The 144,179-nt window shown below is 38.0% G+C and overlaps 3 protein-coding genes and 2 long non-coding RNA genes across 10 annotated transcripts; 2 read left to right on the top strand and 3 right to left on the bottom strand.

Moving 5' to 3' along the window:
* Positions 1–12,514: 12,514 nt before the first annotated feature.
* Positions 12,515–83,795, top strand: LOC136247473 (kelch domain-containing protein 3-like). Of its 2 annotated transcripts, none has more exons than XM_066039185.1 (11): positions 12,515–12,779; positions 51,087–51,263; positions 67,285–67,400; positions 67,730–67,801; positions 67,859–67,937; positions 69,131–69,199; positions 69,253–69,321; positions 70,326–70,412; positions 80,106–80,214; positions 80,498–80,656; positions 83,604–83,795. In XM_066039185.1, exons 1-11 carry the CDS (start codon positions 12,524–12,526, stop codon positions 83,653–83,655), a joined length of 1,245 nt encoding a protein of 414 aa, XP_065895257.1. In that variant the 5' UTR covers positions 12,515–12,523; the 3' UTR covers positions 83,656–83,795. The 2 variants fall into 2 exon arrangements, with proteins under 2 accessions (XP_065895257.1, XP_065895256.1); XM_066039184.1 differs by lacking the exon at positions 12,515–12,779 and adding an exon at positions 39,578–39,858.
* Positions 28,323–39,709, bottom strand: LOC136247472 (uncharacterized). 2 transcript variants are annotated; one of them, XM_066039183.1, is made up of 3 exons: positions 39,631–39,709; positions 39,504–39,571; positions 28,323–29,856 (listed from the first exon to the last, which is right to left on the bottom strand). In XM_066039183.1, exon 3 carries the CDS (start codon positions 29,786–29,788, stop codon positions 28,586–28,588), a length of 1,203 nt encoding a protein of 400 aa, XP_065895255.1. In that variant the 5' UTR covers positions 29,789–29,856; positions 39,504–39,571; positions 39,631–39,709; the 3' UTR covers positions 28,323–28,585. The 2 variants fall into 2 exon arrangements, with proteins under 2 accessions (XP_065895255.1, XP_065895254.1); XM_066039182.1 differs by having other exon boundaries at positions 28,395–29,822; positions 39,631–39,707.
* LOC136247476 (uncharacterized) lies at positions 53,972–55,580 on the top strand. 4 transcript variants are annotated; one of them, XR_010697588.1, is made up of 7 exons: positions 53,972–54,308; positions 54,356–54,467; positions 54,516–54,616; positions 54,666–54,905; positions 54,961–55,021; positions 55,076–55,134; positions 55,191–55,580. It is a non-coding gene; the product is annotated as an uncharacterized lncRNA (long non-coding RNA). The 4 variants fall into 4 exon arrangements; XR_010697589.1 differs by having other exon boundaries at positions 54,961–55,015; XR_010697590.1 differs by having other exon boundaries at positions 54,961–55,015; positions 55,108–55,134.
* A 6,290-nt stretch (positions 83,796–90,085) lies between the features above and the next one.
* LOC136247470 (uncharacterized) lies at positions 90,086–93,128 on the bottom strand. Its single transcript, XR_010697586.1, has 3 exons — positions 93,017–93,128; positions 90,681–90,730; positions 90,086–90,625 (listed from the first exon to the last, which is right to left on the bottom strand). It is a non-coding gene; the product is annotated as an uncharacterized lncRNA (long non-coding RNA).
* A 36,123-nt stretch (positions 93,129–129,251) lies between these two features.
* On the bottom strand, positions 129,252–134,462 carry LOC136248159 (uncharacterized). The gene is made up of 3 exons (XM_066039974.1): positions 134,438–134,462; positions 132,419–134,388; positions 129,252–129,437 (listed from the first exon to the last, which is right to left on the bottom strand). The coding sequence occupies exons 1-3, from the start codon at positions 134,460–134,462 to the stop codon at positions 129,342–129,344; spliced, it is 2,091 nt and encodes a 696-aa protein (XP_065896046.1). The 3' UTR covers positions 129,252–129,341.
* Between the last annotated feature and the right edge of the window lie 9,717 nt (positions 134,463–144,179).

Below are 144,179 nucleotides of genomic sequence, written 5' to 3' on the forward strand. Positions count from 1 at the left end.
AAGTTTCCTTGTAGGGAGTTCAGCTACAAACAAATCTGTAGAGATCAGCTAGAAGGAGTCACTTTGTAGAGAGTTCAGTTACAAAGAAATTATCATGTAGAGAGTTCAGCTGCAAACAAATCACCTGTAGAGAGTTAAGCTACAAACAAATCTCCCTGTAGAGAGATCAGCTAGAAGAAGTTACCTTGTGGAGAGTTCAGCTACAAACTAGTGATCTTGTAGAGACATCAGCTAAAAGAAATTACCTTGTAGAGAGTTCAGCTACAAAGAAACCATCATGTAGAGAGTTCAGCTACAAACAAATCTCCCTGTAGAGAGATCAACTAAAAGAAGTTACCTTGTGGAGAGCTCAGCTTCAAAGAAACCATCATGTATAGAGTTCAGCTGCAAACAAATCACCTGTAGAGAGTTCGGTTACAAACAAATCTCCCTGTAGAGAAATTCGCTAGAAGAAGTTTCCTTGTAGAGAGTTCAGCTACAAACAAATCACCCTCTAGAAAGATGAGCTAGAAAGAGTCACTTTGTAGAGAGTTCAGTTACAAAGAAACCACCATATAGAGAGTTCAGCTACAAACTAGTAACCTTGTAGAGACATCAGTTACCTTGTAGAGAGTTCAGCTGCAAACAAATCACCTGTAGAGAGTTCAGCTACAAACAAATCTCCCTGTAGAAAGATCAGCTAGAAGAAGTCTCCTTGTAGAAAGTTCAGTTACAAAGAAACCATCATGTAGAGAGTTCAGCTTCAAACAAATCACCTGTAGAGAGTTCAACTACAAACAAATCTCCCTGTAGAGAGATCAGTTAGAAGAAGTTCCCTTGTAGAGAGTTCAGCTACAAACAAATCACCCTGTAGAAAGATCAGCTAGAAGGAGTCACCTTGTAGAGAGTTCAGTTACAAAGAAATCATCATGTAGAGAGTTCAGCTACAAACTAGTGACCTTGTAGAGACATCAGCTAAAAGAAATTACCTACAAAGAAACCATCATGTAGAGAGTTCAGCTGCAAATAAATCACCTGTAGAGAGTTCAGCTACAAACAAATCTCCCTGTAGAGAGATCAGCTAGAAGAAGTTTCCTTGTAGAGAATTCAGCTACAAACAAACCACCCTCTAGAAAGATCAGCTAGAAGAAGTCACCTTGTAGAGAGTTTAGTTACAAAGAAACCATCATGTAGAGAGTTCAGCTGCAAACAAATCTCCCTGTAGAGAGATCAGCCAGAAGAAGTCACCTTGTAGAGAGTTTAGTTACAAAGAAACCATCATGTAGAGAGTTCAGCTGCAAACAAATCTCCCTGTAGAGAGATCAGCTAGAAGAAGTTACCTTGTAGAGAGTTCAGCTACAAAGAACCATCATGTAGAGAGTTCAGCTGCAAACAAATCACCTGTAGAGAGTTAAGTTACAAACAAATCTCCCTGTAGAGAGATCAGCTAGAAGAAGTTACCTTGTGGAGAGTTCAGCTACAAAGAAACCATCATGTAGAGAGTTCAGCTGCAACGAAATCACCTGTAGAGAGTTCAGCTACAAACAAATCACCCTGTAGACAGATCAGCCAGAAGAAATTACCTTGTAGAGAGTTCAGTTACAAAGAAACCACCATGTAGAGAGTTCAGCTTCAAAGAAATCACCCTGTAGAAAATTCAGCCACAAACAAATTGCCCTGTAGAAAGATCAGTTAGAAGAAGTTACCTTGTAGAGAGTTCAGCTACAAAGAAACCATTCTGTAAAGAGCTCAGCTGCAAACAAATCACCTGCACAGAATTCAACTACAAACAAATCACCCTGTAGAGAGATCAGCTAGAAGAAGTTACCTTGTATATTGTTCAGCTACTAACAATTCACCCTGTAGAGAGGGCAGCAAGAAGAAGTCACCTTGTAGAGTGATCAGTTACAAAGAAACCACCATGGAGAGTTCTGTAATAAATATATGTATTATATATATAATTTGTACATTTACTGATAAAATCAGAAATATTTAAAGTACATCTACTTCATCTTTTCTTCTTCCTGTAGTAGAGAAAAAAAAAGACAGGTTAAAAAAGTCCCAAAGCTGGTCTATTTGTGGTATACAAATACAAAAAGAAATGAAATCTAATCCACAACAGCCAAGCTGTAAAAAAACAGTGCGGCCCTCAAAAAGGCTATGGTGAAAAAAAAAGTGAAATCCAAGGTGGCGGCCAAGAAATGGCTGTGATGGTAGGTTAATGGTAAAAATTTTAATAACGGCAATTTAGGTGAATTTTTTGCCAAGACCAAGCGGCACAAAAATTCATCTGAATTGTCGTTATTAAAATTTTTACCATTAACCTACCATCACAGGCATTTCTTGGCCGCCACCTTGGATTTCACATCTTTTTTCACCATAGCCTTTTTGAGGGCCGCACTGTTTTTTTACAGCTTAGCTGTTTTGGATTAGATTATATAATCTATGGTTTATGTAGGACTGTGGCTACTTACTACTGTACTGCACATATACAAATATTTTTTATATAAAGAGTGAGTTTTTCAATGATATTTTCAAAGGGCTCTTTTTAAAGGATGCGCTTATATGATTATTAAATAAATTTAATAAGCAACAAGTGTAAGGAGAGAGTGTCACGAGAGCGGGACACGTGAGCTGGAGCCAAGATCTGCGTGGCTTGACTGAACCATTTAAGTTTAGAGCAAGTATATTCATTATTGTATAATTGTAATATTCGTGTCAGAATATGATTATAGTTAAGTTTGGCACGACAACTTGGAGGTCCTACCGAGATTTGTGAAAACCGGGATAGTTAAGGGGGTGTGAAAATCAAGAGTAACTGTTACTACCAGTGATGAGGAAATTACTGATGTTCTCAACAGATATTTTGAGTCAACTTTTACTCAAGAAGATCTATCGTATATTCCAGCGCCTCCTTTTAGATATGAAGAATGTATATGTGATGTCAACATATCTGAGTCTATTGTATTGGAGAAATTGAGTACTCTGAAAGATAATAAGGCTCCTGGTCCAGATAGCATCCATTCGTATGTCCTCAAGGCTTGTGCCCATACACTTTGCACTCCTTTAACCATGCTATTCCATCAGTCCTTGACTAGTGGAGATCTCCCTTGCGAATGGAAGAAAGCCCACGTAATACCAGTATATAAGAAAGGTTCTAAGTTTAAGGCTACCAACTACAGACCAATCAGTCTGACATCTACTGTGGTTAAAATTTTAGAATCTATTATTCGTACGGAGTTATTTGACTTTCTTTTAGAAAATAACATTCTTAACCATCAGCAACATGGTTTTGTGTGCAACAAGTCATGTTTAACTAATTTGTTGGAAACCTTTGAAGACTGGACAAGTGCGGTGGACCAGGGTTATGGGGTTGATGTGGTATACCTGGATTACAGTAAGGCATTTGACTCTGTACCACATCGTAGATTGATTTCTAAACTTGAAGCATACGGTGTGCGTGGAAACTTGTCCCTGTGGTTATCCAATTTTCTCACAAATCGTTTTCAGAGAGTAGTGGTTAATGGGTCTCAGTCAGATTGGGTTGATGTTCGGAGTGGAGTACCTCAAGGTTCAGTCTTGGGTCCCTTGTTATTTATACTGTATGTCAACGATGTGCCTGACCTCATTGAGAGTAATTTGAAGATGTTTGCAGATGACACCAAGATATACTCGGTCATTAAATCTTTTCATGACAGCCTTAAACTACAACATGATATCAACAAGTTAATGCAATGGTCAAGTGTTTGGTTGCTTAGATTTAACGCAGCCAAATGCAAAGTAATGCAGATTGGTAACTCTCTTCCTGCATCATACACCATGTACGATGGCACTACAAATGTATCTACTGACCTAGAACTAGTCAACGAGGAGAAGGACCTTGGAGTGTGGTGCACAAGTGATCTCAAGCCATCTCTACACTGCCAAAAAGCTGCAGTCAAGGCTACACAGGTTCTTGGGCTTATTAGGCGATCTTTTAGAATTGACTCTACTGATATGTTTATATTTCTGTATAAGATGTATGTTCGACCGCATTTGGAATATTGTGTGCAATCTTGGAGTCCGTACTTGGCCAGAGACATCGACACCCTTGAAAAGGTTCAGAGACGTGCAACTAAACACCTTCGCGGATTAGCCCACTTGACTTATGAAAGCCGTCTTGAAATTCTGGATCTCTATTCTCTGTATTGCAGAGGTGGGGACTATTCTACGGAACGGAACGGAATGATGGACTAAACCACGGAACGGAACGCTTTCTAAAATTGAAGCTTGCAACTTACCATTGCTGAAACTTCCCTTATAAGTTAGCAGTGGCATCTCCAGTGGGTGATTAAACATAAGATAAAAAGAATTAACGGATCGATTGTGGGTTTTTGTTGGTTGTCATTAGTAACGAAGTATTATTGTGGGATGAGCTGTATCAGTGATGTTCATCCATACGGAAGGGAACTTTATGTGAGCTGTTTTTCTTATTTAGACTTTAGAAAACAGTCTGGGCCGGTCTTTCAAGTCATAAGTCAGTGTATAAATAAAGCAAGCAGGAAGATACTGGTAACAGGAAAGAGCCAGCTGAATTAAAACTTGAAGAATTTTGTGCAGTGTGTGAGGAGCAAATATTTTGGCAGACCGCAAGGAGGGTATATTCTGCAAACATCACTGAAGTGTATGCATGGAGTTATTTATATATTAACAGCTGGTGCAGTGGACTAATGCCGTATTCAATAGTGAGCTGATTTTATCTGTTGCACAATTCAAGGATGTGTCTGACTGCTAGCCTTGAATCAGGCTAAATGCCAAAACTCCAAGATCAGCCAAATCTCTATTATAAGCCGCATGTGAAACCATGCCTGTAGCCACCAGGCAAATGTGATTTGGACCAGGATGTGTGTGTAATTTCAATGTATCTAGTCAGACCTGAAATGGAACACTCACATTAATTACATACCACCTAAGAATCCTAGGATTTCTTAAGTGTAACATTTCACATGCTTCACTTCAAACAAAACAGGTTAAATTTGTTCGTCTATTTTCAAGTGATTCCCAGTCCAGCTGGTCCATGAAATTACAATGGGATCACATGTATTTGTTACAGTGCGGGCTGTCCTGTGTTGGATCTACTCTAGAGTTGAGATTTCAAGGTAGACTCACTGCCAATGTACTGACACTAGTACTGTTGTAGCATGTTTAAGTGGAGGACAAATGAAATAGTAATGCTAGATTATTTATGTATTTTTCATAATGAAATTGATATCCCATTTTGATTTGTACTTCCACTTTGCAACATATTCAAGAACAAGAAGCTACCACACTTAATCTCCAACCACTGTCATTAATTAACCAAGATCTCACTAGTCTGTAATTCACCCTACTGTAGTGATTTTATTGATTCATCTGTATGTTTTCTTCATTTTCCTTTGAAGTTGTACCAAGAGTTCATAATAAGGTGGAGTGTCTAACTTAAACGCATTCACCAAACACCCTGCTTAAAGTAACACCTCGGCCTTATTTCAGAACAAAGGCTTTACCTTCTTCAGCAACACTAATCAACAGTTTTCTATCCCCCAGTAAAGGTGTTGATTTGATGAAAGGTGAACTTTACGCAGGGTGTTTGTAGAGGCCATACTGAGAGTTAGACACTCTCTCCCATACAAATCAGTATTACGAACTCTTGGTTGTACAGTATAGGTAAACAAAGATAAGTTTCTCTCCCATCTTATTCTAGGATTTCTATTGACAAGGAAAATTCAATTATTTGTATACAGGCTCAAAATTGAGAAAATATAAAGAAAGTGAATTAATATTATACAGTCAGTTTGCTTTTGGATATTTAATGTCTCCAACCACAACAAAAATTCGATGAATCCATGCTTCTCATCACTGGTCGTCTGAACATTCTGAAAGTGATACCTCACTCAATCAACCATATAATCTGCTTATTAGACTGAATAAAGTCATGATTACCTAAACAATCAATTAATGTTTTATAATTATCCTATTCCATTTTCCTGGAAGTTCCACTGATAAAATGCAATTTCAGCAATGATAGCAGCTAGCCAAGCTGCAAGTTGATTCAGAAAGCATTCCATTCTGTAAAATAGACCCCATCCAGAATTCAACTCAGTACTCAGGCTGAGATATCTGACAATAGTCCACTACTCTGTTAATGAATCATTGATGTTCACACAATATAGCCTCCTTGAGGTATCTGAATGTTTGCTCCTCACACACTGCACAAAATTCCTTTAGATTCTGCTTAGACTGAGTTGATTCAGCTTGTCACCATACTTGTTTCCTTTGTAGTGTAGCTATACACATACTGATTTATGCCGATTAGAAAGGCTGGGCCTCAGACTGTACATTCTAAAGTCAAGTAAGTAAAAATAACTCACATACTAGTAAAAACAAGTCATGCATTAGTTCCCTACTTGATATATCCGAAGATGAACACACTGAGTCAGCTATTCCCACAATTAGTACTTCGTTACTAATGACAACCAACAAGAACCCACAATCGATCCTTAAATTCGTTTTATCTTTCTTGGGGTAACGTTTGATTACCTGCTGGAAGTGCCACTGATAACTTGTACAGCAATGGTAAGCTGCAAGCTTCAATCTGAGAAAGCATTCCGTTCCGCAGTTTAGTCCATCATTCCGTTCCGTTCCGTTCCGTTCCGTTCCGTAGAATAGTCCCCACCTATTGCAGACGTCAAAGGGGTGATATGATTGAAACATATAAGATACTTAAACGACATTATGACTTGGACCCATCTACATTTTTTACTTTAAATACTGCTACCACCAGGGGCCATTCTCTTAAGCTTTTTAAAGAAAGATCAAGATTACTTGTTAGGCAGAACTTTTTTACAAATAGAATAGTCAATCTATGGAACTCCTTACCTGACTTTATCATTTCAGCACCAACAGTAGCAACCTTCAAGCTGCGTTTGGATAATTTTTGGAAGCAATCTAGATATGGGCACCTTCAAAGGCCTGCGGCCTAGCCTGGCAAGTTAGCTTGCCTTGGCATCTACAAGCCCATTAAATAATAATAATAATAATAATAACCCTGAAGCGGACGATGGAGAATAGTTGTGTAACATGCAGCAAAGAGGTTGGGGTCGAAGACAGAGCCATGATGTGTGATTTGTGTGAGAAGTGGGAGCACGTGGAGTGCATTCGGCTGGGTGATAGGCCGACGGAAGCGCTTTACACAGAATTGGTAAGGTGTCGCACCAGATCTTTAGTGTTTTCATGTACCATATGTCGGATGAAAGGGTCCGTTATGAAAAAACTGGTAGAGTGCGAGTACCAATGCGCACGTGCGAATGACGAGCGGCTGGCCAGCGTGCGTCAATTAGAGCTTTCTCACCAACAAATCGCTGCATTGAAGACAGAGTTAAACCAGCTCACTTTCGAACACGACGAGTTGCGCGTTCAGTGTTATAGAGGGCAGACGAGTACTTATGGAACGCCTTCGAGGCAGCAGCAGTCGAACTTTAGTCAGAGGGGTAACCTCGGGGGTAACGCCCAGAGTTGCGTTGCCGTTTCGCCGATTCAAATGCCAGAGTTGATTACTGAACACTCGTCTGAGTCAAGTGATGAAGGCAGACAGTTACCTATTTCACCGAGGAGCAGAGGTAATAAGAGTACCTGACCACACCCTCCGGGTTTCAAAGAGATTCATACCCGTGTAGACAAGTTTAGTGGGAACAAGGGAGTAGATTTCAATCGATGGCTGGAAGATTTTGAGGAAGCGTCTGAGGGCTGTTGCTGGGATGACACTACTCGTGCAAAGTGGTTTTCATGGTTTTTAACTGGTCCTGCCAAGACACTACTCGTGCAAAGTGGTTTTCATGGTTTTTAACTGGTCCTGCCAAGACAACGTGGCAGTGTTCACTAAAGCAAGAAGATAAAGAATCCTGGGTAAAGATTAAGCAAGTTTACCTAGACCAGTATAGTGTACACATGAACCCATGCACGGCATACCAGAGGTGCTATGAGCTGCAGTACGAACAGTTTGGTTCGGTACAAGGATTGGTAGATGCCATGAGAGAATATCAGAGGATGGCTCCACAGAAGTTGAAAGATGAGACACTGGAATCTATTCTCTGGAACAAGGTACCAGTTGAGCTTCAACAGGAGTTGAAGGAGATTCCAGATGATGGGTCTGTTCAAGTTTTGTTACAGAAACTGCTGCGTGCAGAAGCTGCTGTAGCTGAGAGGAAGCGGAGGAGCACTGGACAGAAACCCAAGATTGTGAGAGATAGTGACAGAACCCCACGCAAACCCTTTGAGAGACAAGAAGTTGAGAAAGAGACAAAAGATGGGTGCAGATGGACCACTGGACCACCTGAAATGGCCATGAAGAACTTTAAATGTTATAAGTGTCAGAAGAAAGGGCACATTGCCAAGTATTGTCCAGCAGGGACACAAGAGGATGGCAAGGTTGGTGCAGTTGCACTAAGTGATGACCTCGGGGTAGAGAATGTGGATAATGATCAGACATTAAGCACAGAAGAATTGTTATGGTCTAGAGTTGTGACAGAAGGAAACTCCAGTGGAGGTACAAGTGAAGTTTCAAATTTAAGCCTTTCTGGCCCAGTCTACAAGGTTGATGTTACAGTTGACGGTGTGAAAACACGAGCCCTGCTTGATCATGGCTCTCAAGTGACAATTGTGCGAAGACAATTGTTGCCATTAATCAAAGAGAAACGTGAGTGGTCAATGGAAACATGTTGTAGTAAGTTGAAACCTTTGAAGTCTCTACCAACAGGAGCATCCGGCCAACAGCTGAAGGCTAAGGGCATAGTTACAATGGATATCTTAGTTGAATCCACAGGGAAAACTTGTAATATCCCATGCTACATTATTGATTCAGGTGAACCTCTGTGGTCTGGAGCACTTAAGGATTGTGCAATGTTGATGGGAACTAATGCCTTAGTGGCACATGGTTTTAAAGTCTCTGACTCTGGAGGAGTTGAAGTATCACCCACACAGAAGGTAACACACAGTGATAGTTGTACTTGTGTGCTAACTGTGATTCTACAGCAAACGGTACACTTGAAGCCTAACCAAACTAAGTTGGTCAAGGGCACAGTGCAGTGTGAGGGCAGTCAGGACCTTACATCGAGTGTGTGGATGATGTCACCAGAGGAGGTACTGAGGGAACAGAACTGTGACTTACTAGAAACCCTGTTTGCAGATATTGATTCAATGATTCATTTCCCATTGTACAATAGTGGAAGTATGCCTGTGTTGGTGAAGAAGGGACTCCCAATTGGAAAAGTTGAGGAAGTGTCCGTGGTAGGTAAGGATGATTCCTTATGGTCAGAGAGTGAGCCGGAAATAGCCAGAGTGTGCCAAGTGAGTAAACAAGGTAGATGTGAAGAGCTAGTGAGCCGATTACAGATTGGAAAGAGTTGTACTATGCGACAAGTATCACAGATACAAGAGTTGGTCTGTAAGTACCATGATGTCTTTGCTCTGACTGATAGTGAATTAGGTGATACAGATATAGTCACACATTCAATTGATACTGGTAATGCTCCACCAGTAAGAGCCAGCCCTAGAAGATTGCCCTATGTTCTACAGAAGGAACTGGAGAAGGAGATGGAGGCCCTTATTGGAGACTGGCTGTATTGAGCCTAGTTCAAGTCCCTACTCATCACCACTGGTGTTGGTGCGGAAGAAGTCAGGAGGGCTGCGAGTCTGTGTCGACTACAGAGCAGTAAACAAGGATACGGTTCCAGATCGATATCCTATCCCACGAATTGATGAATTAATGGATATGGTGGGTAAGAGGAAAGCTAAGATTTTCTCTTCATTAGATTTGATGAAGGGATATCATCAAGTACGGATGGAAGAAGGCTCAAAAGTCAAGACAGCATTCACATGTCACTTAGGCCACTATCAGTACCAACGCATGCCTTTTGGACTTACTAACGCGCCTGCGACTTTTCAAAGGCTTATGGGCAAGTTATTTGGAAGTCAGAACTGGGATTTTGTATTTGTCTATTTGGACGATATTTTGGTGGCATCCCAGTCGATGGAGGAGCATCTTTCACATTTGGAGAAGGTAGCCATGAGGATACAGGAAGCTGGACTCAGGCTCAGGCCAGAGAAGTGCTTGTTTGCTACTGAGAGAATTGAGTACTTTGGTCATACCTTGACGTCTTCTGGAGTTCAGCCGAATGATCAGAATGTTAAGGCAGTCACTGATTTTCCAACTCCAAGTAATCTGAAGTAGGTAAGAAGTTTTGTTGGTATGGCTAATTTTTACAGACGGCACATTCCTAAGATGGCTACCCTCTCTCGCCCATTGACAGAGTTGTTAAGACATGACAAGGACACTGGTAAGCCTGTACCGTTTGTCTGGACTGATGACTGCCAGAAAGCATTTGAGAACATTAAGGAGATGCTCACATCAGCACCTGTGTTACATGCCCCAGAATGGGATAAGGAATTTTTCCTTTGGACTGATGCCAGCCTGACAGGATTTGGTGCAGTGTTAGAACAGACAGGAACAGATGGTAAGAGAGTACCAATAGCTTATGCAAGTCGGATGACTACAACAGCAGAGAAGAAGTATGGAGTTACAGAGTTGGAAGTTGCTGCACTGATATATGCGTAGGAACATTTTGAAGTGTACCTTCTAGGTAATCAGACTACAGTCTACACTGACCATAAGGCATTGGTCCAATCTTATTCACCGTACCTCAAGAACCAACAGAAGGGTATGTTGGCGAGATGGTACCTAAGGTTGGCACGCTTCCTTCCAACACTACAACTGGAACACAAACCAGGATCAGCCAATGTGGTAGCTGATGCGTTATCGAGGGCACCAGTGAGTGATGGATCAGCAGCAGTGTTATTGGTTCAAGACCAGAGTGATCCAACCCTCAAGTTAGTATAGGAGGAGCAAGGCAAGGATGGAGAACTGACACATTTAATTGATTATCTGAGGTCCGGACAGCTGCCAAGTGATGGTGTGGCATCCAAGCAAGTGGTAGAGCAAGCAAGGAGAGGATACCTGATTGTTGACAATGTGCTGTATTATGAAGTGGCAGATGTGCCTGGGTGGAGAAGACTAGTGGTACCCAAGCATTTACAACAGAAGATTATAGATGAGCACCATGACAGCCCATTTGCAGGACATTTTGCTTCCAAGAGGACTATCAAGAGATTAAGCGAGTACTTCTATTGGCGAGGTATGTCCAGTGATGTTTATCATAAATGTTCTTCCTGCATACAGTGTGCTTCTGTGCAAGGCCAAGGGCGCCGAGGAAAGCCACCATTGAAGAGTATTGAAGTTGGCGGCCCATTTGAGTGTGTGGGCATAGACTTTTTAGAAATGGACAAGTCAAATGGAGGGAATAGGTATGCCCTGGTTTTTCAGGATTACCTGACCAAGTGGCCCGAGGTATACCCTGTGAAGGACCGCAAGGCAGAAACAGTGGCCAAGTGCCTCTTAGATTTAATATGGAAGCATGGCGTACCTAACCGCATTATTCATGACCGGGCAGCAGAATTTTTGTCAGAGGTACTCCAGGAGACCACCCAGTTGATGGGTTTGGAACAGTTGCCAACATCAGGGGGACATCCCCAGACAGATGGACTTGTCGAACGGTTTAACCGGACCCTGAAGCAAATGTTATCTAAACTTGTTGGGAGGAAAGGTCGTGATTGGGATGAACTGTTAGGGTCTGTGTTGTTGGCATACCGTACCACACCACACTCTGTGACTGGAGAAGCACCGTTTTACCTTGTTTATGGGAGAGATGCTAGGCTTCCTTCAGCCCTCAGTTTCTGCCAGCCAGTAGTGAAATACCCGGTAGTGGCATCTGAGTTTGCCAAGGAACTTGTAGAGGAATTGAAACAAGTGAGGAGTGTGGCAAAGAAGAATATACGGAAGGGGCAAGCTGAGCAGAAGAGACATTATGACCATAAAGCCAAGGATGTTGAGTTAAGTGAAGGGGACTTAGTCATGCTAAAGGTTCAGCCACGTTTCAGATTGGATCGTCGTTATAAAGGACCCTTTAGGATCCAGTCACTGACTGCTACTAATGCAGTAATTGTACTAGAAGGAAACAATGCCAATGAGCCATGGAATGTTTCACGACAACGTTTATCGAAGTGTCAGGAGACTATGAACAGGACCCAACCTTGGGTAGGACACTCTAACAGACTTCGCCGCAGAGTTAAGATTCGGAAGAGGACTACAAAACAGGATAGTCATCAGAAGGAAGTTTCTGCATAAGAGACTGTAGGGCAGCTACAACCACATGTGATGTCCCGTTCTGGGCGAATGATCCGGAGACCAGCTCGATACATGAAGATTGATGGCCCTAAGGATCCATCTTTTAAGGAGGAGGGAGGTTGTAAGGAGAGTGTCACGAGAGCGGGACACGTGAGCTGGAGCAAAGATCCGCGTGGCTTGACTGAACCATTTAAGTTTAGAGCAAGTATATTCATTATTGTATAATTGTAATATTCGTGTCAGAATATGATTATAGTTAAGTTTGGCACGACAAAGTTATAGATCAAAATGGCAAGTGGCATACCAGAGAACACGACAGCACCGCTGGAACACAAATACTACTGGTATCAATATGATGATATCAGGTTTCTGCAGAGGGTCAACCATGCCGCTGCCGCTCACGTGGACTACAAATCCAGAGGCGCTTATGTTTTTTTTTCTTTTGGCGGATACCATGCTGACAAGGAGACGAGAGCACAACCAGATTATTACTGTAATCATGTGTTTAGATCAGCCGATATTGACATACACAAGTTTGACGTGGGTAAGTTTAGTTTGGCGTAGGGTGTGGTATACACGTGAGTCATACATGTTTTTCAAACTCAGTATATACAGTCTATTTCAGGTTGGTTGTCCACGTAAACCAAATGCAAAAATATCATGTGAATAGAAATAACCAATGAAATTTCACACCAGGTGGACGGCACTAGTTTAAACTGAAGGCTGCTGATCTCATTGGCTACTTTTAAGCACGTGACTTTTAACACTTTGTTCCTCTAGTCAACCAACCGGAAATAGACAGTACACACAGCAAAAAAAAAAAGCTAGATGGTCACATGACACCGTTTAATGTAAAGTTAATATAGAGTTAATAAAATACCATTAGGCCACTCCAAATAAATCTCTGTTTCGTCCTGTAGCGTAGGTCACCTATTATCGAACGGTATGGTATGGATTATCGAACTTAACACACTATGCACCTGTCAATCCCACCTACCCCAGGTCGGGCAGAGGTGGGGATTGGTTGGGATTTGCAAATGCTAGATGACAAATTCCCCACCCCTGGGGACAACTTCGAGTTACAAATCCCCTACTAACTTGTATTATTTATCCTGGAAATCACTAACAATATGGCTAAGTATGACTATTCATGTTGCAAATGCCCCTACCCTGGGGAGAAGTTTGGGTGACGAATCTAGTGGTTTCTATTGGTAAAGGGCTCCAGGGTCTAGTCGGATTAAGCGAGCAAAATTACAATTATTTTAACAATCATCTATAACTTCTCACCACAACAATGTACGTACTTTCAGTTTAGGCAATTCAATAGAGGAGTCTTTGTTCTCCCTGAATACCAAGTTTTAAATAAATCAAACCAGCAGGCCTCGGTTATGAGCAGAACAGTAGTGCCTATAACAACCATGGTTTCAGTGTAACTTGAATAATTTGTGAATGGCGTATTAAATCTCCGCAAAATTTCTGTCACAGATAGTTATCCGGTAGTTGGATATCCCATGGAAACCTCAAAGTGACAGGGTAATTCCCTAGTATGTTATTCATCAGAATGTGCAAACTGTAGATTGGTCATTGAGTGAAGTACACTGTACAGCTATTTGATAATACGTACCTGTATTTGAGGAGTGGTATTGTAAATGATAGGCTCTACTGTTTCGTGCAATGCATATGTTGGTGTGATTTACTTACAACTTGGTATCCAGGGAGACCAAAGGCTGCTCTGTTGAATAGCCCAAACCAAAAGTCTTTGTGTTGTTGTGGTGAAGAAGTATAAGTGATTATTGAAATGTGCTCAATAAATGGCAATTTATGCAACCCAGGCATATTTACATGTGGCGGGTCCATTTTTATTTCATTATGAGACTAGCAGCCTTTAAAGCCTTTTAAAACCTATATTGTCTCAAATTATGTTGATTTTGTTCAAGGAACCTTTTTATCCTGGTTAGTATACGAGACTGGCGTTCTCCATATCCCAGTATTGTATTCTCCTTGATGCTTTCCTCAGCATATTTCACTTGAAAGGAACTCTACTGTATTTAATGTTCTTCACTTCATATAGTTTATAATACTGTATGAAATTATGAGTGTACTAATCGATCATTTAAGACCCAACGTTTATTTCTGTTATGATGCTCTATACCCCTGACAACTAAATGTGTACTAACTTCAAAAGCAAATTTCAGGGTACACATCTTATAAACCCTGCTATGCTTAAGTTAAACCATGGCTTACATTTCATGGCCTTAATGAAGGAACAGAACCACCAATTTCTTTATATAAAACCCAAGCCAAAATCAATTGTGAGAATTTATTATTTCAAGGTCAGGTGATGAAAGCCATGCATCCGATTCTGCATCCTATAGCAGAAGCGATTTGTCACCCTTGCTATTCTATGAGTTGTGAAACATTGGTGTAAGGTGAGCACTAGTGGTATAGCATATTCACAAATGGTTCACCACATTTTCGAATATGGACCCCTCCCACGTTTCGAGTAACACGTGATGAACACTCTACTGCAAGTAAATGTTGTAAACAGTCTGTAAAACAATGCAGTGGCTTTAAAATACTTGTAAAAACCAGTTAATTTAGCTTTTCCGTGATACCCTTAGGACTTTCCTGTTCATGTTAACAAACATAGTCACAATGTTAGTTGCTGCTGACCCATAATCAAATTTTCAAGCATGTCGGATTTCACAAGTTGGCCTATATAATAAATTCAGTAGTTGGTCTTGTGTTTGTTTGAGTGATTAGTCGCCCGAGGACCCTTAGCCTACAATTAGCATGGTACATACTGTATTAGTTGTATCACATGCCCTTGTGATTTACCTGATATGTACACCCATGCTCTTGAGCCTGCAGCCCTAGAGTTTGGGTGTACACATGTATCAGACAAATCACTTTGGGGCCCATGATTCAACCCCTACAATGTAATAAAAAGTAGTGAAACAAGAGATGAATGATGCATGTGCTATTACAGCATAGCTCAATGGGAAAGTCCCTACTTTGGCACATTAGCTATCAGTGCCAAAGTAGGGACTTTCCCATTGAGCTATGCTGTAATAGCACATGCAACATTCATCTCTTGTTTCACTACTTTTTGTTGAATAGGTCCCTACTTTAAATTAACAATTTTTAAAAAAATATTAGTTTGTTTAGTTTTTTGTTGTAGCTACTTGTGACTGTTCTATTAGAATATCTTACATGACTGTTGTGTTGGAATATATCTCGAGTCAACCAAGGGGTGTGCAGCTAGCTATACCAATAAGGTAAGGTCATCTTGTTTACTGATAGATAGTTAAGAGGCGTATGTGGTCTCCGAACTCTATAACTATTAGTCCACCTATATAGATCTTTATTTGATGGGTGTGGTCATGAACCTATTGCGAACGGGATCCCAATCGCAGAATTGCAGGCATATATATAGCTAGCATATCTCTTCTATTGTAGCGCCGAGACTGAAACACTTCTGATATGTAGCTCTGAAATAACTCTGTGGCATCTAAATATGCTGCTGAAAGAAAGTGTTGATATGGAAAATTAATGCCTCAATATGGATTCGTTGGATGAAGAAGACAAGCAGCGTGATTGAAGATAAAAGAAAAGCAAGGCGCAGTGGGCCTACACTTGTCAAAACCCCAAAAGGCACATTCCACTGATGAGTTTGTTATTGTGGGATAAAATGGTGGCTGTGTGCTGCTTCGTTTGGCCTCTAACCTTGCAAATGTGGTCAGGCAGGCAGGCAGGCTGACAAAAATTCGAGTTTTGGGGTGATTTTTAAAATTTCATATTCGGCCACCTGTAAGTGTTGTTATATTTGTGACTGGATTTGCAAAAAGGTACCTTTCACACACAAAATTTGACTCATTTTTGAACTTTAAAGCTTCATAATTTTTTTGCTATGGCATATGCGTGATTGTCTAAACATTTCCATAAGTGTAGATACAGTATCTGACTGTATTATACTAAGAGCAAGTGAATCAGTATAAGGAGTCAAGTGTTACATCATTTTGTTTGCTGGTATGCAAAATGTGTGGAAAATGTATGTACCTTTTTGCAAATTTGGTCACATTTAATGCTGTATTATAAACTATATGGAATAGTACTATTCCACAAAGGAGATTTTCGTGGCGTAAAATGTCTCCAGGATGATTTCTAAGACAGAATTTTTGGTGACGTGTGACATTTTCAAGGGGATCCCTACTTAAACAGTACTACCATACCGTTTGATATTAATCCCCACTCTTGCATTGTGTTTTTTCATTGTTATTTTTTAAACGTGTTATCAATATTTTCTGTGACTAGAGCATCAACTAAGCAACTATTCAGTCATTTGATTTGTTACTTTTAGCAAGCTTTTTTGAATGTTTGAAACTTTGTTTGCAGTCAAAATATTTAGTTATTAAAAATCAATATTTGTTAATAGTGCTGGGTGGTATACCAGTATAGTTACTGTTTATGATATTAAGTTAATACTGTATGCATACCGAATTGCCAATCAACATACCGTCTTGTCATTGAGTGGTACTGTAATGCTGTGAGCAGACATCCCTAAGGGATTACTTTAATAGAGTTTTTGCTGCTTGTAAAGTGGTGACCACATGCCCTGCCCAGAATACACTCTGTGGTTGCCTGTGTTGTGGTAACTCACAACCCCATAACACATACAGTAAACAAACTGTTTGTTTAAGATGCAGTACCAGTTTGTTGTGACTATGTATTTATAAAGTTGACCATTAGTAGCTTTTCCTTGTGGGATGACACCTCACAACCCTTTGTGTTTTTCTTGTCTTTTACTTTTTACTATGAATATTTAGTGTATATGATATATCATTCTTAATATTGCCCAGCACTACAGCCTAATACCGTATAGCCAGAAATTTTGATGAACAAAACTTTCATAAATTTTGCAAGCAATGATAGCTTTAAGAAAATTTACCATATAGCGGTGGGTTTTATTTTTGGATATTTCAAAGAGATTCTTTTCATAAATTCCCAAGTAACATGACAAAATATTACGTCAGTTGTTGGCAAGCATCCATGCATACCTTTTGTAATTTTTGACACGTATTTTGTTTATTTGAAATCCCCCCCAGACTTCAAAATATGTACTGTTCGAAGTTTATGGTGGCGGTCAAGCGGCTAAAGTGCCTCAGATAAAGCGCTCGCCCTCCATATAATAATGAATGGAAACAATTCTTCGCGCGTAACTCAACAATTCGGTTTGCAAGGTAAGTGAACAAAAACGCGGTTGTCTTGTGTGCTAAGAAACACAGTTAGTTACGGCGGCTTATTTAAATAATACTTCTATAATGGGTAGTACGTCTCGAAGGCGGGAGCGAACAAAGCAACGAGTTATTACAGCTAGCAGGAATGCTATAAATTCAAGGTGGAGCAAAACAAAGTGTTGCACAAGCGAAACTCCAGGTGAGACTCTTCTGTTGCATATCATACTAGAATTTCTTTTTAAAAATGTATTTTAAAATAATTATAATTCAATTTCTTACATACTCTTTAAATATATTTCAAAATATTCATTCTTGTAGTAACAAGTGCCACTCCTACTGAAGACCACAGCTCATACAGCCAGTTTCCACCAACTAGCTCTGAGCATAACATTGCCAAAAGCACAATTTCAGAGGTGCCTATAGGTCAACCACCAACTTCAAGTACATCACACCTGGCTGGTAGTAGGATTATCAACCTGAAAAAGTTACATGATGCCATTCATACCATCACACAACACACCCTCTCCTGTCAATCTCCAGTTAGACTCATCAGAGAAGTATATAGGAGAGGACTTGGTAGTACATTGCTTGCCAGGTGCAACAAGTGTAACAAGGAAATTGTGTTCAAGACCTATAACAAAGTAGAGTTACGAACACCAGAAGGGACTATCAGATCTACTTATGAAGCTAATGCAGCTGCTGTGATGGGACATATGTCAGTAGGTGGTGGTCATAGTAACCTTGAGGAGGTTATGTGTACCATTGGAGTTCCTTCAATATCCAAGCCAATATTCATCGACATCGAGAGGCTCTTGGGATCAGCGTGGACTACTTGAATGAACTCATGTTGCAAGCTGGAAGAGAGGAGAGAGAATTAGCAATACAAAACAATCAATACCATCATGACATACCAGCTATTACTGTAATAGTTTATGGAGGATGGTCCAAAAGGTTCCACGGGCATTCCTACAGTGCGAATTCTGGAGTAGGAGTCATATTTGAAGCTGCTACAAAAAAGCTTCTGTACATAGGTGTAAAAGACAAGTATTGTGCAGTATGCTCTATAGCACACAAAAAACATACCAAACCACCTGATCACAAATGCTTTAAAAACTGGTCAGGATCATCTAGATCTATGGAATCAGATATTATTGCCGCAGGATTTAGACAATCTAAGAGTATGCACGGTCTTCAATATACAGAAGTAATTGGAAATGGAAACAGTTCTGTTCTTCACATCATACAAACAACAGTTAAGTCATACAGCAGAGATGTTGAGAAGGTGGAGTGTGCAAATCACACCGTTAAATGTTTTCGGAGCCGACTAAAGCAGCTAGCAAAGGACTTTCCATCTTTCCGTGGACGAGGTCATCTAACCATATCTGTCATAATGAAAATCACACATGGTGCAAGGTGTGCTATTCAGAACCACTCTAAAACCAACAACATCACAAGCTACGAAATGATCTTCAAGCAGGCCCAAAGCATTATTTAGGATACCACAAAGATTGTGATCCATCTTGGTGTTCAGAAGCTGCAAAAGACACCAGTCAATGTTAATCTGCATGACTTGCCACCTAACCTTCTCTTTGAGATAGATCGAGCTGGTGACCATCTGGTAAACAAAGCATGCAGATCAGCTCATCAGCAACAGCACGAGTGAATGTTACAGAGCCAAGATGGATGGTGGAAAGAGCCAAGATGGATGGTGGAAAGCAAGTTAACAGGAATCAGTCAGGATCATTCCAGCATCGTTACATGACAGCAGGATTAGAACTGGTATCCATATAAGTACAACGCATCCGTGGTTGGCTGGTTCTCCTGATGGTGTTGTTGAAGATCCTACCCAGGCTGAAGGAAGACGATTCGGTCTATTAGAAATAAAATGTCCATTTTCTGGGAGAACAGTGACACCTGAAGTTGCATGCCAGGAAGTTAACCAGTTTTGTAGTTCTTTAACAGATGGTCAAGTCATGTAAAAGAAAACACACAACTACTATTACCAAATGCTAGGCCAATTATCACTAAACCACGAATATGTATTATATTATTACTGTATAAAACCATACTTATATGCACTGTAACTCATACCTGATTTATTGGCAAGCATCACATAAACCTTGAGAATAACTTCCAGATGTATTGATGCAAGTCATGAGATGCATTTTCAGTCAAATTTTCTTGCTAAAGACCTGGACAGAGTTAGCATGTATACTTCCAGTTACAGCGAGACACAACTAACACGTTTCAGTGGTATATCGCCTGTAATAATAACAGTGAAGTACACCAACATTGTCCAGCCTCCAAAACTAAAGTCACAGAGACAACAAATAGAAGAACTGGCATTAACCACGCTTTATTTCATGATCAAAGGTAAGAGTTGCTCATCAAGTAAATCAGGCCATTAAATGGTCCACCATTTTAGAGTCATAAACATCATCGTTAATCATTGAACATGAGGTTGCGAATTTAATAGAACATGTGTGTTGGTGATGCAATATACTATGTAATTCTGCGCAATGCATTCTCGAAACTTTTTCGATTTTCCAATCAATTTTATTACCAAAGCAATTGTCAGCATCGGTTATAAAGTTATATTGTAGAAGATCGAAGGTATGTGAATGTGCACGCGTATCGTCGTAGTGGTCCGAGCTTGTGAGTGCAGTGTTTTTTGGTCCAAGTTTCTGAGCTCTCCTTTTGCTTCCACCTTTAGCTGATTTGCAATCAAACTCTAAATACGCAGAAACCTACACACCATGAAAAGAAAGTCAGTACTAGGATATGGACCCTGTAATGGTTGGCGTGATGGAATAAAGTTGTGCCATTCATCCTACTATAAAATCGTTCTTGAACCTTCGCCATTTGTGATGTGCTACAACAGCAATGCAGAACAGCCCATTTCTTAGTGCTTATTTCAGTAGCAAAACTAAATTTGATAATAACTTGGAAATCACAGGATATTTTAAATTTAATTAATTGAGTGGATATTTTAAGTTTTTGTCTCTTCTACAAAATTTTCTGCATTGAAAATAATCCACAAACCGGACACAATTGTGCAAGCCTAAATTACAGTATAAAGCATTGAATATAATGGGTGAAATACTTGTGTATTATATATTATTGTGTCGCGTTTACATAATCGATCTTCATTAATTTCGCCTTTGTATGTAATGAAGAAGGTGATACAAGAAAAAACGTATCTCCTACTCATGGCGAACAGGTTGGTGCAAATTTCTGCCTGCCTGCCTGCCTGCCTGCCTGCCTGCCTGCCTGCCTGCCTGCCTGCCTGCCTGTCTGCCTGCCTTCAGACAAGCATAACTAGATAACAGTTAAGGCTACGGGCTTGACTTCATCCTGAGATGTGCCTTTTGGCATACTACACTGTAGATTGCGTGTGCTCTAGCTGGAACGGAAATAGTAATATTTTGAGGAACAAAGTATGTACCGTCCTTTGTGGCTACTCTACTGTATGATTCTCAATAAGTCTTTGTTTATATTGCATGAGTAAACTATGTTTAAATTGTTGTTGAATTAAGGCCTAATGTATTTCGCAGACTGGACTCGTGGCCTGGACTCACGCACTGAGCTGGAAACAGCTTTTAAACAATAATCCAGACATTATCCATCTCTTGCAACACTGGAGACACCACTATAGAGCTACAACTGTTGATACTGCTCTTCCTTACAAGTCAACAAACTAGCACATGCGCTAATTAATTAGAATACACTTATGATACATGAGTACTAGCAGTGATAAAGCATGATAGAGGCTATTGTTGTAGTGTAAATGTTTTCCTTTATTGCTTTGGCACTAGTGCTAGTGTTGTAGAGATGAGCCAGTGATAATTCTTAGCAGGGTAGCTATAGGTGGCACTGCCCGGCCGGCGAGGTGATGCTGGGGGCTATGCAAATAAAGTGGCTCATAATTACAGCCCTAACACTAGTGCTAAGTACTGGAGCAACAAAGGAAAAACATCTAAGCTGCAACAATAGCCTTTATCACGCTTTATCACTGCTAGTACTCATGTATCGTAAGTGCATTCTAATTAATTTGTGCATGTGCTAGTTTATTGACTTGTAAGGGAGAGTAGTATCAGCAGTCGTAGCTCTATGGTAGTGTCTCCAGTGTTGCAAGAGATGGATAATGTCTGGATTATTGTTTAAAAGCTGTTTCCAGTTCAGTGCGTGAGTCCAGTTCGCAAAATACATTAGGCCGTTGTTGAACTGTTTTGCCAACATTTCAATAGAGAACCAATATAGAATGTATTGTTTCCATGAGGTAATTCAAATGAAGTTATTTTGTCGGCTGGTGTGTGCTATGAAGCAAACCTTTGTACACACAAGTAGTTGTACGCATGTATGATTCCAATTAATGTACCCGTTTGGAGACATTAATTTGTAATTACATTATCTCTTCATAGTCCTGAGTCTATCGGGTGTAAAAGAAAAGAGCTATTAGTGGATCATTCTGACACTTACATTCTCAACATTTTACCATCACTACAAGAATTGTGTGTGTCATGTATTGTAGAACATGAAGTGAACTGTGCGGTATTACCTTCTCATCTGATGTGAGTCTAATGCAGTAAATATGTTTTAGTTATACATATCACAGCAGGAGCGTATTATTGACATAGGTACATACTTTTTTCAGATCAGTGTATGAGTGACGTGTTGAGTAGACTACATAATCACCTATTAAAGGGTTAAATTTAAAGATCTTTCAACTGAACTACTTATGTGACCAAATTTTGATAATCGTTGATCTATGCACATATGTTTTATACAGATACCGTCATGAAAAATGGTGCTCAAAATCATGGTTATGTTAATAGCTAACTTGCTATGGATTAAAGTGAGAAACACTATGGTCGGCTGCATTCATGGAGAAACTTTCAATCTCATAACTTTTGGCTTTCCCAAGCTATACTAGATTAAAATGTTTAAAATCAGAAATATGGTTGAGATCGGTTGAGCATACAGGTGTTTTAATTGAGATTGACAAACGTGTTAGTGCGATCACCCAACTCTGAAGAGAAAATTCAACATCGCACTTTACAACTATTAAGGTTTTTTGTTTGTGCATTACATTAAGATGGTGCTATCTTTGAAGGACTAACCATGGCGTGGAGTATAAGAAGGGTGCTGTAATTAGAGTCGAATATATATATTTTACCGGGTCAGCGAAAAGGCGTCTTATAACTTTTTTGAATTCCCAACTTTGATTAATTGTACCTCCTCACATTTTTAATCTATCACCTTCATATTACACCAAACAATAGTGGTAATATAATACGTATTATAGTCGTTACTATAGCAAAAAAAGTAACGTATTACAGTTACATATTACAGGTACTTCATAATATGACCACCTGGTAGACTCCTGTAAGCATTCTAGCGTAAATCGGATGGCTGCAGGTTCGAGGCCACCTAGGCCCAGTCATGGATTTTTTCTCCTTTCTCCAACTTTTCAAACACACCTTAAGTAGTTAAAGTCTAAGTAGTTAAAGTCTAAGTAGTTAAAGTCTAAGTAGCTAAAGTCTTTGAGCAGGCTGTAGGACCAGGTGTCCTACAGACCTTCAGCACTTGTGCTGTAAAGCATTAATAAAAATAATATATTAGTTACATTTGTAAAATGTCTAATTAAATGTCAGAAACCCAGTTTCTTCCAGTTGTTAGCCATGTTTATCTTGACAACACTTAGCCGCACAAAATATTAAGGTCATGTGACTAGAATTATGATGCTCACTTATTAAAATAGTGTTGTGCTGGCTACTTGTAGTGGCTGTAGGAAGGATTGTAGGCCCATGTAATGTACTGTGTTAGAAGGTAATTTATAACAAACTATTGTATTGCTTTGTTACTTTACTTAGCTAATATTATTACAGTAACACGTTACCTTTCTCAAAGTAACAACCTGTTACATTTTAATAACTTGTGAGAAGTAATATGTTATATTCGTTATATTACACACTACTAATGTGTGTGTGTGTGTGCTTATGTAGTGTGTGTGTCTGTGTGCGTGTGTGTGTGTGCGTGTGTGTGTGTGTGTAGTGTATAAGAGAGGTTCCACTGTACTCTCACTATTCATGTACACTTCATATGTAAGTACACTAACACAAATTCTACACACAACTCACTTGAAAATTTGTAGGTATTTAGATCAAATGCCGGCAAAGTAACATGTAGTCCTAACATCTTCTCTCCAGTCTGTTAATCAAGACATACAGACATATCCTAACTTGATGATCGCATTGTGTGTGTGTGTGTGTGTGTGTGTGTGTGTGTGTGTGTGTGTGTGTGTGTGTGTGTGTGTGTGTGTGTGTGTGTGTGTGTGTGTGTGTGTGTGTGTGTGTGTGCATTCATGCACTCATACACACAATTCTTGACCGCCTGTCTCAGATTCTTCTTTGATCCGGTTCTCCAACTCCATGGAAGATCCTGCCTAATTACAAGTGGCCAGATGAATGTATGGAGTCCCAAGGAGGGTAGATTGACCAATGGACCTGAGTCTCTTCTTAGTCCATCAATGCAATGTAGGAAGTGTGTGCAGGTGTGAACCTTATTATTGGTTCAACTCAAGGGTACCCTGACCCTGCCTGGTCTCCACCACACAGGGTTGCTACACCACCATAGTGGCATGTCACCAGGAAGATGTTGGTAGCATGGTCACACATACTCATGCACGCATGCCCTTGCATGCACGCGTGCACACACACACACACACGTACATGTTTCTGATGGACATTGGAAAGGGAAAAAGTATCTATGCATGATCTTTCAGGCCCTCAGCACTTTTAAATCAGCATTGACTAGACTGCCCCATGCTGATGATGCATGGGTTTTCCTTTCTGGAAGACACTTGTACCTCTTGAGGTCTCCTGATTGTTCCTTGACAAATGGTACAAGTCACTTGCGATGGAGCTGCTGATTCCTTTTCCTCTAAACCATGGTCTGCATCACACTTGTGGACAGCCAGCCCCCCTCTACTTCTAAACTATCTCTGACATGAGAAACACTGTCCACATGCACATGCAAAACACACTAGATACAAGTATGTACAGTGGAACCTCTCTTATCCGGGCCTCTATTATCTGGGTACCTCCACTGCATGGACAGCTCAAATTAATCATGAGGCTTGTAGTTTACTGACCATAATGAAGTTTAATGAAGTTTGGTTTAGATGAAAGCACGAGGAGGGAACCTAAAGGTTGCTGTATACCTGTTTGGTGCGTTGTTTATTCTACTAAAATGCTCAGTGGATATGTGCACCTTTATCATAACTCATGATACAGTTTCCCATACTGCACAATAGTTGTCTGTGTTTTCAATACAATGTATGCTTTAGACATCCTGATATATTTGCTAAGCATGAGATTTCCTTTCTCTTTAAAGGTCCAGTTTATTTGAAATTATTGTAATGGAGTTGTTCATGGCTCTTAATAGTAAGTCGTTGTCTTGTATGTACTTACATGATCTCCACACCTTTTGTTAACATCACAGAAATTATTAGTCAACCAACTATAGTTTTTGGAAGCACCGTGCATTAACAGATGAAGTGCAGCTCTCTAAAACTGCTGCTACATAGTGGACTATTAATTTGACTTAATGTTTGTCCTTGTACGTATCTTCATTAAAGTATGTAACATTCTAACATCATAGTAGTAGTCAGTATAGTAGTTTGGAAATGGTGGAGGAGTAATACTTGCAGATGTAAAGCATATTCAATGTTTATAAATGAGACAAAGTACAAAGCAGTGTGCAAAATTAACATACGTAGTTGTGTAAAAACATTATGTTCCACTGGTTATCATAAGAATATTTACACAATCATTGTGTTTTTCTGCCATATGTAGTAATTCAACACAAATTACTCACACAGATATGTTAAATCATACAGTATGACAGTACTGTATAGTAGGGACCACAAAGGTTTAGGCATGGCACATAAAAAACATCACCCAAAAACCAGCCTCACTTTTCCCTGATGACGATGAGGTAGTATTGGTTAGGTAAAACTAAGCCCAAACAAGCCTTCAGATCAACCCAAAAAAGTTCCGATGGAATTGTTTTTAAAACAATAGATTTTCTACTGACTGAGTAACTGATGCCTTCAGACAAGTGTAACTCGATAACAACTTAGGGTATAGGCTTGATTTTTCACTGTGCAATATTACTTCAGCCGTACACTTGCCTTTTGGCATACCGCAGTACATACATGCATTGCATTCTCCATAGACTTATCAGTGTCCTCCTTTGTGTCCGGTTATCTTTACTGACAGTGAAAGGTGTCAATTTGGCGTGAGATTCCTTCCCTTCGTAACAGAAATCGTCTGTATTTTTCATAGTGGTTAATTTGATTGCAGAAGTGCTTTTCGAACAATTCTTGATTCGTAATGATGTGTAATGGGTTGAACATAGCTGACAATGAAGCGTAATGGATACTTCATTTTTCAGATGATAATTGATAGCTGGAGCGTGCCCTTTCCTTTGATGCGGTATGCATGGGTTCACCAGTCATAATAATTGTACATGTATTTCATAAAATAAAGTTAACAAACAAGTACACAAAAAATTGGAATTTTCAACTAGAGTAGGGACCATAACATATCGATAAAAAGTACTGAAACAAGCTGGAGTAGTCCATGATATTAAATCACAGTAAGACATGTAACAAAATATTTGGTCCGGGTGCATAAATGGTCCAGCCGGACCAGCTATGACAGCAAAAATGGTCCTACCTGAGCAAAACTGGTCCGGGTTATAAATGCATGTTAATGCTATTAAAGCTAAGCCACTCGATACTACTTGTTGTGATTGGCTATACTGAGTGACAAAATAATTACCTAACCGAGGCTACTACCAGCTTAACCAAAGTCAAAGGCTGGAGACAGTTCGTCCTCAACACTGCGGAGTTAGTGAATACTGGCGCGAGTACCATCTTCGCATTGTAGCTACCTCCACAAAGTTACAGACAGTTGCTGAAGAAGTTGGTGCCTAGCAAACTATAGTATTGCTATCGAGTGGCTTAGCTTCTGAGCTTGCTGGCGATAGCTAATTATGCTGGCATGAATTTTTCAGCTAAGTTAACATATCTGAAGCACTAATATACGGTTGATGCTACAATATTGCTAATACTGTGACTGCTTTATTAGAGTGATTGCTATATTAGAGTATCTCGATCTGGTATATACACTAAATTTTTGGAGGGGGTCAAAAGCCGTATACCGGTACGAATTTTCAGGTACTACGTTGTGAGCAAGGGTTTAATATTTACATTGCAGCATCAACCATATTGCTTCAGATATGTTAACTTAGCTGCAAAATTCACACCAGCATAATTATCAGGTGAATGCATGACAAACTGGAGGCGGACCTTTTATGTTCAGCCCGGACCACTGGCATTTATGCACTGGCATGGTCACATGGTCCGGGGGGACCAGGTATGTAAGCACTGAGTGACAAGCGGTCTAGCTGGACCTTTTATGACAGCATAAATGGTCCGCCCGGACCATTGGTGCGTTGACAGACAATAAGAAGTATTATATTCCTACTGTGCATTTCCATTATGGTATCTTGAACACAATATTTCTTATTGTTTTACTGTTGCATTGTGCACTACTTCAGTATATTTTTTATGAATGTGCTATGGTCCCTACTCTAGTTGAAAATTCCAAATTTTTCTGTGTACTTGTTTGTTAACTCAGTTTTTTGTAAATAATTATTATGACTGGTGAACCCATCTGAAATGGCGCCGCACACCCCAGCTATATCAATTATCGTCTGAAAAGTGAAGTATCTGTTGCGCTTCATTGTCTGCTATGTTCAACCCGTTACACAGCAGTACAAATAAAGAACTGTTCGAAAAGCACCTCTGCAATCAAAATAGCCACAATGAAAAATACGGACAAGTTTCCGTTACGAAGGGAAGCCATCACGTGCTACCACCAAATCGATACTTTTCGATGTCAGCAAAGATGAATGGGACACAAAGGAGGACACTGGTAAGTCCATGAAGAATCAAGAATGCATTGTATGAACTGCGGTATGCCAAAAGGCACCAGTCGGGCCAAAGCAACGTCGAACAGTGAAAAATCAAGCCCGCGTCCTTAGCTGTTATCAAGTTACGCTTGTCCGGAGGCATCAGTCAGTCAGTCAGTCAGTAGAGACTTCCATTAAATAGATTATTTTTTAAATTCCGTAGCAACTTGTTGAAAGCGTTTCAGGTCGATCTGAATGCTTGTTTGGGCTTAATTTTACCTAATCAATACTGCCTCATCGTTGTCAGGGAAAATTGAGGCTGATCACGTGTTTTGGGTGATATTATTCTGTGGGCCACGCCTAAGCTTACTCCTTTGTGGTCCCTGCTATACAGTAACTATCGTACTGTATGATAAACTGAAATTCAATTATTTTCCACTGAAAAACTGCTAATAATACTCTTAGATTCACCTTTAGAGGCCCTAATTTTTAAAAATTTCCTGCAGCTGGGGGCATGCTCCCACACCCCTCAACATTGGCATGCTTTGTGCTTCACACGCTAATGTAGTCATTATTATTTTTATTATTGTATAATGTACAAACCTCAATCACGAGTATAATGTACATTATTAGTTAACAAACTAAACGTTAATAAACTTAATTACATGTAACTATAATAGTAAAGATTTAAAAGTCATTATTCCAAATAGCTAATTTATTTAATCATGGATACTATACATGAATCTTACCTTGTGAGAAGACTTGGTATTCCTTTGTCTGGCTAGTTACCTATGTCGCTGTCCAGCTTAACCCCTCCACCCCACCCATTCAAAAAATCCTAGATCTGTCCCTGAAAGTGTTGAATTAGTTCTGGCACATTCAGTACAAAAAATCCTTGGTGAGGCCAGTAAAAAGAATGGCAGCAATGCATGCATGCAGGTATGAGAAACTTATATGACTCTTAATTATAACTTCCAAACTTGATTTTCTTGTACTTGTGATATATAAACGCATTTACATGTACATATATACATACATGCAACAGTGAACTTGGTATGGGCAAGACAATAATTATGTACGGTGCATATACACTAGGATTAAAGATGCATATGTAACTCAAACATGCATAAGTTTAATCAGTACGATACACTTTATATGCGTTCTCTGTAAATTCCTGCAGTTTGTTCTCATCCTGTTTTTTCGCCCAAACAGGATGTGGCAATCGTTGTAGTTTATTATTATAAACTTTTTCAATACATGTCAACAAGTAATCTTTAGATGAACTTGTTACAAGAAATGGCGTACGTCTCTCACTGAAATATTTTGCTAGCTTCAATGTGTAAACAAACCAAGCATCATAGCATCTATTGCCAGTCAGGGATTCATCGCGTAAACAAATACATCTGATCATGTTCACCAGAAGCAGTCCTTGTTCACAATATGATATTGGATGGTCATCATCACAATTCAGTCCATACTTTTTCATTCCTTGCACAGATGGATTGCCATTTCCAACATTGTGAAAAGCAATACCAGTACTGCCATATAAAGAAGGAGGTTTGCTTACTGGGTCATGCCCCATTATTATGTGTTGAACCCTCTGAGGTCTTTCAACTAGTGTCTCTGCATAAAAGACATATTGTAGCCATTGGCTAGGGAACACCTCATTGTTACGATTCTCCCATGGATCTATTTTTTTCATTAGACCCAGCTGGATGGTAACAGCAAGCCAAGCATCCCAAAAGAAATGTTCTTTCCAATCTTCAGGGTAACATAATACGGTGACAACTAGAGCTAATATAGCTTGAACATCAGTGACCTGACTACGAAATTTGGAACTTTCATATTGTTTAGAGCTTAATTTGTTTTCATCTGAAGTGAGTTCCCTTGGTTTTTTGGTTTCAATCCTAATCATTATCTGATTTAAATTATTGCCTGGGGTTGCTGCAGCTGTATATTGCTGTTCTTCAACAACTCTCTGAAGGAGTTCAATCAGTGCATCTGAAATATCTACTGTCACGTCTACCTCATTCTTATCAAATGACAAATACTTAGATAAGGTAGGAATATAACTTGCAATAGCTTCTGATATATCAAGGTGATCATTGATAATTCTGTTTATAAAAGTTTGTATTGTATCTTGTGTGGTATGATTAACTGCATCACATATAAAATTATGTAAAGAGAAAGAATATACTTTGTGTTGGTACCAAGTACCAAAGTTGACTAGTGCATTAAGATAATAACTCCCATTACCTAGATGTATAACTGTACTACTTAAGAATATTTTATCAGGTAAAGCTTGGATATAATCATGTAGCATGTTCCAATCCATTGGGGCCTTTTTACTGTTCTTTGTATCTTGAGAACTAAGTACATAGAAATCAGTGAACTCATAGTAACCTATATATATATATATATTGCTAAATTACTTAATAATGTTACTAGTTCACATATATCAAAACACACATTAGTGCGTCATGTGGTCCAAGAGGCCAGCACGCCACACCATGAGTATTTTCCGAAGACAATTTTCACATATTCATAGTTCACTTTCATCAGAGGAAGAGCTAGGTATTTTCTTGCTAGATGGCATGGGGAAACATAAAATTCCTGTTTTAGGACAACGTAACCTGATTTCAAATTTTTGAAAATTTGATGCAGGCAGATGTTGATTATTCTAAGTAACTAGTTACATATTACATATTACTTGCAACTGAACTATTTAGTTACAGTTACATATTCCCCATAAGTAACTATAATATTATTACATATTATAATATTACTTTGTGTCCACAGCCTTAAGCTGTCACGTGTGAAACTACCATCTTATCACGTGACATGATTGCGTTGTTGGACAATGTATAAATCTTGGTTATAAGTAAGAAGCTGGTGAATAAGCTTCATTCAATAGGCTTCATTACTTCGTTGTGGCTAGGCGTTACTAAGTGGATTACTAACACGATTAGTAACTTGGTTACTTTTAGTAACAATATTACATATTAGATTCGTTACAGTAACTATATTACTTAGGCAATGGGTTACATTTGTAAGTAAAGTAATTTGAGTTATATTACCTGTTTTTATAGCGTATTTTGTTATCTTACTTAGTTATCACAAAAGTAATATTATGTAAAGCGTTACATAAGTAACACTGGTTAATACACATGAGTATATCACAGTGCAATAATAAAATGTTTGTACCATTTTACAGTATGTTCCAGGCAATCTGTTATTTATTGCTGATGATATATTTTAGCTAGCCAATGAACACATACACATCAGAACTGATTTTTGATAAAATACCAGCAAGCCTTTCTATAATTACTGTGCCGCCTACAGTGGGATGATCTCTGCTATGACGGACAGTTCATATAAATCCTTGACCAGTGACCACATATGCACTGTATGTGTGGGCAATCCAAAAGTAAGCCATCTCATAGAATAAACAACATCACAGAAGCCTTACATTGTTTTTCAACAGAAATTCTAGATGAAACCCCTTTATCACTGCCTGTACAATACCATAATTCTATGTAAATTGATGTTCTGATCTGTATGCATATTTCAGCTACATCATTTTTCACTTGACGATTCAACAGTATAATCTACAATTCACATGTTAGTCACAAGGCCTTTTATTGTTACTTTATAACAAGAAGCAAAAGGTCTGCAGGCAACCGGTACCTATACAGCCCAGTAGTGCAGTACATGTGTGTACAATAATACAGTAAATTACATTACTGTAACTAATTGACTTATAGTGTGTGAAAATTAGTTGGTAGTGGAAGTTGTGACATTTGCTGCATGGGCATACGTAGATAATGATAAGTACAGTGGGTTTTGTTGTCAAAATGGTTAGGACCCACCAATTATGCTCATTACTTTACCTATTATGCTATGTTGTAATGCTCAAAATTTTTCCTATTATGCTCAATATCTACACCTCAGTTCCCATGTTTTTCTAATTTAAGGGAAAATAGTAAGTTGCTGAAGCTAATCATTGCTTGTTAAAATGCATGTCACAGAAAAGATTGATATACTCTAATAGAATAGTCAGCTACCTGATAATTTGTTGAATTATTAGAGTACAAGTACACAAAAAATTGCACTTTTTAACTAGAGTAGGGATCATAGTACATCATGTTCCCTACTCTAGTTAAAAAAAATTGCATTTTTTTGTGTACTTGTTTGTTACCTTTTTTTGTAAATAATAATTATGACTGGTGAATCCACGCATACTGCATCTGAAATGGCGCTGTGAGCCCCAGCTGTATCAATTATCATCTGAAAAGTGAAGTATCCGTTACGCTTCATTGTCAGCTATGTTCAACCCATTACACAGCATTTTGAATCAAGAACTGTTCGAAAAGCACCTCTGAAATTCATGCATACTGAAAGAAATGGTGGCGTGTGCATCAGTTATATCAATTATCATCCGAAAAGTGAAGTATCCGTTATGCTTCGTTGTCAGCTATGTTCAATGTGTAAGAATCTCGAATAACAGTGACAATGACACACGAGGCAGAACAATTCTTATCACGTGATTCCAAACACACACTAATTACATTCCTTACATTACAAAAGAAACAATCAATAATATTACACACTTCCCCCCTTAAAATGTTAGTCCCAGTTACAGAGTATGTCCTACAAAAGAAACATTAAATCAAGTCAGTATCCATAATAGTCTACTGGACGAATTACACGGCCACTGCGAGTTGTCTGTTCCACTACATGATTATTGTCTAGAGGTGGTGAATCATTCTGCTCCTCTGCGGTGCTTGATTCAGTATGTGTGAATAGGGGAGGTTCCCAAGTGAGAGTTTCAGTAGTTGAAGTGTCCTTCATTAGCAGTGGACGGATCCGGTTCATGTGAATTACTTGTTCTCTAGATCCCATCTTCACCTTTACACAGGTTGCATCGATTTGTTTTAGTACAGTCCATGGCCCAGTCCACCGTGCATCCAGTTTCCCTCGAGTTGGATTACTTACAAGTACTTTTTGTCCCTCAGCTAGTCTTATTTCCTCTCCACTGTGATATGATTTCTGTTGTTGTGCTGCAGACTCAATTATGTTGGCTTCTACAAGTTCTCTTAGTTCAAGGAGTTTCTTCTGTAGTCGATCACTGTACTTACTAGGATCTAGTGCCTCTGGAACATTTGGGCTGGGGATAGCAAGAGAGGGGGGATTGTACCCAAAGAGGACTTCATGTGGTGACAGGCCTGTGACACGATGTCTGGTAGTGCGATAGATATATAATAGCAATTGGAGATGATCTTCCCAATCTTCGTCATTCTGTGTATAGCCACGCAAGAGACTTAGCAGTGTTCTGTTCATTTGTTCCACCAGGCCATCTCCCATTGGGTGATATGGGGTGGTACGAGATTTTACAACCTTAAATGCTTTGCAGAGTTCTAAGAGGATGTGGCTCTCAAAATTACGTCCCTGGTCTGAGTGCAGCTTTTCAGGTGGGCCCACCACTGTAAAGATTTGGTCTTTTAGGATTCGCACAATTCGATCTGCCTTCTGATCAGGCATGGGCATAGCAAAAGGCCACTTAGAAAAGTAGTCCTGTGCCACCAAAATGTATTCATTGCCATTTCGTGACATTGGCACCTTGAGCACATCTACAGCAACTAGCTCCCATGGTCTAGAAGCAATTACAGGTTGTAATGGGACTGGAGTGTGGGGCAGAGCCTTGGCCGTTTGGCAGGTAAAGCAGTGACTGCAATACTGGCTCACCTCTTTAGCCATACCCACCCAGTATGCAGTCTGTGATAGCCTGTCAAGTGTCCTCTCTGAACCCTGATGCCCTGCCCTGTCATGAGCTTCCTCTAGGAAGAATTGGTGGAGGGATTGGGGGGCAACAATGAGCATCTTGTCCTCAACCATGGTTGGGGATTTCACTACGCGATACAGGACCTGATTAGAGAGTTTGAGCTGGGACCATAGCTGTTTATAGCGCCGAAGGGGGAACTTTTGCCAATGGTTTGAAGTCGACACTGTCCCTGGGTTATCTCTTAAATGTGCATAAACAATTGACAAAATAGGATCCTGGTTCTGGGCTGTAGCAATTTGTTGTAGTGTGATTGGTGTCTCTGAAGCCACAAGTGATACAGGTAGTCTGGACAAGGTGTCAGCATACTGGTTGTCTTTACCTGGACGATAAGTGATTTTGAAGTCATATGCCCGCAATTCAAGAGACCACCGCTCTAGGCATTGAGAACGGGCATGGCTCTGTTTGTGGGATTGTAACCACTCAAGTGGTTTGTGGTCAGTTTCTAAAGTAAACGATGTGCCTAGAAGGTAGTGACGAAACTTGCGTGTGGCCCACACAATAGCCAGGCACTCCTTCTCTGAAGTGGTGTATTTCTTCTCAGCTGAGGTCAGTGCTCTGCTAGCAAACTCAATGACTGTTTGTCGAGAAGTGGAGAGCACTGCACCCAATCCCACATCTGAAGCATCAGTTGTTAAGATGAAGTGGTCAGTTCTTTTAGGGTAGTCCAGGATTGGAGGTGACATCAGACTCTGTCGGAGGGTGTCAAAAGCTGTTTGGTGACATGCTGTCCAAGTGAAGGAAGTCTTATTGCTGGTTAACTCATTGAGTGGGGATGAAATGTTGGCAAACCCTGGAACAAAATTCCGGTAGAAATTAGCAAGCCCTAGAAAGGACCTGAGTTCCTTGGGAGATTTAGGTGTTGGCCATTCTGCAATCACTTTGGTCTTGTCTATAGATGGGGAGACTCCTTGGGACGAGTACTGAAAGCCTAGATGAGTGATGGAACTCTGACCCAGAAGGCATTTGGATCCCTTCAGTGTGAAGCCTGCAGACTGTAACTTCTCTAGCACTTGTCTCAAGTCGGTTATGTGAGATTCCATGCCATCTGAAAATATGATGATGTCATCTATATAATTGTCAACACAATCATGGCACTCACTGAATAGTCCATCAAGACCACGCTGACAGGTCTGAGTGGCACCAGTTAGTCCATAAGGCATTACCACAAACTCCCACAAACCATATCCTGGCCCTGGACTGAAGGCTGTCTTCTCTATGGATGCCTGGTGCATGGGGAACTGCCAATAAGCACTTTTCAGGTCCAGTTTTGAGAATACCTGTTTGCCTGCAAGACGTTGGTGGGGTCTGTCTGCCCTATGGACTGGATAGGAGTCCTTCTTAGTGGTACGGTTGAGTTGCACAAAGTCTACGCAAATGCGTATCTCCCCATTTGGCTTTGGTACGTAGACAGCTGGTGCACATCAGGGACTACTGCTTGGTCTAATGACTCCCTCTTGCACCATGTCTCTAAGTTGATGTTCGACTTGGTCAACAAGGTGGAAGGGGATAGGTCGGGGTGGAACTTTTACTGGTCGTGCATCACCTGTGTCAATGATGTGCTTAGTGATGTTGGTCTGTCCTAGCTGTTGCGAGAATAACCCCTTGTACTCATCTATAACTTCCTGCAAAGCTGGGTGAGCATTCCCTGGCAGGTCAAACTGGCAGTGACTTGTGCTACTCTTTGATGGTATGGCCTGTGGCAGATCTTCATCTAAGAATAGGGGATTACAGTTCTCAGTCTTATGAGTATCTAGGGGTAACTTAAGGGTTGGACGCCCTGACTGGTGTACTGTCCCTGCTTGGATATCTAGGACGAAGCCATGCTGAGACATGAAGTCACAAGCCAGAATGACAGGTATGGACAGCTGTTCAACCACTACAAAACTGTGGTCAGCTGACAACTCCCCTAGTGTCACTCTCATCAGTGATGTACCCAGTGGTGTGAAGGATCTGCCATCTGCATTAACAAGTTGTATGGACTGCCCAGCTGACACGTGTGGTACATTTATGTGCAGCTTACTAACTACTGAACAGGAGTCAAGGAGCATTTGTGTTGCCTCATTATTTATTCTACCAGTTATACATGTAACTCTTACTAGATTGTGTGTCTGTGTGATTGCTGGAATGTGTTGTGTTGTGCGAGCACTCACTTGCGTCTGGGAGCACTCCCTGCTCGCTGAGTTGGGATGCTCCCTCTGTCGTTTCCCTGGTCCCAGCAGTTGCGTGCTAGATGTCCTCGCTTTCCACAATTAAAGCAGATTGGCACTGTGGGTGATCGCCGCATTCTACAGTTTCTTGCAAGATGGCCTTGCTTCCCACAATTATGGCACTGAGTGACATCCCTGCGTTGGGTACCGAGGGCCATTAGTTGTGCAGAGAGATTCTCTAGTGTTGCTTCCATTCGGTCTAGTCTGGTAGTTGCCACTGTGTCCTGGACCTGGTTGACTAGCTTGGCGGCATCTGCCCGGTTATAAATGAGACAAACTTCCCTGGCCTTTGAGATGGTATCCGCAAAGCTAACTTTTGGTAAGAGTTTTAGCTGAAACGCAACTTTCTCCGGAAGAGAGTTAATCAAATGAAACCTTAGCTCTGTATCTCTCACGTTTGCCGGAAGTCCCGGTGATGCCCTGTCTAACAATCTCTCCAGCTCACGAGCTAGTTCATCGATGCTTTCTGCCCCATCTCGAAACTTCCTCATGGATAATCGCTCGTGAGCAGCCAGTCTGTCTTCCTCGGTGTCTGGACTCAGACGGCGAAGGAGCGCCGCCTTCAGGTGATCGTATGAGTCCGTGTCAGCTTCACCCAGAGAGTCGAAAACCGCCCAGGCGCGGCCTCTAAGCAACGTAGGAAGACGTAACAACTTCTTCGCGTCATCCCATCCGTTCGCTGCCGCACACACTTCAAATCTCTTGAACCATGATCGAGAGTCTTCATCATGTAGGGGTTCGGGTAGGGCAAGTCCTACTCCTGTCGCCATAACTGTCCCGGGTTTCAGCACCAATGTAAGAATCTCGAATAACAGTGACAATGACACACGAGGCAGAACAATTCTTATCACGTGATTCCAAACACACACTAATTACATTCCTTACATTACAAAAGAAACAATCAATAATATTACAAATGCATTATGCAGCAGTACAAATCAAGAACTGTTTGAAAAGCCCCTCTGCAATCAAAATAGCTACTATCAAAAATACGGACGATTTCCGTAATGAAGGGAAGCCATCATGTGCTACTGCCAAATTGACACTTTTCACTGTTAGCAAGATGATGGGACACAAAGGAGAACAGTGGTAAGTCCATGAAGAATGCATTGTACATACTGCAGGTATGCCAAAGGGCACCTCTTGGGCTAAAGTGACATCGAATAGTGAATAAAATCAAGCCTGTAGCCTTAGCTTTTATCGAGTTATGCTTGCTTGAAGGCATCAAGCAGTCAGTCATTTAGTCAGGCAGTAGAAAATTCCATTAAAAAATATTTTTTAGGAAATTGAGGCTGGTGTTTAGGTTACCGGTATGTTATTTCATGGGTCACGCCTACTCCTGTGTGGTCCCTACTATGCAGTACTATCGTACTATATGATATTAATCTTTTTGTGTGATATGTATTCTGGTAAGCAAGAATTTATGGTAATGCACAAGTGCTCTGCCTTATGATCAATGCTTTCAGGCACCTATTATGCTCATTGTATGCCAGCATAATCAGCGGGTCCCTAAAAATGGTCCATAAAATGTTTCCACATGAATTCCTTTAGTTTGGCTTTAATGGATGCAATTTCCATGCTGTCATGCAGTTAGTGTGTGTGATTGCCAGGGCTTGCAAAAATGGGGCATGTGGGTACTGTCAATGCACAAATGATCCTAGCATAAAAGGTCTGGACGGACCATATATGCTGTCATAAATGGACCGGCTGGACCATTTGTGCTTACACAACTGGTTCCCCCAGACCACCCATTCCAGTGCATAAATGGTCCATAAACGGTCCTTCCTTCAACAACGTAAGTGACCGATTATCTACTGGTAATAGTAGCGAATGTCATGATAATGACAACATACAGGAATAGCTACTAGGTAAGGTAAGGGGGGCCTAGACTCAGAGGTACACAACTATACCTGAAACAAAGGTAGCTGGATCCCTGGCAAGACAAAATCATAAATTGCAGTATACACAATTACAACATTACCTAAAAAAAAAAAACAGTTTAAAGTTCCATAATATCCCACAATTCTGAAGAGCGGACTATGAAGATCCTATAAGAGCATGAAATGGCAACTCGAGCAGCTTGTTCGAAAATAGATCTAACAGAGCGTTTTTGTAGATGACAAACTCTACATAAATTAGATATATTTGATGGCAGGAAGTGACCTAGATACCCAACTTCAATTGTAATCAGTTTAATAAATAAGCCAGTATGCTCAAGGTCTGAAAGCCAAGGGCCATAACGAGCTACTTTCCTGGAGCTGGCAGCTGCAAAGTGTTGTTCTCTATTGGTAACAACTGACAGTTCCAGTAAAATAATGTGATCATTGGAATCAAAACTTAATTGATGATAATGAGAAGCATGGTGGAACAGTGCTTGGCGGGCTGACCAGGGAGCTCAGCATAAAGTTTATATAATAAGGTGGTACGTACTTCTGTAGGCCATGTCAAATGCAATTTGTACCCAATGGACAACTTACAGTAGCTTTGCTCCAATTTGCACAAAACAAGCAGCAGCATATCTCACTCTTTACATTGTTTAGGTTTAAGGAAGAAAATCCATCCCTCCTGGAGGAAGACTGTCCCGACTAGACATTGGGTGACCTGCAGTTCGAATCCTGGGGTTGAAGGAATTTTTTTCCTTACTTTGGCCCCCTTACCTTTTCAGTCATTAAGTCAAGTCAATAAGTCTTCAGTCCTTGAAATTAGGTTAGGTGATCCTAAGGCTGCAGCACATGTTGCTGTCAGACCTTCAGTGCTGGCCACTGTAAAGTGTTACTAACATGTGGATCTTAGTCCCATTAGACACTAGCCTTTTTTGGTAACAACTCTTGTTGTATGAACTGGCTGTCTAAATATTTAGTAATGCTATGAAGCCCATTAATTCCAGTAATGCTTATCAAAAGTATTTTGATAGGGTCAAGAACAAGTAAGTTATGAGGCTTTGATACAGTTAGTATGGCACACAAACCTACATGTTCACCTCATTGATATTACTATAAAAATTATTTGGCAGGGGTTTATGTGAGCATTAACCAACTATAAAAGGGTAATACTTGACAATAGTTTAACATGATTGCATAGCTGACAATTATACTCTCAACATCATGACATTTACTATAACCTCTCCATCTTAGTTAGTATTCTCATATAAACATATCCACCCACTTGTGGTTACAAGAGGAATGATAACAAATCCACCCAGTGGTGAACTCCATTGTGTAGTAAACAATGAATCTGTACATGTGTATGTATGTACTTGCAGATTTTGCAGTCACATATGTACGTAGCTTAAGGTGACAGACAAGCAGTTGCCCATGGCTGTAGTTTATTGTTTTAAAATATTATGCGTAGCTATGTATATCTAGCTACATCTACATACTGTGACAATAACACATGCATAGTTTAGGGGAGGTCTACCAGAGTAACAAGAGGTATCAATACATGCTAGTGCCACGTATAAAGAAGATACCATAGCATTTTACCTAGCTACTAGATTATAAGCCATGTATTGCAGTGGAACTACTACAGTAGCATATGATGCATATCATAGTTATATCTGCACATTAGTGTAGGTAGATTATCTACTGTAAAACAACAACACAGTATTTTTATTATAGCCATCCCCAAGGTGCTTCTAAAAGGTAAAAAAAATATTTCTTTAGACATGGTTTGCTCTACCCGGCTGCACTGAGACTGGAGAATTGAGCCGAAGACACTGAGGCGGCCAGAAGGAAGGAAAGGAGGTGGGGCTTTACCAAAAGGTTTAAAGCTATTAAATTAACCTCAGAAATTGGGTAGAAGTGGGCATACACAAACTAGCCTGAGAATATCATTTCCACAATTCGGTCGGGCTAGCTACTCGGAGGCGAGCTGGCGTGCCGTGTGACCCACAGCCGGCACTTGTACGCACAGCAAGAACGACGAGAGGATTCATTTAGGATCGTGGATACTTACTAGTACTGTACAGATACAAACAAAGATACAGAAACAAACAAACATACCTTGTATATGAAGAGTGAGGTTTTCGATGATATTTTTCACAGGGGCTCTTTTTAAAGGATGCGCTTAGCTATATGATTAATAATTTAATAAGCGCAAAGTTATATATCAAAATGGCAAGTGGCATACCGGCAACACCATTGGAACACAAATACTACTGGTATCAATATGATGATATCGGGTTCCCGCAGAGGGTCAACCATGCCGCTGCCGCTCACGTGGACGATAAATCCAGAGGCGCTTATGTTTTTTCTTTTGGCGGATACCACGCGGACAAGGAGACGAGAGCACAACCAGATTATTATCGTAATCACGTGTTTAAATCAGCCGATATTGACATACACAAGTTCGATGTGGGTAAGTCAGTTTGTGTATGTGTGTGTATGGTGGTGAACACGTGAGTCATGCATGTTTTTCAAAATCTTGCGCAGGACACACAGAAAAAAAAAGCTAGATGGTCTCATGACAAAAGCTTATAAAGTTGCTAATAAAATACCATTAGCCCACCCCAAATATATCTGTTTTGTCCTGTAGCATAAGTTGCCTATTATCGAATGGTGCATATTATTGAACTTAGCACACTAGGTAGTCTCGCATAGCCAGACCCAGGGTCTGGTGAACATAGTATAGCATCGTTGGCCTATCCCGAGATTGTGAGGATTCTACTGTGCAGCTTCCGGATTGTTTGTGGGTGTGAATGATGTGTTTTGGTAACCGTTGCATCATTTGCATCCCGTTGCCTTAGATATAAAGCGTGATCTGCTGATCTTTGCATCATTTACGTCCTATTACCATAGCCACTGCTTTTATATCTATGGCAACAGAATGCAAATGACGCAACGTTTAGCAAAACACATCATTCGCACCCACAAACAATCCGGAAGCTGCGCAGTAGAATCTCCACGATCTCGGGATAGACCAACGACGATGCTATATTGTTCACCAGACCCTTTTCTCCCCCCCCACACACACACACACAAAAAAAGAAAGAAAAAGATCTGGCTACGTGAGACTACGCACTAGGCAAGCTACTCAACATACCAAAACCAATAAACACTAACTAAAGACTTTTTGAGCTGTATGGACCACCAATACAACATTTACAATGGTTTTCTTCAGTGGTTTTTATTGGTAAAGGGCTCCAGGCTCTATTGGATATGTAGTGGCATGAAGTAAGCAAAATTACAACAAACATCCATAACTTCTCACCACTACAACGTACATACTTTCAGTTTAGACAATTCAAGAGAGGAGTCTTTGTTCTCCCTGAATACCAAATTTTAAATATATCCGAACCAGCAGGCCTCAAGTTATGAGCAGAACAGTAGTGCCTATAACAACCATGGTTTTAGTGCAACTTGAATAACTTGTGAATGGCGTATTAAATCTCTGTAAAATTGTTGTCATAGATTGTTATTCGACAGTTGGATATTCCATAAAACCTCAAAGTATGTTATTCATTGGAATGTGTGAACTGTTCGAAAATTGGTCATTGAGTGAAGTACGGATGTTCAATAATACGTACCAGTGTTTGAGGAGTGGTAAATGATAGGCTCTACTGGTTCATGCATAACTCGCAATGTGTTGGTGTGATTTAGTATCCAGAGAGACCAAAGGCTGCTCTGTTGAATAATCCAAACGGAAGTCTGTGTGTTGGTGTGGTGAGGAATTATAAGTGATTATCGAAATGTGCTCAATAAATGGCGATTTATGCTACCCAGGCATACGTATTTGCATGTGGCAGGTCCATTTTGAGATTAGCAGCTTTTAAAATCTTTTTTTGCCTGTATTGTCTCAAATTATGTTTGATTTCGTTCAAGGAACCTTTTTATCCTGGTTAGTATGCGAGACTGGCGTTCTCCATATCCCAGTATTGTATTCTCCTTTATGCTTTCCTCAGCATATTTTGAATAGGAACGCTATTTAATGTTCTTCACTTCATAGTTTATAATACTGCATGAAATTATGAGTACATTAATCGATCATTTAAGACCCAGCATTTATTTCTGTTATGATGCTCTATACCCCTGACAACTAAATGTGTACTAACTTCAAAGGCAAATTTCAGGGTACATATCTTATAAACCCTGCTATGTTAAACCATGGCTTGCATTTCATGGCCTTAATGTAACCAATTTCTTTATATAAAACTCAAGCCAAAATTGATTGTGGGAATTTATTATTGGTTATGTGATGAAAGGCATACACATGGATAGAAGGGATTTGTCACTCTTGCTATCCTATGAGTTGAGAAACGTTGGTGTTAGGTGAGAAGTAGTGGTATAGGATATTCACAAACATTTCACCACATTTGCGAATATGACCACGCCCACCATTTGAGTAACATGAGATGAACACTATAGCAAAGCTCACCCTATTTAGTAAATGTTGTAAATGGTCTGTAAAATGATGCAGCATCTTGTGAAATTGCTTAGTTGGACTTCATGATATCCTTAGGACTTTCCCGTCCATGTTAACAAACATAGTCACAGCATTAGTTGCTGCTGACACATAATTGAATTTTACAAGTTGGCCTATATAATAAATTCAGTGGTTGGTCTTGTATTAGTTTGGGTGATTAATCGTCTGAGGACCCTTAGCCTGCAATTAGCATGGTTCATATCAGTTGTATCACGTGCCCTCATGATTTGCCTGATATGTACACCCATGACCTTGAACCTGAGCCCTCGAGCTTGGATGTACATACGTATCAGACAAATCACTCAGGGGTCCATGATTCAACCCCTACATATGTGTTACTGTCGTATACACAAATATATCGGTTACAGTTCTTGTAATGTGCTTACAAATAGTGACCGATTGCAAACCTGTATCTAGACTATTGGGTCATCGATGCCCCGTTTCTTTTGTTGCTCTCTTTAACACAAAACTCTGCTCACATTGCTCCAGTCTACCCAGGTGCATTAATAGTGTATATACTTGCATGGTGTTTAATTGGGAAACAAAATAGCAACTGTCCGTGCCTCACATAATGGATGAAGGGTCTTTGGGTATCCACACTTTTGTGTGAACATGGCACAGCCTCCTGTGTGCTACTAATGTTGCCTCCAGAAACGTTCTCCACCACTAAATTGTAACACCAGACTAACTCACCACTGTGTTCAAGATAAAGGCTTTCGTAATGTTATAAATTTAGAAATTCTAAATACATATATGTGACCGGATTTGTGAAAAGGGGTCTTCCACGCACATCCAATTTATGAACTTTGATAATTCATAACTTGAGATTGGAAAAAGCTGTTGACTTGAAATTTGGTCACTGGTGAGTTCCAACATAGGTTAGTGGATGGAGGAAATTTCAGGATTTATCATTATTGAACACTAAGGTATGGTCTTCCAATTCATAGAATGTGTGTGGGGGACCCCTTTTCGCAAATCCGGTCACATATGGTACTATAATGACAGTTGTTTGGCGGTGTGGTATGCTACGGTGCGTGCATGTACGGTATCTTTGTGTGTGTGGTGTGTATGTGTGTACGCATGCACATGCGCATATACTTTAGCTGCCCACTGTATGGTGTGCTATGATGGCATGGTTCTAGGATCCACCTGAACTAGTGAAAATTTGGTAGCCCTACAAAATCAGTTGATAACATCCTGTCAGGGCCCACGGGTGCTGTTTGTCTATAGCGCGCACGCACGCACGCACGCACGCATGCACGTACACACACACACTACACACACACGCATACACTGCACACACATATGCTACACATGCACACACGCTGCGCACGCACCCACACGGGGCAAGGTCTTCGGCTGCCGCTGCGCGGTCATCATGCTGCCCACTGGGGCACCTGTGCGGGTCAGCGCGGGCATGCCCTCTTGGGGCAGGGCTGGTAGCCTGCAGGAGGCTGTGCCACTGGCACCCGAAGTCCCACCCAGACCTTCAACTGTTAAATGAGACATGGGCAGTTCAGCATTTGCTTCCCCAGTTCATACCAGGTACCCATTGTTGTTACAACTGGGTGGGCTGCTTCCCCAGCTGGCACAGTGTGAGTAAAGTTTCTTGCTCAAGGAAACAACAACAACACCAAGTGGCCCAGCTGGGAATCGAACCCAGAGCCTTTCGATTACTAGGCGGACGCCCTAACCACCTCGCTGCTTAGCTTGCTTTTAGCAAGCTTTTTTACGAACTTTTTAATTTGAATGAATGTTTGAAACTTTGTTTGCAGTCAAAATATTTGGTTATTAAAAGTCAATATTTGTTAATAGTGCTGGGTGGTATACAGCATAGTTATCGTTTACGATATTAAGTTAATACCGGTATGCATGCCGGAATGTCAATCAACATACCATCATATCATTGAGTGGTACTGTGTGAGTAAACATCCCTAAGGGATTAGTAGCATTTAAAGGTTTTGCTGCTTGTAAAGTGGTGACCACATACCCTGCCCAGAATACACTCTGTGGTTGCCTGTGTTGTGGTTGCCTGTGTTGTGGTAGCTCACAACCCCACAACACATACAGTAAACAAACTGTGTGTTTAAGATACAGTACCAGCCTACTTGTAGCATGCTGTGATTATGTATTTATATCCTGTTGACTATTAGGAGCTTTTCCTTGTGGGATGACACGTACTTTACAACCCTTTGTGCTTTTCTTGTCTCTTACTTTTTACTATGAATTTAATGATAAATCATAATATTCAGTGTATATGATATATCATTCTCATTTTTCAATATCACCCAGCACAACGTACAAGCTAATGCTGTATAGCCAGAAATTTTGATGAAACAAACGTTTCAATTTTGCGAGCATTGATAGCTTTAAGAAAACATACCATATAGCGGGTAATGTTTTTATATTTTGTTTTGGATATTTCAAAGAGATTCTTTTCATAAATTCCCAAGTAACATGACAAAATATTTTGGTGCGAACTCATGTTTTAGTGATTGTGATAGTCAAACATTATCATTACAATAGCCAGTACACAGTTGATCCAGGACTGCCATAGTTGGAATCAACACTATCTGCTGCAACTCTAGCAGAGGCATGATCCAGCTCATGGCTGGTTACATTTTGCTCTACCTGAGGATCTTCCCTTCTCTCCAGTGCATTGGGACAGGGATTATTCCATCAGTACGTTAGTTGTCGACAAGCATCATGCGTACCTTTTGTAATTTTTGACACGTATTTTGTTTATTTTAAATCCACTCCAGACTTCAAAATATGCACTCTTCTAATTTTGAAGGCTTTGAAATTCTCTTCTGCAAAATTTTCTGCTTAGAAAATAATCCACTATACGTGAAAACCTGACACAATCATGCAAGCCTAAATTTACAGTATATAACATTGAATATAATGGGTGAATTAATTATTATTATTGTTTACATCACGCCATAGCTAAGGTTTACTTCATGACCACATTAGTATAGCTTATGGATGTTTTCCTTATTAGTAAAGTTTCACTGTAGTGTTGTTCCCTAGCCAAAACCCAAACCCACAATCACAGATTACAAATGATGATATAAAAGAACAGTATACAAATGGTACAGTGTAATTACAACCATGTTATGGTACTTCATCGTGATCTATTTTATTCAATTTTTGACAAGCTCCATCAAAAACTTGTTGGAGCTTGAATAAAGTAGAGTAGATTTTTATTTTCTTAACCCCATAATAGGTTTCTTTGCTGTTGACTTACTTACGTTATTTTTTGGGAACAGATTCCAGATTTCTGTCTTTTGAGACCATCAGTTATAATATTTTCACCTATGAGTGGGAATTACCCACTTTGCATTATATTAACACATACAAGTTAGACACTTTCTGCCTTATCATATCATACATTGTTATGAGTACTGATGAGGTGTCTATCATGAACCACGATAGTGGGTTCATAATAGGGATCGCAGTGGATTTTTTAAAATCCTAATAGAGCACTCACCCAAAACCAGCCTTAGAAAGCAGACTCGAGCAGAAAACAACCCTCAGAAGGCTTATTATCAAACACTGAACTCGGACAAATTGTGATATAGCAGTAAAAATGGTCTAGATGAAATTTGGAAACATTCAAAAATTGCAAATTTTATGCGAATTGTTCATATTATTATTCATAATATGTGACCGGATTTGCGAAAAGGTACCTTTTTCACACGTAAAATTTGACCCATTTTTTGAACTTTAAAACTTCATAACTTTTTTATCATTGCATATAATTGCTTAAATTTTTCCATGAGTGCAGATAAAGTATCTGGCTGCATTTTGAAACTAAAAGCAAGTTAATCAGTGTAAGGAGTCAAGTGTTACATCATTTTGTTTGCTGGCATGTAAAATGTGTGGAAAAGGTACCTTTTCGCAAATCCAGTCACATATTATTATTATTTTGTTTCAGTTGTGTACAGCCCAAGGCTTCCATTTTTTTGCAATAAAAACTACACAGCCTTACTTACTGAATCCTTCCGCGTGTCCATGACCCATTAATTAACCCGTACTCCACAGATCACTAACCGGCCTCCACCTCGATAAAAAGTTCTTCGCCATTGACTGCTGTTCCTTATACGGAAGAAGCCGTAGAAGAACAAAACTACGGGATCTTGTGTGCTCAGGGATGCGTGTTGTTCGACTATAGTCTTTATAACTTTAATAGATGGCAGATTGAAGTTGTGCAGCACTCTTTTACTTTACAAGATCGCCATAGTAGGGTCTCTGGTGAGCTGCCCGTCTTTGCTACGCAAAGTCGTTCAAGCGCGCATGCAAGCATCCATTTATTCTTCTTCCTAGCCATCACGGTGAGTGCTTTGTTTGTCCATTATAGGTGGAAGATAAATGGTAGTGCTGATATCATGGCTGCTTTTCACACGCAAAAAAGGTCGGGTGGGGTGTTTATTACAACCAAGAGTTCATAATATCTATATGGGGGAGAGTGTCTAACTACCAGTATGGCCTGTAGAAACACACTGCTACAAGTTCACTTTTGATCATATGTACACCTCTAGCCTGATTCTACTGATAACAGAGAACTGTTGATAGGTGATGATTGGTGTTGATAAGGTCAAGCCTTTCTTCTAAGAGAAGCCTGAGGTGTTACCATATAGTGGAAAATTTTGGCGAATTGATCATTGACAGAAATTGGCGAATAATACTTTGGCGAATGCATGGCATTACCTTGCCCACGCAATTTTAATCTGACAGCGTTGGCAACGAAGTTTTGCGATGTCTACGTACAAAGTACTACAGTTCAATGCCTCTGATTTGAATCGACGCACTCTTATGTAAATAGCTAGCTGAAATAAAAACAACGTGCAAAGTCAGTAATCGAGACTGGAACGCTGGCATGTGGCAAGCGAGGCAAGGCATTTGCACATGATGGGCACTGAGCTGAATCTCTCGAGTGAATTGCCCATCTGCCTGAGCTATTAGTCTAATACTGGCTGTGGATACTTGCGGAAGATTAACCACTCACCGCTGTAACAGTATTCACAGAATAAATTAATTCACTCACCGATGAACAGCGTCTACTGCACTTTCAGTGTTTATAAAAATGGCGAATAAAATTTTGGCGAATCCATGCATACTCGCCAAATTCGCCAAAATTTTCTCCTGCCAAAATTTTCTCCTGCCAAAATTTTCTCCTGCCAAAATTTTACGCTATACGGTACTTGTGGCAGTGTGTTTACTGAATGCACTCCAGTTAGACACTCTCCCCCATACAAATATTATGAACTCTTGTTGCAACCCTACCATTTAAAAATATTTTGTGGTCTAACCACATATCATCAACAACCCTCCCATATGGTATCCATGTCATAAACAACTTAAGGGTGTGAAACCTGACAGTCTTATACAGGAGGATTGTGTGCTACTGTGCTTATGTCACTGTAACTAGCTACTGTGTACTTTAGCACATTCTCTGATCAGCTAGTGACATTAACAGTTGCAAGCATTTATGAACATATGCTAACCAGAATTAAATTTGCTGACTATACCTATGGTGTTCCACTTTATGACACACTGCTGCTAGCCAGCTACACCTAGGCTTTCCAGGGCTAGAGCCCAGTCTAAGTCCTGGCAATTGGAATGGGTATGACTGCCAAATCCCTGGTAATCATGTAAGACTGGCTACGCCACTGGCCACTAGTATAGTTGTACATGCAGACACTGGCATAGGAAGACTTCGGCCAAGCCTAGCCATCTCCTCCTATTTTGCTTGATTAACACCAAATCACACGGTTGCTGCTGCATGCAGCCTTGCATGTTCATACGTGCAACTCATACATTTATACAAAGGTGTTGTAAGCGTCATCACTACAATAATAGCACTACAGCTACATTGTATAGCTATCTCTTCACTACCTATTCTGCTAGACAACTCTAGACCTATAATGCACATGCTTGATGTATGCATCATTCTTCTCTTTTTTTAAAAAAATGGACTCTACAGGAATTATAACACTAACAGTTACCATTCTTATAACTTGTATTATAGAGTTTCATTCTTTTCCTTCTTTTGGAATAAACACCTAAGACATCTTGTTCTTCTTCAAGTCTCCTGTGCTGTCATCAACACTGTCTCCTGTATGATAGGTGCACAATCAGTAATTTTTCTGACAGGTGGCTAGCTCGTATAGCAGTGTGTTTTCAGCAATGGCACAAAGTGTGACGATGGTGGCTGAAACACTGAGTAGACTAGGAATTAATAATATCCTATCTTATTATTTTGTGCATGTACAAATCAGAATGAAAATACAAATTAATATTGCATTAAGATATCTAGTTAATGAGTTAACCTTTTAAACTGAGGAATCTCTGTTAGCTTTGGCTTCCATAAATGGATTTGGAAAAAAGTACACAAACTAGACATATTAAAAATTTAAAATATGAAATAGGGATCGCTAAAAAAAGCCACGAAACAAGAAGGGATCGCTGGGGTGGTAATGTAAACCACAAATCCCTATTTTGACTTTTTATACTCAAATGGAGCATTTATAGAGAGTCAAAATAGGGATTTGTGGTTTACATTACCACCCCAGCGATCCCTTCTTGTTTCGTGGCTTTTTTTAGCGATCCGTATTTCTTATTTTAAATTTTTAATATGTCTAGTGTAATTTGAAGACCAAAGGATGATTTGGGCAGGCCTGGTGTTATTGTGTTGTGTATCAGCTGGTAACAGGCTTAAATGGTTGGGAGAATCATAGCGTGCTGACTGGACAGTTACAAGGTACAAGAAAACACGTAACAGTACAAGATAACATAGAAACAACACACTTAGCAACTGGCACACCTGTATGTGCATGCATAGTTTTGCTGAATAATGGCGATATTTTCCTGAACCAAAAAGCAGGACTGTCAAACTAGTTGTTAACATTTTGTATAAACAAACTACTAGTTTGGCTTCTTGTGTAGAGCCATTTCTAAGAAATAATGTTTCTTGAATTTAAAAATTGATTTTGTGACCACAGTGTCTTGTTTCAGACCACTTTGTTGCCATATTTCACGAACTTTACATATTCACAAATCTTCTTGTCTGTCCCTCACAAGTGATGTTCTTCAAACCTTGGAATTGTTAGTAAGTTCTCATGGTTCTTCATTGGTCTGATTTTTGGTTCATAGTTTTCATTATTTGGCGTGGGGACAACTCATGTTTCCATAACAACATTTGAATTCCATGTCGATTAATGAGAAGTTAAGAATGCATAAATATTTGGTAACAAGAAAAATAAAAATCCTGAATCATGAAAAAATGTGACTGGATCTGCGAAGACCAAAACCCGACACAATCGTGCAAGCCTAAATTCCAGTATAAAGCATTGAATACTATGGCTAAAATACTTGCATATTATTGAAAAATTCCAATAATTTTTTGAGTGCCTTTTTCTTAGTGAAGGAAGGGAGTAACAATAAAACCCTGGATATCATCTTATTCCCTTGCTAAAGAGGAGTTGGAAAATCTTTGTTTTGTTGCAGTAGACCCAAGGATACGGAAGTTATGAGCGTTTGTTTACGTCATGTCGAAGCGATCGTACGCGATCAGTTTTTCTTAACGAATTCTGCCTGTGTATGCAGTAAAGATGGGTGAGTAAAGGAAAGACCTACCCAGTAATTGATTCTTCTACTCATGGCAAACACGATGGTGAAAATTGTAGCTCCGTACCTCGATTCGTTGGTAAAGTTACAACCGTTTTTGTAGGCGCCTGTAATTTATTTTCCCTATACTTGCTGTACAAATCAATTTTTCTGTTGTTGCTACTTTGTAGGACTGTAACTCCCAAAGTTATTGGAATATGAGACTGAAATTTTGCCAGAGGGTACACTTGGCTAGGTAGATTATAAATATTTACTAAACAGGAATTTGAAAAATGCGCGATTGTGTTGGGTTTTTGCAGATCCGGTCACAAATGATTATAGTGTACATGTGGGCTTACAGTATCCCATAACCTTAAGGTAGTCGATACAGGTGTAGTGCTGAATTAAAAAAAAATGTTCTTTATGCTATTTTAAGGTTATTTATACACGGTTTCTGAGATAGGAACTTTTCAGACTTATGGTTCCAAGTGGTTCGGATAACTGAGGTTCCACTGTATATGATAATGACCATGTCAAGAAGGCTACAAACATAGCTAAGGTTTACTTCATGACTGCATTTAGTATAACCATCCTATGGATGTTTTCCTTATTAGTAAAGTTTCACTGTAGTGTTGTTCCTAGCCAAAACCCAAACCCACAATCACATATTACAAATGATCATATAAATAACAGCATAGAAGTGGTAGTTACAGACAGTCATATGATGGTGCTCCATCATGACCTATTTTATTATTACTAAATTTTTGACAAGCTCCATCAAAAAGTTGCTGGAGGTTGAATAAAGTAGAGTAGACTCTTGTTTACTGAACCTCACAGATAAGGTTATTTATTCTAAAAGAACTTGTGTGTGTTGTGTACTGATGATGGGTTACATCTGCTGTTGACTTACTTACATAGGTTATTATTTGGGAACAGATTCCAGATTTCTGGAAATCTGTTTTTGAGGCCATCAGTAATCCACAAATTAAGGAGCAATGCCATACATGTGAACCGGAATAACTAACTATGGTTAGTCAAGGCCACTTTCTCCATGGGAGAATCTAGCTCTTTCTTACAGGTGTATCTTTGCTAGGGCGAGATGCATACATACTGTAGGCAAAGAAACGGATGAGAAAGAATTGAAGTGTAGCTATATACGTAGCTTTATCGTACAATCTTACTACGTTACAGTAATTTTGCTGTCCGTACTATCACATCTGTCATGTACCAAAAGTGATCTGTTAGATTCTGTTTGGTTTGGTTGATATCAGTGAAAAATCAACCACTGGTAAGTCACACATTTCTAAATAGTCAGTAACTTTGCCACAGGCTTTGTATCTTAAATTTTCTCCAACATCAAAGAAAATTACATATAAGTAAGCTAACAGAGAACTGCGCATTTAGGGAGTCACTTACTGGTCAGTATTTAGATACAGTGTAAGCTAAAGTCTTTGAAGTGTATTATGTGTATGTATGCAATTAACATAGTAATATGTACAAGCACTTTACCTTATGTTGTTCTTATACTCTCAATAACATTATCTGTTCCTTCTCAGCTACCAGACAGTGGAGTCTAGTGAAGACGAGGTCAAAGAAAGATGATCCGTTGTTAGCACCATGTGCCAAGTGTCGTTATGGTCACAGTGTTTGTAGTTATAATGGAAGAGCGTATATGTTTGGAGGAAGAAATGATGATGATGGTTCAATGTCTTGTGTGGCTTGTTTTGATATTGGTTAGTGTGAAGTGTGTGTGTGTGTGTTTGTACGTGTGTGCGTGTGTGTGTGTGTGTGTGTTTGTAGTGTGTGCGTATGTGTGTGTGCATGTACGTGTAATGTTTGTACTTTTACTCATATTTTATATACTTATTTTGACTGGTTGATAAATAATAGCCACAGCTACTGTAACTTCAACAAGGGTAATTGATGTAACTACTATCTGATGGTAGCTACTATGGAACTAGCCCGCCGTGTTCATATGGATTTTCGAGTGACTTATATTATTTAACCATCCGTTTATACTGTGGATCATTTGGCTCCTGTCAAAAATGCTATTTCCTAGCTTGATCCTTCAACAGCATATTGGATGCTAACACAAAGACTTATTTCTATCTGTTAAGATTAGAAAGAATTAGCTAACACTATTACAAATTCCCTGACAAAATAATACCGAACATTGTTTTGTTTGAAGAAAATCTCCACTGCTATGCCACCCAAGAAGTAGCTGTTCCATCGTCTCTCACTGTTGCTTTTGCCCAATACTTTGATCAGACAAATCTCTTTATGCTTCAAACACTGTTAGACTCAGCAAATGCTGGCAATTCAGTTGGCACACAAAAGATCACTTGACTACCAACATGGGTTGGAGATAAAAGGAAGAAATGCAGCAGTATTTTGTTGAGAGAATGTCATCCATTCATTGCTTAATTTAAACAAGTACTGTTTTGCATAGAAGAAAACCTTTTTGTTGTCGTGTATAAAATTACCTTTTCAAGTGTATGTACTAGTGATGCACTGATACCACTTTTCACTACTGATCTGATACTGATACATTTGAGGCCAGAAACGGCCGATACCGATCCGATACCGATACTTTGTCCCACAGGCATTTCTCACAAGAAACCGCTAGTGATTTAGCTTACTAAACTCATTTGCTAATCTCATCAACTACAGTTTGCTGGTTTTGTGGCTATCAATTACGCAAAGATAATAGTTTATGGCTTCAATGAATCTTATTTTGTGGCTTACTTCAGTTTCCACTGTACTAATAATGCTAGTGGATGGCTTCTTGTAAGGAATTCATGGTTTATATCAGCTTTTGCTCAACTCCGTTCAATGCACTATGTATGCTGCCATCTTGACGTCATTTAAAGTATCGGTTGGTATCGGGCATTTATAGCTTTACTGATACAAGTCTGATACCGCCAAAATAGGGCCGATACCAATACTAGCATTGGTATCGGTGCATCACTAGTATGTACAGCCTGTATGTCAAGTCAAGCAGAAGACCATGTACTGTTTCTCTTATAATGCAAAGTTACACATTCCTCCTTAATGTATTTGTAGGTTAATTTGATCCTCAAAGAGTTTTAATTAAAACAACTCCTTTGCTTAGTGTCTCCTTCAAACATGTCTTATCAACACTTGCATCAGTGTATTCAGGTACAAGCCGTGGCTCTTATTTAGGGTGGCCCTTATGACAACAAGTCAAGGTTGCACTGCAACTACTATTCGGGCGCAACTGTTACCTAAGCTGTGACTATTGACTGGTATAGAACATGAAATATACAGTGTGTGTACAATAACATTCTCTCACAAAGCTGCACAGTTGTGTGCTAGTGGGTACTGTGTGGTATGTAATATATAGATCAAGTATTCTTGAGTTGTCCTAAATAGTGCCCACCAGTGGTGTAATTGAGTTGTAAAACCTAATGTAGAGTGTAAACATATGAGATTAGATCACAAAAATTATCACAAGGTAACCTCACCTGAGGATTGTACATTTGTATGTAGTTGAGTTAATAACATTTTGTTAATATATTCCATTGTGGCGTTTTGTGGTTGTATTTCTAATAGAACAGTCCATCATACTCAAGTGGTGTAATTTTAATGTAGTAATTAGTATAAAATTAAAAGTTGACTACCTTAGTTTAAAAGTTCAGGTACAATCCAAACCCACAATCACTTGTTACAAGTGATAGTATAAATGTCACACTACAGATAACATTGCAGTGATCTTTGTCTCCAGTTATTAGTCTTAATGACAGAATTTTTGACAAACTCCATCAAAAACTTGTCGGAGTTTGAATGAGCTAACAGTCATGTTGTTTGATCATATAATTGATAGTCTGTAATATGGAAACTACATTACTATTTAGGGGTGTAGCCGGCCAATATTTGATGGTTGGGCATAACATCAACTAAACTACACGCACAAGAAACATGCTCATGTTCATGTGAGACATTATCAAAGAAAAATATGAAAAGTGTATGAACCTACAAGGACCAACAGTATAAATGATTCATCATATACTTATTGCAATCAACTGCCAATATAGCTTACAACCTAACCACCACAGTGATATATGTAATACTTTTTCAAGTAAATGCCACATGGCCCCAAATGAAGGCCGGGGGTGCTATTTTATAAACTATAATGGACCTTTCACAAACATCAGCTTGTAAGAAAGCTTCACCCCAGAGTTATAGCAGCCAGTGTACATTTTGCATGAATCTGGTAAACCCTCGGGTAACCCACAACTTGGTTAATCAGTACAAACTGTGCACATGACACTTTATATTGTCTTTTCTCCATTTCCAGTTCCAGCAACTTCCATTTACATATGCCATTACTGTGACCTATAGTACGTTCGCGTTGAGCTGAATCCTGAGTTGTTGATTAAGAAGCCATACAAGTTCAAAGGCTTTAAACATAATGTTTATGACGCATTTATTCGTAAGTCCATGTTACGGGCGCGCACTTAATTGTTGAGAATATGGCGTCCAGTGTACCGTCAGCGAGTGCGGAGCGAAACCCTTTTGGGAAGACGTTAAACAGCCAAACAAAGTATCTACTTATGAAACTATGGGAGTACTTTAAGCAAGAAGCGAAGAAATGTAAAATTTCTATCAACATCACGGAGAGAATCTCGAAGGCCACCGGTATTGTATCATGCCTTCTTTGCTGGGTTTTGGCATACATTACGCCACGCAGGGATTTCAAGGACATCCATTAGAATGGAGCACCGCAAGAAAGGCGATTTATTTACGCCAAGAAAAAGGTACAAAATGCACTTTGCACAAGCCCGCTCAATTCTGTAATCGTCAGGTACAAATGTTCACGAGTCCTTGTTGATACAGACAGTTTTAACCCAGATACTATCAGACAAGATCCATTCATTGTACGGAAGGGAGGAAATCTATCGCTCTGAAAGATTTTGGTAAGTTAAATTTTGAAACCTGGAACTTTGTCACTTACTCCGTCTTAGGCCAAACTTAAGAATGATGGTGTTTTCTCTGGGGGTAGAACATTGCTTTAAAGAGTGTTGAGTGATATGGGATTTAAGTACAAGACGATTAATGACAAGAGGTTAGCATTGAAACTGTTTGTGCTTTAATTTCACTACACGTATGTGCAGGGTATGCTATGAGCAGCCCTGCACAGTCCATCAGTATCATAAATATTAAAGACGAACGAGGTGAAACAGAACTGAAGGAAGACCGGTTGTGTATTTGGATGAGACTTGGGTAATGAAGAACTTCTAGAGCAATTCCTCATCCAAATCGGCAGTGATAGTGAAGATGGTGATGGTGGTATTAATGAATTGTCCACTAGCAGCAGCGGGTCCAAGTCTTCTTCTGGGCTTACTTCATCTGATGTAAGATTGTTTGATATTTGCAGCATTGGTGTTATAACTTGATTTTGTTCCCCAGGAGTCATCAGGTAGCTGGGATTAAACTCTGTGAAGTACATAAAAATACAGATGAAGTACGTGTAAGTGTGTGCACTTTAATAAAAAATATCATTGCTTTATTGTGCTATCCGAAGTTGAACATACCATCCCTTGTATATTTAATCAGTGCAGGAGTGTTTGGAAGTCACTACAGGTACTATCAGCCCAAATTCATACAAACGGTATTATTTCATTTGTTGAAACTTTTAGAGTTTTTTTGGGAATGTAACTTCAAAAACAAAATGCTGGCTGGAAAAACTGTGTACATGTGTGGCGAAGTGATGAGAAAAGTATTAAAATGACAAATTGACTAAATGGGAACAGAAGACGATAGTCAGCTGTGGTGAATGTGAAGTAAAATACATGTTGTTTGGCTCACTTGCAGGAACACCAATGCTACATAACGGATTTTGAGCTGTTATAATTTGTTTTTTTTCTCTTTTGAGGCTGAAGAAGTTTTTACCTGAATATAAGCAGGCCACTTATCTTCTAAATACAGTGCAACAGTGGCCCCAGCTCTTCTACTTATGCAACTCTGTTTTACACACACAAAATCTGTTTTATTTTTCTTGTAAAAGTGTATTACAGCCTCTTACATAAGGGATGGTGAAATCATGCGTGTTGAGGGCGGGTATGTGACGTCTGGCTTCGCCACAAACATGTGTCAACACGACCATCAAAGGGCCGCGCTTTAGAGGCTTCCCCATTGAAAATGTATGGCGAAACTTTACAGTGCCATAACGGGAGTGTCTTACATTCGAATGAAGCGCTTTTAATATATTTTTAGCGGATCGAGAAGCGCTACGTATCGAGCTATACAGGAGCCCGATGCGATGTAGCAATCGTAAGTTATTAATCGTTTTTGAGGGTTCAGCTCAACGCGAACGTACTATAGAAAAGTACATTTTCCCTTTTCTTTTCATCAGCAGTAGGCTATACGGCACTTTCCTTATCAGAAAATACGCTTGACAGTTCCACTGAAATGAAATCTTTTTGCGGCCAGCACCATCCACACTGAATCTCACTGACGCTTATCACTAGCACTGAGAGTGACTTAGAAATACAGTACTATACTTTGACTCCATTTTAAATTTCAAATTTATAAACCACGCCAAGGAGTGTGGCACATGCGTCTACATGAAGTGTAATTATAGGGACTTTCCTAGGGATTTTCCACTTAATGGATCACATGATACACCCTCTATCTCTCAATCCCTTGTTTGAAGTCATTGAATGAGGTACATGTTTACATTTTACACTATTAAAGTAGGGTTGTTTTGTGTACTGCTGTGAATCTTAAACTACTTGTGATGGATGGGGGCTATGCCCCTGTTACTATTGTTTTCCAATGGTGCAGCACTTAACAATGTGTTGTTATCTCTAAGTATTTGAAGTCCATATGCGTGGTCTTGAAATGAAAATTAATTGTTTGCTATTGATGTTGTTTTGCTCATTTGCTGTTGATAATACAAACCCACAATCAAATGTTACAAGATATAATAAAGTCCATTGCCAACCAGTTTACACTAACCTGTGACATTCAGGTACAAAGTTTATCGGAGGTCAAAATGCTTCCATTATTCAAATATTATATCAAGGTGTGTTTGTGTTTAAAGTGTCTTCTTATGCTATTACAATCAAGAGTTACTAATACAGTAGTAAGAGAGAGTATCTAACTGGAATGCATTTATCAAACGTACTGCCACTAGTACAGTATCAAGTATTTGCTGCTTCCTGGCATGATTCAGTTGTGCATATTTCAATTAATCAAAGCCCACAATCAAATGTTGTAACTAATGTTATATAAATCATACTGTATTAGTTATTCACATCTGCTAGTATCATTTTTTCTTGTGGTGTTGGTTTCATAATTTTTGGAAGGTCCAACTGGGCCCAATACTGAACATGTTAATGCTGCATGAAGCATTAGGAAATGTGTGATTATGCAATACAGGTACACATGGCAACATGAGATGAAGTAACTTCTATAGACTGACAATTGAAAGTCTATTTTCACTGGACTAACCATAAAAGTTAAATGTAGACTGTAACTATAAAGTTTACTTGTTATGAAGTGATGAACAACAGAGACTCACATTTTTGCAAAGTACAAATATATTAATATGTGTTAATTTTGATTGTGGGTTTAATCACATGAGACATGAAAATTTGATGGCAAATTGAGCAAAAGTTGATAGGAGCAACTAACAGGCTGGCAAGGGGAGGGGCACTAAGTTGTGGAGAGACCAGTTTATAATTACTTCTTACTCTTGTCTTGTTAAACCAGGCGCACGCCCACAGCCGGCTGAAGGCTGGCTGTGGGCGTGCGCCTGGTTTACTGAAATTGTTTTCGTAGAAGTGTGTGTGTGTGTACCTATCTACCTATCTATGTTTGTCCGTACGCACCCACCTGAGCAAAATCGTTTAATAACGGTAAAAGCAGCTTTTACATAAGAAATAAAAGTGAAATGAAGTCTGTATTAAACTTCTGCACAGGTGAACTTTGCTCTGAGGTGGTTTCTTTTTGGCGGACTGAAATACTGGTGTGGTGACTTTCCTCAGACTACCTTCCCCTTGAGGTTTACAGGCATTTAGCAACTGAAAAACAACGGTGTAGGCCTCGTACACTACCAGGAATAGCCTATCGCTTTGAGTTGAAAGGGGGTGTATCCATTATGTACGCGAACGAAAATGAAGAGCAGCTTTGAGGCTTTGTTGAGAGAATTTGTAGGAAAAAACACGTTAGTTACACTATAAAACAGTTTAGAAGATAGTTTTGTGCGTAATATGTTGGTAAAAGCGGTTTGTTTACAAACGCTTCCTTAGCAGTGCATAGCAACGTAATTGAACGAATTACGAATATTTCATGAATTACGAAATATGAGAATTAGCTAATAATATTATTGCACAATCCAAAACTACCCTATTGTAAAGTAGTAATACATAGTTGGTTAATTCATAGTAGTATATACTGTCTATAGCTAATTCCAGATGAGTTAGCTGGCTGCATGGCGTCTGGTTTTTAGAAGTAGCACAACATCAACTTGTTTTTTTTTTTTTTTTTTGCTTGCTGCCTTTGTGAGTCTAAAAAAAGCTGCTTTAAAGACTGGAATATCTTAAATACCAGCAACATGATAATTGTTTTAGAGGTGTTTAGTTCACATGGAAGTTGCTGAGTGACAGTTTGACAGCTGCTTTGACTTTTGAGTTTGCGGTAAAATTAATGGTAGCAATGGCGTAATGTATTTTGTGCATTGGACTGATGGACTGAGCTGGAAACAGCTTGTAAACAATAATCCAGGCATTATGCATCTCTTGCAACACTGGAGACGTTACTATTGAGCTACAACTGCTGGTACTGCTCTTCCTTACAAGTCATGAAACTAGCGTGTGCACTAATTAATTGGAATACACTTATGATACATGTGTACTAGTAGGTAGGATAGAGGCTATTGCTGTAGCATAAATGTTTTCCTTTGTTGCTTTAACACTAGTGTTAGGGCTGTAGAGATGAGCCAGTACTTGTTCTTAGCAAGTACGCAGCTATAGGTTTATGTGACCAGATCTGTGAAAAAGGGACACAATAGTGCAAACCTAAATTTCCAGTATAAAGCATTGAAAACAATGGGTGAAATATTTGTGTATTATTGAAAAAATATTCTGTAAATTTTTTGAATGTTTCTTTCTTAGTGAAGGAAGGGAGTAACAATAAAAAACCTGGATATCATCTTATTTGCCTGCTCAAGAGGAGTTGGAAAATCTTTGTTTCGTTGCAGTAGACCCAAGGATACGGATGTTATGAGCATTTGTTTATGTCACGTCAAAGCGATTGTAGGTGTTCAATTTTTCTTCACGAATTTTGCCTTTGTATGCAGTGAAGAAAGGCGATAAAAGGACAAACTTACCTATCAAATGCTTCCCCTATTCATGGCAAACACGATGGTGAAAATTGCAGGCCAAGTATGTCAATCCATTCATAAGTTACAAAGGTTTTAGTAAGTGCTTGTAATTTATTTTCCCAATACTTGCTGTACAAATTGAATTTTCCGTTGTTGCTACTTTGTAGGGCTGTAACTTTGAAAGTTATTGGCATACGAGGCTGAAACTTTGCCAAAAGGTACACTTGATTATAATATGTAATAAACAGGAATTTGAAAAAATGCACTATTGTGTCGGCACGTATTGTCTATGGTGGCAATATCGGGCGAGGTGAAGTGGTACTATGCTAATATACTGGCAACCCTAACACTAGTGCTAAGTAACAATAGAAAACATCTATGCTGCAACAGTAGCCTTACCACTGCTAGTTCATGTGTATCGTAAGTGTATTCTAATTAATTAGTACACGCAGTGGTTTCATGACTTGAAAGGAAGAGAAGTACCAGCAGTTGTAGCTCGATACTGGTGTCTCCAATGTTGCAAGAGATGTATAATGCCTGGATTATTGTTTAAAAGCTGTTTCCAGTTCATTCTGTGATTCCAGTCCACAAAATACATTACACCAGTAGTAATAGAGACATTATAAGTAAGCTACAACTGCCCTGATCCGCCCTGATCAATTCATCTAAGTATTAATCAGGGGCGGATCTAGAAATTTTCAGAGGAGGTTTCAGGTTCTCTGGAATTGCAACTTCAGCCTAGCTGCAAGTTGAAGACCACAAAAAAAGGTCACTACATGGTTTTGAATGCTGTGAAGGTGATTATTTCAAAGGCAAAAGTATGAAGTTTTGCCAATAGAAAAAGCCATAATATAATACAGTATGTATAACTCTTTGTAATTTTTATCACCCAAATGAATTGTAGGGGCGCGCGCTATTTCAGAAGGGGTTTCTGGAAACTCCAGAAACCCTCCTAAAACCACCCCTGTTGATTATGGACTGACAATGTTTAGTGTTTCAATCAAAAGAAGTATGGCTCTCCCACAGGGGAGAGGGTGGATATTTGCCCCAAATTCCCCGTCTTGGATCCACCTTTGTACATACAAGCTTGTTTAGTGCAAGTGAAATAATTACAGATAGCGTTGATACATTACATGTGTGCACATATCATAGAAGTTTGTTAATGTGAAGTACGTACTGCACATGGCCTTGAAATGTGTGACTTAGTATTTCATGCAGCACAGGCATTAACCGTGACATTTTCTTGTTTGTTTGTCAACAAATAATCCAAACCCACAATCAAATATTACAAGGGAGTGTATATAAAGTGCATTAGAGGTTAATACACTAGTTTTCCCTGATGTTCAGCAAAGAACATAATTTTTGGAAGGTCTAATTGGACCCAATCCTAAACACAAATCTAGTTTGTTAGACTATTAAATTATATTAATTATGGTGTGGTAATTGGATTGCATGAGTTTGGTATGGTCTAGAGGCTGGTACACTCACTATATTAATGTGAACACGTCTTGCTATAAAACCAGATTAAATTTCCCTTCATGACAGCTTAGCAGCATCGGTTAGGCACAGCCAAGCCCAACATTGTCTCCATACCAATCCCAAACTCTTCCAAAAAGATTTCTATGGAATTTTGAAACATCCTAAATAACAAAATTATATGTACTGACTGACTGACTAACTAACTAACTAACTAACTGATGGCTGCAGACTTGATTTGTTCAATGTTTGATGTTGTCTCATCCCAAGATGTGTGTTTTCACCATCCGCAGTACATATACATACATCATGGACTTTGCTTTGTCCTTCTTTGTGTTCCAGTTCTTTTTGCTGACAATGTAAGCTGTCAATTCTTGATAGCGTGATGTGGCTTTCCTGAGGCTGTGTTGGCTATTATACTTATCACCTGTATTGTCTGCAGTGACTGGATTGATTACAGAGACGCATCTTGTGTTGTTCTTTGTAGTGCTGTGCAACAGGTGGAACATACGTAACTGAAAATAAAACGTAAAGATCACCTCCCTTTCCGTTATGTAATTATATTTGTTGTCCTAGTGCCATTCTTTTCTAATGGAAAAGAACTACGTATGCTGAACCTTACTTTTATGCCCATTTGTTAGGTAAGACCACCTTTTACAGTGACCACGTGTAGTGATACTTCAGGTTATTTTGCGAAAAATGATAATAGTAGAGGTCTTTCAAAAAGGAAAAAAAATATAAGGACACATATATTTATAGATTACCATTACGTCATGTGAATAGCCACAATAATTTACGGATTACCAGATGTGACACACTGGGTGTTTTAAATATAATAGTCTCTCTATTATCCATCCATCAATTATACAAACATTCTGTTATTTGAAATGTGGAAATAACTGCTCTATCAGAAGAAGATGTATGTTTTAATAAAGTATATGAATGGAATACTGTATATAAATGAATGGGCTTCTCTTTTCGATTATCTGAATCTACTCATAGTCCAGATAATGGAGGGATAACTGTAACAGATGTAATGTTTAACATATTGTGTAACAGGTTTGGTGGGTGCAACTTTCGAATTTCAGCTTGTAGAATGAATCACATATTCGGTCTAATACTTCTTATCGAAAAATACACTTACATATCGAGTCTCAACCTACATATACTCTTTGTTTACAATACTAAGCAACTTCCAACCTTCACTTTGCCTTTGAACAGTTTCTAACAAACATTACTAAAGTCGTACTGATTTCTACTACCCGCCCAAGTGGAACAAATATTTTCACACGATTTCAAAGATGTCTTGTAAATTATTGTGGCAGCCCACCTGACCTGTAAATACATGTATGTGTGTCTAGCTAGGATTTTTTGAAAGACCTTTTGCTAACTTATTGTTATAATACGTACATGTGTCTGGTCATTATACAGTACAGTAGTACTGTATAATATGTAAAGACAGTTTGGTTTTTGCAGTATGTCTCTACTGAAAAAAACCATCCAGTGATGGAACGAGGCAGCCATGTATATACATATTGTTTAAAGTTAACTTGTTTACAATTGATGTAGTAGTTCATTATGAGTTTAACTGGCCATTGCTTCCACATGGTGACATGTAATCATCACAAGACCATAGAATCCTGCAATTGTGCGTTAGTAATATGTGCTAGTGGTACAGCAGATATTTCCATAGAGTTCCGAGTTTTAAGATAACCAGATCTTTCCCAGACTAGTGTGAATATTTACACATGTGATAATACAAAACGTTTCCTTGATAAGCTAAATTGTTCTCTGTGTTCAACAATATTTATTTGTTAACAGATAAAGTGTTATGTATACATTGATGGAGACAGGTAGAGTCTAAAATGATCTCGTGACTTGGCTATTCAGCCAGTGGTCCCCGGGAATTTGGCAGTTAATAGGATGCATTTGATGCATTCATTTAAATATGCATATGTAGATTATTACTGTATTTATATAATTTTTGGCTGTTTCCCACCACATATACTGTGATCATTGCACTGTTAATATATATTACATTCTCTTTTCCTATCTACTATTGTAGTGCAACTTACCGTACGTTGTATTGCCAATGTGATTAAATGTACCACTCTGCGTGGGCAGTTCAAAGGCACCGCCAGTGCCATAATTTGTATATTGCACTGCTGTAGACCGCAGCGAGTGCATTATAACTTATAACGCACTGGTTGCGGTTTTTTAGACCACAACGAGTGCATTATAAGTTATAATGCACCGACCACAGTGCAATATACAGATATTGCACTGGCTGCGGTTTTGTGCAGCATAGCACAAGTGCCGGTGGTGAAGACCACTACGACACCTCACCTAATAGGTGGAAAGACACTTCACAGATCACTCGAATTCTTTTATAGCCTGACATGTAAAGGTCGATTGTGGGCCATAACGTCACCAATACGTATAATGTTTACAAGCAGCCAATGGCGATCGAAAAATCCAACACGGGTGGCCACAACTCTAGTCTACATATATATATATATATATAAACGTACTTATACACCTTACTAGTCTGGTGCCATCTTAGCCCAGATTAAACTGTAGCCCACTTCGACAATGACTCAATAAAACAAATATATTCTAAATAATACTAACCTTTACGTTCGATTGTGGTAACCAGTTTTGTCATGCCACCTGATTCGAGTTTAGCCAGTGTGAATAGTAAGAATTAGACTAGCATCGTTTAGTAGTTAGGTTTTGTTTACTTAAAATGTCTATTTAGCTACTTTTTTTTGCTTGAGAGAATCACTATGGCGATTAGTCTGGCGCTTAGTCTATATGGCGATTGAGTGATCACGCTGGCATGCTGAGCACTACATGATGAGAGTCGAACAGCGAATGCAGGTTAGTGATATAACCCATAGCGTACTAGTTTTCAATATCTCAGGTGGCTGCAGTACTGCAGGGGGAACGTCATCGCAACGTCCGGCTTGGTTACCCACAATCGATGTTAGAAACCTGGCCTTTATAAGTGTTACAGCTGTCTTGTGAGACTCTCCCCACCTATTAGGTGAGTGGTACATAACAGTTATACAACGTGCACTCGTGCTCTGCCTGTATAAACGCACTTGCCTTCGGCCTAACGGCCCTCAGGCTCGTGCGTTTATATCCTGTATAAACGCACTTGCCTTCGGGCCTAACGGCCCTCAGGCTCGTGCGTTTATATCAGGCAGAGCACTCGTGGCCGTTGTATAACTATATAATATATAATGCGTATGTATGTATTATTCTTTTCAAGATCTCAGCCTAACAAGTAGGTCTAGATCTTTCCAAAAATTAACTAACAAGTTGACAATCTTTGGTGTTGTGATATCCCTACAAATGACTATTGTTTTTATAAAGGCTGTTACACATATTGATTGTGGGTTTTGGTTTTATTATTTTTATTTTTTTAAAAACAATTTCTGAACTGAATTACACTTTTGGTTGTGCTACTTAACGCCATTGTTTCTATACAAGGTTTCTAAGCTATTGTTTACCTGAGGAAAATGTGTTCACCCTTAAACTAGCAGTTCTTTTATATAATCCAAGCACTGAAAACACATAATCCGGTAAACTGGATTGCATGCATGCCTTGTAAAACTATATACTATAATACAAAAGCTGTTAAAGGTATTTAAAAAGAACAAACACCATCTTACTCACTGTTAAATTTTGGGTGGAATGGTCCCATACTTCGTTGTGTCCATCCAACCCAGAGATACCCGCTCCACTTTGAAAGAGTAAAAGAACTATCTCTCCATCTTCCTTCTTCATGTAATGTTGTACAAAAGGCCATAACTCGGCTGTACTTTGTCGTATCATGTTTCTCTTGGTGTCCGATTCAGTTGATATATAGATATCACATGGTAACGTCACTGTCGGACTAGTACAATGACGATACAAAGGTGAAGGATGCAAAATGATTCAGTAAGCGATCGGACGAATGCTTTATGAGATATGCCTGTTTGTAACCGCCTATGTAAATTGGCAAAAGTATTGTGCATTTTCAACACGTTTTTTTATCAAATCCAGTTGTCTGGATTATGTGGGTTTAATGGTTAAAGGGTTACCCACAAATTAATTAATGAAGTTACAAGCTGAGGTTCCATATATCAATTAAATTTGGTGGTGAACTGGCGATTGTTCACTAAACCACCAAATTTAAATTTCGTCAATATTATTTTCAAACCTTGGGTCAAGCAGTTGAAGCATAGGTAGTATAGTCATAGATATGACTATACTTGAAGCAGGTTTTTGACAAACCTTCGTGGATACTGCTGAAACTGGTAAATTAGTGTGGTTCCACGCATGCAAATGGGTGTGGCTTACTGACTAAACTAGAACTCATACTTGATTAGTGGGCGTGGCTCCACATAAGCTTGCAGACATGAATTCGTGTGCAGTCATTGATAAATGGGCGAGTATGCCTACAGACAGCAAATAATTGTGTGGCCATGAAAGAAATTAGAGCCGTACAGTAGGCGTCTATGGAAGCAGGACCCAGCACAGCATCGTATTTACGCCATTCGCCAATTTTTCAGTGAGAGCATTTCGTCTAATTAAATTTTCGCCAACTGCAATTTTGTAGCAAATTGCCAAATATTAGTTTCGTCAATATTTGTTGTCATACGGTATTATGGGTAAGCAAACTGAGAATCTCTAAATGGGATAGAAAGCTTTTTAGGTTTCTAAGAAAATTTCTAGTTATCAAAGCAGATTACTGATGCACTGATTAATTGGTAAATGATTGGGAATCAGCTTATCAGTCAAATTTCAGTAATACGTACATGTCAGTATTGGTAATTATTAGCTGATTATTTAGCTGAATAATTTTACTGACCCAGATGCTACTGTTTAAAAAATAAGTAGACAAAAACGAAGTTTAAATGTGGGAATTTTGCAAAATACGAATACACATGAAATTTTGGTAAACATAAACATCGGATCAGTTATCAACCAAAAACCGTATATCATTATAAAGTCTATTCATTGGGCTAATCAGACAAATATCAATAATTATTGTAAAACCAATCACTCACTTTTTACAATGCCACGAAGAACGTCATTGAAAGTTTGCAAGTAAATTGCAAATCACTGCAAGTGGATGTAATAAATTACGGTTTATTGTTTATCGAAAGGAATGTGCTAGCAAGTGTACACTTGTTTTAAAGCAAAAATTTGACCCCTAATATTTAGAGTTGCCATTATTTTAATGTCTTGATTGATGGAAGCACATTTTTCAAGATGTTTGCATGCACACTTGTTTCAATCAATGATAGCACCGTTTCCATTTTTTAATAAACGAAGTGTCATTAAATGACAGAATTTTATGCACATGTGACTTGGTTGCAATTAATTAAATGTAAAGTATGTCAGAAATACTGTTTGTGGCTCTTTTATACTGGAAAATTATGTTTTTCAATTTTGTACAATCGCAACATAGCATACACCCATAGCTATTCTTGACCCACGCACAAATGCAATTCTATGCAACTCAAATTGCTCAGGCTAGCCCCACGATGTTGTTGACATCTCTCTAGTACATATAGTATTTGCTGCTTATGTAGTTAGCAACAGTATTGAATATTTTATTGTTGATGCAGTAGATTCTTTATAAAAACAATAATAAAATTAAAACCCACAATCGAATTCTTAATATCATGCTATATAAATTGCAAGACATGGTGATTGGTATTAGCATGCCATTTTGCTGTTAGTTCTGTAATTTGAATTTTTAGAAGTTCTTTTCTAATGGAAAAGAACTACACTGAAACCTTAGTTTTATACGTAGGATGGTGTATTGTGGTGAAGTCTTATTAGCATACTCTATAGTGGGGTTTTCTGATGGAGGAGATTTTCATATTTTTCACAGATTTGCTACAATCCACTTCTCCTCGCAATTTACAGATTGATTTCCTTGTTATGTACCTTTAATAGTAGCCACACTTGTGTAATACTTTTATTTAAACTAAGGCTTATCAAGCGCTGAGTGGTTGTCAAGCTAAAATTGTTACCACATTGATTTTTGGAACTAACGTAGTAAACACCGCGGCGTTTAACCGAGTACATGTAAATATGATATATTAAAAGATTCTGAAGAAGAGAAAAAATTTCCCCTCTAAATTTTAGATGGTGGAAATCTGCAAAATATTTCTCCTTGATAAAATGCTATGTGACTATAACCATCACTATAAGTGACCATGTCATCTACGTAGATTCCTAAGGTGTACTTCTTTGACCTTGTTAACAAGACCACCTTGTTAACAAGACCACCTTGTTATAGTGACCATATCAACTAGGTGTCCAACATAATTAAGATGTATGTATGTACTTTCAAGAGTATATAATAGTAACTATCATACGGGTCTATTACCTTGTGATTAATAATTTCGTAAAGTAATACGGATATTTCAATAATTGTTCGTTTACGTATATTGTCATTAAGGGTTGCTGTATTTAACCCATTTCGGCCACTAAACCAAGTGAAAATGTGATAGTGTTAAAAGGAATTGGCTAATGTTAAAGTTCTCCCAAGTGGATCCCTGAAGGCATTGCAACACGATCGTTTGTGCAACCGTTGTTGTAGCGAGCTGGAGTTATCTGGGTCCTTACTACACTTTTCTAGTACAATAATTGTTGAAAACTGGTGCATAAAGGCCCATTGCCACATACACATTTCAAATTACCATTTTGTATAAACAAACGTCCACTGAAATATCCGTGTTACTTTATGCAGTCATTAATCACAAGCTAATGCACCTTTCGACACTCTTGGTTTCTACTATATACTCTTGGTACTTTGTGATGTCATTATTACATAATGTACATATATAGCATTGCTCACTGTTTATTGTTTTGCACTATGTGTTTATAAGGTCATGCATCTAATGTAAGTTATTTTTCATTCATAGCCTCAAGCAGTTGGATTGTTTGTGACACAAGTGGGCAAGTCCCAGCAGCCAGGGATGGTCATGGTTGTACAGTTATTGGCTCAGTGATGTTCATCCATGGTGGATACTGTGAAATGGTATATCAATAGTGTTTGTGTTGTATGTGTAGTGCAGTGTAGTGCAGTGTAGTGTTATGTAGTGTAGTGTGTAGTGTAGTGTGTAGTGTTATGTAGTGTGTAGTGTAGTGTAGTGTGGCTATATACGTACGTTGTGTGTACATGCTGTATGTACGTACATGTGTAGTTAGGGTATAGCACAATGTCTGTCTGTATGTACGTTTATGTTGAATGACTCCGATCAAGTAGATGTGTTACTTTGTTTGCATTGTACTTGTGCGTACATCAAGAGCTTTTGTGCATGTGTAGTGGTAATGTATATAGAGGATATGTATGTATTGTTTCCACAGGAGTCACAGTTCACTAATACATTGTATGGTCTTAATCTGGAGACCCTAATGTGGACAGAATATCCAGATAAGGTTTGTATAGGTACACATCCATATAAGCCACAGTGACACTTGTTATAACTCTTGTAGGGTGCACGTGTAGTTGAGAGAGACTTTCACACTGCGACTGCTGTTGGTCAGAACAAGATTATTGTGTTTGGAGGAAGATGTAAGCCAAATCAGTGTCAATAACAACACATTGTAACAGCACCAATATTGTGCATGCACTCAGTTCTAATATTTGAAACTCTTTTGTCATTGGCCGGCTCTACTGAGACTGATCATTGGTGACAATTTGAAGACACCATAGACTAGCTATTGACACCAACCTATGAATTGCACATACCTTAAACAATAAGTTTGTACGTAAGTTACAGTGAAAAGAATTTAACCCTTAAACCTGCACAATCCAGAAAAGTGGATCTGATACGCATGTCTTAGACAAAGCCCTGTAACTTTTGTAGAGTAGTTCCTATTGCTACACAATTTACGAGATTCTTTTTGTGGTATAATTTCTGGAAAACTGCTTACACAGCAAGTTTTAGCCTGAGAGTGCTTAGCATTAGGGTAAAACCCGAGGTATCATTTAAATCCTTAAGAAATGTGCAAACTGTTTACGTACATACTTTTATAATATGATCCACAACTCGATGGTGATTGCTTCTATTAACTTGAAACAAATGTTACTTGCTTCTCCATTAAATTCTCGGTCAGGCCTGTATCGATCACCTGATTAAACTCATAATCGAAACTAAACATGTGCCAAGAAGATCAATTCACAGCATCGTTCATCACCATCCTTCAATGCTTCGTAACAAGTAAGTTTTTGTAGTTACAGTGTTCATTTAAACTTCTTCAAGTAGCCCAGTGAACAGACTTTCGACCAGTGTTTAGTTTTATGCTGTAGAAGTTAAGTTACCTGCCATGTATGCTTGTAATGTGTAAATACCCATCCCACAAAAGTTCTATAGTGCAGGTTTAAGGGTTAAACCCAGGAAGCATTGAACAACAGCCTATGGATTAATGTGTATGTACATGATGTAGCTGTTCATTGACCGACTCATCCATCAAATTAAATAACCTATATAGAAAAAATTACGTAGGATGGTTACATAACAAAGCTCAACTCTTATGGATGTCAGCATACTACATAAGTTTGAATCACACTAAGATCAGCCTGCTGCCTTCAGTAAGACGGGTGCTTCGCAATCCGCAACTCTGGCTTGCATCAGAATCATTAAAAACTTGTTTTTCATATAGCTATTGTATTTAATATTTGACTACAGTATTTCCAATAAACAGGTGTCAGTCAAGGTGCTTACGTATTACTGTGTCACTGTTTTTGTTATAATCTTCCCACAGCTGATGAACTGGCTCCTATATTTTCTGCTCGTGATATATATGACGATAAATTCTACTGTTATGATTTAAGTATGTCCCTACAATTATTGTACCACAAAACCTACTAAAGTTTATACTGACAGATAAACTTGTATGGAGTGAGATGATTACTACAGGGTACAAACCTGTGGGAAGAAGAAGCCATTGTGCAGGTATGTACGCATACACATAATGTATGTGTGTGTACTAGAGAAAGTGCTCCATGCACTTGTTGAGCTACTATTGTAATTTTACGTTTGGTACATATGTATTTAGCTTTTAGCTTCGTACAGTTAACTGTTGGTTTTCTCGTTTCCATTTATTGTTATTCTGTTAATGAGTTTGTACCATTGGTACGTAGCTGGATGCAATCATTAAACAACTTTTCAAGTTAGAACACAACAAGAAGTTGCATTCATTTTGAGTTATGTGAGATATTTCAGTAAGTTAAGTCAAAAGTCCACTTTTCCATAAAAATATTTGGTAGCCAGATGAGGGACTAAGTACGTACGTTCATAATACAAGTATAAATATGTGCTCATTAATGTAACCAGTGATAATATCAAAATATGTACCAACTCCTGTATTGTGTTGTGTGCCAAGGTTACTAGTGCATAGAATAAGAGTAATAAAGATTTTTAAATTGTGTAGGAGCAATAAAGATTGTAGTTTTATAGAAACGTACATATGTACGGCCTATGGTTACACAATTTACATCATACTGCTTGTGATATTGCAAGGATTAAATGATACCTAGGGTTTTACCCTAACGCTAAACAGTGAGGCCAAAACTAGCCGCGTAAGTATGGAAACACACCAACTCTTTGTATATCTTTACAAAATAATCCATAACTCAGTACTATTCACTTTGCCATTTGGGCCTCGTGTGATTAAATCCACAGTTTAAATTAAACATCTGGCAAGAATTTCAAACATGGAAAAACAAGTCACTGTTGCTCATCACTTTTTGAAGTAAGCCACTGTAGTTACAGTGTTTATTTAAAGTTCTCCAAATAACCCAGTGAACAAACTTTTGATATGTTTGATGCGTAGTTTTAGGAATTAAATTACAATAACAAATTATCCCCCGCTTAAGAATTCCCGTATTGTATAAACACGCTGTAAAATTCTATGAAGTGCTAATAATTTCACATTTTACATATTATACACTCCACAGTTTGCTGTACAGGAAACATTGTGTACTTCGCTGGATTCAATAACAAAATGAAGAAACACTTTGCTGACCTATTCATTCTAAATACTGGTAAGTAACTAAGTCAAGTGTGGTGTGAATGATCATGGTACTAAATGGTGTAATATCTACATATAAGTCTAAACCTCTTCACTGTTAGTTTTATGGCTTATCTGATAACCTTGTGAATATTGGAGACTTGAACAACTATAACTTATGCATCTTTAGTACAATATACAATAACTAAAACCCACAATCAAATAGGTTACCTGTGACTATAAGTATGTGACTGTGGTATGTCACATCAGCAGTTAATAATAAAATGGCCACATTGATGTCGGTCTGACATAATTTTTGGCAGGTTCTATACAATAAAGACCTTGAAATGAACGCTAAGTGTTATGTGACTGCTGAAGTGACGTTTGCTTGTTTATGTGCAACTTAAGTATCATTGCTTACTATTCATGTAAGGCTTATTGTAAGCATTGGAAAACTGGTAACAGTGAAATTACGTATACGTATATGCACCGCAAAGAGTGCTTTATTGAACGAATAAAGCACTCTTTGCGGTGCAATAAAGCACTCTTTGTGGTCGATGAAGCAGTTGGCTGGCTGAGAGTGTACTTTATGAAATTTAAAGTACACTTTTTCCTTTGATCTCGCCCACGCAAAGTTCTATAACAAAGTTTATATTACACTTGGAGTGAGGTTTATATCTGTGTTTGTCTTGTTAAGGAGCTTGTAGTCATTTAATTTTCTATATTGATAGCCTTATTGTGTCACAAATTCATTCTAGTTAATGAACTTCTTTAACATACAATTTTAAAGATGTAATATTTGTATGTTGGCTTTGTCTCCAGCTTGTCTGTTGTGGTCACACCTTCAGCTGCAGTGTTAAGTTTTGTTGGTTTCTCCAGCTTGTCATTCATACAATGCGGGAATAGCTGCGTACTAGTTGTTCACAAAGTCTGTAGACAGTTGCTGTACCAGAAAAGAAGCCACATTAGATCAAAGGTTACCTGTGCGGAAGGCATGCATTTTATTCTCACTTGCTTACTGTTTTGTTTATGTGAGTGTGTATGGTCACACATAGGTACATAGATATGTGCATATTAACACAAAAACGATTCCAGACATGCATCCACACCTACCTAGCATTTGTATACTCAACAAATTAATGGCTCACTATCTCTACCGTAGTATTTGTCTGTAGTAGTGCTCATCAAGAATTTTTAAAATGTCATCTTTATTTCTGTACACACTCTGTGTACAAATGAACAAATCGTCTGCTCACTTGTAAGCATAGGTTTTTTAAATACCAATGGTGGATCTAGAAGGGTTTTGGTAGTTTCAACAGAAACCCTCTTTCAGAATTTCACTTTTAACAGTAATGCTGGCTGAGTAGGCTGTCATAAATAGCTCTTTATCGTAACAGTAACATTTAACATACAGTATGTCTTCTTTTCCATCTCTTAGGCCGACTAGATCAAATGCACAGCAGCTCACCTGCTCACTCGATAATTATTTTTCAGGCGCTTGTTTCTGCGTGAGTTCAAAATGAGAAAACGAAAGAGAAGAGACAGTGATAAGAACTTAAAGGAAGGAAAAATCATTATCTTTCTTTGCTAAAAGAGCAAGTAAGGATGTCCAAATGGTAGTACAATAGTGTACGTAGCTACATTAGCTATACTAATGTTACACTAATGCAATGGCTTTATGGAGAAATATAGTACACCTATTTAGCTCCCAGAAAACCATCAAAAATCCTAGATCCGCCACTATTCATGTATGATGAACATTACACATTGATGCTCATAATGAACATACTCTGTTAACTGCGACTTGTAGGCTGTTATATTCTCGAGTTATGATCAATACATTAAGCATCTTTGCTCTCAACTTTAGCCATTGTACAAACTAATCCTTTTGTTGTTCCTGCTGGTATAATACGAAGACTGCTTAACAGGTAAGCTAACACTATTGATAGCTTACTCCTTGCTACATTTACCATAAGTATAACCCTGCAAGGTTATTCGGTAGACTTTACACATACGTACATACAGATGCTATGTATGGGCACTTTACAAAACCTCTTAACTGCATGAAATTTATGGTTTGCGTGGAACACAGGCAAATGTGTGATAACATGGGAAACTTAATATCTTTAGCATAAAAATTGAAACCCACAATCAGTTACTCCACCTTTGTATATGTATGAATAGTGAGCATACTGAATGATGACTCTTAAAACATCAGTGACTGCATCATCATTAATAATTTTTTCCAGGTCTGACAAATAAATGGTAAAGACCTTGGGACAACATTTAAAAGTGGTGAAATGTATCACATACATGTCATTTATGAGTACGTTGTATTACAAATTATAATCTCATCAAGAAACACAGTATTGTGTTGTGTGGCCCAAGAAGCTGGCGTGTCACACCGTGAGTATATTGACAGGAAGAAAGAGGATGTGATTTCACACCTTTTTAGCCCTGTGATCTCTAATCCAATTGGAACCAGTTTCACTGCAGAGGTTCCCACTAGGTAGGCCACCCCACATACTATATTTGAAGAAAATCGCCCCAGCCATTTCTGAGATATGAATTGTTAAAATTTCATTTTTAGTTCTTCGCTTTTTTTCTTTGTCTTTTCACACACTTATATACAACACAAATGCGTTAACTGATCACCTTGAAACTTGGCACACTCAAAAAGAGTCTAAGGTTGAATCCTAGTACCAAGTTTGGTGTAAATTTGATGAACAGTTCATGAGTTGTGACTAATTGTTCGCTTAAAGCAAGTTTGATTTGTTGTCACACCTACAGGGTAAACCGCTTTGAGGAATGAGTTGAAAATCAATACGTGGATTGACCAACCATCGTAGAAGTGCCTTTTGGTGGAATCGATATAACGATTCTGGAGATATGACTCAAAATCGAAGGTGTATAACAGTTACGCGATCAAACGTCGTGAATAAAAAATACCATTAATTTTCACTCCTACCAGGCAAACTGCTTAGAGCAATGAACATCATCGTAGAAGGTCCTTGCAGTAGTACAGAAGAATTGGATTACAAACCACTGAGTTATGATTTGTAAGCCAACTACGTGTAGCAAATGCGAGATCAAGATACTCTAATAGAACAGTCACTCTAATAGAGCATTCCGCTACATTTATAACTTACTCCATTATAGAATTATATTACATTGCAAGTTATTCTATAGGGAATTCAGATACAAACAGTTAATCTGATAAACATTTCAGCTACAAAAGTTACCATGTAGAGTTCAGCTACAACCAAATCAGAGTAGCTAGACAAATAATCCCTGTAGAGAGTTCAGCTAAAAAGAAATAACACTGTAGAGAGTTCAGATGCAAACAAGCTACTTTATAGAGAAATCAACTAGAAACAAATTGCCTGTACAGAGATCTCAGTTAGAAACAAGTCATTGTGTAGAAAGATTAACTAACCTTTTACAGAGTTCAGCTACAAACAAATCACTCTGTAGAGAGATCAGCTACAAACAATTGACCCTGTAGAGAGAGATCAATTAAAAACAAGTCACCCTATAGAAAGATCAGCTGAAAAGAAGTTACTGTATAGGGAGTTTGGCTACAAAGAAACCACCCTGTAGAGAGTTCAGCTACAAACAAGTCACCCTGTAGATGTTTGGCTACATTTCAAGTCAGCTGGTAGAGAGATCAGCTGCAAACCAGTTATCCTACAGAGAAGAATTGGCATGTAATAAATATTGTATAAAATTAGTGATAAAATCAAATATAGTTGAAATATTAAAAATCTGCTTAAACTCTTTTTCTTCTTTCTGTGGAGAAAAGACACGCTAAAAAAAGCCCACTTTGGAGTACAAATACAAAAAGAAGTGGTATCTAATTCAAAACAGCCAAGCTGTAAAAAAGGATGCCGCCCCCAAAAAGACCACGGTGAAAAAAGATGTGAAATCCAAGGTGGCAGCCGAGAAATGGCTAGTTAATGGTAAAAAAAATAATAATGACAATTCAGGTGAATTTGGTGCTGCTTGGTCTTGGCAATATTCCTGTATTATTAAGTAAGTTGGAGATAGCTGTGGCTTCTCCAGTGTCATTATTCAATTTAAAGATTGTTAATGGAAGCACTCTATTGAACACCAATCAGTGCTGAAACAGTTACTTTTTTTTAGTAACTAGTTACATATTACATATTACTTGCAACTGAACTATTTAGTTACAGTTACATATTACCCATAAAATAAAGTAACTGTAATAATATTACATATTATATTACTTTGTGTCCACGACCTTAAGCTGTCACGTGTGAAGCTACCACCTTATCACGTAACATGATGATGGCATTGTTGGGTAATGTATAAATCTTGGTTATAAGTAAGAAGCTGGTGAATAAGCTTCATTCAGTAGGCTTCATTACTTAGTTGTGGCTAGGCGTTACTCAGTGGATTACTAACGAGATTAGTAACTTTGTTACTTGTAGTAATAATATTATATAATATTAGACTCGTTACAGTAACTACGTATATTACTTAAGTAACGCGTTACATTTGTAAGTATAGTAATTTGAGTTATATTACCTGTTTTTATAGCGTATTTCGTTATATTACTTAGTTACCACAAAAGTAATAGTATTACATAACGCATTACTCCCAATACTGACACCAATGGGCAATTGGAAACAGTGGAAATGGAAACCGGAACCGGAAAGTGGAAAACGGAAATGGTCAAATCGTTATATAAACGTACCCTAGAGTGAAACCCTTGTTTAGTGGCCACCTCTTAAAGACCACCTTCTTATAAAGACCACCTCCATACAAAGACCATGTTGTAATTAGATCTCAAAGATAGCTGACCTTATAAGACCATTTCATGGTCCGCTGAAAGACCACTCTCTTTACAAAGACCACCTCTCACATTGTAATAAGATTCCAAGCTTGTATTCCATGACTTTATCAAAACAGCTAGGTTCTTACGGTCTTAGGGTAAAACCTCACTTAGTATCACTTTTAAAGACCACATCTGTACAAAGACTACATTGTAATTAGGTTCTAAAGATAGGTAAGGCCACTTCGTGTTCACCTTTTATAAAGACCATCTCTTTACATGGTAATATTTTATAAGCTTCAAACATGTCTTTCATGACTCATAGAAAGAGGTCAATGTCATCTCCCATATTTTGGTCTACACTTCACTCAAGTAATCTACCATTATTGCTTAGTTTGTACCAGAATGTACCAAGTCCTTAGTCTATGCAAGTGAAATATGGCTAGTACACTACAACCTATTGTATCAACAAAAAATGAGGTCTCATAAAGAGATGATGTAAGAGCATAGTATTTTTTAGCTGACCTGGCTGTTTTGATAAGTCGTGAAATAGATGTTTGGAACCTAGATATTATTAAAATGTGAGAGGTGGTCTTTGTAAAGAGGGTGCTCTTTATAAAGGTGACCATGAAGTTGTCTTATAAGGTCAGTATGCTTTAGCCATCTTTGAAATCTAATTACAAAGTGGTCTTTGTATGGAGGTGGTCTTTATAAGAAGGTGGTCTTTAAGAGGTGGCCACTATACAAGGGTTTTTACTCTAGGGTACATTTATATGACGATTTGACCATTTCCGTTTTCCATTTCCACTTTCCGTTTCTGGTTTCCATTTCCACTGTTTCCAATTGTCCAACACCAATGTATGAAAATGACACTAAGGAAATCTAGTTTTTATTATAGTATTGTCTCTACTTTTGGTTATGAATGTGTACCTCATAGTTGTTTAGTTGATTGTACTGTCCGTACATATCAGCACATTAAATGGTCTAACTTAGTTGAGTGAGAATACCAATGAGTATAAATTATGTATCTTTAGCACAGTAACTAAAACCCACAATCAATTGTATCACCTGAGTTTATAAAAGTCACTTGAGTATGCAATGTAGTTTAGCTCTTCATTATTATTAGTGTTCCCAAAATACATATCCAGACATATGTATTAATTTTTGCCAGGTCAAATAAAGACCTTGAAAATGACATAGTGAAGAATTAGGGGATATCTGCTTTTCCCTAATTAGCATTGGAAGTGCATTCATAAGATTGAGATACTCTAATAGAGCAATCACGTGCTCTAACAGAACATACAGTTGATCATTAAAAATTTAAATATATCTACATTGAAAGGTGATCATAAGTATTTCCTGACATCCAGTCTCTTTGATAATAATATTATTATTATTGGATACCTATTCAGCTTATTCAAGTATATACGCAGTCACGCATCACTGAAATTTAGTTCCAAGAAGTTGGAAAATCTGGTTAACCATGCTACACACAAACTACCAACTAAATATGCCCATGAGAGTAATACAATTTCCTGTGTACACATTTGTGACTGAGTGAGTGAAAATGTGACATGCAATACAATCTTCTTTTGATGAAATGTTGTCACTAAATTGAACACACAGTGCATACATATGATTACATACAAGTAAACAGAAAAATTTGGAATTTTCAACTAGAGTATGGACCATACACATCGATAAAAAGTACTGAAGCAAGCTACAGTAGTGCATGATATTTAATCACAGTAAAACAATAAGAAGTGTTTATATCCCTACTGTGTGTCTGTGTACTTGTTCGTAAACTTTTTTTTTTGTAAATAATTATTATGACTGGTGAACCCATGTGTTCCGCATCTGAAATGGCACCGCGTGTCCCAATTATCGTTTGAAAAGTGAAGTATCCATTACGCTTCGTTGTCAGCTTTGTTCAACCCGTTATGCAGCATTTTGAAGCAAGAACTGTTCGAAAAGCACCTCTGCAATCCACGCATATTGAAAGAAATGGTGCCACGCGTGCCCCAGTTATATCAATTATCATCTGAAAAGTGAAGTAACCATTACACTTTGTTGTCGGCTATGTTCAACCCATTACACAGCAGTACAAATCAAGAAAAGCACCTCTGCTATCAAAACAGCCACTATGACCAATACGGACAATTTCCGTTCTTGTTTCCGTTACAAAGGGAAACAATCACGTGCTAATGCCAAATTGACACTTTTCGTTGTCAGCAAAGATGAATGGGACACAAAGGAGGACACTGGTAAGTCCATGAAGAATGCATTGGCATGCCAAAAGGCACCTGTTGGGCTGAAGCGACGTGGAACAGTGAAAAATCAGGCCCGCAGTGTTAGCCGTTATCAAGTTACGCTTGTCTGAAGGCATCAGTAAGTAGAAAATTCGATTGAATAAAGTTAAAAAAAAAATTCCGTATCAACTTGGTGAAAGCGTTTTGGGTCGATCTGAAAACTTGTTTGGGCTTAGTTTTACCTCACCAATACTGCCTCATCATTGTAAGGAAAAATTGAGGCTGGTTTTTTGGTCATCTTATGCCATGGGCCACGCCTACTCCTTTGTGGTCCCTACTATACACTACTATTGTAGTGTATGATAACCCACTGGTATCAAGACACACGGTAGTGTGTCGTGCGGCCCAAGAAGTCGGCGTACCACACCGTGAGTATATTAACAGGAAGAAAGAAAACGCAATTTTCACACCTATGTAGCTCTGTGATCCCTTATCCGATTGGAACCAAATTTGCTAGAGACGTGCCGCCCAGTTAGGGGAGTCTACATACCAAATTTGAAGAAAATCGCTCCAGCCATTTTCGAGATACAAGCGAACAAAATTTCGTTTTATTAATTTCTTCATTTTTTTTCTTCTTCATCTTCATTTCGCACACTTCGCAAAATTCGCCATAAAACACGAATGCATGCTCGGATTGGGCTGACATTTGGCACACTTAAAGGGCTCATCAATGCGGATCTCCGTACCAACTTTGGTAGGAATCTGATGAACATTCACGGAGTTATGACCGATTATTTGTGTAAAATAATGTCGAAGGTCTGGCACGCCTACAGGGTAAACCCCTTGGAGGAATCAGTTGAAAATTGATATGTAGATGGAGCAACCATCATAGGAGTGCCTTTTTGTGGTTTGAAAAGAATCAGGATAAAGACCATGGAGATATGACACAAAACCCAACCTGTGTCAAAATTACATGATCGATTTTTATGAATAAAAAAACTATTAGTTTTCGTGTCTACCAGGCAAACCGCTTAGAGCAACAAGCTGAAAATCAGTATGTAGCTGGAATAATCATCATAGAAAGTCCTTACAGTAGTACAGAAGAATCGGATTACAAATCACTGAGTTATGATTCGAAAGGCAACTACGTGCAGCAAATGCGAGATCGAGATACTCTAATAGAACAGTCACCCTAATAAAGCATTCAGCTGCATGTATAATTTACTCAGTTATATTACATTGTAAGTTATTCTGTAGGGAATTCAGCTACAAACAAGTCACCCTGTAGTCAGATCAGCTAGAAGAAAGTACCTAATAGAGAGCTCAGCTACAAAGAAGCCATCATGTAGAGAGTTCAGCTCAAATAAATCACCCTGTAGATAATTCAGCTACAAACAAATTACCCTGTAGAGAGATCAGCTAGAAGAAGTTACCTTGTAGAGAGTTCAGTTACAAGGAAACAATCATGCAAAGAGTTTAGCTACAAACAAATCACCCAGTAGAAAGTTCCGCTATGAACAGATCGCACTGTAGAGAGTTCAGTTAGAAACAAGTCATCCTGTAGATAGATCAGCTAGAAGAAGTCACTTTGTAGAGAGTTCAGCTACAAAGAAACCACCATGTAAGAGAGTTCAGCTGCAAACAAATCACCTGTAGAGAGTTCAGCTAGAAACAAGTCACCCTGTAGAGAGATCAGCTAGAAACAAGCCACCCGTAGAGAGTTCAGCTAGAAGAAGTTACATTGTAGAGAGTTCAGCTACAAAGAAACTACCATGTAGAGAGTTCAGCTGCAAACAAATCGCCCTGTAGAGAATTCAGCTACAAACAAATCACCCTATAGAAAGATCAGCTAGAAGAAGTTACCTTGTAGAGAGTTCAGCTACAAACAAATCACCCTGTAGAGAGTTCAGCTACAAACAAGTCACCATGTAGAGAGTTCAGCTAGAAGAAGTTACATTGTAGAGAGTTCAGCTACAAATAAACTACCATGTAGAGAGTTCAGCTTCAAACAAATTTCCCTGTAGAGAATTCAGCTACAAACAAATCACCCTGTAGAAAGATCAGCTAGAAGAAGTTACCTTGTAGAGAGTTCAGCTACAAACAAATCACCCTGTAGAGAGTTCAGCTACAAACAAGTCATCCGGTAGAGAGAATAGATAGAAGGATCACCTTGCAGAGAGGTCAGCTACAAAGAAATCACCCTGCTTCATCCTTTCTTCTTCCTGTAGTAAAGAAAAAAAATGATAGGTTAAAAAGCCCTAAAGCCGGCCATGGCCGGCTTTGGGGTATACAAATACAAAAAAAAGTGAAATCTAATCCAAAACAGCCAAGCTGTAAAAAAAGAGTGCGGCCCTGAGAAAGGCTATGGTGAAAAAAGATGTGAAATCCAAGGTGGCGGCCAAGAAATGGCTGTGATGGTAGGTTAATGGTAAAAATTTTAATAATGACAATTCAGGTGAATTTTGTGCGGCACTAAATTCACCTGAATTGTTGTTATTAAAATTTTTACCATTAACCTACCATCACAGCCATTTCTTGGCCGCCACCTTGGATTTCACATCTTTTTTCACCATAGCCTTTCTCAGGGCCGCACCCTTTTTTTTGCAGCTTGGCTGTTTTGGATTAGATTTTCTTATCCACGTAATACCATAATTATTTTCTTGTGTTATCCTTCTGTATACAGCTACTAACCACATCACAGAGGTCAGGCCATGGGGAGAGTACCCTTGTGCTAGGAGACGTTCTGCGTGTGCTCTAGTTGGAACAGAAATAATAATATTTGGAGGAACAAGGTACTGTAACAGTATATACCGTCCTTTGTGGCTACTCTACTGTATAAGTCTTTTGTTTGTATTTACTATGTTTGAGTTGTTGTTGAATTGTTTTGCCAACATTTCAATAGAGTCCAAGGTTTACGCATATGTAAGGATATATTATTTTAATGAGGTGTTTCAAATGGAGTTATTTTGTCAGCTGATAGGTGCTATGAAGCAAACCTTTGTACGCACATACTGCTGTATGTATAATTCCAATTAATGTGCATCATTAAGCTACTCTTTCATTATCTCTTTGTAGTCCTCAGCCTGTTGGACATAAAGGAAGAGAACTATTAGTGGATCGTTCAGACACTTACATTCTCAACATTTTACCATCACTACAAGAGCTGTGTGTGTCATGTATAGTAGAACATGGAGTTAACTATGCAGTATTACCTTCTCTTCTGATTGCTTATATGTGAGTGTTAATGTCTAATATAAAGTTTTAGTTTTAGTTTTAGTAAGTTCCTCACTACTGCAGCTAGGAACTTACTATTGACATACAGTACAGCGAACAAATCCACTATTGAAAAATTGGTAGAAAAACTCTGGTGAATGGGGACTCAATCTGAATTAATGTGTGCATTATCTGATCGAACGAATAAAGGAGCGGATAAGTACACTATCTCTACATGAAAGTACCACATGCAAGCGTGCTATTTGCCAGTGGTATGAATGTTGAAAGCATTGTTAACTTTAATAGTGAACCTGCACTCTCACACAGTGAAGCCACGCTCATTGCCAGGCAGGTTATCACGTAGTATATCTGTGCTATTTCTTATCTCTTGGTAGCTACACTGCAGTAGTGTATTATTGCAGGACTGATTTCAGTGATGCAATAATTATGGTCTCGCTATATCTGCTCATGTGATTGCTACTAAAACAATTGATCGAAAAAAGTTTGGCGATTGAAACCCTATTCGGCATTTTTTTTATTGCCAAAGTTTTTTACTACATATATGGTAGGTACATTGTAAGATCAGTGTATATATGACGTGCATGTTGATTAGGCACCTACTATAGTGTTGAATTTAAAGTGTTGGTCTTTTAAACTACCAGCACAGGAGTTTACTTTAAACAAGCTGTGATTAAAAAGCTGGAGCCACCAGACTCCCTAATCAAAACTGCTGATGTGAACTGTTAAACAGTACAGTCTGTTATCAGCCACATTTAATGGTAGTTTTCAAGATGCTAATACAGGTTTTTGCAATTGAATTCGGTGACTTTGCAATTGAATTCGTCCTGTTTGCAATTGAGTTCATTGCTTTTGCAATTGAATTAGTCCCGTTTGCAATTGAATTCGTCGGTTTTGCAACTGAATTTGTCCCGTTTGCAATTTAATTCGTCGGTTTTGCAATAGAATTCGTCGCTTTTGCAGTTAAATTTGTCCATAACAAGAATGGCAGCTGGAGCAAACACGAAAACATGATGTAGCAGCTGCTACAAGAACTTGTTCAAGTACAGCAGTAGTAAACAACTCTTTATAAGGCAATAATTCTTCCTCTACAGCCTATCCAGCAACATTCCAAACTCTACTATGCCATTCGTAATTAACTTGTCAGGCAGCTATCAGCTTCGCTTACTACCAGCTTCAATTACCTTCTAGTGTCTCAAGTGTAACTCTCCATGGCATAAATAATTTGTCTCTTAATGAACGGTTGGTTTGTTGATGACAAATTGTAATGCAAACGCGACGAATTCTATTGCAAAACCGACTAATTCAACTGCAAAACCGACGAATTCAATTGCAAAACCGACGAATTCAATTGCAAACAGGACGAATTCTATTGCAAAACCGACGAATTCAATTGCAAAGGCAATGATTTCAATTGCAAAAACCTGTAAAATGCCTAATGGTCTGTACCCCAGTAGTCTGTAAATATTTGCATAATAGCAAGAGTTTATAATGGTGTAGGGAGAGTGTCGAACTATGCTATACCTTGTGAAAAATGTTCCAGTAATAAAAGTCCTATGGCATTGTTAAAAAGACTCTGTGATTTGTGTCGATAGGTAACTAATTAAGTGCAGTGGGTCCACACATGTACGTTGAGAGACTGAAGGTACAAAGTGAAAGAACAGTGTACTTAAGAAAAGTATTGCACAATGCACAAAGAAACTTAGTACAAAGAGAAAAACACAGCCAGCAAACTTGGAAAGCCATAGATATCAACTTCGCGTGTGATAGCTTATACGAGATTTCATCATGGTCGCCTTTCTCAAAACTGATAGTCAGTGACACGTCTAGATGGGGTTTTAGCCATAGGGATTCAATACGGACCACCCAACCAAACTAAGAAGGTGTTAAATCTGGGTAATCAACAGTAGTCAGATTTACGAGAGGACACAAAGATATGTGGGCTACTTTACAGGCTCATTTTTCACTGGGTATAGCAAAGTTCGATACTCTTCCAACACATTATAAACTCTTGATAATAGTTAATATGTATTCTCAAGTTGTTCTGAAAACCTCTACACTCAATCAAAACCAGTGATAAATTCACAACCAGGGCTAAAAGAAAGCATATGAAATACTACTAGAGTTGCAACGATACAGTGTTTAGATGTACCAATGTATTGCATCTGGTGTATCACGATACAGCAATATATTGCACGATACAAAGTGGAGTCTAAACAATGGTCTATGTGGTTTTTAAGGGAAATCGGTGGGCTATTTTTTTTCTTTTGAGAAGTATTACATACTATTCAGTTTAACCACAATGTACAATAATTTGATTGTCAGCCATAATAACAAACCACGATATGTCGATGTATCACAATACGCGATATATCAATATGGTTTGACTTTGTATCAATTCAGCAATATTGTCTTAAAATGATACAAAACGTGATATATCGATATGTTGTTGCATCTCTAAATGTTACCATAAATTAATGGTCTGGTCCAAATATTGTAACCTATGTAATGTACAAACATAATACAGTGGAACCTCAGTTATCTGAACCCCTTGGGACCAGTGGTAGTCCATAAGTCTGAAAAGTCCGTATCTCTGAAACTATGCTTACAATAGCACAAAGAAAAATTTAAAAAAAAAAATTATTTCAACTACTCTAATAGAACAGTCACTACTCTAATAGAGCAGTCATTTCTGTAGTTTACTTTACCGAGAATCCGGATTAGTGGAGTCCAGATAACTGAGGTTCCACTGTACGTATACTATTATTAAGACCATGCATGTAGCAATCCGGCAGCCCGTGCACTATTCTGTATAGTGAAATAAATTATTTAGGTACATTCCAAGAATTTGCTAATTGGAATATTCAAATTGTTAAGTGTGTTTGTACTGTTTATTATTATATATTTGTAAGTTTCATGTACTTATTTAAGCTTCTTTTTTTTTTTTTAGTGAGAAGATAAGGTCACTAGACTCAAAAAGAAGTGAAACAGATCTTAAATAATTTATCTTTTGTATGTATAATTGTGCTGTGTGTAAAAATCCAATGTTTATTTATAAACATACTTTTTATGAATATTTTGTAATTAAGTTCAGTTATATTTATAAATCTACTAGTTATTATTAAAATATATGAACATGAAGTACAAGTCCACTTTGACATGTTGCATCTACCATTGTGTTCATTTGGTTCTTTTATGTGAATACACCATGAACCGGACAATAAAAATGCTTGTGCTTAAAAAATTTTCGATCCAAATAATTTTGGTGATCAAAAATTTAGTATAAATAAAATGATATCAGAGGAAAGCTGGATTGCTTGACAAAGATTGCCACTATGCTAGCTAACTCAGAACACTAGCAGCTCTGTCAGTTCTAAGACTTGACATTGATGTAGCTAAAGCAATACTATGCTAGTTGAACATAAGCTGGTGAAAACAAGGTAGACCATTGTGGTACTGGAATGACAGTGTTAGTGGTAGTGTTGACCTGTTTGTATTGGATTGTAGTGGTAGTTGGTGTGTTTAGTTTAATGTACTTCAACTTTCAGATATCATCAGGATTTGTGTATGGGATTATCTATTGCTACAGTATGGTGGATATCTTGTTGAGCATCAATCCATACATTTCAGAGGGTGCCTTTCAGTTTATTAATATACTGTCAAGCTTTGCACAATTAACTCCTCGTTTTCTGGGACAACTTTGTTTAGTAGAAGGAATGAGTGGAATTGATCAGCTGTTCATCCATTACTGTCATGCTGTTGCTGTTTCATTGTTGTTGTTAGTGTTTGTATTTGCTGCTAGATATTCTCCACGAGTATCTTTGTTCATTAGTCGTTGTATTCTTCTTCTATCTCTGTTATGTCCAAATGTCTTAAACATACTGTTGAGCAAAATTCTTATCTTCATACAAAGCCTGTATTGCACAAAACAAAGGTTTTTTCTGCTGTCACCATCCTTGGCTTAGGAATTGGCTCTTTCTACACCATTGGTGCTTCTTGGTGCTTTATTCCATATACCTGGAGCCATCTTGGTAAATGGTTTGCTCAACATTCGTAAATGGTTTTCTCTTGTCCACCATTCCACCCAATGCTTGGCACCTGACCAATCACAGCCAGAAACAATTGCGATTTGCTCTTCAGAGAGTGGTATGAGAAGCTGTTCAATTGATGATTCCTGTATCATGCAACACATCAGACAATTGTAGTACATGCTGCTTTTCTGCTACAATCATTATATTCTTTGCAATTAAGCAGAAGGTCTCAACCGCTGCTCTTCTGTTTCCCTTTGAAACACTGGAGTACACCCTTTCTGTTACTCTCTGGTAAGATCTTGTCCAATGAGCACTACAGCCTTTCAGTACCAGTTCAGCAGTTTCTTCACCAACCACTTCCCGCAATCCTTTGGATTCGGTATCACTCCAATCAACTATGATTCCTTTAAGAGTTTCACCCACCTTAAAATAGGAATGCTCCTGTTGACATGTATCAAACATTAACTTGAAAGCTAAACAATAAAATTCAGATGATTCCTTGTTACCTCTCATGCAGGCCACAACTGCCCATTTCATTGTTGTATAGTCAAACACAGTGGCATTGAAAAGGTAAGTGAGCTGTGTGTTCATTATACGTTGTGCTGGTTTCAAGGAAGTCAGCATCTGCCAATAGTTTGCACATCAATGGGCTCATTATAAACTGGGAGGTGATTGATGAAGAAATTGCATAATCCCTCATGTAAGGCCTTCCAAGCTTCTTATATGCCTTTGACAATGCACTTGACCCTTCACTAGCAGCATCTTTACAATCTACTTTGTCACACTGACTCATGGATCAGCAATCTTTTCCATTTCACCAACAACAGTTGATAAGACACATGTATCTCATAATATTGATCAATGCGATCATAACTACTGCCAGAAATATCAACTGAACCAGGTCGATAACCTAATCCTTGACCACATTGTAACTGGCGAGAAGTCAAGTATGGATTCACTGTGAAAAAAGAGGGATATAAGATGGTATTTCCAGTGGCTTATTGAATACAAAAAAGCTTGGTATAACCTGTATTATACTAACAATCTCTTGTAAGACTTCAGTTAATGTGTTAAATATACTGAAACCATATATGCGATGGTATAGTGTTGACATTATATTAGATATAAGCTACTTAAGGTAATGTGGTAAATAAACTGAAACCATATATGCAATAGTATAGTATGGATTATACTAAAGTATAAAATTAGTATAACACAGGATTTATATTAAGGCTTATTTGTATTCAATAAGCCACTGGAAATACCATCTTATATCCCACTTTTTGCACAGTGATTGTCATCTATAAGGCCACCTTGTTATAGTGGCCAGGTCCAGAAAGTCCATTGATTTAATTTTTGTGAATAGGGCCACCTCATTTATAAGGCCAGTGGCCACATACTGCAGGACCAAACTGGTAAAACTAACACAATATTCCCTTAATAAAGGGGCCAGCTGAACAGACGTTAAACGTATCACTGCAAAAGTTACTTCCTGAGTATCTGCCAAATCTATGACAATAGTTTAGAAATGTGCTTCATGCTTTTAGCAGCCATTTTGCCTCAAGTAACGAATAATCCTATCTGAGCATTATGATGAAACTTGTAGTATATGTATATAGCTGTTACAGCAACTATAGCCAGGTGTTGATTTGTTGAAAACCTTGATAATAAGGCCACTTGTTTATGGCTGAGGTTTTCATTAATAAGTCCACCTCACTAGTAGGGCCACTTATTGTGGGTCCCAAAGCTGGCCCTATTAACAAGATTTCACTGTACTTAAGTAAACTGAACAGTAGAACTCTATGTAGCTATATAGCTAAGCCATGTAATGTACATATCCCTATGACAATTTACCACATAAGTGCAAACTGTATGTAGTCTCATACCTGTCCTATCACATGCTGGTACATGTGTAGAGTTTTGCATCAGGCAAAAGAATAAAACATCATTAGTGATGCACCAATTAATTGGTGAATACTCAGACATTGGTGTATCGGCCACATTTCTGCATTATACTTTTAGCTGATTAATACTTAGCCAATTAATTTAACAGACCTGGATAATACTATTTTCCTAACAATACGTGTTTTAAAATCACAATTTTACCTAATATAAATGGAATTTTGGTAAACATAAATATCGGATTGGTCATCAGTATCGGCCACTATATGTGAATTTCAATATCGGCTAATTGACAAAATCTCTTATCAGTGCATCACTAAGCATCATATTGTTTCTTGAATGCTGCTCTATGGTCCACACTATGGATGGTAACAGTAAACAACTACAGTCCATACTAGCAGTATATCATTACCACAATGGGACTGATCCATGTAGATACTTAAGATACCACAATCTACAAACAACCTATAGTTTTCTACATGAGATTATAACTAACTGACAATGAAATGAGTTTGTACTGGTACCTGCCATGTGTTTTAGGATTCTTCAGTAGATAAACAACCCTGAAGGAATGATGTAATAATCACCAAGGTGGAGCTGAGGTGATTATTACATCATTCCTAAGGGGTGTCTATCCACTGAAGAATCCTAACAATGCATGTCTTAGTAATTTAGACAATGGCCTGTGTTTATAGGTGAAAGAAAGCAATTTGTTTGTCATGTTTGTAGCTATAGGTGTTCATCCAGTAAGAAACTAAATAAAAGCCCTGCATGTACTTTGCAATTATCAAAGCATTCTACCAAGAGTTAATAATAAGAGAGGAGAGTATCTAATGCCGTATAGTCCTGTAATGGGTTTCGTTACTTTCACATCGTTTGATGCCCCATGTAAAATTACGTAACAACATTGCGTTAGAGGCGCTTTAATAAAATAATTATTAAGCACTGACTGAGGACACGCTTTATCAAACCAGTTACATAGAATCTAATGGGGAGAGGTAACAGCAGCCAGCTAGTGTTCTGTGACTAAGGGGTCTGCCAGAATAACAGAGGTAAGTAATGTATGCAGCAGTATGTATCACATCACCACCAAGATCACTTTAATATGCCTGGTTGTAATGTTTTATGCTGCAATACCGCTATTAATGCTATGAACAGAACTATTAACACAGACATGGGAACAATTTCCTTCACTCCAGATATATTTCAACCTGCCTTGGTCAATTATAGTAAGGGCAGAGGCTCAGATTGTCCCATGCAGTTGCACGGTGTTGATGGTTTTGCAGCAGTGTTCGTAGTTGAAGTATTCTTTACTAGAGGAATAGCATAACTGTAGCTAATGGATAATACTGTAGCCTCTTTCCCAAGGGTCTGAAACTCACATAATCTTACAATTTCTGAAACAGTTTTTGTTACTTTCACATTGTTTGATGCACCTCTACATACCATTATGTAACAACACTACATTATAGGCACATTGATAAAGCACTGAGACATGTCAAACTCAATAGGTGACAGCAGCCAGTCTTGTGATGACTGAAGATGATGTGCGACTAATTGGTCTGCCAGGATAACAGAGGTATGTATGCATTATGTATCACATCACCTCTGTTACCTTCAATTATCCTTGAGTGTACTGTTTTAAAAATGCTATGAACAGAATTCTTAGCACAAGCATGGTGATAATTTACTTCAGGGATATTTCAACCTACTGGTGACCATCTTTTAATAGGGACCTAGTGTACGTTTGTTTCACTGGGGTGTCACACAAGCACTCACTATTGGATGATCTGCGTCAAAGACAAAATTTACCTTAGCCTTTGGTTTACAGCTTTTGACCTGACTTGAATGCATCTTCCTGAAATTTTGTCTGGTGTTTTAGGCTTAATTGTTAGGTTTTCATCCCTGGCCACATCCAATGTGGCCATTTAGCATTTTTAAAAGTTAGTATAACTAGCTATAGTAAACCAAGAAAGCTGCTGTCTGGGCCATGTGAGCCAGCTAGATATAAATCCGTACACCTTCATTGTTACTTTAAGTGTTGAAACTATTTAGGTTTATTATATCCATTTACCAAACACACCAGTCCTGTGCTTTAAAATTTCTTAATACATCCTATCTATATAACCAGGGGAGTAGGACAAGACCACGTGAATGCGTAATAATGTTGCACAAGTACTTAAAGTATTTCATGTGAACTGAATAGACCCTTGTACAAAAAGTAGAGGAAGGGGCTTGATACATATTTTGCTCTATTTAGTTTGTTGCTTGCAATGGTGTGATTCATGATTGGAAAGATGCTGCTGTTATGGCAAGGGCTAAAAAGGGGGGCTAGTTGTGGCCAAAAAGCTAGTTGTAAATGACTTTTGGCTAGTTGCAAATGGTGATTGGGCTAGTTCTAAAATTTAGACAAAATAGCCAGGTTTACTACAGGAAACTATACTTACGTATTGTACCTCTTAACTCTTTTACAATTTACCACAGGGATTTGACTAAAAGTCTAAAGATACATCTTGAGATAGCCATTTTCAAAAATTTTCTATTTCATGGTCTACTACTCTGATTAAAAATTACCTTACTAGTTTTAATTTCTTTCTTATAGTTCACTATAAACTGAAAATCAACACATTCATCAAATCAATGCTTTCACGCACATAATTATATACATAGTTATTTTGTCCCTTCAGCTTGCTAATTATTTCCAGATCTCACTCATTCTCTAAAATCATTTCCAGGTTCAATCTTGGCACACTTATGTTTCAAAATTCTTGGGGAGCATGCCCAGACCCCTAGAAATCCCTCTTTACTGCCACTTTGTCTCATGACTTTCATGTCAACAGTAACAGTAGGCATCAATGATTACAATACAATCGTTGTTGCATGATCTATTACTTTCAACAGGTAGTATGACTATGGTTTAATAAAATATTTTTGTTAGTGCTTTGTAGTGCACGTGATCTTGTCTTACCCCTCTGATCTACAACTGTGAAAGATACATCATTGAAATCACAGTAAAATTGTTACAGAGCTTTGAAACATTTTAAGTTTTTCTATCTCGTAAGTTTTAATATTTATTTATAGGCTCTGAGTTTTAACACTTCTTCCCATCTTCGACTGTAGTGATATTTTGTAGTCTTGACTGTTGACTGTGAGTTTGACCACAATCACAGATTGAGATTGACTTAATAAGTGATACGTGATACCCCTAGTGTTTTGTTTTATAAGCCTAGCACTACAATTAAACAGTTGATTCTGAAGTCACAGTCTAACCCCCTCCACCATACTCCAAATAACCCACACCCTGTTTTCCCATTGTAATCTATAACATCTGAGTTTTGCACCACTAGCAACTGTAGTAGGCTATCTATCATTGTTACCAAACAACCAACAACATACTTAGTAACCATAGATACAAGACAATAACCATAATTATGTAAGTCCAGGAGCACGACTACCTGAAAACTTACATTCATAAGTGAATAGAATATAATAAAAGACTAAATACAACAATGGAGAGTGAGGGCTAGCAACAAGAAATCAAAACGTAAAAATTTTGAGCCATCCAGCACCAAGATGATTCAGGGAAAAACCCACTGGGTTTTACCCACATACGCATGATACGCACATCAGTAATGTCATCAGTAATGACTGAGTTTCTTTCTGTAGCTATGTATGTGTTCACTTCTTCATTTTGATGACAGTAGTGACTTTCCATGTAGAATTCTGCCGTTCTCCTAATACAAATGTCATTTTGCAAAGTATTTTTTAGACATACTCTGTAAAATGAAATACAACAGTAATTGTTTTGTTTGTTTTTGTTAATGCAGGTAGCAATGATGTCATCGTCTAATTGTGGGTCAGTCATGACTACTCGCACAGCAGGTGAAATTGGCCAGTATCTCCTCATATTGTACATAGAACTCTATCACCAAGGGTGACTTTTTTTGCTGAAGAGCTGCAGCATTTGCAATAGTGTGATGCTACACTGTGGTACTTCGCTCAATAACTTTTTGTTCCAAGTTTTATGTACATGCTGTAACTGATCATATTATTGTTGTTTAAATATCACATCTTTTTATTTACAAATAACTAACCCTTTGTTATCACATCTTTATAGTAGATCCAATATTACCGTAACTTCTTTCTGTAACAGAACATGTACAGTATGTTACCTCTATTACATTCAGATGGTAGCCCTAATAATTTATGAATGGAATGTGGCTTATTCGTGGTAATGCTTGATCTGCTAAAACACCCTGAGGCTTTTATTTCAAATGTCCTATGTGGTCTGACAATTTCACTGTTTTATATGTACTAGGAAATACACCATTTGGTCTTCTTTTCTGAATTTGGAACCAAACCATTATGTCTTTATTTATTATACTGGACAGTCTGTAATTATTGATGCATCCAGTGGGGGGAGGGGGAATGCATAATCAATAAAGACACTAACAATAATGTTCATGTACGTGTAGACAGTTCAAGAGTGTCATTATCTACAACTTCACAATTATCATTTGTACACTCAGTCAGATTGTTATCACCAGGAACTTGTCGCTTCTCCAACAGAGGGGACATTACTTGTTCTAAGTACGATTTCACCATTAAGTATTATTCATAACCTTTCCGTAGTTGACTCTCCAACAAACCCCATACATATTCACTGTACACAGAATCACAACTGCACTTTACCTTTGATTTAAACCCCTGGGTTACCATACATGAATTGGATCACTTCATCTGAAGCCTATACGTACTTAATGTCCCTAGCAGTGCAAAACACGCTGTGCTGTACATGATACGAAAGCAGTGGATTTTTAAACAACATTTCAGTCTAATAAATAGAGTAGTTACAGTTGTACAGGAGCAGCTTTACATAGTAATTGCATGTTTCAAGCCTTTAGTGAAGGGGGAAAGGGTCCTGATGTAGGGAAAGAGAATAGTGCACGTGCTGAATTGTCGCTGTTCAATATAGTGCAGACCAGCTAAATAAATTACTTCACACTTGGACACGCTGACATGGTCCACATTCTGTGGGTATGCCTTACAATGACAGTGTACAGGACAAAGTTCTTGTAAACAATTTCAATTTAGTACATACTGTAACAGTATAGTTGGTATTTGAAGGCACACACATGTTGCTGTACCTTAATTTGTTTGCTACTGATTATGGAGGATGATTTGATGCCTACCAACTGAGGCGATTCACTTGGTTTGTCTTTTAACTCAGACTCTACTGATTGTGTGCAGTGTAACACCATTTTGCAGTAAATGTACTTGAAATTTAACTGTTAGACTGGAGTGATTCAATTATATCTAATCACGAGCAAAAGTTGAACTTGCACACGCTGGATAACAAATGGCAGAAATGATAACCCTCTTGAGTTTACTTAATATTGGGACAGTCTGTACTAATATATTGCAGGTCCCTATGGTGAATGGGTGAATCCCCAAATTCCCTGTATCCCACCAGTCCCAACATAAGCAGCCCATTGTGTTTATGTTATGAAGTAACAGCTGCTTGTGCCTAATTGTATAAAATAACAAAGGTTATCTGCATGCACAACATGGGGCAGGGCACAAAACCACTGTACTATCAGCAAAGATTGCAAATGTAATTTAATGCCAATATTCCTGTATTAACTAATTCAATGAAATATTAAAAATTAATTTAAGGTGTTTAATCAAGCAATACAGCTACTCAACCTATACAGCACTGTGCATGACAATAAATTGATTTCAGTGGCTGCTTTGAGCTTCAGTAATGGTGGAGTAATATATAACATACACCTGTAGAATGGCATGACCCACACACTATTGCTAACTGTCACAAATGAAAGGCAGACAGTGCTGCACGGATGATTAGGTATGCAGATATTTAACAAAGTTTTACAGATACAACAGGAAGTACTGACGAAAGAAAAATTTGAAGAATTCACAATATTATTAATCAGCTTTGACGAAATAAAATTTGACGAAAAGCAAAAAATAACAGGTCTAAACACTGACTTTTGAGGTGCTTATTGGACAAATTAACCAATTTGTCAAATTTTACTTTTGTAAAAATTTTCCTGTTGTAAATTTACAGTTAATATTGTTTCAGAAATTGTACTAGCTATAGTATTATCCAATAGCTACGTAGTTATGCTCACAAGCAATTCTAAGGGGAAGGGGGAGGGGGGATATTCTGTAGGTCTAGTTCAACTACCAACACTGCAAAACCATCAACACCACTGCAGGGACAATCTAAGCCTTTGCCCCTCTACTATAATTGACCAAGGCAAGTTGAAATATATCTGGACTAAAGGAATTATCACCATGTCTATGTTAAGAATTCTGTTCATAGCATTGTAGCATAAAACATTACAACCAGGCAAACAGTGGTGATCTTGGTGGTGATGTGATACATACTCATGCATACATAACTCACTTCTGTTATCCTGGCAGACCCCTTAGTAGCACGTCAACACAGGCCACTGGCTGCTGTCACCTCTCCCCGGAATCGAGGTTTGATAAAGCGTGTCAGTGTGCTCATAGATAATTATCTATGGTGTGCTTAATAATAATTATTTTATAAAAGTGCCTATAGCGCAGTGTTGTTACGTAATTTTACGTAGGGCATCAAACGATGTGAAAGTAACGAAACCCGTCCTGTAATAGACGATTGCGCAGAAGTTAAACGGCTTCTTTTCCGCGTACAGACTGGCTAGATTATTTTCGCATTTAACCACAAAGGCTATCCCAGACACAAGGGCGTGCGTTCAACTCGATGTTCAAGTTCACCACGAAGAGCATCGTTCTGTTGCGTAAAGAAGTGTGGCTGTTAACCTCGAAGATAACTCTGGGGAAGAGCGTCTGAGAAACCAATAAACACGAACCAAATTAAGGCAGAGTATCGCTTCGAATTTTCACTGCGTCGCCATGTTGCCCTGCCTTTGAGCATTCTTGAATTGAAGGAACACTGTTCCCTGTACATACAGCACAGTCTTTAGTTCAGTCTTCGAATATTCTCAAGGATTCATCACGGTGCGGCTAAACTAATTGCGGTAAGGAAACGAACAAATACTAGAACCCTATACGTTACACGGAAAGGAAGCCGTTTAACTTCTGCGCAATCTATTACAGGCCTATACAGCGTTAGACACTCTCCTCTGATACAGTAGTAAACAACTCTTTATAAGGCAATAATTCTTCCTTTACAGCCTATCCAGCAACATTCCAAATTCTACTGCGCCATTCGCGATGGGTGTGGTCACTCGCGAGCAAGTTAATTAATTTGTCAGACAGCTATCAACTTCGCGTACTACCAGCTCCAATTACTTTCTAGTGTCTCAAGTGTAACTCTCCAAGGCATAAATAGTTCATCTCTTAATGAACGGGTTGGTTTCTTGGAGCCGTTTTGTTTAGATCGGAGTGTCTATATCCACCGGTATACCGGTGTCAATAAGAACCACTCACTAGCTATTGACACCGGTGTGTATGGCCCAAGCATTCGACTTTAGGGCACGCGTCTAGTAGTTCCCCTAGCATTAGACTTTAGGGGAAGCGTTTAGTAGTTTCCCCGAGCATTCGACTTTAGGGGATGCGAAAAGTAGTGTTAACGTTAGGGTTAGGGTCGGGTTCAGCTTTGTTCCTTGTTCTTGTACGCCCTTGTGGTTTGCCACTATATATATAGTTGCATTTATAATGTAGAAAACAAAGGAAGGTGGTAGCTGGCAGCGGTGACTCAGTGGTAGGCCCCGTGACTCAAGTACGGAGGGTCTGGGGTTGGGGATCTGCTTTCACCCAACATTTTTTTTTCGTTTTACAGTACCTTTTTGTCTAAGTTTTTTTTTTTTAGTTCACTGGTGGCAATAGCCTTTCGTGGCTCTAAGCGCCACCGGTATACAGGTGGCTATAGAGCCGGCCTTTTGTTTATGACGAATTGTAATGCAAACGCTCCCGACGAATTTTATTGCAAAACCAACTAATTCAACTGCAAAACCGACGAATTCAATTGAAAAACCGACGAATTCAATTGTAAACGGGACGAAATCAATTGCAAACGGGACGAATTCAATCGCAAAGGCGACGAATTCAATTGCAAAAACCTGTATCTTCACAATGCATTTTATGCCAGTGACAGTAGCATAAAAGCTTGTCATTAAGTACTTAATGACAAGCTTGGCGTAAAATCTTTTCTTTAGGGTTAAAGAAATGATTGGCGTAAAATCTTGTCTTTAGGCATAAAGACAATATTTGTCATTATACGCCAATGTATGTATGACCCTATCGTCCAGTGTCCTTAACATCAGTTGTCTGCAAATCATTGGAACATATTTTGGTCAGTCAGATTATGATACACCTGGAAACAAATAGTATATTGTGTAACAACCAGTACGGATTTAGAACTAAACGCACTTGCGAATCACAACTCCTGCTAAAAATTGATGATTTTGCTTGTGCATTAATTAACAGGTTGCAAGTCGACATTGGAATTCTGGACTTCTCAAAGGCATTTGATAAAGTTCCACATAGTCTACCAGGCTTGTGAAGAAATTAGACTATTACAGAATACGAGGGAAAACACTTCAGTGGATTACATCTTTTTTACACAACAGATCACAGCAAGTAGTCATTGAGGGCACATACTCATCCCCATGTAAAGTCACTTCTGGAGTACCTCAAGTAGGCCTGAGCCTACTATGCTTCTGAAATTACCTATTATGCTATTGAGCATTGCTCCAAAATTTCTCCTATTATGCTCCAATTATGCCCAGTTGTGTCCCATTATGATCCAAATATGCTCATATAAATTTGTGTCTTGAATGCTCTATTAGAGTACCTAATGCATCTGTGAATGTTCTATTAGGATATTTCATTATGAGGTGACTGTTCTATTAGAGTATATCGATCTTTAACTAATCTTTTTTCACAACGTAGCTGTAAATCTGACTTTTACCATGTTTGCACACTATCCCATTTTGCATCATGCAGAATACGGCAGAGTTTCATCTTCTCTGAGAACCAATGCACAAAATGTTTGCCTATTATGCTGGCATTATGCATGCTGATGTGGCCTGCGGATCAAGTCACGATGGGGTTGGCTTTTTTTCACCCCTTCTAGGTATTTGTCCCGTTTCACTTTAGGATATTTAGCTCAAAGATTTTCGCTTAGGCTCCTAGGCTATGGGTAAACACCTCGAACAGGCTCTGCCTTCTGTGTACACCCTCCAGTGCCTAACTGGTAAAGTAGATAATAACAATAACAATAACATAACAAGCTGATGCTTTTGGCTACCTATTATGCCCCAAATTATGCTGGCATAATCGGCGCAGGCCTAACCTCAAGGTACTAGCTTTAGGACCAACACTATTTCTACTATATATATTAATGATCTAATTACTAATGTTCCCCCTTATTATTATATCGCCTCATACAGCGGCGGAGGAAGTAGTTGATATGAGGGGGGGCTCCGCTGGGCTGACCCAGACTTATTTCTATAGTTTGATAAGGTGAGACCAAAAAAAAAAAAAAAAAAAAAAAAAAAGGTCACAACCAACTGACAAGAGTTTTCCACCTCACCAGCTACCATTTCTAGCTGATAAACTACATAAAAATCCTTACTTAGCTCGCTACACACTGAATACTTTATTAGAGTGACTGCTCTATTAGAGTATCTCGATCTTTATCACGGTTTTCAGCCCCACTTCAAGAAAGATAATTTCGGTGTGATATCATTCTGAGGGGGGCTAAGCCCCCCCTCAGCAGACCAAGGGGGGGCTTCAGCCCCCTAGCCCCCCCCCTTTCCGCCGCCTATGGCCTCATATGCTTTGGATTAGATTTCACTTATTTTTGCATTTGTATACCCCCAAAGCCGGCCTATGGCCAGCTTTTATTAACCAATTTTTTTCTTTTCCACAGGAAGAAGAAAAGATGAAGCAGATGAATACTTCAAATATTTCTGATTTTAAATGTACATATAATACATATATTTATTACAGAACTCTAAATGGTGGTTTCTTTGTAACTGAACACTCTACAAGGCGAGTCCTTCTAGCTGATCTCTCTACAGGGTGAATTGTTTGTAGCTGAACTATCTACAAGGTAACTTCTTCTAGCTGATCTCTCTACTGGATGATTTGTTTGTAGCTGAACTCTCTACAGGGTGATTTTTTTCTAGCTGAACTCTCTCTAGGATGATTATAATTACTTCACAGCTGAAGCTGAACCCTCTACATTTTGTCTGATCTCTCTACAGTGTGATTTGTTTGTAGCTGAACTCTCCACAGGGTGACGTTTTCTAACTGAGCTCTCTCTTATTACTAGTTGATCTCTCTACAGATTAACTTGTTAGTCTGGCTGCAGTCTTTACATGGTGGATTTTGGTTGCTAAACTCTCTGAATGAAGACTTGTTTGTAGCAGAAATTCTACAGAGTAAATTGTTTTTAGCTGAACTCTCTACAGGGTGCATGACTTGTTTATAGCTGAACTCTCTTCAGTGTGACTTGTAATGTTCTGAATCACTACAGCAATATATTTGTAGTTGAACTCTCTATAGGGTGACTTGCTTCTTGTTGAACTGTCTATAAGATTAACTGTTTGCAGCTGAACCCCCTACAGAATAACTTGTAATGTAATAGAATTCTATAATGGAGTAAATAAATTAGCTTAATGCTCTATTAGGGTGACTGTTCTATTAGAGTATCTCGATCTCGCATTTGCTACACGGAGTTGGCTTTCGAATCATAACTCAGTGGTTTGTAATCCAATTCTTCTATACGACTGCAAGGACTTTCTATAAAGATTATTCCAGCTATACACCGATTTTAAGCTCATTGCTCTAAGCGGTTTGCCCAGTAGGCGTAAAAACTAATACTTTTTTACTCATAAAAATCGATCGCGTAGTTGTGACGTAGGTTGGGTTTTGTGTCATATATCCGTGGTCTTTATCTCGATTCCTTTCAAATCACAAAAGGCACTCCTACGATGGTTACTCCATCTACATAGCGATTTTCAACTCATTCCATGAAGCGGTTTACCTGTATGCGTGACAACAAATCGATCTTGTTTTACGCGAATAATCGGTCATAACTCCCAAACCATTTATTGGCTTTGCTGCTAGGGTTCGCCTTTGGACTCCCTTTCTGTGTGCCAAATTTCAAGGCGATCGGCGCGTTTGCGTTTTACAGCAATTTTTGCAAGTGTGCGAAAACACGAAGAAAAACGAAGAAAAAAAAATCGAAACTTTGGAAGCTCGTATCTCGGACATGGCTGGAGCGATTTCCTTCAAATGTGGTATGTAGACTTCCCTGGCTGGCGGGCAACTCTGTAGAAAATTTGATTCCAATCGGATAAGGGATCAGCGAGATATAAAAGTGTGAAAATGACGTTTTCTTTCTTCCTGTCAATATACCCACGGTGTGGCGCGCCGACTTCTTGGGCCGCACGACACACTATCGTGTGTTTTGATTTAGCTATAGTATGTGACTGAATCAGCGAAAAGGGGTCTTCTAGCCTTTCCAATTGCATGTATATGGCAGTCCATAACTTGATTTGTGTGCATGGTACCAACCTGAAATTTGGTCACCTTATACTCCTATCATAGCACTATTCCTTGATGTAATTTATAAGACATTGGGTAATTTGGGTTAAACACATGACATGGTGATCGTAAGACCCCTTTCACAGATCTGGTTACATAATAATTATGCTTTTATAAGGAGCATAATTATATATACTGTATATGTCCTGGAAAATAATCTATGTATGCCAAAAGAAGCAGCTTCCCAAAAAAGCTGGAGTGAGAAAATGAAAATTGGCTAATAAATGCTGCAAAGGTATTTATTCCATTTAATCACCACAATGTTATTGCTAAAAAAGTGATTAGCAATACATCATTGCAGCCATTTCTTGGCCATAACCTTTGATTTCACCCTGATTTTGTTGGGGTCACACATCTTTATTCACAGGCATCACAGCTTGGCTGTCTTGGTACTGATATTGACTGACTACTATATTAGATTTAATTTACACTTCAGAAGAGGAAGTTTTTATTTTATTTTTAACTGCTTTTTAATGCAGGAAAGGCCTGCATTAAAGGTTCGTGGGCAACTGGTTCCCACAGCTGTACAACTTACATTTACAATTGAATGTATAAAATTACAATCAAATTAAGTTAGCTGGCTAAAGTTATTACATACATTTACACTTGATATAGAGTTGAACTATCCTATAATTTTAAAACTTACTTACATAAGTACTTATTTTAAGAGAGAGCAAGAAAAAAAATTAATTACTGCTGAAATTTGGTGGGTGAGGAGACTTGGAGCAGGTACTACAAGGGCAAACAAAGTGCAGACTGTGAGGATTGTCAGAGTCAAAATTGTTTGTAAAATGTTGCCAGAAGATCTTGAGTAACTGTGATTTAATGGTGGAAAAAGGTTGATTTAAGTCAAGTACTGGTAAACTGTTGTAGGTCCTTGGTATTCTGTTAAAGTAGAAGTTACTTTGTTTGTTGGATGATGTAAAATTGTGTTGAAGCTTGTTGCTGGTGGAGAATCTGATAGGATTGCAGCAAAAGTTCACATAGTTACTGATACTGAAACGATTAGATGGATACTGGATTGATTTTACGAAGAAGAGTACTGTATGTCATAAAGATCATAGGTGTACATCAGTGGTAGCATGTTAAGTTTGATAAGACGTGTTTTGTAATTGGTTACATGGTCATTTAGAATAAATTTGATTGCCCGGCGTTGGATTCTTTCTAAAATAGAGTTGTCACAAATAAGGTAAGGGTGCCATAAAGGAGAACAGTAAAGTAGCTGTGATCTAACTAATACTAAATACAAAGTTTTCTTGGTTGGAATGTCAACTGAGTAGCTGAAGGTACGTCTCAGTAGTCCAAGGGTTCTATAGGCTTTAGATGATATATGGTTATAATGATTTTTCCAAGATAAATCAGTTGATATGACACCGAGGTCACGGTGAGTACTACTAGTTTTGATTATAGTGTCGTCTATGAAATAGGATGTGGGGAATTTGTATTAAATGATAGATGTATAAACTTGCTGGTATTAAAAAAAATTGGTTCCATCTCTAGACCAGTTTGCCATTGAATCAATGTCTTGTTGAAGTTGTATGGAGCCTAGATGTTCAAGAATTTGTTTATAGCATTTTGTGTCATCTGCAAAGGAGAGAGCATTAGAGCAATGGACAGATAAAAGTCAACTAGCATGCTTGATAGTCCACTGCACCTAGCATGGCAGTACACTTTAATTCACAATATGTGATTGGGCCTGCAAAACAGGGCACGTGGACAAATAAATTTGCCAACTTTTTCAAACTGAATGATACATAACTTCTTACGTAGTCACACTATAGCCACACAAATTTAAACTATTATTAAATGTTTAATTACTTTTGTAATACAGGTTACAGAATCCAGATATTTTAGTCTAGCATCGAGTTATAAGCTGTTGAGTGACAGGATGTAGTTTGTGCCCACATGCCATATTTTTGCAGGCCTGGTCACATAATTATGCAGTTATTAATCATACCTACACACCTGCATTGCATTAGTGATTTAAGTCAATTCTATGAGTGCATAGTAATAAAACCATATGCTATAGTAAACATTATATTAAATTATTATGAAGATTCAAATAACATAACACATAATATTAAAAATATATATTATGCAATGTTTTATGATGCAATAAAACTTAATCTGCAGCTATAAAAGATTTCAGCTCCTCAATTTTACTGTCAAGTTTGTATATTTCTAAAGCCCTGAACAATTTACAATAACAAGCATTATTATCAACCTTAAGCCACTTCTTTAACATATCAAAGCACTTTTCTTCTTCCCGTTTGTTATTACACTCAATGGCATCAACATCATCTGCTTCAATAAACTCGTAACAAATATCCTGCCAGTGTGGAGTTAGGGTTGTCTTAAATCTTGCAAGAATTTTGTGTGATGGTCGCTTACAAAATTTTTCTGCAAATGAGATTAAAGTTACAAGACATTATACACCTGTCATTGTCATTGTATGTGTGCGTGTGCATGTGTGGCGTTATAGTTGCTATATGTATAACAGACAAACACAAAAGTTATTTGAATGGGTTTTTAGCTCATTTTATATCAAATCCAGTTATATGGATTACGTATATCGGTTTAAGGGATACACACTCAAATTTATTGCCTTATGTAAATGATTATGACATGGTCCTTTTACTGGCTTGAAGTACCAATGTATATATGTTCTAACTTGATCAATACGATATCTCTGTAGACCACATTCTGCCAAGTTCTAATAATCAATGAAAGAAGGCACTCTATAGAAGAGTATTTTTTGAAACTGTCTTTTGTAATCAGCTAAAAGTAATTTCAGTGATTACCCAATGTTATCAACAGAAAAATTGTATTTGTACACAGTTTGCACCATTGCTGTATTATACACGTAGTATAAGCACGAGTACACAATTTTATAGTGCATAAGTGGTAAAAGTCTTATCATCAAATTCATCATGAACATTATTTAAGCTCACTCTAGTAGAACACACAGGATAAACAAATGAAAGTACGTCTGCTATAATGTGCTATAACAATATACTTTAATTATTATTCACACACAAAAAGCAAAGCTGTGAAAAAATTGTGCTGCCTTTATGCTTGGGTGAAAAAGGTGTGAAATCAAAATGACAGCAAGAAATTATGATGTTAATCCATTAACAGCGGTAGCCGCCATATGGCGGCATGGCATTATAAATCAAGCAGGAAATAAAATCTAGTTTTGCTAGAAACTGTTTAGTGCATGTAATAGTGAGATGCACTAGTGCTAAAGTGGACATGCCTGTAGGGGTCCCGCTTCTAGGTAAACCGGACTCTTTGCGAACTAGTGTAGTTCATTATGTAATAGTGTAAAGTGCAACCTTTCATAATAGGCAAATTAAATCATTCTTTGAGTTGAAAACAAGTTGTTAATAACAAAGAAAGTGTTACAGATCAATGGAGACAGGTAAAGTCAACAGTCAGTTGCTTTATCCCAGACATGGCATGTCGGCCACGTGTGCAGATATACGCATGCACAACAGCAAAAATGGGACAAATCATGAAGAATCCAGCTGTGGAATGGATTGCACTGTAAGTAACAGTATAGATTACTTCTTTGGAGTGTGTAAGGCACCTTTGTAGATAATTAGTTGGGATTCTTTTGTTTGTTTGGGATGATTTTTACCAATGTTTAGACTTTGCCAAGTAATAACTTCATTGCTGTTAGTATTATCTAATCCAAAACAGCCAAGCTGTAAAAAAACAGTGCGGCCCTCAAAAAGGCTATGGTGAAAAAAGATGTGAAATCCAAGGTGGCGGCCAAGAAATGGCTGTGATGGTAGGTTAATGGTAAAAATTTTAATAATGACAATTCAGGTAAATTTTGTGAAGCGGCACAAAAATTCACCTGAATTGTTGTTATTAAAATTTTTACCATTAACCTACCATCACAGCCATTTCTTGGCCGCCACCTTGGATTTCACATCTTTTTTCACCATAGCCTTTTTGAGGGCCGCACTGTTTTTTTACAGCTTGGCTGTTTTGGATTAGATTTCATTTCTTTTTGTATTTGTATACCCCAAAGCCGGCCTATGGCCAGCTTTGGGACTTTTTTAACCTATGTTTTTTTTTCTTTACTACAGGAAGAAGAAAAGATGAAGTACTTTAAATATTTTATCAGTAAATGTACAAATTATATATATAATACATATGTGACCGGATTTGCGAAAAGGGGCCTTCCACACACATCCAATTTGCCAACTTTGACAATTGATAACTTCAGATTGGAAAGAGCTATTGCCTTGAAATTTGGGCAGTGGTGATTTCTTTGCAGCTGAACTCTCTACAAGGTAATTTCTTCTAGCTGATCTCTCTACAGGGAGATTTGTTTGTAGCTGAACTATCTACAAGGTAACTTCTTCTAGCTGATCTCTCTACAGGGTGATTTGTTCGTAGCTGAATTCTGTACAGGTGATTTGTTTGCAGCTGAGCTCTTTACAAAATGGTTTCTTTGTAGCCGAACTCTCTACAAAGTAACTTCTTCTAACTGATCTTTCTACAGGGTGATTTGTTTGTAGCTGAAGTATTTACAAGGTAATTTCTTCTAGCTGATCTCTCTACAGGATGATTTGTTTGTAGCTGAATTCTGTACAGGTGATTTGTTTGCAGCTGAGCTCTTTACAGAATGGTTTGTTTGTAGCTGAACTCTCTACAAGGTAATTTCTTCTAGCTGATCTCTCTACAGGGAGATTTGTTTGTAGCTGAACTCTCTACAAAGTAACTTCTTCCAACTGATCTTTCTACAGGGTGATTTGTTTGTAGCTGAACTATCTACAAGGTAATTTCTTCTAGCTGATCTCTCTACAGGGAGATTTGTTTGTAGCTGAACTTCTTCTAACTGATCTTTCTACAGGATAATTTGTTTGCAGCAGAATTTTATACAGGGTGATTTCTTTGCAGCTGAACTCTCTACATGGTGGTTTCTTTGTAGCTGAACTCTCTACAAGGTAACTTCTTCTAGCTGATCTCTCTACAGGGTGATTTGTTTGTAGCTGAACGATCTACAAGGTAACTTCTTCTAGCTGATCTCTCTACAGGGTGGTTTCTTTGTAGCTGAACTCTCTACAAGGTAACTTCTTCTAGCTGATCTCTCCACAGGGTGATTTATTTGTAGCTGAATTCTGTACAGGTGATTTGTTTGCAGCTGAGCTCTTTACAAAATGGCTTCTTTGCAGCTGAACTCTCTAAAAGGTAACTTCTTCTAACTGATCTTTCTACAGGACAATTTGTTTGTGGCAGAATTTTATACAGGGTGATTTCTTTGCAGCTGAACTCTCTACATGGTGGTTTCTTTGTAGCTGAACTCTCTACAAGGTAACTTCTTCTTGCTGATCTCTCTACAGGGTGATTTGTTTGCAGCTGAACGATCTACAAGGTAACTTCTTCTAGCTGATCTCTCTACAGGGTGGTTTCTTTGTAGCTGAACTCTCTACAAGGTAACTTCTTCTAGCTGATCTCTCCACAGGGTGATTTGTTTGTAGCTGAACGATCTACAAGGTAACTTCTTCTAGCTGATCTCTCTACAGGGTGGTTTCTTTGTAGCTGAACTCTCTAAAAGGTAACTTCTTCTAACTGATCTTTCTACAGGGCAATTTGTTTGTGGCAGAATTTTATACAGGGTGATTTCTTTGCAGCTGAACTCTCTACATGGTGGTTTCTTTGTAGCTGAACTCTCTACAAAGTAATTTCTTCTAGCTGATCTCTCTACAGGGTGATTTGTTTGTAGCTGAATTCTGTACAGGTGATTTGTTTGCAGCTGAGCTCTTTACAGAATGGTTTCGTAGCTGAACTCTCTAATAGGTAACTTCTTCTAACTGATCTTTCTACAGGGAAATTTGTTTGTGGCTGAATTTTCTACAGGGTGATTTCTTTGCAGCTGAACTCTCTACTTGGTGGTTTCTTTGTAGCTGAAATCTCTATAAGGTAACTTCTTCTAGCTGATCTCTCTACAGGGTGATTTGTTTGTAGCTGAACGATCTACAAGGTAACTTCTTCTAGCTGATCTCTCTACAGGGTAATTTGTTTGTAGCTGAATTCTGTACTGGTGATTTGTTTGCAGCTGAGCTCTTTACAAAATGGTTTCTTTGTAGCTGAACTCTCTACAAAGTAACTTCTTCTGACTGATCTTTCTACAGGGTGATTTGTTTGTAGCTGAACTATGTACAAGGTAATTTCTTCTAGCTGACCTCTCTACAGGGTGATTTGTTTGTAGCTGAATTCTGTACAGGTGATTTGTTTGCAGCTGAGCTCTAAACAGAATGGTTTGTTTGTAGCTGAACTCTCTACAAGGTAACTTTTCTAGCTAATGTCTCTACAAGGTGACTAGTTTGTAGCTGAACTCTCTACATGGTGGTTTCTTTGTAACTGAACTTTCTACAAGGTGACTTCTTCTAGCTGATCTAACACAGGGTGATTTGTTTGTAGCTGAACTCTCTACAAGGTAACTTCTTCTAGCTGATCTCTCTACAGGGAGATTTGTTTGTAGCTGAACTCTCTACAGGTGATTTGTTTGAAGCTGAACTCTCTAAATGATGGTTTCTTTACAGCTGAACTCTCTACTTGGTGGTTTCTTTGTAGCTGAAATCTCTACAAGGTAACTTCTTCTAGCTGATCTCTCTACAGGGTGATTTGCTTGTAGCTGAACTATCTACAAGAAAACTTCTTCTAGCTGATCTCTCTACATGGTGATTTGTTTGTAGCTGAATTCTGTATAGGTGATTTGTTTGCAGCTGAGCTCTTTAAATAATGGTTTCTCTGTAGCTGAACTCTCTCAAGGTAACTTCTTCTAGCTGATGTCTTTACAGGGTCACTAGTTTGTAGCTGAATTCTCTACATGGTAATTTCTTTGTAACTGAACTCTCTAAAAGGTAACTTTTCCTAGCTCATCTTTCTACAGGGTGATTTATTTGTAGCTGAATTCTGTACAGGTGATTTGTTTGCAGCTGAGCTCTTTAAAGAATGGCTTCTTTGTAGCTGAACTCTCTACAAGGTAACTTCTTCTAGCTGATGACTCTACAAGGTCACTAGTTTGTAGCTGAGCTCTCTACATGGTGGTTTCTTTGTAACTGAACTCTCTACAAGGTGACCTCTTCTAGCTGATCTTTCTACAGGGTGATTTGTTTGAAGCTGAACTCTCTACAAGGTAACTTCTTCTAGCTGATGTCTCTACAGGGAGATTTGTTTGTAGCTGAACTCTCTACATGATGGTTTCTTTGTAGCTGAACTCTCTACAAGGTAATTTCTTCTAGCTAATCTCTCTACAGGGAGATTTGTTTGTAGCTGAACTCTCTACATGATGGTTTCTTTGTAGCTGAACTCTCTGCAAGGTAACTTCTTCTATTGATCTCTCCACAGGGCGATTTGTTTGTAGCTGAACTCTCTACACGGCGGTTTCTTTGTAGCTGAACTCTACAAGGTGATTTTTTCTAGTTGAACTATCTCTTTCCATAGTTGTATGAACTCCCTACAAGGTAACTTCTTCTAGCTGATCTCTCTACAGGGTGACTTGTGTGTAGCTGATCTCTATACAGGTTTCTTATTTCTAGCTGATCTCTTGAATTCTCTTCAGGGTGACTGCTCTATTAGAATGACTGCTCTATTAGGATGACTGCTCTATTAGAGTATCTCTATCTCGCACTTGCTGCTCCAAGTTGGATTTCGTGTTATAACTCCGTGGCTTTAAGTCTGATTCTTCTACACCATTGATGAGCCTTTCTAAGATAATTACTCCATCTGTACAACGATTTTCAAAGCATTACCCCAAGCGGTTTATCTGGTAGGCGTGGCAAGCAGTCGTTTTTTATTACATAATATTGATTGCATAATTGTTACACACTGTTAGTTTTTTCGTTGTATCTTCCTGTTTTTTAGCTCGATTTCTTTCAAACCACAAAAGGTTTGAGGTTCAATAGTTAACCTATTCACCCACCGATTTTCAGCTTCTTCCCATACGCGGTTTACCCTGTAGGCGTGACAACATATTGGTGTTATTTTTCGTGAATAATCGCTCATAACTCTTTGCCTGTTTATCGTATTCCAGCCAAAGTTGGTACCGAGATGCGCCTTTATATCCCCCTTCTGTGTGCCAAATTTCAAGGCAATCGGATATGGAGTTCGAGTTTTATAGCAGCTTTTGTAAGTGTGCGACAAGAAAAAGAAAAATAAGAAGAAGAAGAAGAAGAGGAAGAAGAAGAAAAAAAAAAACGAAGAAACTGAGCCAATTTTTGAAGTCGCATATCTCGAAAACGCGCAAAGCGATTTCGCTCAAATTTGGAATGTGGAGTGCTGCAGTTGGGGGGCATGTCCACAGCAAAAATCGTCTTGTTTCATCAAGGAAGCACAGAGCTACGGAGGTGCGAAAATTGCGTTTTCTTTCTTCCTGTCAATATACTCACGGGTGTTACGCGCCGGCTTCTTGGGCCGCACGACACACTACCGTGTGTCTTGATGTAAACGAAAACAACACAATTGAGTTCCTTACTTCATAGCTAGTATTTAGATGTAAGCTTACTAAGTAGTTCTGTGTATATAAGGCCATACCTATTTTAAAAGTTGTTGCTCGGACCTGACTGACCCAATTTTGCACAGATTTTAAATAAGGAAAGAGTAAAATTAGATCACATGGCACCTTAAAAATTGCTGCAGAAGATCGAGATACTCTAATATAACAGTCATTTGGTACAATTATGTTTATCCGTCTTTGATAGTTATGTATTAGAAGGGATTTGATAGGTCTGCATACAACTTCAATATGACTTACTGCTCTATTATATGACTTGTAACCAGCATGTACATATCTAAAAATAATATTATAGCTAGCTAGCTGTTTTTTTTTTTTTGTTTTATCTACTGACCAACCCATTTTGGTATAAAATAAATCCAAGTAACAACTTTTCAAATAGGTATGGCCTAAGCGTAATATGATACAATTCGGCAATTCGGCTAGTAGTCACCAGGAATTTAGCTGGCAATGGGTTAATTAAACAAAAATAATGCATACATTACTCAAGCTTATACATTTATCACAGCTTAGCTGTTTTGTGCATTTGGCTCCAAAATCAGCTTATAGTAGACTTAGTTTTTACTTACATTTCTTCTTATCTAGCTCTACAGATTGATGAATACAGACTTGTAAATGCACTGTATCGATTGTTTTAATTATTCTAATACTCCAAAGAAGTGCAATTTTTGGGGACTTCTAACAAAACACACATAGAATATTCTAGAATTTCTATTGGAAATTATAAATATTTACCAATAAGCAGATTTAAACAGAATTATAAAGTATAAATGTGACTGGATCTGCGGAAAGGGATCTTATGACCTTTCCAAATTCTCAAGTTTGACTAATCACATTTCCTAATGTATTTAGCCTATCTCATCTTCAATTTATACCAAGCAATAGTGTCATGTCAGGGGTATTTAGTGACCAAATTTCAGGGTGGTACCATTTTCATAAGTGAAGTCATGGGCTACCAAGTACATGCAATCGGAAAAGCTATAAGACTCCTTTTCGCAGATCAGGTCACACATTAAGTGAAGCAAACAGCCAAGTAGTAATGGCTAAGTGGTTAAAGATGTGGATGTTTTATGGGTATGAAGGTCCCTGGTTTAAACTTTTCCAACATCTTTGCATGCCATTTTTACCTTGCATGGTGAGTGCTCTATTAAAGTATCTTAATCATATGATTTTACACTTGTTTGGTTTATGCTTTATAACTCTGCAGCTGTAATTGCATTGGCTTTCAAACTATTAGAAGGCACTGCTGTATTATGATGATCAGCCTATGCACATACTGATTTTCAAGTTATTTCCTTGTTTGGTATACCTTGTAGCCATGAGCAAAGTTCAATCTTTTTTATGTGAATAAACATTGTTATGAATCTGATAAGTTACAAACCTAATAACTTATCAGATTCACAGCACACTTACAATGTTGAATCATTTTAATAGCAGAGTGGCATTGTGCCAAATATGTAACATTTTGATATAATTCTCAAACTTTCCACTCTTTATGACATTTGCTTTTGATATAGTGCCACCACGGATTTGGCCTATAGTGACCTCTACAGCCATCTTTGCATTGAAAATTCATCCTTTTTGCCTTTTTTCCCTGAGGCATTATTTTAAATGATTAAAATTAATTTCAAATTAATTGTCTTGCTTAAAGTAACAACTTTATTTTTTAAACAGGTGCACACCCACAGCCGGCCAAAGGCCGGTTGTGGGCACATGTCTGGTTTACTGAAATTGTTTTCGTAAAAGTGTGTGTGGTTCGGATAGTTATAAAAACCGGAATTGAAATGGGAAACGAAACAAAACCAAATCAGCCTACAGTCTAGTGGAGGGCAATCACTATATTGTGCACAGTTACACTCTAATATATGCATGCACTACCTGTTTATCCATCAAGCAAGATTCCAGGTGGCAGATTTCTCTGTACGGTGCTTATTGATTAGAGCTCGGATTAGAGATATCAAATGTCTGCTCCTACCCAAAGGGTCTGGGCTTGGGTAGGTGAGCGTTGATTGTCCCTTAACCACTTTCATAAGCGGTGTGCCATAATAGCCACATATGCGCAGATGGCTTCAGCCCTCTCTTAAAGGAATGGCTTCAGACTCGTCAATCCACTGCATATTAAAACGGTTTGTAATGATCAAGTAGTTATTCCTAGTCACTCCTCTTATGAAAGAGAGACAATCAACGCTCACCTACCTAAGCACAGAACTTCTCTATTGTAGAGTCCCCAGACCCTTCGGATAGGAACAGGCGTTTTATATCTCTAATCGATAAGCGCCGTGCAGAGAAATCTGCCACCTGGGGTCTTGCTTTATGCATAAACAGGTAGTGCGTGCATATATTATAGTGTAACTATGTACAATATAGTGATTGTCCTCCACTAGACTGTAGGCTGATTTCGTTTCGTTTCATTTCCCATTTCGATTCCGGTTTTTATAACTATCCGTGTGTGTGTGTGTGTGTGTGTGTGTGTGTGTGTGTGTGTGTGTGTGTGTGTGTGTGTGTGTGTGTGTGTGTGTGTGTGTACCTACCTATCTACCTATGTTTGTCTGTACGCAACCACGTGTCAAAATCGTTAAATGGAAAAGCAGCTTTTATGTAAGAACTAAAAGTTAAATGAAGTCTGTATTAAACTTCCGCACAGGTAAGCTTAGCTCTGAGGTGGTTTCTTTTTGGCAGTCTGAAATACGGGTGTGGCGACTCTCCTCCGACTTCGTGAATTACCTTCCCTTTGGGTTTTACAGGCATTTAACAACTGAAAAAAAACCGTGCAGGCCTCGTAGACTACCAGGAATAGCCTATCTTTTCGAGTTGGAAAGGGGGTGTATCCCCTACATACGCGAACGAAAATGAAGAGCAGCTTTGAGGCTTTGTCGAGAGAATTCATGGAAAAAAACACCATAGTCAAACTAAAAGATACTTTTGTGTGTAATGTGTTGATAAAAGCGGTTTGTTTAACAAGTGCTTTCTTAGCAGCGCATAGCAACGTAATTGAAGAATTACAAAAAATTTGTGAATTATGAAATACGAGAACTACAATAAATTAATTGTGTATTATTGCACAACCAAAAACCTACGTAATACATTATGTAGTTGGTTAATAACTTAATTTCAGATGAGTTAGCTAGCTGCATGGTGCCTGGTTTTTAGAAGTAGCACAACATCAACTTGTTTTAAAGTAAATAGGTTATTTTTGTTTCTATGACATACGTATAAGACGTTATGACTGTTTATAGCTATTAGCCATGAAATTATATAAGGTTACCTGCTCATTATACCACAAAGGTAATAAATTTCAAGAATTTTGTTACTAATAAAAATGGTCATAACTTTGGAGTGGAATGAGTTATTCACTTCAAACAAAAGGGCCTAATCTATTTCGCAGACTGGGCTCGTGGACTGAGTGAGAAATAGTTTTAAACCATAATACAGGAATTATCCATATATTGCAAACACTGGAGACACCATGGTCAAGCTACAACTGCTGGTACTGCCCACTCGTAGCAGGTAGCTAAGGTGGCACTGCTAGGCAAGGTGATGGGCAAATAAATAGGCTCATCATTATAGCCCTATTAAACACTAGTGCTAAGTACTGATGCAACAAAGGAAAGCATCTGTGCTAAAATAGCCTTTATCAAGCTTTATCACTGCCAGTACATAAGTGTATAGCTAAATTCGCACATGCGCTAGTTTCATGACTTGTAAGAAAGATTATCACCAGCAGTTGTAATTTAATATCATAAACAATTATTACCACAAACAAACAAAAACGGCTATATTAATGTCCAATGGAGACACCCCTCGTGCACAGCCAAGTCTATCACTGAGGGGTTGAGCAGATGTCCAGGAGAATAGTGGTAACCACGCAAACACAAAACAGTTGAGTGCATTAAAGAAAATCCAATATGGCATCAAAGCCAGCAAAGCTTATGACTGTAGGGCTTCCCTTGGTTGGTGGAAATGTATGAAGCCAACTTCTTAAGGGGACAACATCAGTAGTTGGTCCAGCAGCTGAAAAGACAAGTGGTGAGAAACATCCCATCTCCACATCATGCACCTGTTGGTCATAAGCCCTCCTCTTCTGCTGCTTGCTACAGCGATAACAAGTTGACACTGGTACTGATTGATAAGATGGGGCATAGGGATTGAATACATGTACATCAATGTAGGCAAACTAGTGTGAAATACCCCAAAAATCATGAGCAGCAATATCCAAGCAAGTACCATCATCTTAAGCAGCACTATGATAAGATAAGCTTCACCAGTCAAAGGCTGAAGGGCTCAACACAAACATCATGACAAATCTCCTTAAGCAAATGAGCAATAGAATCACGGATTTCATTATGGAGGCACCACACACACAAGAAGCTGGTAGTAGAGCAGGTATCCAGCCATATTGCAATCAGAGGGAATCACAAAAATCACTCTTTTGTAGATGAAATTGAGAGGTAAAGCAGACAACCAAGTGGAGGCACCAGGCTCACGGGCAATGTTGATTGAGCAGCTCACGGCTGAAGGTGCACATTCTTGAAATGTGACTGAATTTGACAAAACCTGGCTTCAACACACAAAGCTTCATTAGGAGATATGGAAATTTTAAAGTAATCATTGTGTAGTAACTTCCCAGTGCCTACAGCTGTGCAAAAAAAAATTTACACTAATTATTCATCTATTTACTAGCTATCAGTGACACCCAAAATATGCCCTGCTTTGGGCAGCTTTTTTCGAACTGGTAATAATATCACAGGTGGTAGTAATAGGGGCGGTGGGTGGGCTTAATATCGGAGTATAAAATTGAGCAAGAATACGATTAAACCTGCTACCCCAAAATCCTACCCCAAGAGGATTTAGTAGTGAGCTTGACCATGGTGTCTCCAGTGTAGCAAGAAGACGAGAGGACAAGTTTGGGCCCTTCATGGCTTTCCATGGCCCTATAATCACTCCAAATTGACTGTGAACACTATTGGCGAGCTGTCTGTGAAGTCCCAGCTCACTACACACCATTACAACAAAGCCATGGCCATTTAATGGCGCCAATCTTCCACTTATGGTTTTGACAGGGTCGGAAGAAAGCTGCTGTAAAAACCAGACTTGCCAGTCCTGAAGGAATTACAGAGTGGAATATGATAGAGTATTAGACCAGCAATCCATTTCTGGTATAAAGGTAAGTTTGATTGTATGTGTGCGGAAACCGGGTTATATGAAATCCGGTCACAAATTTAGTTACAGTAGATGGTCAAGCCACTGTTGATGGTTAAGGTTACGGAATAGTTTAAAATGCGTGGGCGGAACAAATTACAAAACCTGCTTAAACCAAGCAGGGATAAATATTTTCAACAACTGTGTTGTGTTAGCAATACAACTAATTGTGCTTGTTTGTTTTTACTACAGAACAACGACTGTTCTTGGGTGTGTGGTCTACAATAGAGCGATGTTTTATAAAAACGCGCCGCCAAAAACCAGACTAACAGATTACTGAATCCTTATAATTTCAACACAAGTGGCTAAACAATTTAAATATCTAGGTCCTGTGGAAGCGATTTTTTAAGTTACTGGTTGTATAGACGTTTTATTGAACTTTTAGTAGTTTTTTCGAGTGAAACAAGCTATTTGAAGGCATGTATCTGAGTCACTGGGAAGAAACACGCCAAAAACGCTTCCACGGGACCTAATAAATTTAATATACAATATCACTATGCCCCAGAAAAGCCAATAGAGCCTACAGCTTTTGCTGTATTTGGCGGCGGAAAAACATGGTAGTGACAGCTGGAGCTGAGCGATACTACAACAAATTGTAGTGTTCCACCTGCCTCAAACTACACTTTAGCTACATAAAAACATTAAATATGAAGGGCTTCACCTTCATTTAAAACTTTTTACGCTGCTAGACTGGTTTTATGGGCTTCTCAAAAAGTATCGATAGGCATTCAAAATTTTGAACGATTGCCCGTGACTATACCGTAACCTTAAGTGAGCACAGTTTAGCCTTTGCAGAGTGTTGTGAGTTCATAAACTCGTCGGTTGTATGGGTTGTAGCTTGATAGTGGTGTCTCCAGTGTTGCAAGAGAAGGATAATGCCTGGATTATTGTTTTGCAGCTCAGACCAAGTCCAGTCTGCAAAATAGATTTGAATGGATTTGATTTATTGTTTTAAATCCACACAATTGGCTAGATTAGGCCAAATAAAAGTCAAGTTGTTTCTTAGGTCAACACCTTTAATTTGAAACCATGTTTGAATAGTGTAAAATAATTCCTCAGGGAAAACTTATGCTGAATTTTCAATGTACAAATGGCTGTAAAGGTCACCAAAGGTCAAATCTGCAACGGAACTATCATAAGGAGTAAAATTTGTGTGGAAAGTGGAAAAATTTATAATTGTAGACATTTTTTGCACTGCGCCACTGTACTATTATACACTAATTGACAGTTTGTGACAATCAAGTTACACAATAATTTTGCATTTATTGCAGAAGTGTGATGCAATAAAAGTGAAGCCCCTGTAGATACTTAATGCTTAAAAAAGGAAATTGAAGAAAAATCAGACTTTTGAATGTCCATATCTCACTAATAGCTGATGCGATTTTTTCTGTGAGGCCTACCCTACCACATGGACAACTATAATGCAAAAATGGTGTGCTTTGGAGAAGGAGCCGTGGAGTTTTACATGTATGAAAATGCCATTTTCTTTCTTTTTGTCAACACTCCTGATATGGCATTTGGCTTTCTTGGCCACATGACACAATATCATGTTTCTTGATAAGCAGCTTGCACACTAATAATCCAGGATGCAAACATACAAGAGTATGCGCATATACTCATAGTATTATATCCAAGGGCCTATTTCAGTGTACATTTTTACTGTATACACCTTAAGTTCCTGACTAGACATTTAAGGCATCACAAAGACTATCAAGTGGTCTTTGATCTCATGAATTCAAAAGAATCATATCATGTAGCTACATATGTGGCTAGTTAACTATGCATCATTGTGTATGGTGCATACCATTTGTAGTCCATAGATATAGTCAATCTAAGCATGTAACCTGTGCTACTGTAATACGAGTGCAACCACTAGATGTACTATATATGCATATCTAAAATTCTTGATTATGGGTCAGCACTAGTACGTTTGGTTACGATGAACAGACATATCCTAGAAATATCATGAGACTTTCAGTTACGTGAGTTTATTGTTTTAATCAGTGCTATTGAATTGTTTATAGAAAAATTATGAAGTTCACCAAAGGCCTAGATAGGTAAGCTTGCTTGCAGAGTGATTACTCCATGCAGAGTAGTAGCTTCATGATGGGGGCGTATCCGTATCTGAAAACGTGCAGAAAAAATTGGTGAATAAGCTATAGTACTCATTCTCAACTTAGCCTAACGTTTTGCAACTCATAGGATGGTGAGGATAACAAAACTGTCTCTGTCTGAGTGGTTTTCATGGCATAATCCAAGTCGTGTATTCTAATCACTTGAGTATTAATTGATCCCCACAATCGATTTCGACCTCAACGTCTATATAGTCACTGCCTAGTAGTATCCTGGGCAGTTCCTTTGATTTGAGGTGGGAAAGTGTTAATATAATATCAACATGTTGATTTTTATCGGAATGTACATACACATAAGTATTACCGAGTATTTGAATGTACGTACAAAATATAATAACATACACATAAGGACAACAAATGGGCTTATGTACCTTGGTGAGAAATTTTGCTCTTTGCACCGGGTGTAGAAGCTTCTCCTGCAGCAAGAAAAATGAAACTCACTTTAACCTTAAAGCATACTTTAAAATAGTGAGTACAGTGCACACTATCAAGTAGAAACAACCATATGCATAGTGTAAACCTGTAGTGGTTTAAAATTAATCGAGTTGATGACCATGGATTTATGATAAAAAACCAACCATGTGTAATAGGTGTGTAGTCATTGTACAGATTAACAATTTTACAGTATAAAGCATTGGTTTCAATGGGTAAAATACTTGAGTATTATTAAACTTTTCTGTTCTTAGTGAAGAAAGAGTCCCACAAGTAGAGTTCAGAAATCTTTGTTGCATTGCAGCAGACATAAGTTATGGGTATTTGTTTTTATCCGATGAAGTGATAGCATGTGATTGATCTTTCTTCACTGCATTCACTTTGTATTATATATGTGTAGCGAAGAAAGGTGCTACAAGGAAAATTGTACAACTCCAAAAGTTATTTGCATATGAGGCTGAAATTAGGCCGGAGCATATGCTTACTACATACATTATAAAAAAAATTATCGAGAATTTGAAAAATGTATGATTAGCTAAGTCAGGTTTTACAGATCTAGTTGTAGATTGCCAATTGTTAAGACTAGTTGTACCAAACCTTTCCCTCATTTTACACCAATTCCACAGTATACACTGCACAAGTTTCCAACTGCCAAGTTTTTCAACAAAAGCTATAAACACATACACTACAAATCATCCTAGAATTGTAACACTGTAAGGTTACAGATAAACATTGCAATAGGTGACGCCTAGCTAACTTTCAGGGTAGACCCATTCTTAATTGCAGTATGAACAGCAATAGGGCATATTATAGTTGATTGAGTCCAAATTCCAAAAGAAGTCACACAAATTAGAGGGAAGAAATTCCCTCCATGCTGTTGAAATAATGACTATCTTTAATCTCTCCACTGACAGCAGCAGCAGCCACCTGAGATGCAGCTGAGGAAATAACAGCAGACTAGCTGGGTGGTGCACCTGATAGAGACATGGGAGAGGTTGAAATATGCAGGGTGACACAGAGATGATATGCTGGATGATAAATGCCCCCTGGACAAGAATGGTTGGAAGATGCAATACCTTGCTCCCAGAGGAAACTTGGGCGATCCTGAAGCAAGGCATGGTGTACTACAGAAACCAGCACATCATGACACTGGATGCACAGGGAGTAACCTAGAAAATGGTCACCAAACAGATAGGGAAGTACACAAGGATGACAAAGGGATCAAAGGAAAAGAATTACAAACCACAAGTGAAAAACGATAAAATCATGGAAGGAAATAGCTAAATAAGCCTAAGGATGGTGGTAGTAATGCCTTAAGCCATACAATGCTAGTGCCTGAGGAATGTGACACAGCATGCAGATGTGTTAGATCATGAATAGTTGATGTGTAGGAAGTTATGTTATACTATCTAGTGTAGATTGAAGATCATTCTGTGTTAAAGCATCATGGACAGAGAGAAAAAAGATGTCGCATTCATCTCCAGGCAATGGCATAATCACTGAAGTCCATATATATATCAAGACACACGGTAGTGTGTCGTGCGGCCCAAGAAGCCGGCGCGCCACACCGTGAGTATATTGACAGGAAGAACGAAAACGTCATTTTCACACCTTTGTATCTCGGTGATCACTTATCTGATTGGAACCAAATTTGCTACACAGTTGCCCGCCAGCCAAGGGAGGCTACATTCCAAATTTGAAGGAAATCGCTCCAGCCATTTCCGAGATACGAGCTGCCAAAGTTTCGTTTTTTTTTCTTCTTCGTCTTTTCGCACACTTGCAAAAATTGCTATAACAAGCAAACGCGTACTCCGATCGCCTTGAAATTTGGCACACAGAAAGGGAGTCCAAAGGCGAATCGTAACATCAAATTTGGTACAAATCCGATGAATGGTTCAGGAGTTATGACCGATTATTCGCGTAAAACAAGATCGATTTGTTGTCACGCCTACAGGGTAAACCGCTTCATGGAATGAGTTGAAAATTGCTATGTAGATGGAGTAACCATCGTAGGAGTGCCTTTTGGTGGTTTGAAAGGAATCGAGATAAAGACCACGGAGATATGACACAAAACCCAACCCGTGTCACAATTACGCGATCGATTTTTATGAATAAAAAGTATTAGTTTTCACGCCTACTAGGCAAATCGCTTAGAGCAATGAGCTGAAATTCGGTGTATAGCTGGAATAATCTTCATAGAAAGTCCTTGCAGTAGTACAGAAGAATCGGATTACAAACCACTGAGTTATGATTCGAAAGCCAACTCCGTGTAGCAAAAGCGAGATCGAGATACTCTAATAGAACAGTCACCCTAATAGAGCATTCGGCTAATTTATTTACTCCATTATAGAATTTTATTACATCACAAGTTATTCTGTAGGGAGTTCAGCTGCAAACAGTTAATCTTATAGACAGTTCAGCAAGAAGACAGTCACCATGTGGAGAGTTAAGCAAATATACCACTATAGAGATTCAGAACATTACAAGTCACACTGAAGAAAGTTCAGCTATAAACAAGTCATGCACTGTGTAGAGAATTCAGCTACAATTAAGTCACTCTCTAGAGAATTCAGTTACACAGAATTCTGCTACACACAAGTCACTGTGGAGAGAGTTCAGCTACAAACAAATTACCCTTTAGAGTGATCAGCTACAAACAAAACACTTTGCAGGGTGTTCAACTGCAACAAATCAATTACCTTTAGAGCGATCAGCAATGAACAAATCAACACAAATCTACCTGTAGAGAGATCAGCTAGAAACAAACCACCCAGAAGAGAGTTCAGCTACAAAAAATCACCCTGTAGAGACATCAGCTAGAAACTAGACACAATGTAAGGAGTTCAGCTACAAGCAATCACCCTGTAGAGAGTTCAGCTAAAACAAATCAACCTGCAGAGAGATCAGCTACAAACAAATCACCTTATAGAGAGTTCAGCTACAAACAGATTACCTGTAGAGAGATCGGCTACAAACAAATCAACCTGCAGAGAGATCAGCTATATACACACAAATCAACTTGTAGAGAGATCAGCTACAAACAAATCACCCTGTAGAGAGATCAGCTACAAACTACACACAATGTAAGGAGTTCAGCTACAAACAAATCACCCTGTAGAGAGATCAGCTACAAACTAGACACAAAGTAAGGAGTTCAGCTACAAGCACATTACCCTGTAGAGAGTTCATCTACAAACAAATCAACCTGTAGAGCAATCAGCTAGAAACAAATCACCCTGAAGAGAGGTCAGCTACAAAAAATCACCCTGTAGAGAGATCAGCTAGAAACAAATCACCCTGAAGAGAGGTCAGCTACAAAAAAATCACCCTGTAGAGAGATCAGCTACAAACAAATTGCCCTGTAGAGAGATCGGCTACAAACAAATCAACCTGCAGAGAGATCAGCTACGCACAAATCAACTTGTAGATAGTTCAGCTACAAACAAATTACCCTGTAGAGAGATCGGCTACAAACAAATCAGCCTGTAGAGAGTTCAGCTAAAACAAATCAACCTGCAGAGAGATCAACTACAAACAAATCACCTTATAGAGAGTTCAGCTACAAACAAATTACCCTGTAGAGAGATCGGCTACAAACAAATCAACCTGCAGAGAGATCAGCTACACACAAATCAACTTGTAGAGAGATCAATTACAAACAAATCACCCTGTAGAGAGATCAGCTAGAAACTGGACACAATGTAAGGAGTTCAGCTACAAATAAATCACCTTATAGAGAGTTCAGTTACAAACAAATCACTCTGTAGAGAGATCAGCTAGAAACTGGACACAATGTAAGGAGTTCAGCTACAAGCAAATCACCCTTTAGTGAGTTCAGCTACAAACAAATCAACCTGCAGTGAGATCACCTACAAAAAAGCACCTTGTACAGAGTTCAGCTACAAACAAATTACCCTGTAGAGAGATCGGCTACAAACAAATCAACCAGTAGAAAGATCAGCTACACACAAATCAACTTGTAGAGAGATCAGCTACAAAAAAATCACCCTGTAGAGAGATCAGCTAGAAACTAGTCACAATGTAAGGAGTTCAGCTACAAGTAAATCACCCTGTAGAGAGTTCAGCTAAAACAAATCAACCTGCAGAGAGATCAGCTACAAATAAATCACTTTATAGACAGTTCAGCTACAAACAAATTACCTTGTAGAGAGATCGGCTGCAAATTAATCAACCTGCAGAGAGATCAGCTACACACAAATCAACTTGTAGAGAGATCAGCTACAAACAAATCACCCTGTAGAGAGATCAGCTAGAAACTAGATACAATGCAAGGAGTTCAGCTACAAGCAAAATCACCCTTTAGTGAGTTCAGCTACAAACAAATCAACCTGCAGTGAGATCACCCACAAAAACGCAATTGTACAGAGTTCAGTTACAAACAAATCACCCTGTAGAGAGATCAGGTAGAAGAATTTACCTTGTAGAGAGTTCATTTACAAAGAAACCATCATATAGAGAGTTCAGCTACAAAGAAAGTACCCCGTAGAGAGTTCAGCTAGAAGAAGTCACCTTGTAAAGAGTTTAGCTACAAAGAAACCATCATGTACAGAGTTCAGCTACAAAGAAACCACCTGTACAGAATTCAACTACAAACAAATCACCCTGTATAGAGATCAGCTAGAAGAAGTTACCTTGTAGATAGTTCAGCTACAACAATTCACCCTGTAGAAAGATCATGCTAGAAGAAGTCACCTTGTAGAGTGTTCAGTTACAAAGAAACCATCATGTAGAGAGTTCAGCTGCAAACAAATCACTCTGTAGAGAGTTCAGCTACAAAGAAACCGCCATGTAGAGAGTTCAGCCTCATACAAACCACCTAGTAGAGAATTCAACTACAACAAATCACCCTGTAGAGAAGAAGTTACCTTGTAGAGAGTTCAGCTACAAAGAAACCACCATGTAGAGAGTTTAGCTGCAAACAATTCACCTGTAGAGAGTTCAGCTAGAAACAAATCACCCCGTAGAGAGATCAACTGGACGAAGTCACCTTGTAGAGAGTTCAGCTACAAAGAAACCATCATGTAGAGAGTTCAGCTGCAAACAAATCACCCTGCAGAGAGTTCAGCTACAAAAAAATCACCCTGTAGAGAGTTCAGCTAGACGAAGTCACCTTATAGAGAGTTCAGCTACAAAGAAACCATCATGTAGAGAGTTCGGCTATAAAGACACCACCATGTAGAGAGTTTAGCTGCAAACAAATCACCTGTTACAGAGAGTTCAGCTACAAAGAAACCATCCTGTATATAGTTCAGCTACATTTCAAGTCACCCAGTAGAGAGATCAGCTGCAAAAAAATCCTGTGGGGAATAATGAGCATGTAATAAATATATGTATATAATTTGTATAATTACTAATAAAATCAAAAATAATTGAAGTACTAAAATTCTTCTTTAAGTTCTTTTCTTCTTCCTGTGGTAAAGAAAAAAACACATGGGTTAAAAAAGCCCCAAAGCCAGCCATAGGCCGGCTTTGCAGTATACAAATACAAAAAGAAGTGATATCTAATCAAAAACAGCCGAGCTGTAAAAAAAGGTGCGGCCCCCATAAAGGCCATGGTGAAAAAAGATGTGAAATCCAAGGTGGCGGCCAAGAAATGGCTGTGATGGTAGGTTAATGGTTACATTTTAATAACGGCAATTCAGGTGAATTTTGTGCCGCTTGGTCTTGGCACCAAATTCACCTGAATTGTTGTTAGTAAAATGTAACCATTAACTTACCATCACAGCCATTTCTTGGCCGCCACCTTGGATTTCACATCTTTTTTCACCATGGCCTTTATGGGGGCCACACCTTTTTTTACAGCTCGGCTGTTTTTGATTAGATCAAGACACACGGTAGTGTGTCGTGCGGCCCAAGAAGCCGGCGTGCCACCCGTGAGTATATTAACAGGAAGAAAGAAAACGCAATTTTCACACCTATGTAGCTCTGTGATCCCTTATCCGATTGGAACCAAATTTGCTAGAGAGGTGCCGGCCGGTAAGGGGAGTCTACACACCAAATTTGAAGAAAATCGCTCCAGCCATTTCCGAGATACGAGCGAACAAAATTTCGTTTTAATTTCTTCGTTTTTTTCTTCTTCTTCTACTTCTTCTTCATTTCTCACATTCGCAAAATCCGCCATAAAACACGAATGCGTGCTCGGATCGGGCTGAAATTTGGCACACTTAAAGGGCTCATTAAGGCGGATCTGTGTACCAACTTTGGTAGGAATTCGATGAACATTCACGGAGTTATGACCGATTATTTGCGTAAAATAAGGTCGAAGGTCTGTCACGCCTACAGGGTAAACTCCTTTGAGGAATCAGTTGAAAATTGATATGTAGATGGAGCAACCATCGTAGGAGTGCCTTTTTGTGGTTTGAAAGGAATCGGAATAAAGACCACGGAGATATGACACAAAACCCGACCTGTGTCAAAATTACGCAATCGATTTTTATGAATAAAAAACTATTAGTTTTCGTATCTACCAGGCAAACCGCTTAGAGCAATGAGCTGAAAATCAGTATGTAGCTGGAATAATCATCATGGAAAGTCCTTCCAGTAGTACAGAAGAATTGGATTACAAACCACTGAGTTATGATTCGAAACCCAACTACGTGTTGCAAATGCGAGATCGAGATATTCTAATAGAACAGTCACCCTATTAGAACATTCAGTGTATAGCTACACATGCATGCACGCATACAGTTCATATTACTTACAAGTTATTAGTTCATTGTGTAATAATAAAGGAATTGATTTATTTGATAGTGCTTCTCTTTGTTCTTGTAGAAAAAAAGCAAAGAAAAAGATGTGATATCTATATGCATAAATATTGGAATTCATTTATTTGATGGTGTTTCTATTTGTTCTTGTAGAAAAAAACACAGAAAAGATGTGATATCCATGCATAGCTACCAAACTGGATGCTGCCAAGCTATATACATCATGGCTGCACCAAAGGCTAAGCCTGTACAAGGGTGCTTCCACAACATACAACATACACAAAAAACTTGACACACACCTACATAAACTATACATTGTACCGATAATGTAGCATTGTTCATTATATGATTATATCACCTTTATACCAATTATCAAACTTCAACAAACATTAAGCACAATAATATTTATTATTTTCAATGTACGTAACTACACTCACTAATATAGAGAACATGCAATGCAGTTATAAGTAGGGCTCAGCTTTCAAGTGCATTATTATTTATACAACATTGGATATTCAAATAATATGATATTCAGGATGCTGTTCAACATTCTACTACTAAATCATTTATAATCATTAAGTGAATGCAGTACGTAGGACTAAACAGTATATAAATCTATGGGCTGCTCACTGGCAGCTCCACCTTACAATCAAAACTGCATAGTGAGGCTTTGCTGAAAACATAACATCATCCATAGCAGTGTTGTTTTAGTAAGGAATTTTAGTTTTAGTTATAGTCATGGCCAGTTTCGTCAATTTATTTTAGGTATAGTTTTAGTAATCTTTCCTAATTCCTTTTAGTTATTGATTTAGTTAAGGTTAGCTATATTTCTGTGTCATTTTAGTTTTAGTTAAAAGATGTGAAAATCTTTTAATTATAGTTTTAGTAAAATTATAAAAACCCAATTATAGTTTTAGCTGTACATAAGAAAATCTTTTGGTTTTAGTTATCTTAATTCTTTTTAGTTTTAGATTTAGTACTGGTAAATTATTCTGTTGCATTTTAGCTATAGATTTAGAGTTTTAGTTTAATTAATATATTATGAAGTTGCTTTTAGTTTTGATTAACTAAAACACATATATATATATATATATATGTCTTACTAAAAGTACTTCAGGTTTAGTCATAGTTAACTAAAACAACACTAATCCTTAGATATCCATCGGAAACCCTCAGTCTCCACCACATCTGGAGTTTGCATTCTTACAGCAAGGTATCAAGACACACGGTAGTGTGTCGTGCGGCCCAAGAAGCCGGCGCGTAACACCCGTGAGTATATTGACAGGAAGAAAGAAAACGCAATTTTCGCACCTCCGTAGCTCTGTGCTTCCTTGATGAAACAAGACGATTTTTGCTGTGGACATGCCCCCCAACTGCAGCACTCCACATTCCAAATTTGAGCGAAATCGCTTCGCGCGTTCCCGAGATATGCGACTTCAAAAATTGGCTCAGTTTCTTCGTTTTTTTTTTCTTCTTCTTCTTCTTCTTATTTTTCTTTTTCTTGTCGCACACTTACAAAAACTGCTATAAAACTCGCACGCCATATCCGATTGCCTTGAAATTTGGCACACAGAAGGGGGATATAAAGGCGCATCTCGGTACCAACTTTGGCTGGAATACGATAAACAGGCAAAGAGTTATGAGCGATTATTCACGAAAATTAACACCAATATGTTGTCACGCCTACAGGGTAAACCGCGTATGGGAAGAAGCTGAAAATCGGTGGGTGAATAGGTTAACTATTGAACCTCAAACCTTTTGTGGTTTGAAAGAAATCGAGCTAAAAACCAGGAAGATACAACGAAAAAACCAACAGTGTGTAACAATTACGCAATCGAGATTAGCTAATAAAAAACGACTGCTTGCCACGCCTACCAGGTAAACCGCTTGGGGTAATGCTTTGAAAATCGCTGTACAGATGGAGTTATCATCTTAGAAAGGCTCTTCAATGGTGTAGAAGAATCAGACTTAAAACCACGGAGTTATAACACGAAATCCAACTTAGTGTAGCAAGTTCGAGATCGAGATACTCTAATAGAGCAGTCATCCTAATAGAGCAGTCATCCTAATAGAGCAGTCACCCGAAGAGAATTCAAGAGATCAGCTAGAAACAAGTAACCTGTATAGAGATCAGCTACAAACAAGCCACCCTGTAGAGAGATCAGCCACAAACAATTCACCCTGTAGAGAGATCAGCTAGAAGAAGTTACCTTGTAGGGAATTCATGCAACTATAGAAAGAGATAATTCAGCTAGAAGAAATCACCTTGTAGAGTTCAGCTACAAAGAAACCACAATGTAGAGAGTTCAGATACAAAGAAACCACCATGTAGAGAATTCGTTTACAAACAAGTCACCCTATAGAAAGATCAGCTAGACGAAGTTACCTCGTAGAGAGTTCAGTTACAAAGAAACCACCATGTAGAGAATTCATTTACAAACTAGTGACCCTGTAGAGACATCAGCTAGAAGAAGTTACCTTGTAAAGAGTTCAGCTACATAGAAACCATTCTGTAAAGAGCTCAGCTGCAAACAAATCACCTGTACAGAATTCAGCTACAAACAAATCACCCTGTAGAGAGATCAGCTAGAAGAAGTTACCTTGTTGATAGTTCAGCTACAAAGAAACCATCATGTAGAGAGTTCAGCTACAAACAAATCTCCCTGTAGAGAGATCAGCTAGAAGAAGTTACCTTGTAGAGAGTTCAGCTTCAAACAAATCACCCTGTAGAAAGATCAGCTACAAACAAATCTCCCTGTAGAGAGATTTGCTAGAAGTTATCTTGTAGAGAGTTCAGCTACAAAGAAACCATCATGTAGAGAGTTCAGCTACAAACAAATCTCCCTGTAGAGAGATCAGCTAGAAGAAGTTACCTTGAGAGAGTTCAGCTACAAAGAAACCATTATTTAAAGAGCTCAGCTACAAACTAGTGACCCTGTAGAAAGATGAGCTAGAAAAAGTTACCTTGTAGAGAGTTCAGTTACAAAGAAACCACCATGTAGAGAATTCAGCTACAAACTAGTGACCCTGTAAAGACATCAGCTAGAAGAAGTTACCTTGAGAGAGTTCAGCTACAAAGAAACCATTATTTAAAGAGCTCAGCTGCAAACAAATCACCTATATAGAATTCAGCTACAAACAAATCACCATGTAGAGAGATCAGCTAGAAGAAGTTAACTTGTAGAGAGTTCAGCTACAAACAAATCACCCTGTATAGAGATCAGCTAGAAGAAGTTACCTTGTAGAGAGTTCAGCTACAAAGAAACCACCATGTAGAGAGTTCAGCTGCAAAGAAATCACCCTGTATAAAATTCTGCCACGAACAAATTGCCCTGTAGAAAGATCAGTTAGAAGAAGTTACCTTGTAGAGAGTTCAGCTACAAAGAAACCATTCTGTAAAGAGCTCAGCTGCAAACAAATCACCTGTACAGAATTCAGCTACAAACAAATCACCCTGTAGAGAGATCAACTAGAAGAAATTACTTTGTAGAGAGTTCAGCTACAAAGAAACCACCATGTAGAGAGTTCAGCTGCAAACAAATCACCCTGTAGAAAATACAGCCACAAACAAATTGCCCTGTAGAAAGATCAGTTTGATGAAGTTACCTTTTAGAGAGTTCAGCTACAAAGAAACCACCCTGTAGAGAGATCAGCTAGAAGAAGTTACCTTGTAGATCGTTCAGCTACAAACAAATCACCCTGTAGAGAGATCAGCTAGAAGAAGTTACCTTGTAGAGAGTTCAGCTACAAAGAAACCACCATGTAGAGAGTTCAGCTGCAAAGAAATCACCCTGTAGAAAATTCTGCCACAAACAAATTGCCCTGTATAGAGAGATCAGTTAGAAGAAGTTACCTTTTAGAGAGTTCAGCTACAAAGAAACCATTCTGTAAAGAGCTCAGCTGCAAACAAATCACCTGTACAGAATTCAGCTACAAACAAATCACCCTGTAGAGAGATCAGCTAGAAGAAATTACCTTGTAGAGAGTGAAGCTACAAACAAATCACCCTATTAAAAAATCAGCTTGTAGAAGTCACCTTGTAGAAAGTTCAGTTACAAAGAAACCATTCTGTAAAGAGCTCAGCTGCAAACAAATCACCCTGTATGAGAGATCAGCTAGAAGAAGTTAACTTGTAGAGAGTTCAGCTACAAAGAAACCATCATTTAGAAAGTTCAGCTTCAAACAAATCACCTGTAGAGAGTTCAGCTACAAACAAATCACCTGTAGAGAGTTCAGCTACAAACAAATCTCCCTGTAGAGAGATCAGCTAGAAGAAGTTACCTTGTAGAGAGTGAAGCTACAAACAAATCACCTTATTGAAAAATCAGCTAGAAGAAGTCACCTTGTAGAAAGTTCAGTTACAAAGAAACCACCATGTAGAGAGTTCAGCTACAAACTAGCCACCTTGTAGAGACATCAGCTAGAAAAGTTACCTTGTAGAGAGTTCAGCTACAAAGAAACCATTCTGTAAAGAGCTCAGCTGCAAACAAATCACCTGTACAGAATTCAGCTACAAACAAATCACCCTGTAGAGAGATCAGCTAGAAGAAGTTAACTTGTAGAGAGTTCAGCTACAAAGAAACCATCATTTAGAAAGTTCAGCTTCAAACAAATCACCTGTAGAGAGTTCAGCTACAAACAAATCTCCCTGTAGAGAGATCAGCTAGAAGAAGTTACCTTGTAGAGAGTGAAGCTACAAACAAATCACCCTATTGAAGAATCAGCTAGAAGAAGTCACCTTGTAGAAAGTTCAGTTACAAAGAAACCACCATGTAGAGAGTTCAGCTACTAACTAGCCACCTTGTAGAGACATCAGCTAGAAAAGTTACCTTTTAGAGAGTTCAGCTACAAAGAAACCACCCTGTAGAGAGATCAGCTAGAAGAAGTTACCTTGTAGATCGTTCAGCTACAAACAAATCACCCTGTAGAGAGATCAGCTAGAAGAAGTTACCTTGTAGAGAGTTCAGCTACAAAGAAACCACCATGTAGAGAGTTCAGCTGCAAAGAAATCACCCTGTAGAAAATTCTGCCACAAACAAATTGCCCTGTATAGAGAGATCAGTTAGAAGAAGTTACCTTTTAGAGAGTTCAGCTACAAAGAAACCATTCTGTAAAGAGCTCAGCTGCAAACAAATCACCTGTACAGGATTCAGCTACAAACAAATCACCCTGTAGAGAGATCAGCTAGAAGAAATTACCTTGTAGATAGTTCAGCTACAAACAAATCACCCTGTAGAAAGATCAGTTAGAAGAAGTTACTTTGTAGAGAGTTCAGCTACAAAGAAACCATTCTGTAAAGAGCTCAGCTGCAAACAAATCACCTGTACAGAATTCAGCTACAAACAAATCACCCTGTAGAGAGATCAGCTAGAAGAAATTACATTGTAGATAGTTCAGCTACAAACAAATCACCCTGTACAAAGATCAGTTAGAAGAAGTTACTTTGTAGAGAGTTCAGCTACAAAGAAACCATTTTGTAAAGAGCTCAGCTGCAAACAAATCACCTGTACAGAATTCAGCTACGAACAAATCACCCTGTAGAGAGATCAGCTAGAAGAAGTTACCTTGTAGATAGTTCAGCTACAAACAAATCTCCCTGTAGAGAGATCAGCTAGAAGAAATTATCTTGTAGAGAGTTCAGCTACAAAGAAATCATCATGTGGAGAGTTCAGCTGCAAAGAAATCACCACTGCCCAAATTTCAAGGCAATAGCTCTTTCCATTCTGAAGTTATCAATTGTCAAAGTTGGCAAATTGGATGTGTATGGAAGGCCCCTTTTCGCAAATCCGGTCCCATATGTATTATATATATAATTTGTACATTTACTGATAAAATATTTAAAGTACATCTACTTCATCTTTTCTTCTTCCTGTAGTAAAGAAAAAAAACATAGGTTAAAAAAGTCCCAAAGCTGGCCATAGGCCGGCTTTGGGGTATACAAATACAAAAAGAAATGAAATCTAATCCAAAACAGCCAAGCTGTAAAAAAAGTGTGCGGCCCTCAGAAAGGCTATGGTGAAAAAAGATGTGAAATCCAAGGTGGCAGCCAAGAAATGGCTGTGATGGTAGGTTAATGGTAAAAATTTTAATAATGACAATTCAGGTAAATTTTGTGAAGCGGCACAAAAATTCACCTGAATTGTCGTTATTAAAATTTTTACCATTAACCTACCATCACAGCCATTTCTTGGCCGCCACTTTGGATTTCACATCTTTTTTCACCATAGCCTTTCTGAGGGCCGCACACTTTTTTTACAGCTTGGCTGTTTTGGATTAGATATATATATCAGGCAATACACCAATACAAGGGCAGAGTTACATGAGCCAAGAAAGGCCGAATTAGCTGAATGTAGTTAGCCTCGTAATCCCTAGCCTCCCAGAAAAAAGGGAAACGTGGCTTGCAAATCACCATCATCAGACATACACACCACAATAATAAAGCAACCACATAATTTACTATCAAATAATGAAGGGAAGCAACCTAAGGAGGAAGAAGGCACACAAAGAAGAATGTGCATGATTTTGTACACACTGATGCAACTCCTAAGCAGATTTTACTTGAAGCTCCTTAAGATCAGCAAGCTTATATTGAATGGCACTAATTTTGTCTAGTTGAACAAATACAGTACTGTTACTAGGAATTGAAAAACCGAGGAGGGCCCAATATAGGTGGACCTAAAATGTTGTAAACCACTGCTTTCAGGATTAATGCACTTAATAGCAGGAGGGAAGTCAGGAAAAGAGCTATCTCAGTTGGGCAGTATAGTTCACACCTAGATAAGTTGATATATTATACAAACCAAAACAGGAGTGGGTCCAGGTGCTGGTGATGTTGCAGCCCTTATTTTCAAATTCGATCATTGTACCACTGGAATGCAGCTACTATATTGAAGGTGTGGCATTTAGCCAAGTAGATATGGTACTTCCAGTAAAATACATCTTTTGGTTAGGGTTAAATTTGGGTTCAACTTTGGTTATTTCTTTACTGGCTCTGGTTTCTTCCCATTTCTGCAATGATCAGCAAAATATCAACATTAGATTTACAACCATTCTATAGTTTGCAAAGCACCTGCAGCCTTAGGATAAGAAGTAACCAAGGGCAGATCAAGACTTTTAAAAAGTGGGATTCCACTCTGAAGCATGGTAGTTGTAGCTTCAGTCCAGCTACCTAGTATTAATACTTCTAGTAAAACAAATGACTCTCTAGCAAAGTTTCATTGTTTAATCTTACTATTACACCTTTAGAAATATACTAGAATTAGTTCTGAAACATTAAAACAATAATAATTATTAGATGCGCTTATCGCATATGACGATTTTGAAGTAGCATGTTCAAGTGATTTTCAAGGTATATAATAATGAGTGTTTTGCCACTATAAATGTTACCACTAAGTATATCTTTAAATAAATTTGGTTTACTGAGTTTAAGGTAGCTCCATGACTGCTTGACGTAGTTTTCTCATTGGAGCTTGAAAGTGTACTGTAGCTGCTGACACTACATTGGATCCAGGGGAGGTGCAAAAGGTTCCATGGAACCTGAATAGCTTTAGAATTACTTGGCAAGCCACTGACAAGTTATTATTAAGGAGCCACTCCAGTATGGCATGCATTTCCCCATCATAATATGAAGCTACAGTTCCAGCTTTCCATACTTATACAGTAGAGAGGCACTGTTAGAATACTTTTGCAATTTTGCAATTTTTCTCTTAACGTTTTATTTAACATGATTATGGTTTCAAAGAAGTAGCTGTCATTGCTGACAAGTGAGCTAGTCTACATAATCTGTGCCTGCTGTAATAGTGCAGGCTATCAATAGTCTCTTTTATTGTGGGTCTCCAGTGTGATAGCTATTAGTTATTGTTGACTGCACAATTAGTGTATTATCACTGCTCTTATTAGTGTGTTTCAATAATTTTAAGGAAGGATTCAGCAATGTTGCAAAGAAGCACTTTTGTGTAAAATCCAACCCATGTAATTACATAATGACATTTGCCATACACTCTCGTTTGGTAATTCCCACTTTCTAGAATTTGTTTACCACCAGATAATGGTGATTTACCTGTTAAAAAAGCATGCATTGTACTATCAGTATTAGAGAACTTAACGATAATGTGCGCAACTTATTATGCAATAAAATTTACTCTCCAATCATGTGATTGTAATGACAACAGCATAGTTATAAAAAGTGGTAAATAGCCTGTACCTACCTGTGTCTGGCCACTGAAGATGAGGTGTAATTGTTAACTGCAAAAAAGAAAAACATAAGTACACACACATGTTGGTTGTATATGATCTTCAAATGACTATATAGAAGAGTAATGTAAGCGTTTACAATATATATTATGTATATGTGCAGTCACTAGTTATGTGAATACAACTGATGGAAGCATCATTTTTCTGTGTTTTCCTAACACACATGCTTACCCTGCTCAGAAATGCATTTATTTATTAGCTAGGAAATACTAGCAGAACCATAATATCAGTATCATAACCATAAACAATGGAATGATGAAAAGAGCAAGGGAAAGAGCTAATTTCATCTGAGAAGAGGTGGTCAAACTTACAGTACATAGTGTACTTGCAGGACTTATCTTTTTAAGTGTGAAACTTATTTTAAAAATAATTGGTAATACTGATAGAACATGCTGAAAGGTTTATTATGGCTACGTATCAGGTACCATATCAGGTACCATTGCAACTACTTTGTTATAAGAAATGAACAAGTCCTAACATAGGCGGATCTGAGGGGGGGCCAAGGGGTACTGTGCCCCCCTTGGCCCTTCTCTGGCCCCCCTTGGACCTACAGTACTATATGTATACCAGAAACTAGAATCATGCATTCACACTGTATTTAGAAGTATAGAAAGCCAATGGGCAAATAGAAAACAACACTTATAAAAGTACTTAACATTTATTGTTAAACTGTACACCATAAAGAAAGTGAGGCAAATAAATTAGAATTTTTGTGCAAAGATTAAGATACTCTAATAGAGCAGTCTCTACTCTAATAGAAGTCGCAATTCTGATGTCATCAATTTACAAATTTTACAAATCGTAACAATGCTAGCTACTCCTTATTTTGATTTGGTATGCACTTTACCATCCAACAGGTTATCTCAGATAGGCTAACCAATCTTTGTATGCATTGCAAAGCATACACTTTTTAAGCTAAGCGTTATCAAAAATGCTCTGAAATTCAAACCTGGGAGGTCTGATTTTAAAAATTTCTCCAACTACAGTTTTACAAACTGTATGTCCATCGTTCATCCAGCTATATGCTGAATAAGGTTATGCAAATGAATATAACTTGTGTTCTAGAATTTCTCCATAGCTCATAGTAGACTGAACACTATTGTGCACTAAAACTTCTTGCCACCCTTGGCCCCCCTGACAGCGTCTCCTAGATCCACCTATGAGTCCTAAAGATATCATGGGAAAAGCCAAATTGGGCAAATTGCCAGAAATTTATAAGTGCTTTAATTGTTATTGAGTTGTTTTAAGACTAATTACATGTGTCTACTAAAGAGGTAACCTTCATTTTAGCATTAGGAATTCCTAAGTGGTGGCCTAAAGTTAACATGAATTATTTGCTGTGTGTTGTATTACAATGTTTGTGTTTTAGGTTAGAATATATTTTATATGCATCAGTGATATAATTAAAGAAGACACTGGTTGCTTTTAGAGGTACTGGTGAATTTGAACCCATGTGGGAAGAACCCTGGTTACCTGTAATATGGGTGTGAAAATGTGCCATAACTTATTAGGCTTGCCAGACTGCTTTATTTGATTAATGTAAAAAGTTAGCACAGTATATTGACATAAATACAAATCTGGTATAATGCATCAAAAATTGAAAATGTATGCAGCAGATAATTAATTATTATTACCACTTGGAGTGGTGGCCTTACTTTTGCACTTATCGTATATATGACATAGCACAGTTTGCATGCTGTATCATGTAGTGTGGTCGAAGTGATTGATTGACTCACAGACACTACAGACAAGTGTAACTCAATAATGGCTAAGAACATGGGTTAGATATTGTTATACGGTGCTTCAGGGTGCCTTTTGGTATACCAAAGTATGTACAATGCAAGCATCATGGGTTTACCTTAAACTGTCCTCTTTTATTTCTATTTTTTCACTGACAGCTCAAGGTGTTAATTCATGGTGTTAATTCACACATTGTTCCCCATGTGTAGGGCTGGGTGAAGGCAAAGACTATGTGAAACAGCCACATTGCTTTTCATTAAGTAGTGCAAGGGGCACATGTTTTGTCAATTTGGTACCATTCTTTCAATTAGCAAGGTGCCATTTTAGTAGTTTATCAATGTTACAATAACCTTAACAAACAAATGCAAGGAATTTTACAAGCTAGTACCAAGAGTTGATCAAGTATCATTAAAGTGCTTCAACAAGGGGGATCATGTCACCAAAGATTTCTGCTTTAGTTATGCTTTTTAAAGTTACGGGATAGTGAGCAACTGTCAAGCAAAATTTTAGTACATTCTCACTAGCTGAATATTTCCTGAACAACTGACCCAATAATCAGGACTGTCACACAAGTTGTAACAGTTTGTTAACCAATCTATGTAGTAGTTTAGTTTCTTGTTTAGGTCTTGATGGAATAATTTGCAAGAAATAATGCTTCTAGTACTTGTAATATGAACTAAAAAATTAATGGCGTGACTACAATAATTATCTTATTTTATTTAGCCCATATTTTCAGCAACTATTACAAATCCCTTTGTCAGTCTATCACAAGTGATATTCTTCAAACCTTAGAGAATTGTTAGCAAGTTCTCATGGTTAATTTTCAGATTGTAGTTTTCACTAATTGACCTGGGTACAACTCATGTTTATGGCAACATTTGAATATTAAATATTATTAAGAGAATATTAAACTCTTAATCAGGCAAAATGATTTGTAATGTAGATGTGGAATTTTGTAGTCTTGATGCTGATTATTATGGGCTAAATTTTAGTAAATAAATTAGGATGATGAATTCTCTTGATTAGGCACTTTTTATTGTGATGATTCTTACTAAATTGTAAAACTCCTTAACACTTGTACTTGTATTTTATGTGCTGAATCTATTAGTTCCAACCATTGCTAAATTCGATTACATGAATATCGCATGATATGGAGCAGGTTATTATTTGCTGCACAACGTTACAGTGTACATGTATTCATATACATAATGAAAGTATGACATTTTAATTACCTGCTGCTTTAGCCGATCGGTCAAGTAGGATGGCAAAAGCCAGACAAGTTGATCATAGTCTAGTGTATTTATTTCATAACAACCATTGCATTTTGATTCCACTGAGTATGGAAGCTGAGAATCAGGAAAACAAACAACTTCTGAACATTTAGGGTTTGTACAAGAAAACCCAAGTTTGCAAGTACAATCTATTTTCATTTGTGCACAAATATTCGATAATTTCACTTTAAAGAGTTTACAAACTTCATAACTATCTTTTTTCCCTGGTATTTGTTCTCCTTTTTTAACATATATCTCCAAGCAAATATATTTAATTTTATCCATAAAAACAACTCGTTGATTCTTTGCAATTTGAAATAATACAATATCTTTGTAAGCTTTATTCTCATTGATAACCCAACCTTCTCTTGCCAAATTTACAACTAAGCAGCAAAACACACCTCGAGGAACAAATGTGTTTTCAAACTCAATATACAAGGTACTACCAACTTTTTCATCACATGGTTTTGATAAAGATGCATTTGGTGGTGATGGGCTTAAAAGAGCAGGCATGAAGTATTCAGTTTTGTTTGGTAAACATGCCATTATATTGTGATCAACAAAAATGTTGAGAATATCTTCCAGTTTTAAAGGACCAGTAGGATCAATCGTTTCTGCATATATACCATCTACATCTTCTCTGCTGAATTTTCCTTTTTTGATATTATTTTCAATAGCATAGTTATATGGGTGATACTTCTGAACAATTAAATCAGTTAATCGATCAAACAACCATTGTGGATTACAAAACACCACATCCACAACTTTTTCATAATAAAAGAAAATTCCAACTTCATGGAAAAATTTTAATGCATTTCTGGCATCACTTTTACTCATGTTACAAGTTTGAGCAATATCCATGTATTCGCTTTTTCCAATATAATCTTCTTTAGTTTCTTGAATTTCAAGCTGAAATAAAAGCCATTTTACTTCAATTTCACTGTAATCTGTTTCATCTTGAGACATTTCTTCAATTGCTGTGCGAATTTCCTGAGCAATTTTATGTCTACTTAAAGTGTCTTCAGTGTTGGAGATTGGATGAAGGTATTGACTGACCTCACCAGGTTTACGTGTCTTCACCATGGAAGTGTTTTCTGCAAGAATTTGTTCATAGATTATTTTATCTAGCTTTTTGACAGTTTCATGTTTTTCAGTGTCTGTACCACATTTGTCCAAGTGAGTACCAACAACCAGTAAATTATGAGGGATCATTTTGCTGCTTGATGCTGATCTCCTCTTGCTTAGAGACTGAATATTTGCAATAGATGTTTGCAGTAATTTGGTGCAATCAAATTTTAAATTAGCATTACCTTGCGATGTGTATTTTTTACCATTTATATGGTATCCACCTACCTCACAATCACCTAAGCCTTTTTCCATATTAAATACCATAATGTTTCCAGTAGGCAGTGTAGTTAGGGCAGGCATCACATCAAAGAATTCCAAGTGTCCTCCACTATCATAGCAAATCAGCATTGTTTTAGAAAACTCCTGTGTTTTGTATGTCTCCTCTAATATTGATTGTTCCACAGAACTTAATTTTTTGCACTGATCCTCCTCAGTACGTAATGAATTGGAACGCAATAAAACAGTTGAAGATTCAATTTTTCTTTTTATTACTGTATGTAGCCGTGCTTTTTGTTGCTTTCTGTCAACTTCATGCCAAAAGGAAGGACCTTGTAGAGAAGGAGTTAGTTTAGAAGGTGATAGATAATCAAGTGGTTTATTAACTTCAATTTTCACTTGAACTTGCACAACGTTTAAAACACCAGTGCTATTACGGGTAGTATTACGATTTTTACCAAGCAATACTTCAAACAATGATGATTTGCCCACTCCAGGTGGACCAAAAATAAGTAGTTTGTACAGCTGTAATTTTTCTTTTCCAAGACCAAGTTCTTTGAGATGCAAGTACCGTTCCTTTAACTGAACTATATAAACAAATAAAATTATTATAACACATATATCCAATGGTGTTACTGCACCTTCTATAATATGTGACCATCTCAGTGAAAACCCATCTAGTTCGCTCAAGCATGTGTATTGAGAAATCGAAATTTAAAATAATTTGTAAAATTACGCATCAAGTTTTTATTGGGCAAAGAAGCAAGACTCAAATCGATATGCTATCTTATTCACCTGCTCATGGAGAGTTCAAAAATTTTTGTTTCGTTTTTGTAGTTTCAACGGTATGGGTGTCACGTACGTTCGTTTATGATGTGGTAAACGTAAACAAGATTGTCATTGTTTCTTCTACCAAACCACCTTCATACGCCTATGCGCAAGTAACTGTAAGGCTAAAAATATATCTTGGTTGATCTGCCAATCTATATTGAACATTGTAAGCCAAATTCCAACTTTGTAGACTAATCCAAACGGAAGTTATGGCTGCAAATGCAAGCGTCTATAGTTTATGTTTAGTATAGTCATTGTACAAATCAACTCCTTGTTCTTCCTACTTTCTAGCGATGTAATTCAAACCTACACACCACAGAAGGCTGAAACTTTGGTGATCCATTCCTTGGACACTGCAGATAATGGTGAGCGAATAAAAAAAATTAATTGTGTGAACAAGTCAGGTTTTTGCTGAGACGGTCACATATACTTGCAGTATTCTATATTTATTGTAAACTATATACATATATGTGACCCGGTCTGCGAAAAGGGGTCTTATAGCCTTTTCAATTGCATGTACTTGGCAACTTGTAACTTGACTTGGGAATGTGGTATCACCCTGAAAGTTAATCCCCTAGTACCCCTAAAATAGCACTATGGCGTGGTATAATATGAATGTGATAGGTAGAAAACATGATGAGTTATGATTAGTCAAACTTGGCAATTTTGAAAGGCTATAAGACCCCTTTTTGCAGACCGGGTCACATATATATATATTTGTGAACTTACCGATAATTCATGGATTATATAGCTGTGTTTTTGTATTAAAATGATTCTTTGTTTAGTTGTATGCATATGAATGATATATTACTTTGATATTGTTGTAGATAGCTTCATCATTAATTTCCCCTTTGATAAGTGATCCAGTATTCAGTAAAGGGGAAGTTCTATTTCGTGGAATATGGAATAGTGGAATAACATGAGCAAAACCTAAAATCAAAACCTTATACTATTATTTATACCCTCTACAGCATATAGCGACACTCCTCACCTTGTGGCAAATCTGTTCAGTGCAATTGCGATGGCTCTGGGCAATTTTTAAATCAGATGCAAAACAAATTACCCACTCAATAACTATTCAAAACTAAGCTATAAACTTTCAGGTACACTTCACTACACAATCTCTACAAAACTATAAGCTTTGCAGGTGTTACATACAAGTAACTGCCCAGATCTATTAGCGACAAAACACTCCAAACACTATAAACTTACTTTGGAATGATCTACTTTAGCTAACTTTCCTTAACTGTTAGTCTCCAAACAAATTTAAATTCGAATGGTGCTGCCACAGTGTAGCTTTCATCACCTTGACGATATGCACACCAATGCTACTCTAATAAATTTGAGCAGTTTACTCACGTGTGACAACTGATGTAAGCAAGTATGCTTATAATTGTGTAACGATTATGCAGTGAAGTATATCTTTACTTAGTTAAATAGCTAGTTCTAGAGTGGATAGTGTGTATCCTATTTAATGATCACCCCAGCAATTCTTCTGCCATTGTGATTGCATTTTGATGGAGTTGCCACAAGGTGAGGAGTGTTATTAGTATTTTTTAATAATAGCTGCAGAGGGTATAAATAATAGTAATATAAGACTTTGATTTTAGTTGTTGCATACATATTCCGCTCTTCCGTTATTCTGCTATTCCGTATTCTGCGGAATACAGCCCCCCTTAGCAAAATTGACCATCTAACAAATAACCATCACCATCACTTGAAATACATATACATTGCAAACCAATGATTTGTTTTAATGTTATCAATTTTCTATGGATATTATTATAATAAATGTGTGATTGGGGCTGTGAAATCTGGGCATGTGGGTACATTAAATATGCCTGCTTTTTAAAATTGCATGACTCATGACTTTTAAAGAAATTATTCAAAAGCTAAACAATTTTTAGCCCATACTAATGATTGATGTGCTTTAAATAAAAATGCAAATATACATACTGTACTTCATCATAAAATGATTAATAACTTAGGGATAATTTAGGTTAGGGTGCATGCAGGAAACTATGTACTTATAACAGCATCAATGCATATGTCTGCATGGAAGTAAAACAAGAATAAGAAAACACAGCATAGTGATTTTACAAATAATTGAATACTTTGTTAAAAAGTACATAGGCAAGCAACAGAACTGACAATTACGTATTGCTTCTTTACATACAGGGCACATGTAAACAAAGAGTACCAATACTATTATGATACACACACCTTCCTCAGACAATCTCCTTCCAGTTCCTATGTAATATAAAACAATCATACTATGTGATTCAAAAGTCACATACAGCAAATACATATACCATAATAATAATTGAACACTACTGTATGTATGTAGAGATGCATTTTTGAGGGGTAATTTAAGGATTAATCTCATTAGTTTGCCATGAATTAGTCCAAATAGTAGGAGTGCAATTAATTTTAAATTAAATGCAATTACACTGTAAAGTAGCCAATAAAATAACAAAATCATAGAAGCCTTGCAAGTGCAACAAGAAAGTTATGTTATGAATAACCAATCACATAAGCTGACAACAGAAGCCTGTTAAGTGCACCAAATTTTGATATTTTGAGTAGCCAATCAGAATTGCTGACATGTGAGGCCTTTCAAGTGTTACATTAAATGATAAAAAATAGCCAATCAGATCAAGAAACTTTTTAAGTGCTGGAAGAATGATGCAATCACCAGCTAGATGTTAATGGCTACACAAAACTGGATAGATGTGTGCTACAAACCATGAAGGGTGATCACTATGTGATTAGTAGGCAATCACACTTGTATTCATGCAATTATGGAATAATTGTACTTGTAGCAACCAAAATTGCTCTCGGCTTTGCCTAGTGCAATTTTGACTCATACAATTATTCCATAATTGCACTCATATGTGTGTGATCAAGGCACATGATAGTGTGTCGTGCAGCCCAAGAAGCCGGCATGCAACACCATGAGTATATTGACAGGAAGAAAATGTAATTTTTGCACCACTGTAGCTCTGTGTTACTTTTGCAAAACAAGACAAATTTTGCTGTGGACACGCCTGCCAATGCCAGTACTCCACACACCAACTTTGAACGCAATCGCTTTAAGCGTTCCTGAGATATGAACTTCACAAATTATTGGCTTAGTTTCTTTGTTTTCTTCTTCATTTTTTTGTCTTTTTGCACACTTAAAAAGCTACCATAAAACTCAAATGTCATATCCAATAGCCTTGAAATTTGGCACACAGAAGGGGGTATAAAGGCGCATCTTAGTACCAAGTTTGGCTGGAATATAATAAACAGGCAAAGAGTTATTAGATTATTCACAAAAAATAACACCAATGTGTTGTAACGCCTACAGGGTAAACCACTTATGCAGGGGGTAGCCAGCACCCACACCAAAAACCCAACACAGTGTACGAGAGTCCCAATATTTAAATATTTCAAAACATATTTCTGTATTATTTCAATAAATATTCCATGTATTTATATGTAATTATAATTGGATTTCTCAGATAGTGTACGAGAGTCCCAAGACGTTAGCTACCCCTCGTGCTTATAGGAAGAAGCTGAAAATTGATGGGTGAATAGGTTAACTATTGAACCTCAAACCTTTTGTTGTTTGAAAGAAATCAAGATAACAACCATGAAGGTACAACGAAAAGATCAACAGTGTGTAACAATTATGCAATTAAGATTAGCTAATAAAAAACTACTTGCGACGCCTACCAGAAAAACCACTTGGAGTAATGCTTTGAAAACCGCTGTACAGATGGAGATGTACAGATTGCTTTTCAATGCTGTAAAAGAATCAGATTTAAAGCCACGGAGTTATAACACGAAATCCAACTTGGTGTAGCAAGTGCGAGATTGAGATACTCTAATAGAGCAGTCACCTTGAGGCTAGAAATAGCAACCCGTATAGAAATCAGCTACAAACAAACCACTCTGTAGAAATATGTGCTGGAAACAAATCACCATGTAGAGAGATCGGTTAGGAACAAGTTACCCAGTAGAGAGTTCATCTAGAAACAGGTCACCCTGAAGGAGTTCAAGTAGAAACAATGAGATGAGATGAGAGTTTTAGCTACAGTTCATTTATGTAAGAAGTCACCTTGTTACTTATGTGATAATCATTCAGTGTTAAATATACATTCAAATATTTAATCGGACAAAAAGGTATACACACAATTGCTTCTTTTATCCACAATTCCTGCGTTGAAGAACAAAATAACGAGTTAAAAGGAACCACCAAAGCCAGTTTATGGCTGGCTTTGTGGCTTGTAAAACAAAAAGAAGTGATATCCAAACCAAAGCAATCAAGCTGTAGAAAAGAGTGCGGCCCCTAAAAAGGCCAGGGTGAAAAAAGATGTGAAATCAAAGATGGTGGCCAAGAAATGGCTGTGATGGCAGGTTAATGGCAAAAATTTTAATAACGATAATTAGGTGAATTTGGTGCTGAATCCTAGTGAAAGTTAGAGAAGGCAACGCAAAGTCACCTGAATTGTCATTATTAAATTTTTTGCCATTAACCTACCACCACAGCCATTTATTGGCCACCATCTTTGATTTCACACCTTTTTTCACCCTTGCCTTTTTGGTGGTAGTACTCTTTTTGTACATCTTGGCTGTTTTGGTTTAAATTACCTATATTACTGTTGGAGGTGAACAATATACAGTAAGACATACTTTATAAGAAATATGTTTATTGAGTACTACCAGTGGTTTATGATAGGAATTAACTCCTGGTACCATAACCAGATTTGTAAAACTAAGGGTGACTTCCGCACACATCCATTATATAGATATGAAAGACACAAAGATACAAACTAACCTCCTTCTTTTGTAGTGCATGATGTTGTAGCACTTATGAATAAATTTTCAGATATAGCCTTTTCCTTTCAAACTAATTGCTCTTTCAAATCTTTATATTTATAATTTAATAAACATTTGTACATTGGACTTGTATGGATGCCCCCTGCTGCAAACCCAGTCACAAATGTAAATTACCTACAAACTGCATATATACAAAACTATTATAGCATTAGGAATTGTGGCACTTTGGTGATGCTATCAGAACCCCTAGTATTTACTATCTCCAGGGGAATGGTACAGTACTGCTTGCAATACAGGGAACCAATCCGATGTACACTAATCACATCGACACTCATTCTCATCATTATTAAATGACTCATATTAGTGAAATAAGCATTGATATACATGCACCTCATTCTAAAATGATGTATACCACAAGTATAAGTTACTCATGGTAACCAGGTTTAAGTAGATTTTATATGGCTGCACAAATTGAGTTTATTGCTATTCCAACTGTCTATTGCTGCAGTATGACTCCAAGACTATTAATCAAAAAGCCTGCTACTTTGGTGTCCACTCCTTTGTTCCTACATGTATATATCATACAGTACAATAGTACTGTATAGTACAGACCACAAAGGAGTAGTCGTGGCTCACAAAATAATATCACCCAAAAACTAGCCTCAATTTTCTCTGACAACGATGAAGCATGCAGTATTGGTTAGGTAAAACTAAGCCCAAACAAGCTTTCAGATCAACCTAAAATGCTTTCAACAAAATGCTACAGAATGTAAGAAAAAAAATGTTTAATGTAATTTTCTACTGACTGACTGACTGAGTAACTGACTAAGTAACTGACTGATGCCTTCAGACAAGCATAAGTCGATAACAGCCAAGGCTACGGGCTTGATTTTTTCACTGTTTGATGTCGTTTCGGCCTGACAGGTGCCTTTTGGCACACTGTAGTATGTTCAATGCATTATTCATAGCCTTACCAGTGTCCTCCTTTGTGTCCCATTGATCTTTGCTGACAGCGGTTTGGCAGTAGCATGTGATGTCTTCCCTTTGAAACAAAAATCATCCGTATATTTCATAGTGGCTAATTTGATACCAGAGGTGCTTTTCAAACAGTTCTTGATTCATACTGCTGTGTAACGGGTTGAACATAGCCAACAACGAAACATATGGATACTTCACTTTTCAGACAGTAATTGATATAACTGGGGTGCGTGGCACCATTTCTTTCCTTTGGTATGCGTGGATTGCAGAGGTGCTTTTTGAACAGTTCTTGATTTGAATTGCTGTGTATATAATGGGTTGAACATGGCTAACAATGAAGCATAATGGATGCTTCACTTTTTTCAGAAGATAATAGGGATCTGCAGTGCCATTTCAGATGTGATATGTGTGGGTTCACCAGTATAATTATTTACAAATAAGTTACCAAACCAGTACACAAAAAAGTTCGAAATTTTCAAATAGAGTAGGGACCATAGCACATCGATAAAAAGTACTGAGACAATTTAAGCTGGAGTAGTGCACCATATTAAATCACAGTAAAATCATAAGAAGTGTTATATCCCTACTGTGCTCAAGATACCATAAGGAAATGCACAGCAGGGATATAACACTTCTTATTATTTTACTGTGATTTTTGTGCACTACTCCAGCTTGTTTCAGTACCTTTTATCAATGTGCTATGGTCCCTACTCTAGCTGAAAATCCTAAATTTTTCTGTATATATAATATAGAGAAGCGATAAAATGGAATTCGAGGAATGTACAAAAATGGCTGGTTTTTGCTCAGTGGGTCAAACATTTTTGTAGCACTCTAATAGAGTGCACACTCATCAAGGATTTCTATTAGAATACACATAGGATGTTTTAAAACTTCCATTTGTAGAGCTGTACTTCAATACTTGGTAATATTATTGTAATACCCTAATACATGCCCATTTTTGAGGACTTATAAACAAAGAATATTCTAATACTTCTATTGGTAGATCTATGAAATTTTAAACTTCATAAGCAGAGAAGTTTCAATTATAAAGCAGATACGGTATTAAGTAAGGTGGTCAGCCAAGCTAGTGGTTATAGATGTGGTTAATAGGTAAGGAGGTCCCTGGTTCAAACTATGTTTAGTTTTTATTGACATAGTTGTATGTGCACCTTTTTTTACCCCATGGTGAATACTCTATTAGAGTATCTCAACCATTAGATTTTATACTTGTTTGGCTTTTGCTTTATAAGTTTATAGCTGTAATATTATTGCTTTTCAAAAGGAACTGCTATGATGATCAGTCTATGTACACGCTAATTTTGAAGTTATTCCCTTACTCGATTTACCCTGTAACCATGAAAGAAGTTTGATCTCTTTTAGCATGAATAAATGCTCAGAACTTCCTTAGATATTTATCAGCTTAATAGCAAACTTGACATGTGAATTCTTGACATGTGAATTCACCTTTATACGCTCTTCATTTGTGCCAAAATCAAGGCAATCGAATTACATGTTTGCATTTATAGCAATTTAAACAGTGTGCAAAAGTAAATTGAAGCCCCCGTAGCCCCTTATGGTTTAAGAAAAAACGAAGAAATTAAATCTAAACTTTGAACTGCAACATCTTGCAAATGACTTAATGAAATTTGCTGTGTGGCCTACTATATATGGTGGACAGCTATAATGCAAAAATTGTTGTGCTTTGAAGCAGTGGCAGATTTATGGGTGGGTCAAGTGGGGCTTTTGATCTCCCCTTCAAACTTTTTAAGTATATACATTTTGATTGTGCTCTATTATGTCATGAAAATCTCATCCAGTAATGATTCATCTTTCTGTTTGTGACTTTTAGCTACAAATTTAAATACCATACTCCCAACTGCTAGCCTATATGATAATTAAACTCACAATAAATATATTGGAGTGTTGTATAAAAGTACACACAGCTAATTGTGTGTATATGAGTGGCATTGTATAATCAAACAAAACTTCATTAACAAAATTTGTAACTTTCCTTTGATTGTTGTCTAAATAGCAAAATGTATAAATCTTTCAATATTCAGAGTTTGTCAGCATTTTCAAGGGAGCTACATTGAGCACATTCTAAGATCCTGCAGCTGTCTAGTGACTACATCATTGTATTTGAGTACACATAGGTGTGTACTGTGCAGAGCTGCTGTACTAGCTTTATGAAGTAGTTCAGAAGGAAACAGTGGCCCATCAACAATTGTGACCAGATTTGCAAAAAGGTAACTTACTTTTTTTATTTTGGCATTAAATGATCTGTAAATGTTACTGGATCTACAAGAACCCCATATGTTAGTGCATTTTCGAATCCATTTTATCACATTTTCTTTATCTAGATACAGTCTGTAGCTGCAGAAATAACAAAGCTAAATTTCAGTGCTAGAAGCCAAGAACTTTCGAAGTTACAGTGCTTCAAAGTGGAAACAGCAGAAAAATCAATTTGTACAGTGACAATACTGAAAAAATCTACAGGCGCTTAAACAAGTGGTCATAACTTTCAAATGCAGTCCTCTACCAAGATGCAATGTTCACCATCAGATTCTCCATTATAAGGCGGATCCATTACTGGCTAAGTTTTGTCTTCCAGGCCTTTCCTACAAGCTGGGCAAAGGCAAAAACATGAGAAAAAATGATGAAAAACCGCTTGTCTAACGTAAGACAAACTAATGCTCATATCTCCTCTCTCCTTAGGAGTACTGACATGAAACAAAGATTTTTGAATTCCTTTGCATTGTGGATTACAATGCTACCATAGTTATCACCCTCCTTCAACGTGAAACAAGTGCTCAAAAATTTTATAGTTTTGTTTTTTGATTTTGTGTTTATTGCATTCTTAAAATGTGACCAGATTTGCGAATAGGGGTCTTCCACACACATCCAATTCTATGAACTTGAAAGACCATAACTTTGCATTCAAGAAAGATACAAACCTGAAAATTTCCACATCTATTAACCCATGTTGGTGCTCATTACCTACCCAATTTCAATGCAATAACGGTTTCCATTTTAAAGTTATGAAATGCCAATGACTCCCTGTAATGATCAAGTTGCTTTATATAGCAAAATGTATCCAGATACTATAGCTTTACTTATGGACATTTGTGACCAGATCTACAAGAATCCCACATTAGCGCAAGCCTAATTTGTGACCGGATTTGTGAAAAGGGGTCTTCCACACACGTCAAATTTATGAACTGTCATAGCTTTTTGTTTGCTGACATGTAAAATGTGCATCCTTTCTCAAATCCAGTCATAATTGTACACTATATATATACTGTACATCAAAATGAAGGTATCAAGATCGAGATACCCTAATAGGGCAGTCACCTCTACTACAGTTGAATAAGAATTATGCTAAAATCATTCTCAGATTCCATCTTAAGAGGTCTAATTGTCAAATTTCCTGGGGGGACCCCTAGGTTGGTATACTACTGTTAAAGTGTGCCTTCCCTGTAGTGTCATTTCACATTGACCTACCCCCTTTCCAAAAGTCTGGATCTACCCCTGCTTTGGAGAAGGAGCCATGAAGCTTTTTATGTGCGAAAATGCTGTTTTCTATTTTCCTGTCAATTTACTCACAGTGTGGCACACCAGATTTTTAGGCCACACTTGATAGCATGCCACTATGTATAGTATACACTGATACAATATAATGCATAGCTTAATTCTATCAAAACAATTAACACAGAATAGTTATAATACATAACTTACGAGCTTATCA

Source organism: Dysidea avara, chromosome 2 (assembly GCF_963678975.1).
Source record: "Dysidea avara chromosome 2, odDysAvar1.4, whole genome shotgun sequence".
Classification (NCBI taxonomy): domain Eukaryota; kingdom Metazoa; phylum Porifera; class Demospongiae; order Dictyoceratida; family Dysideidae; genus Dysidea; species Dysidea avara.

Excerpts from the sequence above, each read along its gene's own strand:
- LOC136247473 (XM_066039185.1), top strand. The coding sequence starts at position 12,524 with ATGGCAAGTGGCATACCAGAGAACACGACAGCACCGCTGGAACACAAA. Across the intron at positions 51,264-67,284 it reads TGTGGCTTGTTTTGATATTG|CCTCAAGCAGTTGGATTGTT; the intron begins GTTAGTGTGAAG and ends TTTCATTCATAG. Across the intron at positions 67,938-69,130 it reads TATTGTGTTTGGAGGAAGAT|CTGATGAACTGGCTCCTATA; the intron begins GTAAGCCAAATC and ends ATCTTCCCACAG.
- LOC136247472 (XM_066039182.1), bottom strand. Across the intron at positions 29,823-39,503 it reads CCTCACTCTTCATATACAAG|TTCTCAAGATACAAAGAACA; the intron begins GTATGTTTGTTT and ends CTATGTACTTAG.
- LOC136248159 (XM_066039974.1), bottom strand. The coding sequence starts at position 134,462 with ATGGTCACATATTATAGAAGGTGCA. Across the intron at positions 134,389-134,437 it reads CACATATTATAGAAGGTGCA|TTCAGTTAAAGGAACGGTAC; the intron begins GTAACACCATTG and ends TTGTTTATATAG. Across the intron at positions 129,438-132,418 it reads CCGATCGGCTAAAGCAGCAG|TTAACAATTACACCTCATCT; the intron begins GTAATTAAAATG and ends TCTTTTTTGCAG.